Consider the following 141,846-nt stretch of genomic DNA (forward strand, 5'->3'; position numbering starts at 1 on the left):
CAGAAGTAGCAGTGGGGCAATTCAAGGGGTGCTATACTCCCATTCCCCCCTTTCAGCTTCCTATCATGAGTCTTTAAATTCAAACATGCTATAGTTCTCCCCCCCCACCACCCCAATGGAACAGGAAGTGAACAGGCAGTTTAGAAATGCTCTAGCCAAAGTGTACCAGTATTCACTACAGTAGTCCATTGAAGGCCTCATTTTGAATTCAATGAGCTCTCTACGCTTACTTATGCATGAAATAAGGACCTGAAGACTTACACTGGGAAAATGAAAGCTAGTTCAGTACCAATGCAACTTCACACCAAAGCAATAGTGCAGTTCCTTCCCTCCACCTTTAAGAACAGCACAGAAGGAAAACTGAGGTGCCCAGTCTGCCTTTAGTCTCACTTTTTCACTAGTATTTCATAGGGAGATAATCTTCATTGAGGTCTGGTCTGATGAAGACTTAATATAACCATTCAACACACACCATCACATGGTGGCTTTTTTGTATTTTATTAAATACAGTTACACAAAGGAGGAGCCCATTTATTCGTTTTCCTCACTGCGCAGTCTGGCATTTGGATTGGTGATCTTGATAGCAAGCTGAGCTGCTCGTTCCACAATTACCTTGCGGTTCTTGGAGGAAACATTGTGAGCAATCTCTGCACAATAAGACCTATTAAAATATGAATATGGATAAAGAATCAGTATTTCAGCAGCATAAAGCAGGCCAATATTCAATTCACAGCGTCCTCCCTTTTAAGCGGCACAGGAATGGAAATATTGAGCTAAGTGTGCATACATTGTGTAGGGAAAGAACAAGCAAGCAGCTAATAAAGTATTTTTGCAAGAAAGTTAAAGTAAATACCTTAAGAACTAAATATAGTATTAGCTGGTGTCCACTGAGAATTCATGATTTAAGCAGTTAGAAATAAACAGGTTATTCAAGTGTACACATAGTGCCTCTTGCAAAAAACTCCTCTGCAACATTCTTCTAGACTATTTATAACTGGGACTAAATAGGCTTAAATTTGAATGTAGACTGTCCAGTTTGGCTGATGTACATAGCAGAGGGGCATTGCAATGTCAGTCTCTACGAAAAGGATAAATGGACACAAATCAGACATTAGGAATGGCAATATACAAAAACCTGTAGGAGAGCACTTCAACCTCCCTGGCCACACTATAGCAGACCTTAACGTGGCCATCCTGCAGCAAAAAAACTTCAGGACCAGACTTCAAAGAGAAACTGCTGAGCTTCAGTTCATCTGCAAATTTGACACCATCAGCTCAGGATTGAACAAAGACTGTGAATGGCTTGCCAACTACAGAACCAGTTTCTCCTCTCTTGGTTTTCACAACTCAACTACTAGAACAGGGCCTCATCCTCCCTGATTGAACTGACCTCGTTATCTCTAGCTTGCTTGCATATATATACCTGCCCCTGGATATTTCCACCACATGCATCTGAAAAAGTGGGTATTCACCCACGAAAGCTCATGCTCCAAAACGTCTGTTAGTCTATAAAGTGCCACAGGATTCTTTGCTGCTTTTACAGATCCAGACTAACACGGCTACCCCTCTGATACTTCATTTCCTTTCTCCATTTCTCATCTGCTCACTGCTGTAGAAGATTAACTCTTTCAGTAGGACAGTGTGTCAAATCACAAAATATTAGTACCAGCTTCCTGCTCCCAAGTAGCAACACACTCCCCTACTCTGCTAGGAAACTGTCTGCTATTCTCTTCTTCAAATGCCAACTGCATTTTCCACTCCTGATCCCATTTCTCTGCATTCTCTAACATCGTCGGATCGAGTTACTGCTGGAATAAGGCAGCGCAGATCCAATGAAAACAGCCAGGTTGCCTCCACTCATGTCAGTAGTAACTCATGCCCTACCACTGATAGTTCCAATTCTGTTTCCTTGGGGGGCTCAGTTTAGTTACAGCAAAATGAATTGCATTTTCTAACTATGTATTACAAAATATACCAGGGACCAAATATGTTTCCTGCAATACACAAGTCAGATGCATTTACAAGGATAAAAGGTTACTGTTTAAAAGAATTAAGTCTGACATTTTATAAAGCCTCTATTAACTACTACATATGCCTGTGATCTTCTACTTGTGCAATTTTTAGCAAATACTGTATTAAGAAAAACATAATCTTAAAAAACACATTATTCCTAAATCATTACTGTGTTTCCACCTTGTCCTTATAGCACCGAAACGTCAAGTTGATGAAAGCAAATCTGTCTGCTAGTACTATTTTCTAGGATGCTGCTGCTGCAGCAGTTTGCAGACATGGAGGTATTCAGCACATTGCCAAATCAGACCCTGAATTAAGTATCATGATTGGTCTTAATATCACACTAAAGTTAAAGGGAGGATGTGGAATCCACATCACTGGATTTTTTAAAGAACAGATTAGACAAACCAGTCAGGAAAGGCCTAGTTATACTTGGTCCTGCTCAGCATTAGAGTTAAGGAGGACAACATGACTTCTCCAGGGCCCTTCCGCCCTACATTTTTATGGTTCTATAATGAAGTTATTCAGGAAGCCTGTATCACAAGAATAAGATCAATCTACAAAAACCTATACAAAGCAAAGTTTAGGGTTTGTTTAATCAAAGTTCAAAATTACTTCTACCCTTTGAATGTTTGATCATAAAATGATCTTCTCCTAAAGGCTGAAGATTATGATGCGCTGTACTTAAATAGAATGTTTAACATCCCAGGAAGAGGACATAACTGAAAGGGAAACAGGAAAGCAGGCACAGCCAAGATACCGTTCTTTTAAGCCAAGTGTTCTCAAGCTCTCTCCACCTCAGACCCCAAAACTCAAATACAACCTTGTTTCTTGACCCCAATTTCCAAAATCCTTTATGGTCACATCTTACAGCCTTTTGTTGTTCCCAAAAAACCACGCTGTTACAGGAACAGCAAGAAACCATGGCTTGGTTTGGAGTCGGAGGGTACAGGCTGGTCAGCAAGCTGATATTGCCGAGGGATAGGAATGCTGTACAAGGGTGGTTAGAGCAGTTGTGGGCTAGGGCTAGTTTCAGTTCATCCCCTTCCGCATTCTGCTCCAGGAAGGTTCCACTTAGAGATGTCAAGGAGTTGAATACTTTGACAGGCAGGACTGGATGTTTATCCTCTTATGCATATGTCAGTAGTGCCCAAAGGCCTCCAAACATGATTGAGGTCCCAATGAGCTAAGGCCCTGAATAATGGCATGGTACTTCTTGGGCACAAAGCATGGTATAGAGGGGCAAGAAGATGAAGCAGCTCTAGTGAGAGGTAAAGTCAGGAGAAAGAGAATAGAGCATCTCACTCAGGCTTAAAATCTAGCAGCTTCTAACCATTTCACTTGATCTCTCCCCTCCTGCCCCCCACCCCGCCCTTGAAAACCTTGATTTTGATCACAAAATTGCAACATAACTGAAGTATAAACTTGCATCACAGAATACCAGGGTTAGGTTAAGACAAACATTCTGAATGAGTTTTAAAGAGATCTTTCCCAACTTACTTGTTACTCATCATCAGCACCTCAAGTTCTTTGACATTGTGGACCAGAAACTTTTTGAATCCTGTGGGCAGCATGTGTTTCGTCTTTCTATTGCTACCATAACCAATGTTGGGCATCAAGATTTGGCCCTTGAACCTCCTGCGAGCTCTGTTATCAATACCTCTTGGTTTACGCCAGTTGCGCTAGGGAAATGCAAGGAAGTTTTAAGAATACAATTGCACCATCATGAAAAATAAATCCAAAGATTCAGGGTGGACATGGTCTTTTTCAATCCAATTTCTCACATCCTACAACATTACAAGCACATCTGCAAGGAACCTCTACTGTACTGTTATTACAGAAAATCCACATTTCTGATCCCTGATAATTAAAGGTACTTTACGTTTTACCTCATAATAGTTCCTAAATATAGTCACTTCTCAGGCTTTAAGATTTAGACACCTTTCCAATTTTTTTTTAATTTTATTTATTTTTTTGTTCAGAGGGATGCATACCTTGATCTTGACATAACGATCTGACTGATGGCGGATGAACTTCTTGGTTCTCTTCTTGACGATCTTAGGTTTCACCAGGGGTCTGAGGGCAGGCATGGTGTCTAAGATAGATAAAACACAGATAAGAAAGGACACAGAACAAGATGGCAATAAGTTATCTCGCTCAAACCTGTAGCAGATTGCCTTCCATTAACTAGCCACTTCCAAAGTTAGTAATGGAATGGGTCTTCCTCTGCAGTTGTTCTCCCTCCTGCTTCCGAAGCTGGAAGAGTACTGAAAGCTCTCCAGAGGCGGTCCCGGGGAGGTCCCATTTTTCCCCACACGAGTCAAAATTATTTGGGAATAAAATGTCTTTGCAAGTGGTATCACAGAACTTGCACAAGATGTTTTTAGGAGCTCAATTCCCAAATGATCCCACCCATCCTCCCAGTTCTGTGGTTGCTGCTGGACTCCTTCCAGTTTGTGCCCAAACTGCTGAGTCTAAAAAGCCATCCTTGCAACATGTACTAGTTTCCAGTTCACAGAAACTAGAAAAGTAACTATAATCTTGCTCCCCATCCCAGCTAGATCTCTCCAATAAAGCCTCAGCAGATGCTATTTCAATTTGAGTTGTGTGTCCATTAAAGAACTGGTTTCCCCTGTGCAATGCAGTAACTCCCTCTAGCATTAACCCTCAAGGCCCTTCCCTTACCTACAGCAAGGCTCCCACTTCCACTGGCCAACACAGTGGCTTATGCAACCACTTTAAACTGGGATTTCCAGTGCGATCTTGGTTGACTAGAAGTGAACGACGCTCAGATACTAAGATGTTCAGCACAGTAGTATAAAGAAATTAGCGAGGTCCGCGCGATCACCGTGTGAGTCAATAACCGCTCAGCGAGAGAAGGGCATTTGGGGGATCCTAGTAGGTTCCCTCCGATCAGGCGCCTCCCCTCCCCCCAAGCAGTTCTCTTGCTACTGGGTTTCCAGGCGCACAGCCGAGGCGACACTGGAGCCCTGCGGGATGGGGGACAAGGCCCCGTTTCCCCAAGCTGCAGCCCCAGCGCCCCCACCATTCGGAGACGGACCCCCGCCCCCATCCCCCGGGGAGCGCGGAGCCGGGAGGAGGAAGCAAGCTCCGGTCACCCAGCGCTGGGGGCCAGGGGGTCTCCTGCTCCCCACCGCTTTCCCGGGGCGGGGGAACGAATCCACCTTCAACCGGGGAGCCCAGATCTCGCCCCTCCCGGAGCGGCCCACCACATCCCCCAGCTCGCCTGACCCCTTCCCCGGATCTCGCTCCCGAATCCGGCTCGGCCGCCAGGCAAACCCCCGGCTCCACGGCCACCATCCTCCGCCCCCGCCGGGAAATACCCCGGAGCGCTAACGCAGGGAGCCGCCAACGGGCCTTGGGAGACGGCAGGGCCAAGCTGGCGGGTCCCCGGGCACCGATGGGGACAGATCCGGACCGGCGCGGCACTTACCAGGTCCTAATGGCGGCCACCCTGAGAGGCAGCGCCGCTGAGAGAGACAGCGGACGAGCGCGCGGGCTGATGAGGTAACTCCTGAAGGTCCTGGCAGGCCAGATCCCTGATCAGAACCCAGAAAGGGGGACTCTGAACCTGCCTCCTAACCTTAGTAACTACGATGGTTAGATGAAGATCAGAGAGCATTTATTTAAGAGAATAACAGTTTTTAAAATGACTTGTAGTTTTTCTACAATAATAGCAACTATAATCTGCCAGGACCTATCCCAAGCAATTTCCGCTAACGGCGTAGGCAACAGCCAGAGGAGCGAGAATGAAGCTACTTCCGCCAGCACTGATACCACTGTGTGAGGGCCATCTAGTGGCAGGTTTCGGATACTGCAGCGTTGAAGCCACATGGCACCTAAGGACAGATTACTAAGGTTTTGGCTGTATTAATTTATTTACTTTTTTCATTTTATTAACACTTTTTTTTCCTGGGTCTTCACGAGAAATTGTCAGGTAACAAAGCTTCAAATATTAATTGTTGGTTGCATAAAATGTTGCTTTACAAAAATCAATATTTTTATAATAATATACCTATATAAACTCTTTACAGTGTATTTTCTAATAATATTAAGGATTTGTCTTAATTTTTAGGGACGTTTCCAGATCAAATATTTCTTAAATGTCTGTTTCTTGCTAGAGTTGTCAACTTTTGCTATTGTTATCACAGGAAGCAAACTCTTGGTGTTTTTCTCAAAGCTCATCCTTTACGCAATGTTTAATTTTCTGCGTTTCACTTTGGTTTCAGTCCTCCTGCAACAGGATCCAGTTGGATCATGCAATTAGTGATATTTTTTGATAGGATGTAAAACTAATCTGGGAAATTTTGGCTGCCCTGGTAATTAGAAACCACCTGGCACTTATTGCAAGACTAGCTCTTCGCCCTGAGGATTTAACCAAATCTGAGTACAGTAACTGCATTCTAGGCTTTGGGAGAATTTGACAGTCACTATAGGTTAGTAGCAAAGGAATACATTGGTATTTTTCTAATACTTTTACTTTAGGGTCAGGGCTGCCCAGAGGATTTTGGGGGCCTGGAACAAAGCAATTTTGGGGGCCCCTTCCATAAAAAAAAAGTTGCAATACTATAGAATGCTATATTTTTGTGGGGGTCCCTGTGGGACCCAGGAAAAATTGCCCCACTTGCTCCCCCCCAGGTGGCCCTGTTTAGGGTGAGGTTAGCCTATATGCCTGGGATTAAGTCCACAGCACTATAGGAGGTTGTTTGCTGCCTCCCTTTTATAGGATGCACCTGGGAGGTCCAGGTATCTACCCTGATAGGGCTGAACCATAAAATGAAATGACTCAATGGATTCTAAGCAGGGACCCAAGTGGGGCTCTGTTAAGTGGATGTACTTTTAGAGAACTCTGGGACTAGCATGTTCTTAAAGCTTTCAATGGTATATCACATCTTCAGGAACATATTTTATGTTTATACCTTTTCCTTCAGAATCCCATTTATACCCTTGCTAAGCATGTTTGAGGATTCTATCATATTTTTGTAAGATCCTATCTCTAGCCTCTCCCGTAGGGATATTCTAGTTCTAGATTCCAGTCTTGCAAGCACCTATGTAACTGTTTTAACTTTAAACTCCTGACTAGACTCCTGAAAGTGAATGGGACTACTCATGCGCTTAAAGTTAAGTATCTGCATAAGGGGGGCCCTAATTTATGGCTTTAAGCTGTGTGTGGAGCAGGGGTTATTAGAGGAGCACAGACTGAGAAGTTGTAAAGACTACCACACAAACCTGCTTGCTGGTGTATTTCAGTAGTAGCAGATGATGCCTGCAAAGCACTCTGGGATCTCTTGGGATGTTATACTTTGTAATTTTTTGTTAAAATAGCAGCACATCGCTGGTCATTTGCTCCTGGTTGCACATCTGCCCAGCCGTGCTGTTGATCATCAGTTAACGTTCCACTCAAGCCTGATCAGTATTAACACATGCTGGCGCATTCTCTTGAATTTCACTTGGGTCGCTCAGCAATGAAGTAGGTTCGTTCAACCTGCTCAGCAGACATCACTGTTAAAATTGTAAACTCTGAAAGTTTCCAATGTGACTAGTGATTTAAGAATTTGAATAAAGCCATTTATTGTTTCATATGTTCAAAGGCCAGAAGGGGCCATTGTGATCATCTACTCTGACCTCTTACACAGCACAGGCCAGTGAACTTCCCCAAGGTAATTCCTAGAGCAGATTTAAAAAAAAAAAAATCCATCGTGTACATTGTATTTTATGAATAAAGCCACAACTTAATGTGAAAAACAAACTTGATTTTTATTTTTTGAGGCATTTTTGTAACTACACTTTTCTGATTGGCACCAGCTATTCACAGTACTGTGAGGTACATAACATTCAGTGTTCTGAAGTTTTTCTATTTACTAACTAGCCTGTTCATAAATATTTTCAAGGAAAGATCTTTATGCCTGGAACTGTCCGGTTAAATTGTATACAGCATAGCTAAATAACCATAATCCATGTTACTGAGAGATCTCCATAAATTCTGTCTGACTGCTACATGTACTGTGTTTTGAAGAAAGAGAATACAGTTCAAAATGAATAGCTAAAACATGCCTTCTGTATAGTATGAAAACTCTGCGTCAGAACCTGCTGTTGAAAAATGTTTTTAAATAAAATTCCCTTCTCTATATTTGCTTTTTGTTTGTTTGTTTGTTTTTTTGCAGGGGAGGGGGCAAGGGGAGGAGAAAGGTACGTTTTATTTATATCTATATTTATATTTAAATTTTTCATCAGCCTGTTAAATTAAATTAGGATAACTACCCCCCATCTCTGGCTGAGCAGGTGGCAGTTAAAGATCCCATCATGCTGCTCAAGGGGCCAGGATAAGACCAGTGTCCCAACAACCAGTGTTCCTACTCTCGTAGTCTAGTATCCCCAGGCTGTGTGAGAATTGGCAGGTTTTTAAAGTGTTGGTTCATCAAGACATTTTTATCATGGAAATCAAAATCCTTGTGAACAGGTACAGCGTAGGCAGCAGGAGAGCAAGTTTCCTCTGCCTTCCCACACCCATGTGCCTTGACCCTGATTTCTACAAGTGTGACAAGTTAGTTTAGTCACTATCATGGCCCACTCACTCTTCCATCCCAAGGCTGCCAATAAGTGCAGCTAGTTGTGATGCCAGTTGTTGTGACTTGGCTCTATCTGCTGGTAGAAACTAGACTGAGACTTGCCAAGTGCATTTTGCATGGGTCACCAAAGAGCTGGATTGGAATCACAGGAACAGAAGAATTGCCAGCTTCAATCAGATCTGAGTGTAGTATCCTGTCTTGGACAGTGGCTGCCACCAGATGCTTCAGTGGAAAGTGCAAGAAACTCTACGATAGATGGATGTGGAATAATCTGACCCCCAAATTAGGTTTTATCCTGATCCTTAATAGTTAGTTTGTTTTTTGTCCTGAAATATGAGGTTAATATCTCTCCCAGAATTTTTATTAGCATTAACTATTATAAATCTAGATATTCTTGTTATCTTTATGAATGCTCCATCCCTTTTTGAATCTTTCTAAATTCTCAGCCTCAACAATGTCTTATGGTGACGAGTTCCACAGTCTGATATTATCAGTTTTGAATTTGCCACCTTTCAGTTTCATTGAATGTCCCCAGGTCTTGTGTTATGAGTCACAAGGAACAGAAACTTGCTAATCTAGAAGTCAACTGCTCTGTCAAGTCCCCCATAACTTTGGGAATGCATACTTTGATAGCTTTATTTTGCTTATGATGGTTGCCTAAGTCCATGGAGGTGACAGAGGGGTCACAAAGCTTTCATTGTGCATAGCATTACTGTTCCAGACAACATCAATACTTTTGAGTCTCAGTATTTCCATAGGTCACGTATCCCTGGTCACTGATTGGCCAGCTGCGGTGTGGGTTGTAGACGCCAGAATAGACAGGTGGTGTTGGATGAACATAGCTGAACAGGGCATGCTCCTGATTAGGCGCTATCTGTGGGAGGTAAATACGCAGCTTGTCCAGAAGGTGACCTGGCCAGAAGTTATTGTCGTGAGACTTGTAGTTCAGATTGGACCACTTCGTGTGCAGACGTCTGAAAAATATGAGCTAAATAATCAGTAACACATTTATATCATGCCTTTCACTTAAAGAAACCAAAATGCTCAATTAATTATATTCATTGTCCAGGGATTTCTTTAGCCATCACTGAAATGCAGCCAATTGTGGGGTGGAATGTGGCAGCTGTTTTAACAGGAACATGGCAGAACAGCTCAGGATAGAAAGTGGCAGAGAGCCACATACTGAAATGAAACCACAGTCATGGGCAGCAGGTATCATAGACTGGGGGAGGCTGTGCCTCCTCAAACTGCCTGGCGTGGCCATGACTGCGCTCCATCCTCAGCCCCCCTCCTGCAGTTCCTGGCGCTCTGCCCTGGCCCTGGGCAGCCTGCCGTGGGGACTTGGGGCAGCTGGTGCTGGGGCCACACTGCACACTTAGCGCTTGGACTGTGCCACCCGGCCGCCAGAGGCTGGGGGCGCTGTGTCCGTGCCGCCCAGCACTCCAGGGCTGGGGCACTCTGTCTGTGCTGCCCAGTGACCCAGTGCTGGGGGTGCTCTGGGCTCCTGTGGGGAAGGGAGGAAGAAGAGGAGGGAGAGGGAACTAGCTTCCCCCCATGGCCAGGTCACTGGCCACCCATGACCACAGTACAAATGCAGGCAAAATTATATTAAATTATATGTATTTATAACCCACCATATGGCCACCTGTATTCTGGTAAAAGTGTACATATGAGGTTATACCAGTATACCTACTCTGTAAAACTATATCAGTATAACTAGTAAAACTCTCCCATACTGACAAGGCTTCAGAACTCCAGGAGCTTCTGAATAAAGCTGTGTCTGACTGGTTGTTGGGAAAGAGTGTTCTTGAAGCCAGCTTGGCCATTGGTTGCCTCTGCTTCCATATTGTATATGGAGCAAACCATTCTCTGCACAGACCTTGTTAACTGTTCATAATCCTCAAATGACATCCAGCTGCCTCTGTATTCCTTCTGCTTTCCATGTAGTTGCCCCTTAATCCCTGTATCATGCATTCTAGCAGGGAAGATGAAACAGAAATCATTTCAAACTATGAATACACTTTTTGGTAGAGATCTCAACCAACAGACTGGAAGCTCACTGGGGAAAATTCCCTTGTCTTTCTAAATGTCTGTGAATTATCAGATGTATCCATGGAGCTACATACATACTAATGCAGTAGGGAAAGATGCTGAATAAGTAATTGTACATGTGCTAGATGTTCCATTCAGGTTTTCACCATCATGGTACATAAGAATACTTAACATCTGTATAGCACTTGGTAAGTTCACGGCACTGTACGACATTAATGAAGCAATCCTCCCAATGCCCCGTGAGGTAGGTGGGTAAGTAGCACTAGCCCCTTTGTACAGATGACAACACACATTGACACCAGTGCAACAGTGTCAGTGTAACTAAGAGTAGAATCTGGGTCGTTCACTGTCATGATCTTATCAGAGGCTGCCCCCGAATGTATTTCATCCCAATACAGATACACACCATATTGGATGCAGTATCATGTCTTGCCAAAAGGGCCAGCAAAATGGGGTTTGGGCAAAGAGGAATGAATCACAAGATGGCAGCAGGAACATTTCCACTCATTGGATCTGATTCTTCTCTTATTTACATCCATGTAAATAGTTGACCTCAGTGGACTTACTCCAAGTTACACTGTTGTCACACCAGTGACAGTAACAGGAGAATTGGTCATACCGTGACTTTCCCTTGTGTCTCATGGACACTGGAATATAGGGCCAGCACTGGAAACTGTATGCTCCATACCTAAAGCAAACATGGTCCTCTGCTGTAGTGTACACATGCCTGGAAGAGACACTTGAGCTAGTGGAGGAAAATTCCCACCCCCGACCAAAACCAACAACTTTTGCCTGCTTGCCTTAAAGAAAAAAAAAAAAAAAGCCTGAAGCCTGCCTATTGATGTTATACCAGCATCCCTTTTAATTATTATTAAATTAAGAGTGGGGCACCATTGTGTTAGCATTTGACATACACCAAGTCTCCGCCGCAAAAACCTTGCACTCTAAATGGACAAAGGGCAAGAAGAGAAATAAAGAAACAGAAAAGAGAAGTGATTTGCTCAAGGTCACACAGCAGATCAGTGGCAGAAATTGGAAAAGAACCCTGGTCTCCTGGGTCTCCTAGGCCGTGCTGCTGCTTGGAGATAAATCACTATAGGTTTATAGCCCACTAAGTTGTCCACTACAGTAGAAACTCTTTGAACAAACCCATTTTTGGCATCCCTTTTTAATGCATTTCTTAATCTTTGTCTGCTTAAAAGCAGTCGTCTTTGGTGGTGACTCCCGTCCATTGTTGTATAGGGACCCCCCGGCTGTCTGATCTTCCGCACATGTACTCCTTCTTTGATTATTTTGTCTCCTGGGTACAGCAGGGCTGTCAGCAAAGAACGCAAAAAAAAGAAAGCAGTAATAACTGTATGACACATGACCTGCTAAACGTTTTCAATGGATTATGAGCTCAGTGAAGTGAGGGACTAACAGAAATGGTTTGAGTCTGGCGTAGTGCAGGCAGACCCTATGCAAGCTTAATCTACAGAGCTCTCCCAATGATCTTCAATCCTGACCTGCAGCACTCCTGCTGTTCCAGTCCTGCTCCATCCTACATGCGCCGGTCCATCTCTTGTCTTCCCCTGCAGTATCTCTTGCTATGCTGAGCCGAAATCACCTAACACTGCTCTACTCTAGGAGCCTCAATCCTGATTTGGAGCACTGCTTGCTATTCCAGTCCTTCCCTAGCGCGCTCAATGTATTTTAATCCTAACCAGCAGCATCCACTGCTAGACCAATCCTGTTGCTATACACAGAACTACAAATACACCTCATTCTTCACCCATCTACTTAGCATCTGTTTCCCACCCATAGGAAATGCTAAAATAAGAGCCATGCATTTGGGCTGGGGGGCAAAGTTTAGCCTGAATTGTTCTGAGGTAGTACATTTACACCAAGCCCAAGGTTTTGCTTTACCTTTTTCCAGGACCTTTTCGGTAAGTGGAATGTTATATTCTTTGCATAATTTGAGACACTGCAGATAAACCATGTAGCAGGTCCTTCGATGCTGATCAATTATTTCCCCCATTTCACTCTCCATTGTAGATGGCAAGCAGTGTTCATCAATGGCCTTGTTTCCAGATCTCACCAGTCGACAGCATTCCAGCCATTGTATTGGATTGACCTTGGCCTGCAAGTAAAGGGCAGGCCTCCATTAGTGTAGCTGGATAGAACATTTTCATGGCCAAATGGCTAAATGAATCCCTGGTGTAATTCCACTCACCTCAGTGAAGTTACGCCAGGAATGAATGTGGCTCAGAAGGCACCGTTTGTGTGTACAAATGGAATTCTGTGCCTGCAAAATGGGTAACTGTGTTTTCATGAGCACAGGCACTGGTTTGTGGACGAAATCCATCTTGTGTGGCGGGCCAGTACAAGGCCCATGCACACTCATATCCTGCATAAACCCCATTTCGAGTGGTGCCTTAGTTGTCTACACAGCAGTGAATTGCACAAGAGTTTGCACTAGAAAACAGTGTAGTTGTTTTTTTCAGAGATCTTTTGAAAAAACGGAGCCTTATAGTTTTGTTCCCCTTGCTCTTGGAATGTCTTTAGCATTAATTTCCATTACAATGTGTGCAATGGAAATTCATCAAACCCTGGGAGGTGAGATTGTTAGTTTCAGAAGATGCAAATAGCTGGACCAATGCATCCTGATTTTTTTTTTTAAAAAAGAACCTCTCCCAGCAGCAGTGCTACCTAGTGGTTAGAGCACTGAGTGGTGGGAGACAGAACTCCTGAGTTCTATTCCCAGCTCTGCTGCTGACTCATTGTGAGTCCTGCTGCGGGATATACAAAAAACAAGACAGGACAAAGTGCTTGCAGATATCCCATAGGGGTTAATCCTGTTTTTGTGAGCAGGTGGAGTAGAAAAGATGACCTTGATGGACTTTCCATTCTGGGGTATGTAAACTACTTACATTTAGCTGTGCCTTTCTTCACCCCTCTGTAAGAAAGGGAATAAAATATCTATAACTCAGAGTGCTGGAGGCACAATTAATTGTTTATAAAGGGAGAGTGTCAGATAGAAGGTGCTATATACAGAAGTGCAAAAGATTACTAATCAATAATATTCTCATTAAAAGCCCTTGTTTTAGTTTGTTTTTTTTAAACTGCTATTTCATCTTCAATCTGTCACACCCATGGGAAGGCCTGAAATGCAAAGCATAAGTACATGAATAATTTCTCTGCAGATATCCAGTACCTTCTCCCATCGTTTCCTCTCTCTGCATCTCTTCCCAATCTCCTCCATTTCCTCATAGCTTAGAGGTCTGTGATCCGGTTCGGTGTCGATAGGGGGAACTTCTAACAGTGTTAACTTTGCTCCAGGTTCACTAGGAGCAAGTGGCTGTATCTCTTTGGTTTTGCCAGCAGCAGATGCTGGACGACTAACAGTTTTAGAAACAGCTTTTCGGGTGTGAAATCGGGGACATGCTGTAGAATCACAAGAAACGAAGACATTATTTTAGCATTTGGCAGAAAATCAACTTCCGAACTGATCAGAACTCATGAAAGAATGAACAAGAGGCTTTGTTTTCTGTGCAAATTTGAGTTAGTAACAGGCTTAGACCAGAACTCTGGATACCAACAGCCTCGAGCTTTGGATCCAGATTTGTAGCCAGACCCGCATTTTACAGCTTAACCCACCTCCAGTTTGAAATGATTCCTTAAAGCGCTTTATTGAAAAGTCTTGAAAGTAACTAAAGAGTTCCTAGGTTTATGTTGACCCTCCTCCTTTACTAATGATCACACTTGATTCACAGAGCTTTACAAAAGAGGATGTGTCATTATCCACATTTTATACGTGAGGAAACTGAGATACAGAGCGGCAGACTGACTTTTACAAGTAAATCTCTGCCAGGGCCAAAATCCAGATCCTCTGATTCCCTATCTTTCCGCTGGACTATGTTACCTCCCACCTTTATTTGAGAGAGAATTTGTTTGACATTAGGTAATGTTGATCATACAGCAGTGTTTCCCAAAGTGCCCACTGCAAGGAGGACTAGATGGGGGCAGAGGGAGTGGAGAGACCAGAACCAACTTTGGGCAGGGGTGGGGCAGAGGGTGGCAAGGGCTCTCCATTATTCTCCAGACTGTGACTTGCAACTTTCTGTTGAAAAAAAGAAAGTCTCTCGCTGTTACGGTTTCACCATCAAAACGTGACCCAAACAGAACCAAGGGAGCGGTATCTGCCTGAAGTAGCAGGGAGCTTGAAACAATAGCTCTGCTGCATGACCTGCCTTGTTCAGTTCAATGGCTGCTCGCTCAGAAGCCAAGGATGGTGCTTTAAATGTCAACAGCATTAACCATTTCAAAGCATCATATTATGAGGACTTAAAATAAGGAGAGCCCTTTAATGACACCCGGCAGAGTTGGAGAGTGGTGTGGTGTCTGATTTCATTTTCCTAAATGGAAGCTCAGCTTGGAAGTACTTGGCAAACGCTGCCTTCTCTCACATTCCTTCAGAATCAGGTCTTTGTTTCCCAACAACAGTGATAGAGATAGGCCTGAATTGGGGGAGAACTAAATTGTAACCCTCCAAATAAGTGTTTGTAGGAAACATCTGAGCACAGGACTTGGTGTGAGGCACCCTGAGTTCTGTTCCTAGCTCCAACACTGACTCACCATTGGGCCTTGGGCAAGTCACTTAAGCGTTCTGTGCCTCAGTTTACTCAGCTATACAATACAAATAATGATGCTTACCCCAGTGGGATATTTGTCTTTAATCCTAATACTTTAATAATACTGTAGCTTTCTCTAGTGTCTTTCCTTTGAGGGTCTCTAAGCATTTTAGAAATATCAATTAATTGCTCTGAGGAATAAGTTAATGTTTGCAGGGCATTTTGAAGCTGTAAAGTGCTACGTATTTCTCAGCACTTCTAGGCAGTTCTCCTTTCACCTCTTGACTGCTGAGACTGTAGCATAAGGTAACGTGTACATGGACAAGCTTTCACGTAGAGATGAACCAAGGAGGTTGGGTTTTGATTTTGCAAAATCAGGGGTGGCTTGAATCTTGGATCCATTTTATCCAAACCCCCAGAGTTTGAGTGGAAGGGCATTTGTGTCAAAGGTTCTAGTTTTCAGCCATCTGGCTGGAGGGGGCCAAGAACGTCAACCAAATTCTGGAAGGGATATTATTAAACTTAGGGTTTAAACAATTCTCTATTAATGAGCAGGATGAGCCCTAATGTGGGGGACAGGTTATCCCACATCTGCTACTGCAGGCATCTTACACTTCATGTGAAGCATCTGGTGCTGTTCATTGTCGGAGACAGGATGTTGTACTAAATGGACCTGGAGTTGGACCTGGTGTGGCGATTCCGATGCTCCTAAGAATGAAGATCATTTTCCTACCGCGGGTTCCTTTTTCTTACCTGTTTTTGCCTCCCCAGGTTGTTTTGTCTGATCTCTCATTGTATCCAGCCATATATTTTGACATTCAACCAGATCGTCACTGGTTATAAAATTCCCACGTTTTGAAGAAGTAAGGAAGATGATCACATCTTCCAGGTCATTGTCACTGATAGGGACTTTGGCCTGTAAAAAGAAAAAATTTCAAATGTGATCATAAGAAGATTGAAGGCTGCCATAAAGCCTTAAGGACCAGTTCTGAAGTTGCTCCATGTGCACTACTACCATGGTATTGAAAGATGATGTAGCCTGGTGGCTGGAGAATCACAGAATCATAGAAATATAGGGCTGAAGGGATCTCGAGAAGTTATCAAGTCCCATTCCCCGTGCTGTGGCGGGACCATATAAACCTAGACCACCCCTGACTTTCCAGTGATGGGATTCTACAACCTCTCTTGAACCCTGAGAGGCTGGGTGGCCTTGGGCAAATCACTTTGCATCTTTGGCCTTCAATTTCTCCATCTGTCAAATAAGTGTTGTTACTAGACATATTAGAGTAACATCTAATGGCACCAACTGAGATCAAGGCTGCGTTGTGGTAGGCACCGTACACAGAAATTGTAAATGACAGTCCACAGACAAGGGTGGTAGGAGAAATTGAGGTACAAAAAGGTGAAGTGACTTACTCAAGTCACACAGAAGGCCCGCAAGACAGCCAGGAATAGAACTTAGGTGTCTGGAGTCCAGTCCAGCCGGACCACATTGCTTCTCCACTCCTCACTGGACCACATTGCTTCTCCATTCATACACCCCTACCTACAGCTTGAGTTGTGAGGCTATTTAATGGTCTGTAAAGCATCTTGAGCTTTCTCAGACTGAAGAAAGCTATATCATCGTTATGGAAATCAGCAGCACACGGGGCAGCATCCGAATTGGCCTGTGAGTTTCTTTTGGACAATGTGACTGTGGGTTTCGTCCTCAGCTGGGATTCACTCTGTCTCTTGGGTCATCTAAATATGCAGCTAAATTCTCTTTCTCTTCTCCCTACAGATTTTCACAAGTTGTGGAGTAAAATCTCTGAAGATTAATTCCCCATAGATCATTTCTAAAATCTGTGTAACCACGGTGAAAGGAGGACCTGTTGTTGTGAGATCAGCCCTTATCATTGGCTTCAGAGGAGTTACACCGACAGAAGTAGGGGAGAATTTCAGCCTTATATTCTTAACCTGTTTTCTGCATACCCCCTTGATAACTTTAATGAAGTCTGATCTCATGAATTGCTTCTTGTCCTTATCCGCCTTCCTGAATAAGTCCACCATCTTGAGCTTTTGTTTGTGCAGAAGGTTATGCAGTGTGATGAGGGACTGGGGATAGGGAGCGTTGATAAGGGGGATGACTCTTCTTTGAGGAGGCAGGTCGTGCTTTGGCAGCAGGTTCTGGAAGAGATTGAAGAATAATCATGAGATCAGTTTCATCCTACTGAGAAATTCAGTCAGGTTTCCTGACTCAGGGCATAGAAGTGTGAGGACTGTAAAGTGATGGAGCATCAGCTGGTATAAATGGGTACAGCTCCATTGACATGAATGGAGTTATATTGATTTACACCAGTAAAACACCTGCCCTGGCATGTTCCATACCCCTCAAGATGACCTTATTTTGGATTCAGTCTTTCCTCACCCTGACCAGAGGCCATATAATCCCCTCTGCCTCCATGGTCAGCGGGAACTGGAATCCAGGAGGCTGTTCCTGGAGACACATAAGACGGAAGTGCTGCCTCTGCAGTACTGTTCCACATTTACACGGCCCAAGTCACTCCATGAGGACTATGCATAGTGCAGGCAGTGCTGATGGGAGATGTAGGGACTGGATGGGAGGGTCAGCAATAGACAGCTCTGAACTTCCTGGATGCCCAGAGGTTGTATTGGGGAGGAATACAGTAGCACCAGCCTGCAGGGTCTTTCACCACAGGGTTTTCCTTATAGTTACTGCAAAAGCTGCATTGCCAGGGCCCAGCATCAGGGGAGCCGGGAGTTAGTACACAGAGGAACTTCAGATGCTCTGTGCCCTGTCAATCGGCAGCTTTAAGGGATGGAATATTCAGCTAATTCCAGGAGAGTGCAGCTGCTGCCCCAAAAGGTCGAATTTCAGAGAAACTCCTTCAATGCAGCCTGGCTGAATTACCTCTTCATATGCAGAAGTAACTGTCTTCAGGGGAACAATCTGAATAGGTTGGTTGTATAATTATCTCACTTTCTGTAATTTTACTGATGAGAATCTGCAAGGATACATGACTGATACTAGCACCCATAGAAAGAAATCTTACCTGACTCTCCCTCTGTTTAGCTACAGTTGTTAAATTCAAATGATCAGTGTAATAGGAGGTGTGACTTCCAAGTGCTGCAGTGTAGTAATTCAAATGGCAGAGGAATGAGGCATACACTTACTTCAAGATTTCTGGTCGCAGCTAACTTCCTTTCAGCCTTCCTCACTGCTCTGCAGTTTTGTAAGTTTTCCAGGACTCTATCTTCTTGCTCAGTGGTGCAAAGTTTTTGACTTAGCCATTTTTCAACATCCACAAGGCTATCCAATTGAGAGCGGAGCTTTCTCCTTTCCGTTATCCAAGCTTCCAGCTTTAGTAGATCATCTCTTGCTTCTGAAGGTTCTTCTGGAGTGTGGGGACAGCTTTCTACCTCAGGGGTCACTTGCCAGGCAGCAGCTTCCTCCTTTTCATCGATGGCAGTGGTCTGAATGAGTTTTGAACCATCCGAAGCTGGTCTTACCATTGGAGGTGCGATAATAATGCGACGTCTGGATTTGGGTGGCCCAAATGTACTTGGTTTCACTTTAAAGAAAAACTTTGGATACAAATCTCTGAGTTTGTATTGTTTAAAACAGTGCCGTAAAACCAGTTCCGGCTTGACGCTGGTAGTGTCTTTGAGCAAATCTTCCCCAGTCATGGTGTCTCCTTAACTGAAACCAGATAAATTGGTTCAAAATTCAGTGTGTCAAACTCAATTGTGTTAATTTTGCTTCAAAATTTTGCTTCAAAATATTTGTGGGGTCCTTAAAAAAATGACAATGAGCTGAAATCAGATATGACCTTCCAAAGCTAAAATGAAATAATGCATGATACAATAAAAAGGAAGCTGGATGGACACTACTGTGCAGACAGTGCAAGCCTCCTTTATAATAAAATATAAGAAATTAATCATGTGAAATTTCCCCTTTCAGAGTACTGGACAGGGACTCAAGAGACTTGGGTTCAGTTCTTGGCTCTGCCACTGACCTGCTGGGTGACACCTGTAAAATGGGGATAATGATTCTGAACTACTTGTAAAGCACGTTGAGATCTAGGAATGAAAAGTGCAGTGTGAAAGTTTGATATTATAACTATTTCCTCACAAGAGTGGTTGGGGAGGAGTGTCAATATGAAGTTAGAAATGGGCTGATCTTGTATTACTCTTTAGTTGTGGTCCAGTAAAAGACAGTAAAAAACACAATAATTCATCACACAACAGGCTCCTGAACTCTGGGATCTCTCTAGTCCTCATTTGTGTTTATTAGTATTCACAAATTATAGGGCATGCTATCACAGCCCTGGAAGAGGCTCAGTTTATCATGCTAATTTTCTAATGCTTCACATTGCTTTAGAACGAGTGTAAGTGGTAGCATCCCTCTTGCGTTTCCTGCAGCCATCCGCAAAATCTAATCCATTTTATAAAATATTTAGTCACTACGTTAAGAACCAGACCAGCCAGTTTGGTGTCCCTAATGCCAAGCTGACAACCTCAAGATGATGCTGGAATTTTTTAAAACGCTTGATTGGAGAGCAGGCATTACTATGCTGAGGCTGGAGTGAGTGACAGCTGCTAAGGTCCCTGCTGCAGCCAGCAGACCCAGCGTCTCAAGCTAAACAATCTCAGCAGAGTCAAGCCAAAGCCGACCAGTTCTTAGCGAGAAGGGGCTGCTAATGGGCGTGGCGCTGGCACCTTCGCCTCCCCATGCAGCTGCAAAACAGCGGAGACTTGCAGAGTCCTGTCCTACCTGGCTGCTCCCGGACCAGGCTGGCCAAGTCTGCACCCAGCTCCACCGCGCCGGCCCGTGGGCGGGGAGCTCAGGGCGCTGCGGCTGCCCCTCGCAGGGGCACGGGACGCGAGGCAGGAGCAGGCACCCGCCCCGGCTTCTCCCACTTGCATTTTCGCTGGTGCAGAGCCTGGGAAGTGTTGCTGTTGGAGACCATAGCAACGGCCTCGCGTCCTGGCTCCTGATTGGCTGAGGCGGGATCGGCCTGGATGTTGGGTGGGCGAGAAGTCAGACACTTGCTGGTCGGCCGCGCGCTCATCTCCCCCGCCCCCCAGCTGGCCGGGAGCAGCCCGTGCCCGGGGCAGGGCAGAGGGACTCCGCTGGCTGGGAACCCTCCGTTCAGCCAGCCCCCCCACGGCCGTGGAGAGGGGACCCCTGTCTGGGGCATCCCGACTGCTGTGAGGCCTCAGGTGCTACGCTCCCGGCCCCAGGCATGGTAGAGGGGCCCCTTTAGAGCACTCCGAGTATCGCCCCAGCCCGGGACTGGGCATCAGACTCCAGGTCTCGCGGCCCAGCAGTCCTGCTGTCTGCATGTAGATGTCTGTGGGCCTTGTTTATAATGACCGAGGAGCACAAAGTCAAAGGCTTTTCCCAGCAGAGGGATTTGGCATTTTATTCATATCTATAGTGCATAGCTTCTCCCCCAAGCACCTACGGCCGCCAAAGAGGAGGGGGCAGGCAGGCCCTGCCGTTGCAAACAGTTGTTTTCGCTTCATACTGAGCTCTTTTAGTGAAGATCTCCAGGATATGTTAATTTAATGACCAAGTCTGAAGGGGTGATTCATTCTTGCCTGCGTAAGGCTTCTCAACTGATGCTAAATCTGCTAACTTTATGGACCAAATACCTACTATAATTTTATTGTATGTATTGCTGGGCGCTGTTAGTCAGATTTTTAAGGTCTCCATCTCCAGAACATTTGGGCACCAGAATCTCTTTGAATAAAAAAGTGTATTTTATTGCTATGTCACTGCTTTAAAGAGTTAGTTGTAACCTTTAAAAAAGCCCCACATTTTTCATATTATATTCTTAAAATATCCCTCACTTAAATATTAATCCTGCTTTTCTTGACACTGTAGACCATATAATATGAAGGTACCAAACACTCAGATATTGCAAAAACTACTAAATAAAACAATTACCAAGTATGCAACAGATGTGGAAGTCTAGAGAGGTGGTTATAGCAGGGGACCAGGAGTCAGGAGAAAGAGGGTACCATTCTGTTGTACATTAAGGAATCATGCTATGGCCTTGGGTAAATCATTAAGGGCTCGATTTTCTTATGTGCTGAGCATCTCAACTCCCATTGAAGTCAGTGGGAGCTGCATGTGTCCAGCACCTTTGAAAGTCAGAACATTAACCTTTCTCCATTTCATTCTTTCCATGTGTAAAATGGGTCAAAATACACATCCAGTTTGAGATGCACAGATTAAAGCTGCACTGTATGTATAGTTCATTAGGTGCTTCACAGGGTGAAGGCATTATGGATTAGATTCAAATGCAGAGCTTCAACCCAGTCCTTGCACTACCCTTTACTTGTTGTTTACATGCTTTTGTAATTATAGATACATCTTTAGGACCTGTTTGACTCTTTTAAATATGGCAAATATGAATTCAGAAACAAGGATTTTACAGCAGCTCAGATGTTAAAAAAAATGTTACTGAAAAATAAGGCTCATTAACCAATATCCCACTAGTTTGGGCCCCACTGAAATCTTGTTCTGGACCTGATTTTGCAAAGAGTTTGACTGCAGCGGGAGTTAGACAGTGCTCAGATTTCTACAGGATCAGGCCCACAATATGCTAAAAGAAAGGCACTCCCTGGATGGTAGCAAGAAATGCTGAAAATTAGTCTAGAGAGTTAATTCCTAGTGAGCAGTAAAAACAAAACAAAAAAACATCAAAGGAAGAGTAGTTAGCAGGGCTGTAAGAATGCACAGCTGTCAAAGTCCTGCTCAGCATGAATACAATGTCACAGGTCAGCTGCAGGAAGCTCTTTAAAAGTTAGCAAGTTAGGGTCTGATCTGGCAAACGTAACAGCAAGCCTAGTGCATACTTCCATGAATCGTTCTGTTACTACAGGTTATTCAGTAGTAAAGCAGAAGTGAACTGATCCAAAATCCATTGAAGTCTTTCCTTTAACTCCAGTGAACATTGGATTAGATGAAGGGTGGGCAAACTATGGCCTGTGGGCCACATCTAGCCCACCAGCCATTTTAAGCTGGCCATCAAGCTCCTTCTGGGGAGCGGGGTCTGACGTTTACCCTGCTCCAGTACTCCATCCAGGGAGCAGGATCAGGGGCTGCTCCACGCTGCTCCTGGCAAACAGCAGCATGGCCCCACTCCTATGTGTACGGCAGAGGTTCTCAAACTGGGGGTCAGGACCCCTCAGGAGGTCACAAGGTTATTACATGGGGGGGTCACGAGCTGTCAACCTCCACCCCAAAACCTGCTTTGCCTCCAGCATTTATAATTGTGTTAAATAGATAAACAAGTGTTTTTAATCTATAAGGGGGGGGGGTCGCAGGCTTGCTATGTGAAAGGGGTGAGAGGCTTGCTATGTGAAAGGGGTCATCAGTACAAAAGTTTGAGAGCCACTGGTGTAGGGGCAGCCAGGGGACTCCGTTCTGCATGCTGCCTCCGCCCCAAGCACTGCCCCCTCAGCTCCAATTGGCCAGGGGTAGTGCCTGTGGATGGGGAGCGCATAGAGCCGCCTGGCCGCAGCTCCACGTAAGAGCCGGAGTGGGAACATGGCTGCTGCTTCTGGGAGCTGCTTAGGGTAAGTGCTGCCTGGAGTTTGCATCCCAACCCCCTGCCTCAGCCCTGATTCCCCTCCCGCCCTCCAAACCTCTCGATCCCAGCCTGGAGCACCCTCCTGCACCTCAAACTCCTCATTCTCAGCCCCACCCCAGAGCCTGCACCCCTTCCCGCACCATACTCCGCCGCCCCAGCCCAGAATCCCCTCCTGCACCCTGAACTCCTTATTCTGGCCCCACCCTGAGCCCTCACCCCCCAACCCCAATTTTGTGAGCATTCATGGCCCTCCATACAATTTCTATTCCCAGATGTGGCCCTCGGGCCAAAAAGTGTGCCCATCTCTGGATTAGATTATAAACTAGTAGCTTGTATAGGGTCAAGCCCTTAGCTTGCAAAGTTAGCAATGGGAGTTTGAGTTCTAAGGACTTGCCCTGTTCTCTTCTGGGATCCTTTGACCTGATTACTCACAAGTAGTCAAACAAAGGGAGTTGGGTGTTTCTATCCCATCACTAGATAGAAGGTCAGAAGCAATACTTAAGTGGCAAAAGAAACAATTGATAACACTCGGATTTCTATGGTAAGGTAGCATGGTATTAGTGAGGTGAAAGTATGATATCACTTTAGTGTTTGCAGCACTGAGGAATGGCCAACTATTAAAATAAAACTTATTTAAAATTTATTGTAAAATATCAGTGTTTATCAACGTTTAATTACAATGACTATGTGGGCTTGAAAACATGTTAAACACAATCGAATATTGGAATTAAGCACTCAATGATCAGAACTACAAATGTGTAAAGAGAATAGGATGTTTCCATTTCATGTGTACATAGCCAAGAGCAAGGTGGAAAGTACAAAAAAGTGAAGCTATATAAAAACATATCTGCATTTTTCAATTAAGACTCATTTTTTCATGGTTCTCCCAGAGCCATGCTTGGTATGTATTTAACTTGTGATCTTGTGGATGTACCTGAAAGAGAAGGAAGGCATTAGAACTACTGTTTTTATTAAAAATGTTTTCTATAAAAAAACCTCTTGCAGTACTGAAATAACTGCCTGGAATATCTCCACCCCCAGCTTGGGCCCTACTTTATAGTTTAGGGTTATTACAGCATGCTGATACGAAAAAAAGACCTCAACGTGCATGCTCCTGAAATGTGGGAAGTAGTGCTGATCAGGCATGAAACATCAGTTGCATCAACTGAGAAGGCAAGTCACACAATAACCTTGCTAAGTGGAGTACAGCTGCTGTTTCAACAATCTGTAAACAAGAGAAGAGCCTAGTGAGGATTTTGGGTTGCAGTAGAGGGAGGAGAGGCAAGTCAGAGCAGATGCCATGCTCTTGCAGACAAATAAAATAGAAGGTACCCTGACACATCACAAAGACCACTACCATTACCAAGATGGGGAAGAGAAACGTAAAAGGAAATTAAAGGGGGTGACTGTTGTGTCAGACTGACAACATCCTGTAATATCCTGGATAAACCTTATGGAATTAAGTTAAACTTTACTGAATAAGACTTAATACCTTTTGGACTCCATTAAAAATTAAAATGTATGTACCTTCTCTAATAGGAGGAAGATGCTAACGTATTTCCTTCATTAGCAGCCCTTTGAAGCTACTCCCCGCAGGGCTGAATTTCCAGTTAGGCACAGTAGGCATGTAGCTGGGGGCACTGGCATTCTAGGGGAGAGACTTACCTCTCTAAAATTGTGTGCAAGAGAAAGGTCAGCTGTAGGCAGGGGGGCGCTGAAGATGCTGTGCCTAGGGGTGCGTAAGGTATAAATCCAGTCCTGACTCCCCTGGGAGAAGTATGCATATACTAATTCAAACTTGATTTTCCATGGATGAAACAGACAAAGTGTTTCTAGATAAATATTCTGTTTATAAACTGGCTCACAGCCTTCTTCAGCAAAAGGACAGGATCTCTAGTCCGTGAAGGGCCCCAATCCTCAGAGGAGTGGAAGGACTTGGCCTATTGAGGCCCTACATGATCGTGTGCTCTTTGAGCTGAAGCTGCGATGAACCTGATCACAAAAGAAATCCTTTTGATGGGGTTTGGAAGGTCTACTCTAGCCAGAACCCATGTTAGTGTTGGCATGGTCTGTGGTAAGCCTATTAGCGTGCGTGTAGGTTCTTGTATGGTCTTTACTGTTTTCTTTATAGTGCTTTTAGTTTAAGGAAAAAAAATAAGCTTGCATAGAACCGTGTGGTAACTTGTAACTACTGACAAACACTCTGTTATCAGTCTCTGAAGAAAAAGCAAGCAGGCGTGCTTGGGCAGCCTGCCTCTGCTGGCAATAACACAGCGAAAGGCAGGGAACTGTGCAGCCTGGAAATACTCTGGTCAGAAGAGAGAGAGAGAGAGAGAGAGAGAGAGAGAAAGATGCAGGTCTCCATCCAAGACAGGCAATGGTTGGGAAGCTGGAAGCCTGAGTAGTGGGTGCCCTTGCTGGACCACTGACGGGTAAATACAGGTGCAATTGCCCTGAACTGAGACAACTGTCGCTAGCCTTTAGGCGCCTCCTTGCACACCCAGGCACAATTGTAGGACTAGCTCTTGGGGCTATTCACATCAATATGGACTTACAGGATCAGGCCCATAAACAATACAGTCCATGAACATTTCTTAATTAAAGTTGACAGATTATTTCTACTCCATTTTATTTTTAATCCACGATTATATAGGGCTTGATCCAAGGTCTAACAAAGTCAGTGGAACCCAACGCGTTCCATGAGCGTTGGATCTGGCCCTTAGAGAATGAGAGCATCACTTACCTCCTTCCATTCATTGACACAGAAGATTCTGTATGAATCATTGCCATACTTTCCAATCCCGTGCAGCTCAATAGGATACCTCCATTGCTTGGTCAGATACTCATCTAGAGAATATAACCCCATACTAATATGTAGAGAAATGTGCTACAGAAAATATTACAAGAAAACATTGGTACTCACTGCAGAACTGGAAAAATCTTGATTTTTACATTAAAACATCCAAATCCCCAGTTTAGAGTCTTTTAAACTCCACAATTTTAACTAAATGTATTACATTAGTGACAGGTGAAAAGGGAATTATTTCTAAACAAATCTCACTGTGGAAGGCAGCTTTAAATGACTACAGAGCAAAATCTACACAGTAATGTTTTTATTTTAAACATTAAAATACAGAAAATACTGTAGTATCTCATTGCAAAACAATCAACCTTGTTGATACTAATGAGGTTTTTAATTCTGATAGTCATCTCAAACCAGGGCCTGCTCCTCCATTGTTCTATCTTTGGAACATTGAAGGAAAAATCACAGAGCTCGGGTTTGTAATGCCACTTTCTCAACTGACATCAGTTTAGATCGTTCTACAGACATATTCAAAAGAAGCTACCTGAAAATTTGATAATGGTCTTCGCTCTGAGTTCGTAGAGGCCAAGAGGTTTAAGCAACTCTGACATTTCTTTCCAGTCTGCAGTTCTTGCTACCTCAGGAGAAGGATATTTCTCCAGAAACTCCCAGAGCACAGGTATTGCCATCTTACCTAGGCAGAGATAATATGCTGTGAACAGAAAGGCTGTACAGTAACTTCCTCTGTGTGACTATCTGAAGTGTGCATTCTGAATGTTGTTGATGAGGAAGATGCAAATTATTTAAAGTTGTTTATACTAACATACCTTAGATATAGTTTATTTAATCCTTTCAATATTGTAATGAAAAACTTAGTAGCTAAGGCCCTGATCTTTCAGCAACAATCCCCAACAGCCACATCAGATCCAAATTCAGCATTTACATAAGCCGATGCAACTCACAGACCATGAAACTAGTATGTAGAGGTTAAGCTATTTACCTGAGGTCTTATTGAGAAATATGGTTGCGATGAGGAGCTTCCACGGATCATGGAAGAGTGTTTCTTGGACCAAATTAAATGGAGACCGAGGAGGAGTCCATTTCCTGAAGGCCTTCCTTCTTGGTGGGCTTGGAGCTACATACACAAAGATAATATGCAACACTTTACTGAGCAGTAAAAGATTGATTTCTCGCTCCCCCATTCTTTTAAGACACATTGGAGCAGACTCACCCCCATGCTCCCACTAGCGCATGGAGGGAGGGTAGAGAGTTTATTACTCTTGTATTATGACACTGCAGGGGCCACTGGGGCCCCGGCACAGGTTAGGCTAGCCCCATGGGCTGCCGTAATTTGCTCCTGTATTTCTATGGGTACAGAATTGCCAGGACAAAGGTCTGCCCAAGCCATACTCACCCTCATTCCAACCCCAGAATGCCTCCTGCACCCGGGGTCATTCTGAAGATAGTATAGGACTAGCCTGACATCTGGATGTAGAGGTTCCCTGTAACTGGGGCTGTTCTCTGGGGAGAAGGGGCCTTACAGATACCATAAATTCCCACTGCATCAACTAAGTACAGAGCAGGCAGCAGATGTGTGAGCTTCACCTCTGACACAGAATAACAGCCTTAATGAGTAAAAAGGTAGCTCATTCTCAGAGCCCATTCAATCTGCAGCTTCCCTGCTGAGGTAGTCACCAAGAATGCCAGTTAATGCAAAATGTGATGGTGGTTTGTGCAATATGGACACCTGTCTGTTACGTTTAAAGTAAGACAACAAAAATCCTCTCACATAGGCCACAATGCAGCCATCAGGTGATAGTCCCTCTCAGATGAGTAATGACCAGGTATGGATTTGAGCTACTGATATACAAGTGAAAGGCTCCAAACCCCTTTGCTAATCTCTTAAGCCTTTCAATCCCGTCAAAACACAGCTTTCTTTCCCATAGAGAATACTATACCTTCTTTACTGTATTTACTAGAAAAATATGGACTGGTTTTCCTTCTCTCTACTTGTGTTCTTGGGACACAGTCTTCTAAAAAGAAAAAAAATACCTGTATGTAAATGAGAATTAGTTCCACTCTGATATCTATCAATATTTCAGCGTCTGTTTAAAAAAAAAAAAAAATCTTCAAATGACAAACCCTTAACAAAAGTAATCATATCTCAGTGAGTCAATGGATGCTGCACAGGTATAATTGAGGGCAGAATCAATGAACTATTATACTAACCTCAGAATGAAGTTAAACAAGGTTAGTTGTATTTCTTGAATCAAAACCTGGCCACTTTTGCAGTAACTTAAGTTAATTGATATATGGAGAGTAGTGATCATTGCTACATTAAATCAGAGAAAGTGATGGTGTGATTTCTAATTGTGAATAAATCCACTTCCTTGGCTTGAACTGGTTGGTTCATAGCACTCAGCTACTATAATATCTGATGCTCTGTATGGTAAATATGATAAACAGATTAGACCAACTCCAGGCAAGTAGATTTAGAAAGTTCTAACCATACCCAGTCATGGAGTAGGTAGGCCTGAAACAAACACTCTTTTTTTGTAATTAGTTTGGAAGTATTCCTGACGGAATTTTAGAACAGTGCTCTGCTCTGAAATGTATATACCTTGGAGAATTTTCACTGATGTAAAGCTTTTCTTGCCACAAGGCTGTGAAATGCTAATGTCTGTTTCAGTGCTAGGTTTGAAATCCTGGTTATCTGAATGCACCCAATCCTTCTCTTTTGCAAACACACTTGATCCTTCTCTTTCTGCAATGTTCTTGTCAGAGTTTGTAGCAGCTGCATCATCAGAACTCTTCTCTGCATATCCTAATTGTCCCATGGTTCTTGACTCTGTTTCTGAGAGAGCAGTTACTGGTCCAAGAGGCATCTCTGATTGTGATCCTGAAGTCATTATTTCATCCTTTGAAAGTGTGTTTGCTTTTCCAATATCTGTGGGGTTTAAGTTCTGATTGTCTATTCTACCTCTATCAGAAACACAAACATCTTTCTTTCGCCGGAATTTTTTGATCTGGCTGCCCTCAGCCTCTTGATTATTACATGATGCTTTTCTCTGCCTTTTATTTTGGCTGTGATCTGGATTCCTCTTTTCTGAGCTCTTTCTAGCTTTCTTAATTTGAACCCTTCTTCCAACTGCTCTTTTTTCTTTGGCCTTTATGCAACAGTCCTTTGGCTTAATGTCTTTAATGACCAAGTCCTCCCTGCCCTGCAGATGGATGGAAATGTTTTCCAGCTGTTCATTACTGGTCTGTAACTCCAAAACTTTAAGTTGTTCTTTATTACTTTGCACACTAAGATCTTGCGCTTTACCGTTACATTCTTTATTCTGTAATCTCGGTCCCACAGCTTCTGCACTGAATCCTTTGGCTCTTGATCGAGTTTTGCTCTGAACAGGAGCACTAAAGTCAAAATCTTCTGGTTTAAGAACAGTCTCTCCATTTTTACTAAAATACGCCACAAGTGCACATCTGGATCTTAACTTTGCTCCTTGAGGACTATGAAATGAAAGAAAGTTAAATGATCAGTGGTTACAGTTTTCATTTCTTGCTCTTAAAACAAAGCAAACAAAACTTATATTTCTGGAAAAAAAAAGCCAACAATGTTACTTGCATTTTCCAAAAAATAATCTAGCTCAATTTTTTTTTAAAAAGGCTGAATAATATCTTTTAGACAAGCCTTCTATTAATATTTGATCAAAAATGTTCATACAAAGAACTAATTTGCAAGTAATAATCCTTTATACTTTCGTTTAAGTATCTTAAAGTACTTTACAGCCTCATGCTACCCTTATGAGGCATGTAACTATTTTTATTTACAGATTTCCATATTATTAATATGAAGTACCAAGCCCTAAGTCAGATTCAAAGGCTCCTGAAATCAACAGGAGCCTATGGACTTCAGTGGGTTTTGCATCAGTCCCAGATTAAATCTGTGTGAGGACTGGAAGAGAACAAGGACACTTGACTCCTAGGCTCTGTAACACTTACTCTCCACTAAGCAAACAGTAGAATAAGTCTGTGACATACACTGCTTTTACTTACTATACAGATTTAATTTCAAAAGTTGCATCAAATATTACCTGATGAAATAAACATCATATTTCCCTGCAGTTTTGCCTGATTGTCGTTGCTTTGTGATCTTCTCCCATCCATCTGGAATGTTTTTGAGACATCTAGAAGCCACTTCTGACACAGCAGCTGCATCTTCTTTGCACTGGAGTGTGTTTTCTGCTATGGTCTCAGTACCTTCAATCTGTAGACCAAAATATTCTCTTGTCTCTGTCACTAATTCTTTCCCCTCTTCTTTTGTGTTCTTTCCAATTTGCATGTCACTGAAAGTAAATGTAAAATAAAATGATAGAAATAGACCTGTCTGGAACTATTCATAACTACAATATTTCAAGACCTGCAGAGATTTAGGGAAAAAAATAAGTGAAAATATGAAGGTATTAGCTGGCCTGTTGCAAATATTTATGCACTGTTATGTGTGAGACCTTGCCTCTTGTTCACTGGGACAGTAGGTGCTGGGAGAGCTATGGAAACAGCATGATCAGCCTCTCTTCCATGTGGAACAAAAATATTTGCAATCTATACTATGTTTTACATATTGGACTTCAAGTTAACATGAGGAGTGCTTGGTCTTGTATTTCAGCAATTACCATACAGAGGATCATAGTCTGCAATATAAATGTGTGACTTTGCATTGTATATAACGGGGATCGACAGCCTTTGGCACGCAGCCTGTCAGGGAAAGCTGCTGGCAGGCTGCGATTGTTTGTTTGCCTGGAGCGTCCACAGGTTCGGCCAATCGCAGCTCCCACTAGCTGCAGTTCGCGGTCCCCGGCCAATGGGGGCTGCTGGAAGCGACGGCCAGCACATCCCTTGGCCCACGTCGCTTCCCGCAGCCCTCATTGGCCAGGGATGGCAAACCGCGGCCAGTGGGAGCAGAGATCGGCTGAACCTGCGGACACTGTAGGTAAACAAACCGTCCCAGCCTGCCAGCGGCATTCCCTGACGAGCTGAGTGCCAAAGGTTGCCGATCCCTGGTATATAATCTCGTGCCATAAACAAACCACAGTAGGATGTTAGCCTTTAAAAGTAAGCTTCCAAATGCATTTTTCATATTCTTTATTTCTTTGAAACATAAATGGTCACTTTAATTAGAGCCCACATACATAAGTAACATACCATAACATATACATTACTAGGGCTGCCACTTGGCAGGTTTTGAACTGCCCTGGCTGATTTTTGTATTGCACTGTCTTACCAGTTTAATGTGTGGGGAAGGGGGGAAGAGACATGTTAGAGTGCTCTACAATTCACAACTCCAATTGTCTGGACTGTGGCACCATGTTAGGATAAGGTAAGGAAAATGATAAAACAACTCAAAAAATACACCTTTGTGTAAAATTGTTCTCTAAAACATTTTAGTAATAATTAGCTAGAGTAGGACCCTTTTTGCTCAGGGGGGCAGAGGTGGTTAATTATCAGTTTTCTATATCTAAGAGTTGACAACCCTATACATTGCTATCTGACTATATTAAACATGTGTTCTTCTCATATGGACTGAAGGAGGAGTGCCTCACGTGCTCAACACCAACTCCTCAAACCACTTAACTGGGGAATGCCCAAGTGGAGCCTTGTGCAAGGACAGTGACTGAGCTTTGAAAAGACTGAGGAGGTTCACCCACCGCAGAGGGAGAATAATGAAGCTACTTTTGTGAATCTGTATCTCAGTTTAATCATAAAGTTGTTTATATGTCTGGGGCCACTTAAGAGTTATGATTGCTAAATCAGTGCAACATATCAGAAAATGACTCCACAGCAGTACATCTCAGAACCTTATACCTGTTCCAATCCTCCACCAGGGCTCTCAGCCAGCTGAAACCCAGCCCAGTGCTCAGCACCAGCAGCAGGGATAGAACTCAGATCCTCCAGTTCCAGGTCGCACCATTCAAGCTAAATGAGAACCTCCCAGAGTGCAGCACCGTGGAGCGTATGACACACAGCTGAGCAGTTCTAGTTCCAGCTGTCAGTGCCACTCTTTAGGTAGAGGCTTTGGGGCCAGCACACAACATGCCAAGAGCCAAGCTGGCAAGGAAGTAAACAGGGCCCAGAGCGACCGACACACACACACGCAGTACAGGGTTTCACAAACCGCACCATGCCCCATGATGTCACCAGCATGTGACATCAGCACGCCCTGTGACATCAGCACCCAATGTTATGGAGGACCAGTTTGAGGGAACAGACCGCGGCCTAGCCCTTCTGAAAGGCCTCTGGACCTCCTGTTGCTATAGTAACTTTACCTGCCCTCTTCTTACCCCCGTACTTCCGGAGCCGCCATTCTGAAGAGCCTCCCATCTTACGTGAGTGTGTGCGCCATTCCTGCCTGTATTACGCATGCGCACACCTAGCATACCCATAGAGCTTCTCCCCAATATACGATACTGGCAAGGGCGCGCAGAGATTCTCCCGCGAGAACAATCCTAACAGAGAACAGCCCGCCCCTTGCGCATGCGTATTCCAAGCACAGTCCCGCAGGGAGCTTTACGCTTGCGCAGTACTGTTCCCCCTCGCGCAAGCGCAGTGCTCATGGGACCCAGCGTTCGTGGCACATGCGCAATGCTGATCTAACGTTTTTGAGTTTCTATCCTTTCCTTTTCCCTCCGCGCGTCGTGCCGGTTGATTCTAAGCAAAGGGCTTCGGTGTTAGTGCGCATGCGCGTTGCCCAGGGAGGTTGGGGGCGCTTTAATCTTGTGTAAATAAACAAACAGCAGCCAGGGAAGGGGGAGAGGCAGCGCCAGCGCCAGCGCCAGCAGTGCCGCGAGACAGCAGAGGGGCTGCGAGAGGGAGGCAGTAACACGACACGGGCAGACATAGGCGGGGCAGGGTGAGGGGAATAAGTGGTAGCTAGGGATAGAGGGGGCAGGGCAGGCGGTGAGGGAGGGGTGCTGGGGGCAGGGCAAGCGGTGAGGGAGGGGTGCTGGGGGAGAGGGGGCAGGGCAGGCAGTGGAGGAAGGGTGCTGGGGGGTAGGGCAGGCGGTGGGGGTGCTGGGGGAGGGGGCAGGGCCGGCGGTGGGGGAGGGGTGCTGGGGGAGAGGGGGCAGGGCCGGCGGTGGGGGAGGGGTGCTGGGGGAGGCGGGAGGGGGCAGGGCCGGCGGTGGAGGAGGGGTGCTGGGGGAGAGGGGGCAGGGCAAGCGGTGAGGGAGGGGTGCTGGGGGAGGGGGCAGGGCCGGCGGTGGGAGAGGGGTGCGGGGCAGGGCAGGCAGTGGGGAAGGGAGTGTTAGTAGGAGAGGGAGGGATGAGGGCCGCACTGACCTGGAGGGATAAGGCCGAGCAATGGTAAGAGACTGAATATGGTTTATGTTTGCTATTTTCACAGCATCCCAAAGCACACTGGGCACTTTATGGGGCAAATGGAAAGATGTGGTCCCTGCTTTGGGGAACTCATGGTCTAGTGAGGGGGGATGGCAGGGACCCATCTTTTGATTTGCCCCAGGGGAGGGTTTGGAGTGAGGGTCACTGCAGTATGGGCATGCTGATAATCTGATCAGGCATGTTGCATCTTTTTCAGTCCGTTTTTATTTAATAGTACATTTCTTATCAATTTAAAACCTCACAGTCTGTATGAACTGGTAATGTCTCATGGGTTCTTATTGGGGTCAGGAGAGCAGAAGCCTGTGGTTTATAACCAGGGTTACTAATGGCAATGGGAGAAACATCAAATATGAGTCCAATGGGGATGGTTTAGTAAATTAAGCATTAAATATGGAATATACAGAGTTCCCAGAATCCTGAGTTGGGGGTTCCTGAGGGGTAGGGATGTGAAAAGTGGGAGGATGTAACTTTAGTCCTTCATTTAAAGAAAATAGATACATAGAATTCCAGGTAGTTTACTCTGTGGGTGATTTTCCAAACTATGGTTCTCTTTGCTCTGTGTGCATGTTAAAGATCACTCCACATTCTTTTTCTAAGAGTACTTCCGGTGTGCTTGACTAGACTTAACCCTTCACCCTCCCTGTGGAGGCTTTGCTAAACAAATAAGTGGTTAATTTCTCCAGTGCTGTATATACAAGTGGTAGGAAGTGCTTTGGGAGAAAATGCCCTCCCACCCCCAGCCAATACTATTTTATTGTATATTGGCAACTTTTTGGTTTTCTTTATAATTGTGTTCTACTGAACTGTGCTATGATAAGATTGTCCTCGTGGAAACCAATTGTATATCTCAGGAAAACTTTATGGAGGAACGAATACAGACCATTTATTCCACCTCTCCAGCCCCTACCCTTTCCAACACCAAGTGACAGCAAGATTAAATATGGTGCCACCTTTCTATTTTGATTGTTTCTTCATGTCATTGAACAAGAATTTGTTTTTATTATCCATATAACCATCAAAATGCATACTACAGCTTGCATATAGTTGGTTCTCATGAACTATAGGTAATATAATGTCAATAATAATGTCTGAATAATGCAAGGTTTTCCCTATCTTTTTTAAATTTTCATCCACCCATAGCCCTGCTCTTGCAACTGCATATGTATGGTCACAAGGGTCTATCTGCAAGGGTGCAGTTGCAAGTTAGTGGCCTGGTCCTACAGTTGGATCTGTGTAAGCATACTTCTGTGCTTGGACAAAGCCAATTGCAGGATGGTGGTCTGGTTTGGAGAACTTCTTATTGCATGTGAGGAAAGCATCATAAAGCTGTTTGGCTTCTGGAATTTTCCTCAAAGTTAGATATGTTCTGAGGTGTGTAATAAATTCTATTAAATTAAATCTTGACTCCTTTTTTATGGCATTTAAACAATGTTGGAAATAGAATATATGTTTTCCGGGTATTGTAATATTTAGTGTTCTGTCCTTAATTTTTCTTTTTTGTCTCATTGTCCAGTATATATGATCTTGCCTTTAAACCTGATGGAACTCAGCTGATAATTGCAGCAGGAAACAGATTGCTGGTAGGAGATTGTTTACTCCTTTCCACACCATACCACCTGAATCTGAGAATAATAATATATATTTTAAAAGACCCCAGAGTATAGCTATGGAACATTATATAAACTATAGCAATATTTTTGGGGTCTTTTAAAATTTCTTACTACTCTCTTTAACGGGGGCTCTTTCATGTGACCTTTTCTTCAGTTTAAAAAGATAGTTTTTGACATAGGGAGGGAATGGGATTTTTTGAAACAGGCAGGCCAAGTGGGTGTCTGAAAACAGCATATGAATTGAATGACTTTCATATAAATGGAGTAACCTCTATTGTCCTTACATGTAATGCCTGCTTCTCCGTGCACAGAAAGAAACTAAGTATATTCTAGTATTTTAAAAGGATACCATCAGTTTAAACTATAGTCATTTTTAAAAGACAAGTTAAAAGTAGTTTCAGGTACTAGTTTCAAAAGTCAACTTGCCAAATTTTTTCATATAATTGCATTTTCCTTTTTTTTTTTAAATTGTCTCCTTTTCCTGTGTGGACTTAAATAGGGGAAACTAACTATCCATCCATGAGAAATAGTGACATTGACTATGTACTAAGTATTGTCAAATAAGCAAAGTATACAAACAATTATTTTGCCTCCAATCTTGTTTAGTTCTAATTATTCTAGTTCCTGTGGCGCTTGTTGTCTTTATATTTTCCTTTTATTGATACAGGTGTATGATACATCTGATGGAACCTTAATTCAGCCCTTGAAAGGGCACAAGGACACAGTGTACTGTGTGGCTTATGCTAAAGATGGTAGGTGACACTTCTGGGTTTCTTAGCTTCCTTGTTTGTGTTAGTTTGTAGTAGAAAGCATGGTAGTCGGCCTCATCCCTTTCTTGTTGTACATTTTAAAATTGGGAATGTTAAGGTAGTTTTAATAATAATACTTTGCATTTAAACACTGCCTTTTATCTCAGGGTCTCAAAGCACTTTACAAATATTAGCTGCAAAAGAAAGTACCGTTCTCTGGATATTACAAACATAGGCCCCAATCCTGCAGTTGATACTACAAACAGAGACCCATACACCCCATGAATTTTAGTGGGCATCTGTGTGAAAGCAGAGGTCTACCTGTACAGCATTCCATTGAAGTCAGTAGTACTTCATGTGGGTGCAGAAGTGCTACCATATGGAGTCAGTAGCAGGGCTGGACCCATACTTGATCCTGTAGAGCTCAGACATCTACAAAGTACTTCCTGTTTTCTGTTTTGCTAAGATGAGTGTTTTTGGAGTAAAGGTGATAATTTGGGGTGTTTTGTAAACAGGTGTTTTGTTTTTAAATTATTATTAATCCCTAGGCAAGCGTTTTGCATCTGGCTCTGCTGACAAAAGTGTAATAATTTGGACTTCAAAGTTAGAAGGCATTCTGAAATACACGTAAGTGAACCCATTCATTTCACTGGTTCCTTTAAATACATACTTTGATTATGGACTTCTGCTGTTAATATAAGTGAGTGATGCTAGGAGAGTTGAAGGAATGTGAACTAGGGTCAGAGAATAAATTAGTAGAGAGAGGAGAAATGATGGAGGAGAGCAGTCAAAATATAGAAGGATATTTGAGAGGGTTAGGAAAGCAGTTAAGAGAATGGGGGAGTAGTGGGAGGGCTAGATAAAGCATTGGTGTTACTCTTGTGAAGACATTGCAGGGCTGAAGGAGCACCAGAGAGCCTCTCTCACTGTGTTAAGAGGGTGCAGGAGTTCAAGAAGAGCAGAAGAATGTCAGGAGAGTTTTGGGAGCTATATTCTGCCTTTGTCTCAACAGGAGTTGTGTGTACTGTATATACAAGACATGAGCCTGGTCTTGTAAAATAAGCCAAATTAGAGTAGTTGTAGTTTGAAGCCCAATCCAAAGGTGGTTGCTAGTACTTGCCTCCACCAAAAAGTTTCATCTTTTTCTGCCCTGCTTTATTTGTGTGCATACGGAATTCTCTTGGTGTTTTTCATTGGATTAATACCAGTCTTCCACAAGTCATTAAGAAATATATGTAATTGCTAGTATCTTACATCTTCAAATTCTAATTCTGCTTTTTGATAAGTTTGCATTATTCTTGTTGAAGTTATTGAGAGATACGCACGCATACAAATTATGGAAAAATTTGGTTAATAACATTTATTTCTTTCACAGTACTTCCCAAACCAATATCCACCTATGCCCTCATACCAATGCAGCCAGTTCTTGATGAAATCTGATGAAGCCTTCATTCAGAGACTGCTTAATTTAAAAAAGTTTATTTTTAACTTAGTTTAATTACATGTTAATTTGACATAGTGTAACTCGATCTGTTTTTATGCAGTATTTGTCCTCTAAGCTTAGCTTTAAGATATCTTGTTATAAAAGATAGAAAACAAACAAAATATTTGTTTGAAATGTGATGATTACTTTGTTCTAGGCATAATGATTCTATACAGTGTGTTTCATACAATCCTGTTACTCACCAGCTGGCATCCTGCTCCTCCAGCGATTTTGGTATGTCTTCTTCCTCTGATGTTTTTCACTGAGCAAGTAAACATTATTAAAATGAGAGAATTAAACATTACTAAGCCAGTAATGTATAGGTACAGTTTTTTCTTTTCTGTGATGAAGAAATGGAGAAATAAAATGTTACTCCTCCACTGTGAAGTATACGGATGAAAATTTAGAAAATACCTTGTTTAGCATAATTTAATATTTTACTTTTAAAATCACTCCCCCTCAATTGGAAAAGGGTTATGTACTCCAGTGCATTAAAGTGTGTTATCTTATGGTGATATGATTTTTCAATAGTACTATTTTTTTTGCCTCACTTTAAGAAATATTTCATTATAATTGTTATATTTAGATGTTTACTCCCCACGCCGTCCATATATGAATAAACAGCACCTATTCAAAACATTGACCCTTCCCAACACTGGCCCTTTAAAACCAGCCACCTTTTTTTTCTAATCTAAATGCTGCTTGTAATAATGAAGAACTTAGTCAGTTTCTTGGGTTTTTGTTTCTGTTTTTTAAGGCTTGTGGTCTCCTGAGCAGAAGTCAGTCTCCAAACATAAATCAAGCAGTAAAATTACCTGCTGTAGGTAAGTTTTAAGCACTAGACGTGTCATTCAGATTGTTTTTTTCCTTTATGAATACAAATATGACAATAAAGAGAAAAGTATATGTAATTAAATGTATGCAGAAGCCATGACTAGGGGCATAAACTGGGAGTTTGTAGAACAGATTACAACAGAACCAAAGGTTCCGATATCACGCCATCCTCATCACTATAGTATCTGAGCACCTTCCACTGGTGCAATAAGCAGCATCTGTTACATACTGTTTTTTCTTTCTCTCATCCTCTTCCCAGTATGTGTGTGCAATATACTTTTTTTTTTTAAATTGTATTGTTTCTGACTTGCAGTGGCAAGCAGTGTGATCTTGAGCAAGTCAGTTAACCTTTCTGTTCATTTCTTTATCCATTGATATAGTAATAACCTCCTGGAGGTGCTGCTGAGACTTACTAATATTTGTAAAGTACTTTGTGATCCTCAGGTTAAAGATTATATATAAATTAGACTTTTTTGTGGTGTGTTGGGCAACTAGATAATAAAGCCCAATCCTGATATTTGATGCCAATAAGTTAACTTTCTGTTAATAATAATAATAATACAAAAACACTTACACATACTCCTAAGGGAATTCTGTGCCACTGCATGCACACAGAATTCATGTCCCCTGCAGATTTCTTCGCTTCCTCACAGAAAAATGACTTTCTGATGAGGAATCAAAGGGAAGCCGCAAGAGCAGCCATGTGTCCCTCCCCAGCAGTGTGGGCATGTCATTTTGGGGACCCAGAGCTGCTAGCAAAGAGACAAATCTCTGCGGGTGGGGAGGAGGACTGGGGATGCCCTGGCCAGTGGCTTCTACCCTGTGCCAGGCTCAGCTGCTAGTGCTGGCTGGGAGTGGGGAAGGACGGTAATTCCTCTTCAAGGAGCGGCCAGGCCGGGCTGAGTCAGACCCAGCTCCAGAAACCTCTCCTGGCTGCAGGAAGCTCTGCACCATCCCCTTTCCCCTTGCTTCCTGCCCCCATTGCTCCTCAGCCGCTGGCGGGAGGGGTCAGTGTACGAGAGATGCTCCATACCCAGGCCGTCACACAGAGTACCCTCCCACTGAGCCCACCCTGCCGACCCTCATCCCCTGCCTCCAGAATCCCCTCAGATCCAGACCCCCCCCCCATCCTGCACCCAGACCAGCCCCCACTGAGCCCTCTGCACTGGAACCCCAACCCTGATGATCCCTGACCCCTGAGGAGCCCTCTGCACTCGGACCCCCACCCCACTGACCTCTAACCAGCTGCACTGGTACCCGCGTTGCTGATCCCCAACCCACCTTCACCTGGACCCCCCTGCAGAATCCCATTGTCCCTGCACATAGAACTCCCCAACGAGCCACTGTGTATCCAAATCCCCATGCATCTGGATTCCCCACTGAGCCACCTGCACCCATATTGCCCCACACAGGACTCTCTCACTCCACACCTGGATCTCCCCCCACCCCCCGCATGTTAAAACTGTCCAGACTTGGATCCTGCCGAGCTGAGCCTCCCTGCCCACACCTGGTGTACCTGGCATGGTGCGGCAGGGCCCCAGGGTGTTTCTGAGGCAGACCCAGCCCTTGTGCTGTGTCAGGGTTGTGTGTAGCCTCACCGCCAAGTTCATGTCCTGGGGATTGGAGGTGTGGCAGGGTGATCTCCCATTTCCGTGCTACCGGTTGCCTGTGCTCCCCACTTCCATGCTGGAGCCTCCACAATTATTTATTGACAAAATTTTGCAGAATTTTAAAATATTGTGTGCAGAATTTATATTTTTTTGGCACAGACTTTTTAATTTTTTGTCACATAATTCCCTCAGGAGTAGTATTATAGAGCACTGTAAAACATGAAAATTTATAAATATGCACATGGTTTAAGACATATCTCCTCCAAAAGCTTGCGGTCTCAGACAAGACCATGCACTACAGCAGCAGTTCTCAAACTTTAGCAACCCGAGATCCCCCATTTTGATTTAAAATTCTCCAGGGACCCTCAGACTTCTTGCTGAGTCTCTGCCCCACCCACTTCTCTGAGGCCCTGCCCCTTCTCTGAGGCTCCGCTCCCTGCTCATTCCATCCCCACTCCCTCCATCGCTTACTCTCCCCCACCCTCACACACTTTCACCAGGCAGGGGGTTGGGGTGCAGGCTCTTGGAGGGAGTTTCGATGCAGGGTGCAGACTCTGGGCTTGGGCAGGGGGTTGGGGTGCAGGAGGGGGTGAGGTGTATGAGCTCTGGCCGGGCAGCGGTTAACTCTGGCGGCTCCTGAAAGTGACTGGCACATCGCTCTGGCAGCGGCTCTTAGGCGGGGGCGGGCATTGGGTCTCCACGTGCAACCCCTGCCCGCAGGCACTGCCCCTGCTGCTCCCATTGGCCGTAGTTTCCAACCAATGGGAGCTGTGGAGTCAGCGCTCGGGCCAGGGGTAGCACGTGGAGACTCCCTGCTCCCACCCCTAGGGACTGCAGGGATGTGCTGGCCGCTTCCAGGAGTGGCAGAGAGCCTGCCTTAGCCCTGTTGCACTGCCAGAGTTTTAGCATGCAGGAGGCCTTGGGAGGGAAGGAGAGGAGTTTCAGTGGGGTCCGTGGACCCCAGTTTGAGAAATGCTGCACTACAATTCAAGTAAGGGAAGGTGAGGAGAAAGAGAGGAAGGATTGATGATAGTGTGTTTTAAGGAAGCATTTGAAAGAGTAGAAGGAGGGCAGTTGGCAAACAGATAAACTATTCTATGTGCAGGGGCAGCATCATTGTCAGTTTTAAAGAAGTGATATATTTGATGGGGGTGGGGGCAAAAGAATATACTCACTGATAAAGTCAGGGAAAATAATAAAATATCTAGTGCTTGTGTAGTGCTTTTCATCAGTAGCTCTCAAAGCACTTAACAAAGGAGGTATCATTATTTCAATTTTACTGATGAGGAAACTGAGACACAGAGCGGTGAAGTGACTTGCTTAAGGTCATGTAGCAGGCCAGTAGTGGAGCTGAGAGTAGAATACAGGCCTCCTGAGTTCCAGTCCAGTGCTCTGTATGCTAAACATCACTATTGTCTCTTTTATGTGATCACTATTCTGAATGAAGATTATACAGTGGTGTGGTATGTGGACACACAATCTTCACAGATAGTGTAGATGTGATTTTCCGTCATGTGTTAGCAGATTATATCTATTTTGTTCTCTTTATTCTTGCACTTATTTTTCACTTAGGTATAACAAAGAGTTTCTCCCTAGGTTGCATGTTCCTGCTATAAATATGAATGTGACTGTACAGTGCTTCAGGGTAAATGTCTAAATTCCAGTACTCCTTTCTCCTTACCTAGAGACGTATTCTAAACTATCATCCACTGGTCAGTACACTATTTTTAGTAGTTTTCTCTATGTCGTGCTGCTTTTTCATTTGTTTATTTTGTTATCAGCTGGACAAATGATGGCCAATACCTTGCTTTGGGGATGTTCAATGGCATTGTCAGTATAAGGAATAAAAATGGTGAAGAGAAAGTCAAAATAGAACGTCCAGGTGGCTCTTTATCTCCAGTATGGTCAATTTGCTGGAATCCATCAAGGTAAACCTCTTAGGTCCATCTCTTTTGTGCTGAACAGATAATCCTTGTTTTAGTGATTCCTGACATCACAGCATGGCCAGGCCATTATCTTTCTTCCTTAAATTGGTTTATTCTGCACTTTACTTAGGGCTGGTCTACACTATGGGGTGGGATCGATCTAAGTTATGCAACTTCAGCTGCGTGATTAACGTAGCTGAAGTCGATGTACTTAGATCTAATTACTGCAGTGAAGACACTGCAAGTAATTAGATCTGTGTGTAAATGGGAGATGGTCTCCCGTTGATTCCCCTTGCGCTTCTCGTTGAGGTGGAGTACCAGAGTCGATGCTAAAGTGATCGGCAGTCAATTTATTGCATCTATACTAGGCATGGTAAGTCGACCCCCACTGGATCAATCGCTGGCCGTCGATCCGGCTGGTAGTGTAGACAAGCCCTCAGAGTCCTCAGGCTCTTCACTGGTGACCAGCTTTTCACATCTGTAAAAATCTGGAATTACTCCATAGAAGAAAATGGAGTTACTCTGGATTTAGACTGGTGTAAATGAGATGAGGATTAGGTCCATTTTTTCTCCCCGTCCTCCTTTTCCTTCACTTTGCCTTTGTTATAGGAATCCCTCAATGACACATCAAAATCCTCATATGTTACTTTGGCTTAAAGAAAGTTTTGCCCCGTCTTTTGAGGCTTATACCGCTCTGTGACTGACCCAAGAGGGTTTCACAAACTTCGTTGGTTCAGATTTCTCTTTTTCCACCTTTGGTTTTCTCACTGCTATCTACAGTCCAAAGTGGAGTTCATTTTGACTAAGAGATGGATAATTGGCAACTTGGCAACCTGGGATTTGTATCTGGGATAAACTGAGATTCCTGTGGGCTGAGCTACACCTCTTTCTAGACATCAGCTGCCTCCTACCAGGCTGCCTGTTTTTTCAATTATAGAGTTGCACTGTTTTGAGAAGCTGAACACACTAATGGTGGGTGCATCTCTTTGGTGGCTATATGTAGCAATTGTACTTTGTCTTTTTTGATAAATGGAGAAATTGGGTGCAAAATCCGCTTGGATGCCAGGAAAGATGGTGTGGTTTTTCATTTGTATATTTTTATGCAATGAAGTTTATCTTAGAATAATAGATTTTGAAATGACAGTTTCACTGTAGTTATAGGGAATGTGAATGAACAATTAATATTACAGTAGGTGGGAGAATTTCTGGAATCATAGAGCAAGTGAGGAAGAGGAGGAGTCAGTCCACAACTATTTAGAGGAAATACCAGTTTTGAAGTCCAGCACGTGCAGTAGTCAGGGTAGTGAGACAGAAGAAGAAGAACATGAGGAAGAGGAGAGCCCTAGGGACACCAGCTCGTGAGTGTAACTTCAAGGGAATAAAATTTACTGTTCTACAGACAAAATAGACATCTACATTTATGTCCCAATTTATATATGTAATTATTTATTTCTCCTCTCTGTCTTCTACCAATGAACTTCAGCCCTTACCTGAAGAAAACACCTCTAGGAATGAGAAGATATCTCAGTCTCTAGAGCCCAGAGATTCTGATGAGACTGCCAAATGCAACAGTAGTAATACTGAGCAGGAGCTTTTATGAGACTGATTTCTTTTTTTTTTCCCCGAGTGTCAGGCTTGTGCAGCAATATTTTCAGATTGTTGAACACATTTTATAGATTATAAAAACTCATAGTGTATGTAAGTAACAAACCAAAACAAATAATCAAAACCTAAAGAACCACAAAACCCATAGGGCCATATTCATTGCTGGTGTGTATCTGTGTGGGTTTATGTTGACCAGATGGAGCTGCATCCTTTTTTTTGTGCCAGCAGTGAATTTAGTCCCATAATTTTTTAAACCATAATAAATAATTTTACTTCCTGCCCATCCCTGCTCCTTATCAGTCTTAAATACCATCTTTGCTCTCCTGCAGGCAAAGGAATGGGAGGAGTGATGGTCTTTATGTGGTGTCCTAAGGTGAACAGACTCTTAGGGCTGGTCTACACTGGGGGGCGGGTATCGATCTAAGATACGCAACTTCAGCTACATGAATAGCGTAGCTGAAGTCGAAGTATCTTAGATCGATTTACCTTGGGTCCTCATGGCGCGGGATCGACGTCCACCGCTCCCCGTGTCGACTCTGCTACCGCCGCTCGCTCTGGTGGAGTTCCGGAGTCGACCGGAGCGATATAGATGAGACACGATATATTGATCCCCGAAAAATCGATTGCTACCCACCGATACAGTGGGTCGTCTGGACGTACCCCTGGACCAGCAGTAATAATAATACCTAGCTATTTTATATAGTACTGTTCATCAGTAGATCTCAAAGGACTTTACAAAGGAGTATCACCCCCATTTTACAGATGGGGAAACTAAGGCACAGAAAAGTGATTTGCCCAAGGACACCCAGCAGGCCTGCTGCAGAGATGGGAATAGAGCCCAGGTTTCCTGAGTTTGAGTCTAGGGCTCTCTGCATTAGAGTACACTACTACATTCCAGAGTTGAGGCCCTTCTCAGAGAATGCTCTGGTGCCAGCTTCCAAGGACAACATTTTGTTCTTGATTATATTTATGTAAATCAGGTGCATCTCCATTCAGGCCCATTGACTTTGGACTTACACCACTGAAGCTGAGATCAGAATGTGGCCACAGATCTTTAAGTCCAGGGACTCTTAGCTAATCAGCCTTGGCTGATCGTAACTGCAGTGGAAGTATATGAAGTGATGTATTAAGTCTTTGGAGGCAAACAGTCCATGACATAGTGATGTGTAGGGAGGATATAGTGGACTCCTTTACCTCCCACCAGCTGTCTGTTCTCTGGCTGCAAAAGTTCATTAATATTCTAGTTAGGATGCATATGTTTGCTTTTTCTCTCAATTTTTGTGCCTTCTTTAAAAAAATCATTACTTGCTAAATGTAGTCTGACATCGTACTTATTTTTTGTCAGTAGCTTTTATGAGTTTTGTACAGAAATCACTGCAGTGCACCACGTCTTAATTGTCTGTTTCTTCTACATGTTAGAGATGAGCACAATGACATATTAGCTGTAGCAGACTGGGGTCAAAGGCTTTCCTTTTTTCAGCTCAGTGGCAAACAGGTAAGTTGAAGTTTAATGCTTTGGAAAGTGCATTCATATTTACCCTCAGGAGTAGCTGAATATTTTTGATCATATTCTGTATATACATTGTGTCTTGTATACTGCTGATTTATTAGAATACTTACTCAAAGCTTTTTGTTTGTTTGGCTGCTTTTGACCATCCTTTTTTCCTGCTCCAGTGTCTTCCAACCCAACAGAGACACATCCTGTTACTTCTTCTAGTTTTGCAGACTTTTGCGACCAGAGCTGTCCCTAGCTATTCTGGGGCCCTATGCAGCTCCCAAACTCCACCCCCCCCCCCCCACGGTGTGTGTGTGTGGGGGGGGCCCAGGCCTCTGCGGGGAGGGAGCGCAGGGGCTGTCCCCAGGCCCTCCGTGGGGAAGGACGGGCGGGGCTGGCTTGGAGTGGAGAACCACTCACTGGCGGTGCAGCTGGGGCCAGGTCTGCACTTGCTGCTGCCAGTGAGTGCAGGCCGGTCCATGCTGCAGTCCTCAGGGGCATGGAGGCAGGACTGGGGCGGAGCAGGAGCTGGAAGAGGGAGGGCTGGGGCAGGGAAGGGGCAGGGTGGGGTCGGAGCAGGGCGGGGTCCCTGGGGAAGAGCTGGAGCAGGGGCTGGAGCAGCACACTGCTGCGCAGGGCACCAGGAAATCTGGAAATTTCCTAGTGCCCTGTGCAGCTGTGTATTTTGCATATGGGTAAGGACAGCTCTGTTTGTGACAGTTTACTGGGCCAGATCCTGAGTTGCAGCTGTGGAGTCCTTGGCACAATTCATGAGAGGGAGACTCATTAGTGTGTTTTAAATCATCCTGATTCTGGGCAGACCTGTGTTGGGCTAGGCTGGTTCTCAGATGCAACTTAGAGTAGCTTCTGAGGGCTGTTACAACTGTCAGCTGTTGCTGGGTGTAGGAAGGTCTTTGCCACTAGCTGAAGGGATGGTGGTATCATAGGAGCCTGTATGATAGAACTTGGCACCTGAGGATCCTTGTACACTGGGGAGATCCTCTTGCTAGTTTCCAGCTACTTTTCATGACTCAGAAAACATGAAATGACCCTTTTCTTTGATCTCTGTATTTTGTCTTGTAGATTGGGAAGGACAGGGTGCTGAATTTTGACCCCTGCTGTGTTAGCTATTTTTCCAAAGGAGAATATGTATTAATGGGAGGCTCAGATAAGCAAGTCTCTCTCTACACGAAGGATGGAGTGCGTCTCGGTACCATAGGGGATCAGAGTAGCTGGGTGTGGACATGTAAAGTTAAACCAGACTCCAATTATGTGGTAAGAGGGGACATTTTATTACTTTTCTCTTAGACCTTAGTTACATATGGTAGGACCACAATTTTCAAACTTGGGTACTTAAGTAGGCACCCAAATCCTTATTGAGGCAGCTAAATACAAGTGGCCTAATTTTTAGATGTTGCTGAATAAGCACATTCAACTTCCATTGAAGTTAAAAATAGTCATGGAGAAATGTATCTTGGGCTACAAGAAGGTGATAAATGGGGATAAAGCTTACTGGCCTATGTAAGGCATTTACTACATTTTATTTTTTGAATGATAGTTGATTTATTTAAAAATAATTTTGATGATATATATGAAATAGGGTGACTGTAGAGGCTATGCAATAGGATGAGTGGGAGTAGATGTGCAAGTAGGCTGTCTGGTTCAGAATTTCTACTAAAGAGCCTTGTGGAGAATGTGCTGTTACCATTTTGGGCAATATATACTATAATCTGTCAGTGGCAGAACTCCTTTTGAAATCAGCAGTCCATGAGTGGTAATTAAAAAAAAGTAAGTGTCCATTATTAAGACTGTGATTTAGTCATGGAGGTCACAGAAGTCATGGAATCTGTGACTTCCAAAGACCTCCGTGACTCCAGCCAGTGCTGGCTGGGAGCTGTAGGATCCCCTGCTGCCTGCAGGGGAGCTCCACAGCTCCCTGCTGCCACTCTGGGCAGCTACAGGCAGCAAGGGACCCCCATCGCTCCCGGCCTTTGTGGGTGGCAAGGGGCACCCACCCACACTCCCTGCCCCTGCAGACAGCAGGGAGGACCAGGGGATAGGGGGAATCCCCGCTGCTCCCGGCCACCGCTGGCATCAAGAGGGACACTGGTTGCCAAGGGCGTCAGGAGGGACCATGGTGCTCCCTGCCCCTGCGTGCAGCAGTGGGGATCCACTGCTTCTTGCTGGCTGCAGGGGGCAATTCCCGCTGCAGCTGTGGGACGCAGGGGGGGACCCAGCGGTAGAGGGGATCTCCACCCACTCTGGGCCACTGCGGACAGCAAGGGGATCCGCCACTTCCAGCTGGCATGGGCAGCAGGGGGGCCCCTTGGTAGGGGGGATCCCCACTGCTCCCATCCACCAGTGGTGGCAGGGGGGATCCCTGGAGCTCCCGGCCCCCACGGGAGTCAGGGGGAACTCCTACAGCTTGAAGATACCAGTGGAGTGGACCATTGGAGCTCCTAGTCTCACCTCCGACTACCCATTTTGTCATTGGGTATTTTTAATAAAAGTCAAGGATAGGTTACGGGTTTCCGTGAATTTTTCATTATTGCCTGTGACCTGTCCATGACTTTTAGTAAAAACATCCATGATGAAAACTTAGCCTTATCCACGATCATATAGAGCCTCATCCTGGATCATTAAAGTCGATGGGAGTTTTGCCAGGGAATACAGTGTGAGCAGGATCAGGGCTAAAGTTCGTATGCTATTTTGGAGAATGTAACGTAAGCAATTTAGTGTTGATTTAAATATCATGCATTTTTATTAGGGCTGTCAAGCGATTAAAAATTTTAATTGTGATTAATCACAAAATTAATCGGACTGTTAATAATTGAGTACCATTTATTTAAATATTTCTGGGTGTTTTCTACCTTTTCAAATATATTGATTTCAATTACAACACAGAATACAAAGTGTACAGTGCTCACTTTATATTTATTTTTTATTACAAATATTTGCACTGTAAAAAAAACAAAAGAAATAGTATTTTTCAATTCTCCCGTTACAAGTATTGTAGTTCAATCACTTTAACATGGAAGTTGAACATACAAACGTAGAATTATGTACAGAAAAAAAACTGCATTCAAAAATAAAACAATGTAAAACTTTAGAGCCTACAAGTCCACTCAGTCCTACTTCTTGTTCAGCCAATCGCTCAGACAAACAAGTTTTGTTTACATTTGCAGGAGATAATGCTGCTTGCTTCTTGTTTACAGTGTCACCTGAAAGTGAGAACAGGCATTCACATGTCACTGTTGTATCCGGCGTCACAAGATATTTATGTACCAGATGTGGTAAAGAGTCCTATATCCTTTCATGCTTCAACCATCATTCCAGAGGACATGTGTCCATGCTGATGATGGGTTCTGCTCAATAATGATCCAAACCAGTGTGGACCGATGCATATTCATTTTCATCATCTGAGTCAGATGCCACCAGCAGGCTGATTTTTCTTTTTTGGTGGTTTGGGTTCAGTAGTTTCCGCATTGGAGAGTTACTTTTTAAGACTTCTGAAAGCATGCTCCACACCTCGTCCCTCTCAGATTTTGGACGGCACTTCAGATTCTTAAATCTTGGATCGAGTGCTGTAGCTATCTTTAGAAATCTCACATTAGTACCTTCTTTGCATTTTGTCAAATCTTCAGTGAAAGTGTTCTTAAAATGAACAACACGTTGGATCATCATCCGAGATTTCTGTAACATGAAATATGTGGGATAATGTGGGTAAAACAGAGCAGGAGACATACAGTTCTCCCCCAAGGAGTTCAGTCACAAATTTAATTAACGTGTTATTTTTTTTAATGAGTGTTATCAGCATGGAAGCATGTCCTCTGGAGTGGTGGCTGAAGTATGAAGGGGCATATGAACGTTTAGCATATCTGTCACATAAGTACCTTGCAATGCCGGCTACAAAAGTGCCATGTGAATGCCCATTCTCACTTGCAGGTGACATTGTAAATAAGAAGAGGGCAGCATTATTGCCCGTAAATGTAAACAAACTTGTTTGTTTTAGCAATTGGCTTAGCAAGAAATAGGACTGAGTCGACTTGTACGCTCTAAAGATTTACATTTTTGTTTTTGAGTGCAGCTATGTAACAAAAAAAAATCTACATTTGTAAGTTGCACTTTCAAGGTTGCATTACAGTACTTGTATGAGGTGAATTGAAAAATGTTTCTTTTATCATTTTTACAGTACAAATATTTGTAATAAAAATAATATAGTGACCACTGTACACCATGTATTCTGTGCTGTAATTGAAATCAATATATTTGAAAATGTAGAAAAACATCAAAAATATTTAATAAATTTTAATTAGTATTCTGTTATTTAACAGTGCAATTAAAACTGCGATTAATCACGGTTAATTTTGAGTTAATCACACGAGTTAATTGCGATTAATCTACAGCCCTAATTTTTATGCGTGTTTTTTGTAGTTGCCTATAAGTTATCATTGGTTGACACATATAGGTGATTGTATGAGTTTTAGAGATCTTTCTCCTTATGTTCAGGCAATAGGATGCCAGGATGGAACAATTTCCTTTTATCAGCTGATTTTCAGTACAGTCCACGGACTCTATAAAGATCGTTATGCTTACAGAGACAGCATGACTGATGTTATTGTCCAGCACCTAATTACTGAGCAAAAAGGTAGTGTCACTCTTACGTTGAAGTCTTAGTTTCATTTTCATTATTATTTTTATTCATAGCTGTTAGCATGTTCAAATGTATGCTCCCTGTCTCGTGGAACTTCCTGTCTTTGATACACACTGATGGTAAGGTCAAGGCATACAACTTATGAGCTGAAAACGCAAACACGAAGCAGAGAAAATATCTCTTGAGGACAAGGCCGGCTTTAGGCTTATTCCACCAATTCCCCCAAATCGGGCCCTGCGCCTAAGAGGGCCCCGCGCACAGTTAGAATCTCTTCCCTGGCTAGAGGTGCCTTTTTAGTTTTTACTCACCTGGTGACGCTTTGGGTCTTTGGCGGCACTTCGGCGGCAGGTCCTTCAGTCTCTCTGGGTCTTCGGCGGTGGGTCCTTCAGTGCCGCCAAAGACCTGGAGCAAGTGAAGGACCCACCACCGACGTGTCACCAAAGACTTCGAGCGCCGCCCGGTGAGTACAAGCCCCATGTGATTTTTTTACATGCGTGATTTGGGGTTTTTTTTGTTTTTTTGTTTTTAGTCATCCCTGCTGGGGCCCCGTCAAAACTGTTCAAATTGGGCCGCACGCTTCCTAAAGCCGGCTCTGCTTGAGGATCAGCATGGGAAAATTTAATGGAAGAAGTGGGGATTTGAAAGTTCATTAGGAGAGGGAAAAGCTATTAAAATAAAGTCTCTCTCTCTCTCTCTCTCTCTATCTGAAATTGTGAGATTCTGTATAGTCCATTATGTTTGTAAAGGTTGTTCTTATTAACAGCATCAAAGACTTGGGCTAACATTTTCTAAGCACAATTTTTAAAAATATTCTCACCCAGTTTTCTAACAGGGAAGAGACATTGGAACATGCATCATAGTACATCATTCACAGGTAATGAATGGTAGTAACTTGTGACCTACTGCTAACCAGTAGCATGTCTGGGTAGCCTGTACTTCACCTGGAGCCACAGACTCTATTCCAGTAGAGTTGATTGTTCGGTGTAGAAATGTTTTGTAAGGATTAAATTGTAATCATGGTTTAACATATTAAATTATTTCAGTTTCACCCTGCACCTTACTATGTTTTCTTATTTTCTTTCTTTTCAGTTAGAATAAAATGCAGAGAGCTTGTAAAGAAAATTGCAATCTACAAAAACAGATTAGCAATCCAGCTGCCAGAGAAAATCCTGATTTATGAATTATATTCGGATGACTCCTCAGACATGCATTACCGTGTGAAGGAAAAGATAGCAAAGAAATTTGAATGCAACTTGCTGGTTGTATGTTCAGATCACATTATCTTATGCCAGGTACATACTTGAAAGTTAAACATAGTCTTGATAAGTAAGAGAAGGGTATATGTGTGAGAGGGATGGCAGAATAAGATTAGCATACAGAAAAAACTGTAATGGATTATGCAGTTATACAATTGAATGTGTACTGTAATGTAATCTCAAACTAGTTACACAGCTGCTGTCTCTCATTTCACTGATGGCTGTGTTTTAGTGAAATGATCCCTGTATGTAGTTTGTGTATCTGTTTATAAAGTGCTGCGGGATCTTTTGGGTTGAAAGGTGCTAGAAAAGGGGTTTTTGATATTCCGCTTGATATCATCAGAAATCTTTAAAAATGTATTTTGTTTGCTAGATTGATGTGACATGTATATTGCAGTCTTTTGTTTTCTGTGTACATATATGTAGACGGGTATATCTGGATAGATATGAACACATTTCACTAAAGTGGCATGATTTTCTGTTTACCAGTATGTAGTTTATTGTACATCACAGAATTGTTTATTTTTTAGGAGAAAAGACTACAGTGCCTTTCATTTAATGGTGTTAAAGAGCGGGAGTGGCTGATGGAGTCCCTCATTCGTTACATTAAAGTAATTGGAGGTCCTTCAGGAAGAGAAGGCCTCTTAGTAGGTCTGAAGAATGGCCAGGTGATGCTTTATGACTGACTTACCTCTTTTTAAATACAGAGCAAAATCTGTTTTACTGTTTTGAGGAGAACAGAAATACATAGGGCTGACCACAGAAGCAGCAAAGACTTTTATAACCTGAATTCCATGGGCCCAGGCTGAGCCTAATCCTGAATCAAAAAAACTCATTTATTTGTATCTTTTTCGTGTTCTTTCTTTTTAGCTTCTCACTTGTAGGTTATCCTGGAAGACAAAAACATTGCTCCCCATTGCCCATGCTTCATAGGTGGACCTCAAGAGAAGTGTATATACAGAAAATGGCTCTCTGCAATTCGCTGACAAACCCGTTACAGCTGACTCCCCCAATAAGAAATGGACCTTTTGTTATTTATCATATAGCTATTTTATGACTATTGCTGTCAATCAGACAAGTTTGTGCATAATTTTCTACACTGAAACCATATCCAATGCAGAGAATAATACAGAAGATATTTCTATGTAAAGGTGCTGAGTTTCTTCGTAAATTTAAGCATACATTTAATACTTCCTTGCAGAGTCCCCATTTGATGGGTTTCTACTTAATACAGTAGAGAATAAATGGGATAGCCATGTGACCGTGCAATAGTAAAATTGCCTGGCAGATGGCATTGTGACTTAAGAGCTTTCCTGAAAAGCAGTTAGTAGCTGCTGTTGGGCCTCAGGACAAGCAGAAGAATACGAGAGTGGTAAATATTGGTGTCCCACTACTTATCTTTTTAATGGGATCCCCTGTCACACTTTTGAAAGTCAATGAACTTCCATCAGTCTTAATGTTTTAAAGTAATGATTGTATTAAAAGAAATGGAGCAGTGTACGTAGGGTATTTGGCTTTAGTTTGCGTACAAACCACACACAAAGTTTGATATCCAAACCCTTATATTACCAAAACTTTACATCCCACCTTCTGAATACCAGATTTAGGGAAGAAGAAAGAATCTGGCAGAAATTGATACAGGAAAAATTTTATCATCATCTATTGAAGGCTTTTCAGTAGTTTAATTGCCTAAAATACACAATTGTATTATCACTGAGGCTATGCTTTTTTACACAGAGGTTGCGGAAGTCATGGATTCCGTGACTTCCGCAACCTCTGTGAATTCACCCCTGGCGGCTGGGAGCTGCAGGGTCCCTCTGCTGCGCACAGCAGCCAGGAGCTGCAGGGTACTCCCATCACCCAGTGGGGATACCCCTCAGATCTCTGCCACCATGGGCAGTGGGGTATCCTGGAGCTCCCAGCCACCCTGAGCAGTGGGCCCCCCCCCGCCCCCCCCGCAGCTCCTGGATGCTGTGGGCAGCAGGGAGACCCCAGAGCTCAAGAGGGAACCCTGGAAATTGTGGGCAGTGGGAGTACCCTGGAGCTGCCCTGCCTCTGCAGGCAATGTGGAGACCCCGCAGCTGAGCAACCCATTTTATCATGGATATTTTTAGTAAAAGTCTTTGACAGGTCACGACTTCCATTAATTTTTGATTAGTGCCCGTGACCTGTCCGTGACTTTTACTAAAAATATCTGTGACAAAATCTTAGCCTTAATTATCATTAATGAATGTTTATATAGTACTATATGTGTTCTAATGTTAGTAAATTACAGTTATTAAAAAATGGAATAATATCATATCTCAGTTAGTTAATGGGGAAACTGGTATCCAGACTGTAGACTGTCATACAACACAAGTGACAGTTTCTTTGTAGTTCTGGAGTTACATACAGCAGAGGTTACAAGGAGGGTGCAGCACAGCAATTCTTTACATATTTAGGTTGTTGCCCTATGTAGTCTTTGTTCTAGTTATATCTTTGCTCATCACCATAGTATAAGTGCATTAATGTAACTGTTTTACAAGTAGAAAGACACAGAATCTGGGTTGTCTCATATATTTTGTTTACAGTGTGCTAGCTTGCAAGCTAATGTAAAGAAGCAAGGGCATAAGCCTTTGAAAGCATTTTCAAGCTGCTTTAGTTCTTACATATATTTAATATTTTAATATTTCTTCTTCATAATATGTAATCACAGTTCTGTTTTCAACAGCAGAGTTAATATCCACTATTCTGTTGCTAATTTTGGTAACTGCAACTTTGACTGACTAACTTTGACTTCAAATATGTCCAGATTCTGAAGATATTTGTGGACAATCTTTTCGCAATTGTCCTGTTGAAGCAATCCACAGCTGTGCGCTGTCTGGATATGAGTGCATCCCGAAACAAATTGGCAGTGGTAGATGAAAATGACACCTGCCTCGTATATGATATTCACACCAAAGAGCTGCTGTTCCAGGTAAGAAATCAAAACCTTTAAATGTTTGTAAAAAAGAGATAAAGTTACTAGGGACTCAGAGTATGATTTTTGTTTCTTACATGTAGATAAGATCCATAATAATTTATGCAAATATAAATCAACCGTGGAATGTTGTAGATATTAATACATTATGCCTCCTACAGAGAGTGTTGTCTGATGAGTAGGGAAGGGAGTGGGAGCCAGGAGATTTGTGTTTTGTTTTTTTTTACTCACCTTGTCCATGCACTTGCTGTGTGATCTTTAGCAAGTCACTTGGGTCCATGTAATGTTCCCTTTGAATTATCGAAGTCAGTGTGGGTCTTGCTGTTGATTTCAGTGGAAGCAGGATTGGACCCTAAATCACTTTGTGCCTCAGTTTTGCCCAATATAAAGGGATGATGATAATACTTCCCTCATAGCGAATTTAACATAGTCCCTCTATGAGGCTTAATTCATTAATGTTAGTAAAGTATTTTCAGGTAGATCTTTGGATAGAAAGCATGAAGTATTATTAAGATAGGACCTATAAGATTATTTTTATGCCAGAAAGCAGAACTAAAGGTTAAATTATTCTGATAGCTGGGAACCAGTGTCCATTTGTGGAAGGATTTTAATTTAATGTATGAGTAAAGGTGATGACCAAGATAAATAAGAAACATATTAGACAAAAATATTGCAATTTAATGAGAATAAAGCAAGTGCTTTGAAAATGTGGCAATATTTGTAACTTTTAAATACCAATATATTCCTAAACATACAGAATTAATGTAAAAAAAATACATAAACTTATACAGGTTATAACATAATCAGTTGTCCTAGCTGAAGGCCATGTATTGCTTAGGGGAAAAGATCTAATTTTGTTGCTCTGTAATTTAATCACCCATAAATATGCTCATTAGGAACCCAATGCGAATAGCGTGGCTTGGAATACACAGTGTGAGGATATGCTTTGCTTTTCCGGAGGGGGTTACCTCAACATCAAAGCTAGTAACTTTCCTGTCCATCAGCAAAAACTTCAAGGCTTTGTTGTGGGATACAATGGCTCCAAGATTTTCTGTCTTCATGTTTTTTCTATGTCAGCTGTTGAAGTTCCTCAGGTAATTTTTAATCTAACTAACCCATGTTTTATGTTTTCTGAACAATATGGTTTAAAAAAATGAAAGAATGTTTCTGAAACTTGTCTGCTTCATATTAGGAGTTCAGATTACATTGATTTTGGTAGTGTATTCAGATCTGTCAACACTGTGTAGTTCCTTTTGTGTGAGCTGTGCAAAGTTTTTAAAACTGTTGGACTCATTAACTTTGTGTCTGAGTTTTTTCCTTCTCTTTTGCTGAAGTGCGCTCTCGTATTATTATAGTCGTCCCCCCATTTTGTTTACAAATCCATTAAATTTAAAGGCACTGAACCACAGTGACAATGTGGTTCTCTACAAACTTATTTTGCCTACAGTTTCTGCACATCTTCCGCCCTCCTGCCCCCCCCCCCCCAAATTTTTTCATGTTATTTTTCAAATGTCCATGTTCTACCTATGCCATATACCCTCTTATTAATTGCCTGCTGTTCCTCCTTTTGGATATGTTTAGGCAATATTTAAGTGGTATAAAATGTTCTAGGCTGTAGATGTATCCAGTTTGTAATATATTTGTAGATTCTATGTCAATCAGGTGAGCGATCTTCCCTGCATTATGAGAAGGACCACAAACAATGGAAGTATTAATATAGTTAGTGAGGTATAATCGATTTGCCTGTGGACACTAGAAATTCAGTCTGCTTTTTTCATGTTTTCATCTACTTAACAATGGTTTAAAAATGAACACAAAACCAAAAAATGTGAGAATCAGTGTAAGCACTGGACATTATTCTGCATTTCTTATGTACCCAAAACTATCATCAGCATCATTTGGAGTTGTGGATGAGTAAGGAATGCACTACATCAATACTTGTACTGAATTGGTAGAATCTCAGACCCTAGCAAACAGTGCCTCCAGACAAATGGGTTTGGAATTCAGTTATCCTATTCTGTATTGTACTTAGGTTGGAGCGGGATGATTGAATTCACAGAATAAATTACTGTAGTGTCAAAACTATCATACCTTGTACTCTCTTGTTTATTATTCAGAAAGTAGATTGGTTACATAGTGGGTTTTGTAACTGCTGGGGTTGGAAAGTGAGCAGATTTATGCACTAAATACATTCACTAATATATCTCAATATTTTGCTTTTGATAAATGTTTCTTAATGGAAATCCTCAGTCTGCTCCTATGTATCAATACCTGGAACGGAAAATGTACAAAGAAGCCTATCAGATTGCTTGTTTAGGAGTAACTGACACTGACTGGAAAGAGCTGGCTATGGAGGCCTTAGAAGGTCTAGAGTTTGAAACTGCTAAAAAGGTAAAGCATTTATTTCTTTGTGCAACAGGAATTTTGAAATTTCGTATTAACACATGATTGAAGTGAGAAGTAGTACACGTACATTGTAACCTCTTCATATTTAACCTTTCTCTTATATCACCAGGAGCTCTGGTTCATGTATCTAACATACTTTTTCTACTTTTTTAAATATGAAGTAGCAACTCAAGATCTTATGCACATCATGAAAGCTAAACTATGATGCTTCATTTTCTTGTCAAAAACATGCAGAATAGCTAATGCCTACAATAAAGAGAAATTGATTTTATATTTTTGGCTATTTAAACTCATAAAAGAAAAACTTTAAAAAAATTTCCATTTCAACTCTAGAAATGAGTTTAATAAGAACGGCTGTACCGGGTTAGACCAAAGGTCCATCTAGCCCAGTATCCTGTCTACTGACAGTGGCCAATGCCAGATGCCCCAGAGAGAGTGGACCTAACAGGCAACGATCAAGTGATCTCTCTCTTGCCATCCATCTCCATCCTCTGACAGAGAGAGGCTAGGGACACCATTCCTTACCCATTAATGAGTATTAGCCAGGATGGACTTAACCACCATGAATTTATCCAGTTCTCTTTTAAACGCTGTTATAGTCCTAGCCTTCACAACCTCCTCAGGCAAGGAGTTCCACAAATTGACTGTGCGCTGCTTGAAGAAGAACTTCCTTGTATTTGTTTTTAAACCTGCTGCCTATTAATTTCATTTGTTGACCCCTAGTTCTTGTATTATGGGAATAAGTGAATAACTTTTCCTTATCCACTTTCTCCACATCACTCATGATTTTATATACCTCTGTCATATCCCCCCTTAGTCTCCTCTTTTCCAAGCTGAAGAGTCCTAGCCTCTTTAATCTCTCCTCATATGGGACCCATTCCAATCCCCTAATCATTTTAGTTGCCCTTTTCCGAACCTTTTCTAGTGCCAGTATATCTTTTTTGAGATGAGGAGACCACATCTGTACGCAGTATTCGAGATGTGGGCGTACCATCAATTTATATAAGGGTAATAATATATTCTGAGTCTTATTCTGTATCCCCTTTTTAATGATTCCTAACATCCTGTTTGCTTTTTTGACTGCCTCTTCACACTGCATGGACATCTTCAGAGAGCTATCCACGATGACTCCAATAAATTAGAATAAAGTATTTCAACAAGAAATTACTTTTGATTTAGTGTTGTATTACATATATTTTTCACTAGGTGGCAGCAAAGAATCATTAGCTGAAATGTATCTGTTGTCTCCTAGTTTTTGTCCTGTAATACTCTGCTGCTAATATTCCTATTCTTTTGTCTCCCTCCTGTTTAGAGCATGTCACTTTGAAAGTGGAGACTGTACTTTCTTTATGTTGGTTCATCACTCAGTTCTTTGCAGATAGTGTGACATTGTCACATATTTCCTTTCTTCCTGCTAGACTAGCCCTGTTTGGGAATGGCCTCTGGAATGGGAGATGCTGGAGTGCGTGTTTTCCTTGGAGTAAAGTCTTTGTACCACCATCTGTGAAACAAAAGGTCAAAAGAAATGTAGTGCCATCAATATAATACGAAATACAAAATTATTTTAAAAATACATAGGCATCCTTTACGTAATGACACAAGATTTCATAGGAAGCTAAACATTTTTATTTTTCATTTTCTCGCAAATGGAGGCATTGGACTATACTTTTTCTGTGCAACTTTAGATGATTTTATGCAAATAGTTCTTTAAAATGAAGATGTTTTCAGTGCCCTGTGGAAGGTGAGTACTGTCATCTTCTTAGGACATGTCTACACTTACCTCCGAACTGATCAATCTGGCAGGGGTAGATTATTGCGTCTAGTGAAGATGCGATAAATTGACTGCTGAGCGCTTCCCGTCGATTCTGACACTCCACCAGAGCGAGAGGCGCAGGCAGAGTCAATGGGGGAACATCAGCAGTCGACTTACTGCAGTGAAGACACCGCAGTAAGTAGATCTAAGTACATCAACTTCAGCTACATTATTCACATAGCTGATGTTGCATAATTTAGATCGATTCCTCCCTCCTCCCCGCCACCCCCCCAGTGTAGACCAGGCTTCTTTATTAGAGCTGATTAACCTGAACAAAGGCAGTTTATAGAAAATTTGACATTAAAGACTCGTTCTTCCTCATCTGATCTTGGGTAAGCAGAATATGTATGCCTCCTAAGCATTTAATTGGTTAGAGGTCTGGAACGTCCCAACGTCCAAAGAGTTTAATTTCTGGGTTTTACTGTATGTCAAAAGTAAGTGCTAAACTGCTGTAACCATAGGTGACTTTGGCACTTGGCGACTTTTGTTTGCACATTTATCTTAGTTGGCAAAGGATATTACACTGTGTCACAGTACTTTTATCTTATCCTGTCCTAACTTTCTTTTCTCTCTCTGCATTGTAATATGTTTGTTCTACTTTCATACTGAATTTTGAGAATGATCCAATAAATTGTCTTTGATAGAAAAACTTTAAGCATATGTAGAATACTTGATCAGCATTGTCACTTACTTGTGTTCTGCCTTGTAGCATATGAACAGAACAGTTTTCCTTATTTTGCTTTAAAGTGTGGCATGCTTAACTATTAAAGTGAAAAGTCCTAAAATAGAATAAAACTGTTCAACATTTTAGTTGGTGGTTTGTGTCCTTTGAGCGGACTGACCTGCATATGCCTGCTGGCCTCCTTCTGTGCTCTTTCTTTTAAATAATAAACGGTTTGGATAGTGCCCTGTTGTTGCTTATTGTGGTGCCGAGGGTCCCCAATCATGGTCAGAGCTCCATTGGGTAGGCACTAAAACAAACAGAAGGTAAGACATGTTTTCAGTCTGCCCAATATACACAAAGATAAATATATTGTTGGTTGTTTATTCTGATGTTATATACACAACTTGATTTATATGAAACACAAAATCAGTTAACTTACTGGCCAATAAAGTGGCTACTTTTTTCTTTTCTTTTTCCTTTAACAGGCATTTACCAGAGTACGAGATCTTCGGTATCTAGAACTGATCAGCAGCATTGAGGTAAAACAAAGAATTTTAAATATAATATAAAATGTAAAAACATAAATTAAGCTTAAGTAAGCTACTTTTGGAAAGATTTTCTGTACAATCAGTATGCCTAATTATTAAAGGAATGATGGATATATGAAAAATGCTGACTTAAGGTGTTAAGTCAAATTCCCAATCATATGACTGAAACTTGTTGAAAAAATATGACGAGGAAAGTGAACTATATGAGAATATTTAAAACTTCTTAAGAAAAATCAGAGAAAACTTCTATATCCAATTAATAACTGGTGTACTACTGTAGACTGCTGCAGCACTGTTCATGGCACTTTAGAAGCATGAGTTAATTAAACCATACACCACCTGCTGGAGGCAGGTAATTATTATTTTCTCTCTTTGCAGATGGGAAAACTGACAGAGAGGTAAAATGACTTGCTCAGGGTCACATGACATGTCAGTGATGACTGGAAATAGAATTTAGGATTCCTGACTTCCATGCTGTGATCAACCACTAGGCCACCTTCATCCCCCTGCTACTTGGTAGAATTCAGTTGTACGATAACTATGTATATAGACATACGTAAAAGAATCTCAGCAATATTCTGCGTTTCCTCTTGGATATTATGATGATACAAAGTGAAATGACATAAAGGGAATTTCTCATGCAAATATTAATTGAGGTGCATGCCCCTTGTAGAAGAATATAATCCCTTCTTCCAGCATTGCAGAGCTGTCCTTTTTCCATCAGAGTGCCAGCTAAATGTTTATCGCAATCCCCATGATTGGCATACAGGATGAAGTGCCGCACTAGGAACCCTAATTTTTTCTGAATCCATGGGAGAAGTGGAAACACTTTCTGGCCACCTCCATCCTCTTACCTTTCTATAGATGCTGTTCCTGATCCTATCCAGAGTATTGCAGTTTTGTATTTATTTGATTAGCAATCTTTCCCTTTTAAATAAACATTGGCTTATCTTTTAGTCTCCTTGACATAGTTCCTTCATAGCAGGGCTGCCCAGAGAATTCAGGGGGCCCAGGGCAAAGCGGGGGAGCTGCGGTGCTTGTACTCGCCCAGCGGCAGACCAGGTCTTCAGCAGCTGGGGGCCCTTCAGTTGCTCTGCGTCTTTGGCAGCACTGAAGTGCCCCCTGCTTCCAAAATGCTGGCCGAAGACCCGGACCACTGCCGGGCCAGGCTCATGGGACCCCTGCGGGGCCCAGGGCCTGGGGCAAATTGCCCCACGTGCCCCCCCCCCCACGGCAGCCCTGTTTCATAGAAATAGTTCTGGTATGCTGCATCACTCCTTACTCCTGCTTGTAGTTTATGAGGACTCCAGTACAGGTTAGTAAGGGGGTAACTGAGCGCATTAATATGAAGCATTCCGCACACCAGTGACACATTACTCTGTCTGACTGGGGACATTAGGTCATGCAAGTGCCAAACTCCAAACCTGGCAGGCTCGCTGAATAATTCTGAAGGATCTGAATTCCAAAAGACTTAATGTGTAAAAACTCCTTTGATTGATTATTCCTTTAACTCAAATTGTATAAACGAAACTTTCAACACCAGTCAAATAAATATCAGCATAGTTAATAACTGTGATATTTAAAGATGTTGGTTGTATCTGCTTTGGCAGTGCTGGATTGAATTTATACAACAGGATGAAGGATTTTGCCCCCTATAATCTTATTACGGAAGTCATGTTCTTATATGTTATACAAAATAGTCTAATGTACATTTCCAAGGGCTAAATCCTTAGCAGAAGTAAATTGGCTTATCTCCGTTGAAGTCAGTGGAGGCCAGATCCCTAGCTGAGTGTCTGGATTATAATTTTATAAATCTAGATGCCCACACCCTAAATTTTCAGAGTGGTATAAATTTCCCCACAACTTGTGTTATGTGAAACGTATATTACAGAATGCAGCTTAATTCTGTTCAAAACTTGGGGACATAGGTATTAACTAGTTGTTTTATGTAAAAAGTAGGCATGCTTTAACTTGAATTGGCATGATTTAAAAAAAATGGGTTCAGGTGAATGGATAAAGAGAAATGGACAAAATAGGAAACTACATACCTTTCCTTGGACCCATAAAAAGTTCTGAAAGCCATTTAAGGGAATTGCATTGACTATATTATGACTTCCAATTAAAGGATCACAATTTGATTCACTATCTAGTATATCCATACAGACTGTTTTTGGAAATACTGTACTGAGGTACAGTTTCATCACTGTAATGAGATTTATCCATATAGTATGCATGAAGGAAATTGTGTGAATAAAGTCATGTGCACTGCACTGAAAATTGCCCCCACTGAATGCTGTGTACCTTACATGTGACTCCATGAGCATAGGGAGAGGCAATTTGCCGAAGGATAAAAGGTTTATAAGTGGAGCATTTGTTTTAAATGACCTAAATACACGTAAATCCCCCATCTGTTTCTGCAGAAATGAGAGATAAAATAAGACGTTGAAGAGTTAAAGATAACCAAGGTGTTCTAGCCAACCTTTCTTCTGAATCAAAATAACTTTTGAATGGTGAAACTTGTGTGCAGTGTTGCTATGGTCATTGTATTTAAAGGCAGTTGAGATACCTAGAGTAGGTATAATAAAATGTAGATGTTATTTGTATTCTAGTAGTGTACACCCAGCCATTCACCCACCCACCTAACTACCTAACCCCCAACGCTTATGATCTGTAGTATAAAAACCAGTTTTTTTTGTCTGGTAGCTGGACATGACCTATGAAGGAAGGCTGAAAGAATTGGGTTTATTTAGTTTGGAAAAGAGAAGACTGAGAAGGGGACATGATAGCAGTTTTCAGGTATCTAAAAGGGTGTCATCAGGAGGAGGGAGAAAACTTGTTCACCTTAGCATCTAATGATAGAACAAGAAGCAATGGGCTTAAACTGCAGCAAGGGAGATTTAGGTTGGACATTAGGAAAAAGTTCCTAACCGTCAGGGTAGTTAAACACTGGAATAAATTGCCTAGGGAGGTTGTGGAATCTCCATCTCTGGAGATATTTAAGAGTAGGTTAGATAAATGTCTATCAGGGATGGTCTAGACAGTATTTGGTCCTGCCATGAGGGCAGAGGACTGGACTCGATGACTTCTCGAGGTCCCTTCCAGTCCTAGAGTCTATGAATCTCTGACATATGTTTCATGATAGGAGACAAAACAACTCTCATCTCTCAGCTTGAATCTGTTTCATTGGATACATTTGTAGTTTAATTTATATTTGTTCAAACTGTTGGAGTGTTTTTTTTTTTAGATTATACTGTGCGTTGACTTTGAAATTCTTAGATGAAATTTTCTTGTCTTTGTCTCTTATGTAATAGGATTTCAGCCAGCTTGTATGTTATGTCCAATGCCACGTATCAATTAAATGTGCTGGAGTAGGCCTGATGCAAAGCATGAAGTATTTAATTTTTTTTTAAATTGGCATTTTTATGGTATTTGCTGTGATAATCCACTAGCAATACAGAAAGTGAGCCTTCATTTTAAGGAATAGAAAATACTACTTTTTTATTGTTTCCAATTATAATACTTGATGATCAAATATTGAATATATTCTAAAATGTAAGCAGACAGTTATTGACCTCCAGAAATTTCTTCATGGTTTTATATGGATTTAAACATAGGCTTAAATGCTTTGCTGAATTGACATTTTAATTGGCAGGACAATATATGCAGCTGTTTCCAAAGTTATTGAACATATCTGTGTCTGGTAATGGGCTTTTATGTATGATGGGCACACTGTATTACTGGGCATTTCTGATTCGCTGGCAGGTTGTCATACTTTGTGAGGCTGTTTATGACCTACAGTACCATCGTTTGTTCATTGTTGTGCCTTTTCTGAGCATATATTGCTAGTTTGGTTAGATTTTGTTTTGAGCTGATTTAGTAAATTTCCACTAGAGAAAATGGTGGATTCTATCAAATACTTATTTTAAAAAAAAGAATAGCAGTATTTTGAACTTCCATATGAAATCTGTAAAAATTAGTTTCCATCATGTTTTTTCCTTCCATTGTATTTTGTTTGTCCTTAATTTTAATTCTGATGGGATTTAATCTGTTAATTATAAAGAATTAACCAGAAATCTAGGTGAGACCTAATTACTGTATCTTTATTAATAGTTAAAATAGTCAGCCTAATAGTTTAACTTTTCAGTGGCTATTTCCAACCTGTGTCCTGCCTGTAGCTATCTAGAATATTTCCTGTCCTAATTTTTTCCAGGAGAGGAAGAAGCGTGGAGAGAGTAACAATGAGCTATTTCTAGCAGATGTTTATGCCTACCAGGGAAAATTCCATGAGGCAGCTAAACTATACAGAAAGAGTGGACATGAGAGCCTTGCTCTTGATATGTACACTGATTTACGCATGTTTGATTATGCTAAGGTAATGAATGTTTTCAACTGAGTATTTAAATACAGAAATATTTAATGTAATGCTAATGCAACTATAAACTTTTACAAAGTATGGTTCTACTCTGAAAAGCATTGTGTAAAAACTAAAGTGTGGGGGTCCATGTTTATTGCCACAGATCAAATTTGTTTGGCTTACAAGTGAAAAAGATGGGCCTCTCCTTTATAAAAACTCTGTACATCATGACCTCTTTCTAAAATGGAATCTGTAGATGCAGCAGTGTTGTGTTCTGTATTTTCTCCAATATGCTGCCATGAAGCTGTTTTAGCTTTTCAGTGGGTAATTTTGTCACATCCCCTGGATGTTACCATGGGTGGGTTTTTCCCCATATGATTGGATGGAATGATAAATAGAAAATTATGTAGTTAAGACCTAGAGTTAATTTTTATAACTCTTGCTATCTTTCATGTTACTTTACTGGAAAGAGCCCTTTATCCTTAGTTTTCTCCTTTTAAGAAAACTTGTTACATGCAGAAATTAATGAATCTAGCTGTCACTAATTCATCTTTGTACTTTAAGAAAATTCTTTTAAATCTTTTTTTCCTTTCAGTTTGATCTTGAGTTAATGTGTAGCTCTTATGGTTGTTTTTCTCTAACATGTTTTGCAAAGGGCACAGTGTACTAATCTAGTTCATCTTTGTTTACCCCAAAATTTGCTTTCTGAGATTAAATCTGCTTTTTGCATGTTTTTTAAATTGCATTCCCATACAGAAATAAATTGTACACACTTTGAAAAAAGTGGCATTTTTATGTGGTGATAAGAAAGCACTATTAGGCTTTCAAGTTTTATGTAGTATTTTCTTATCAAATCCCTGAGAATGAGTACACTGTTTAGTCTCATTCGTCACTCATCACAGCCTCATTGTGTACACCACAGGACAAAGACTTTACTATGACACACACATAAACTATATGAAGCTCATGGAAAAATTTTTTCTCTGTAACAGATTATGGAGTCTACGCTAAAACACTGTGTAGGGCTTTGCTCATGGAAGTCTGACTGTCACTATTTTTGGCTGCAGTTTTGGCTCTTCAGAAACAAATCTAATTCATAGACTAAAAGTTTCCCATCGCTGCTCCTATGAATCTTTTTGATTCTTGGCCGCTTAACTAGTATAGAATAAAAAGTCTTGTCCCTCCTATCAAGAGTAATTCCACGTAGAGGAAAATAAATGTACTTAACAGCATATGAAGAAAGCCCATAGATGATGGTACAAAGACGAGGGCTCTGAATGGAGAACTTCCTTGCTTGCCATCCATGGAAATGTGATTTTTATGCCTGCCATTATTAAGCATTTGTAGGGTCTGGCTCCTTATGGCTGGAAATGACCACTGACTGCCTACAGCTAGAAAACCAGTATTATGGGTGGAATTCAGGAAAACTTTTGAAAATGTGGCTATAGGCATTTTGTCAGAATGTCAGATCACAAATTACTGAAAATTCATAAATAATTAACTTCAGCTCAGGAAACTAAACTTTATGTTTCTAATATAGTTCAGTGATCTGAGCTAGAACTCAAAATATACAGGACAAAATATTGTTTTACTCATTTCTGTGCTTTGGCTTTTTAATATTCAAACAAGATCAAGTAATCTTTGTAGCTCTTTATCTTCAGCAGAATCAATTTGTGCAAAATCTTACTGGCCTGTGTTCCACATGCAAAAATATTATATAAAAATCATAATTCTGCCCCTTTTGGATGGCTTGCTCAGGAAAGATACTTAGTTGGTCTTCTGACTCTGGTAAAGTTCTCCTTTGGTGGTTCAGATTTTCCATTGCCTCAGGATCTGCCAGAGGATTGTTTTTTGTCTTTTCTCCTCCTTCCTTGCGCACCTACATGCTCCTAATTTTTTTACATATCAAGTGATATTTATGATTACTAGAGGGCTGTTGTAATATACAGTAGCCTATTTTGTTAACAGCCAGAAGTTGCCTTAATCTGTCTTGCAATGTTTAGGTATGCTTTATGTGGCACATTAATTTCAACAAATGTTGTTGTAAAGGGTCCTGGTGCCTGGACTTTATTCCTAGCAGAGGAGATTCGTCAATCAATCATAAGTATTTCTAGAGTGGTCATCATCATATTATCTATTTGTAGTATCTAGAGATGGCATTTGCATTATTATGTAAGAGATTCAACTAGACCAGTATTTCAGAGTCCCAACTAATTTATGAGCAGTTGAAATGCTGTCCTTGTAAAAGGTCATCATTAAATATTGTATGTCATTGCAAGATTATCAATTATATTTGTTGAAGAGAAGATTCCAACCTCTGATGGCTTTGTGACTGGTCATCCTGAGGCTAAGCACCTGTGATTAAGATGATGTGCCATTACTAATCCAACAGAATTAAAGTATGCCTTCATGGCCAGCAAAGGAGACTTTGGGAACTCTTGGATTTGACCTGACTGAACTGTTTTGAGAGCAATACTACTTCTTTTTGAGTCTCTCTGGCAGGTTCCTGAAGAACAGGCAAAAATCAAATTTTATGTCTCCTTCACTGAGGAAGGTCGGTCAGCAGAGTGAGAGAACTTTCCCTGAAAGCAAATGGGTGTATATATAGTACCTCTGAACAGAGGCACAGTTCTATATAATCCTTCCTTTGGTCTTCCCAGGGTGTCCCATCTTCTCTGATTTGAATCTGACTGGGACTAGAGATGTATCTTCACTTGTTTTATGCAGTCTCAAGTGCATTAGTTAATGATTAATCATTCCTGCCTTCACATATGTGCCTAGCGCTCTGTGTACTGTGATTTTTAGCTGAGGAGGCAAAGTTGTGTTAAATTTTTGTTTTTTCCATACCAAGTTATTTTTGCTTAACATGCTTTAGAATTAGGACCATAACACAATGTTTGCTACAGAAAGCTTAATCCAGAATGTTATCTGTTGTACTTCCTTAGGATTTCCTTGGGTCTGGAGATCCCAAAGACACTAAGATGCTAATCACAAAACAAGCAGACTGGGCCAAGAATATCAATGAACCAAAAGCAGCAGTGGAGATGTACATTTCTGCAGGCGAACACATGAAGGCCATAGAAATCAGTGGAGACCATGGCTGGGTTGATATGTATGTTTTGGCTCTGTCTCAGAGATACAGATCACAGTGTCTAATGTGAAGTTTAGTGCATTCTGCAGAATCTTAGGGCTGGTCTACACTGAGGAGGGGCTTCATGTAAGATACGTCAACTTCAGTTACACTATTCCCGTAGCTGAAGTTGCGTATCTTATTTCGGCTTACCTCCCGTCCTCATGGCGCTGGATCGATGGCCATGGCTCCCCCATCGATGAAGTGGGCTATAGCCCACGAAAGCTTATGCTCGCATAAATTTGTTAGTCTCTAAGGTGCCACAAGTACTCCTGTTCTTTTTACCTATCCTATAGTTATAGTAGATGAACTTCCACTATGTTAGAAAAGTTATTTGGGTGTAGAGGGTAAGTACATGGATACATTACAAAATGAGTGGATAAAACAGTGCAGGGATATGCAAGGATTTATCTGTGAGATGAGACTGTTCCCAAATGTGCACATCCTGGGTCTCTTCAGAATAACCTTCATAGTAGCGCACAACTACTCATGTGAACTTGCCTCTTTCTTTTATTTTAAACTATGAAGGGATAATAATCTAGGACTTAGAACTCCTGGGGTAAAATCCTGCCTCCTTTTGAAGTCAGTGGCAAAAATCCTGTTGACTTCAGTGGAGCCAGGATTTCACCCCTGGGTTCTAGTCCTAGCTCTGCTGCTGATTTGCTTTGTGATCTTGGACAAGTCACTTAACCTTCCTGTTTCTCTCTTTATCCATCTGTAAAATGGGGGTAATATTGATTGCATACTGATTTGGATGTTTTTTGAGGTTTGTATAGGACCTGGTTCCACAACCCCAATTCATATGACTGTGTGATGGAGTAGTCTAGTCCAATTGAAGTCACTTTTCACAGAAGTAAGGAATTACACACTGTTGCAGGAATTGGTCTTGTGTTTGCAAAGCCTTTTGAACACCGATTGAATGCTTCCCAATAAGTTCATAGTATAATATCATCAATATGGTAACTTTTAAATGATAACCTATTGAAATATTTCAGTTTTTTTCAATGTAGTAAGTATGTAGAGAGAAATGCTGCTACTACAGCAACTGCATTTCTTTTGCTGTCTCTAGGTTAATTGATATAGCTCGGAAACTGGATAAAGCTGAGCGTGAACCTTTGTCAAAATGTGCCTACTATTTTAAGAGACTTGACAACCATGGTTATGCAGCAGAAACCTACATGAAGATAGGTGACCTAAAGGCCCTGGTACATCTCCATGTGGAAACTCAGCATTGGGAAGAAGTAAGAATATCCTGATATCCAAGCTTAGATGTTTAGAATTGCTATTTCATATTGCCTCTGAATGCATCTGGTCTTAAAGGTTTATATACAGCTTACTCAGTATTTGGTAAGCTACATTGTAAAATACGCTAATGTGGTATTTTTAGGAGAGTGAGCTATGAAAACATTAGTTTCATACATCATCAGCTACAGGGTTTCCTTCCACTCTTTTTAACTCTTTCATAACCTAAATAAGCACAGTTAAAAATCTTACTTTAAAATAATTCTTCTCTAGTGTTTCAGTAATGAAAATGGTGTGGTGATTGGAGCACACGACAAGGAATTGGGACAGTGGACAAGCAGCGTGGGGTATGGGTCACTTGCTGGAGGATTCTCTGCGCCTTGAGGTCTTTAAACCATGATTTGAGGAATTCAGTAACTCAGACATAGGTTAGGGCTTTGTTACTGGAGTAGGTAAGATTCTGTGGCCTGCATTGTGCAGGTCAGACTAGATGATCATAGTGGTCCCTTCTGACCTTAAAGTCTATGAGTCTATGAATTGGGACACTGGGTTCTTTTCCATGCTCTTCCACAGACTTTCAACCTGATCTTGAGCAAATCACTTGGACTTGGGTTATCAAAAGTGGTCCCTACTTCTGGGTGTCTTGTTTGAGATTCTTTTGGCCTGATTTTCAGGGCTGTCGAGTACCCACTTCAGCTGAAGTTTTGGGTGCTCAGTGCCTTTTACAATCAGGCTATAAATATCAAGATGGGCACCAAAAATTATTCACCACTCTTGAAAACATAGGGCTTAAATCCTTTGTGCTTCACTCTTTTTTTCGTCTGTAAAATCAGGATGAGACTAATACCTTACCTGCTGATAAGGGTCTCTGTGGGTATTTGACTAATATTTAAGCATAGATGTCTGTTTTGTAAATGTGATATGCAATACATGACACAAAATTGTGAGACAAATGCATGACAATTCAAGGAGAATAATGAAATCTTTAACATGAGGAACATCAGAATGGCCATACTGGGACAGACCAGTGGTCCAGCTAGCCTAGTATCCTGTATTCTGACAGTAGCCAGTGCCAGATGCTTCAGAGGGAATGAACAGAACAGGGCAATTATTGAGTTATCCACTTCTGTCATCCAGTCCATGCTTCTGGCAGTCAGAGGCTTAGGGGCACCTAGAGCATGGGGTTGCATCCTTGTCCATCTTGGCTACTAGCCATTGATGGATCTATCTTCCATAAATGTATCTAATTCTTTTTTGAACCCAGTTGTACTTTTGACCTTCCCAGCATCCCCTGGCAATGAGTTCCACAGGTTGACTGTGCGTTGCGTAAAGAAGTACTTCCTCGTGTTTTGTTTTTTAACTTGCCTATTAATTTTTCTTTCTTCACATCATTCATGATTGTGTAGACCTCTTCATAGTCCCCCTTAGTCATCTCTTTTCTAAGAGGAACAGTCCCAGTCTGTTTAATCTCTCCTCATGTGGAAGCTGTTCCATACCCTTACTTGTTTTTGTTGCCCTTATCTGTACTTTTTCCAATTCTAGTATCTTTTATGAGATGGGGTGACCCAGCCTGCATGAAGTATTCAAGATTTGGCATGCCATGGATTTATATAATGGCATTATGATATTTTCTGTCTTATTATCTATCCTTTTCCTATTGATTCCTCACATTGTTAGTTTTGTTTGACTGCTGCTGCACATTGAGCAGATGTTTTCAGAGAACCATCCACGATGACTCCAAGATGTTTCTTGAGTGATAACAGCTAATTCAGACCCTATCATTTTGTATGTATAATTGGGATTATGTTTTTTCCAGTGTGCATTGCTTTGCACTTATCAGCATTGAATTTCATCTGCCATTTCGGTGCCCAGTTACGCAGTTTCGTGAGATCCCTTTGTAACTCTTCTCAGTCGGCTTTGAACTTAACTATTTTGAGTAATTTTGTATAATCTGCAAGCTTTACCAAATCACTATTTACCTCCCTTTCCCAGATCATTTATGAGTATGTTGAACAGCACTGGTCTCAGTACAGATCCCTAGGTGACCCTGCTATTTACCTCTCTTCATTGTAAAAACTGTCCATTTAGTCCTATCTTTTGACCAGTTACTACAAGACCTTCCCTTTTATCTCATGACTGCTTACTTTGCTTGAGAGCCTTTGGTGAAGGACATTGTCAAAAGCTTTCAGAAAGTTGAAGTAAACTATTTTCACTGGATTACCCTTGTCCACATGTTTGTTGAGCCCCTCAAAGAATTCTGAAAGATTGGTGAGGCATTATTTCCTTTTACAAAAGCTGTGTTGACTTTTTACCAACATACTGTGTTCATCAGTGTCTCTGATAATTCTGTTCTTTACTGTAGTTTCAGCGAGTTTGCCTGGTACTGAAGTTAGGCTTACTGGCCTGTAATTGCCTGGATTGCCTCTGGTCTGTTTTTTAAAAATCAACGTTACATTAGCTATCCTCCAGTCATTTGGTACAGAGGCTGTTTTAAGCAATAGGTTATGTACAACAGTTACAGTAGAACCTCAAAGATACAAACACCGGAGTTACAGACTGAGGGATCGACCGGACACCATGTGAAACTGGAACGAATCAGGCAGCAGCAGAGACCAAAGAGGGGTGGGTGGGAAGCAAGTACTGTGCCTGTATTGCATCTTAAAGGTAGGCACATCTGGGCTGCCTGTCCCCACCGCTACTCCACCATGTGTGAGGGACCCACAACCCACATACAGCTAGGAAGTGAAGATACTGAGATTAGTAGGCAAAGCTGTGTGCCCCCGCTGTCAAACCAAGGCAACCAGAGTAGGAGCAGCACTGGGGTCTGTGCTGCTTTCCTGTAAGCCGGGGTGCTGGAAGGAGGAGGGGCGCTATTTTCAACACACACCTCCCTGCTGGGAGGGGAACCTGCTATTTCACCACCCCCTTTACCCTAGCCAGAGGGGGACACAAACTTGTCCAGGCCAGGGAAGGAAGCTGCCTCGCTGCCCTGAGGCGTCCATAACTTTGAGGTGCTACTGTAGTAATTCTGCAATTTCATATTTGAGTTCCTTCAGAAATCTTGGATGATGACTTTTTTGTCCTGATGACTTTAATTTATCAGTTGTTTCAAAACTATCTTTATTGATACCTCAGTCTGGGCCATTTCCTCAGATTTGTCAACTAAGAAGAGTGGCTTAGGTACGGGAATCTCTCATCCTCTGCGGTGAAGACCGATGCAAAGAATTCATTTAGCTTCTCCAAAATGGCCTTGTCTTCCTTGAGTGCTCCTTTAACACTTATATTTGGCCTCACTGATTGTTTAGTAGAGTTCCTGGTTCTGACATGCTTACAAAAATTGTTTGCAATTAGTTTTGTGTCTTTTGCTAGTTGCTCTTCAAATTCTTTTTTGGTCTGCCTAATTAAACTTTCACACTTAACTTGGCAGAGTATATGCTCCTGTCTGTTTTCCTCAGTATGATTTGACTTCCAGTTTTTAAAGAATGTCCTTTTGAACTTTCACAATGTGGATTTTTATTTTGGGCTGTGTTGTTTTAGTAATTTGAAAGTGCCATTTCAGTGAAATTTCCTATGTATACTCTGGATCTGGTGAATTCACACTTTCCTGGTGAGGACTTTTGATCCTATAATCAGATTTATATTTAGGCAAAACCCAGCTAACTTCATTAGGACAACACTTGGTTACAGGGGTCTGCCTACACACATGCATTGCAGGATTGGGGGCCGTGGTTTGTACTGGCAGTCTTGTTTTTAGTTATGGGTTTGTTTGTTTTTAACATGAAGTATATGCTGGATTTAGGCTGTTAGGTGCTTTTGAAAATTTTACCGTAAGAAATGTAGGCACTTAAATCCCACTGAAACACTCAGTGGGACTTAGACACTTAAGTCACATAGGTGCTTTTGAAAATTTTATGCTTAATCTGTGATTGTTCAGTGCACGTGTCAATACTGCTTTTTTAGAAAATATATTCAATAAAAATAAATACATTGTATTGTGCTGTGAAACCTACTCTATCCCCTAAATAATTGATTGTTTCCAGGTTTTCCACAGCTTTTTGCAGTTCAGAAACAGGACTAAGTATAGCTGCTTCTTCACAGATGTTGATTGCCTTTCTTTTAAAATACATTAGTTTTGAGTTTCCTGGAGAAAACACTGGTTGGAATTTTCATACTTCTGTATAAATGATATTTATATTGTAAATTTTATTTTAACTAAAGGATTTATCTCATGCAGTGTTCTGAACTACCTTAAACCATGCAATATTTTATTAATGAATTTTTTCTGTATCGTAGGCCTTTTCTTTGAGTGAAAAACATCCTGAATTTAAAGATGATGTCTATGTCCCTTATGCTCAGTGGCTGGCAGAGAATGATAGATTTGAAGAGGCCCAAAAAGGTAGGACTGTACATGATTTATATGCTGGTAGCATGCAAAACGTGCTAAGCATTTTCCAAAGCTGAAAATGCAATCTCTGCCCTGGAGAACTGTCAATCTGTACAACACAAACCATTTAAAGGGTGAGATAACTGGAGAATACATGTGTTCTTGCTGATCACAGGAGGTTATATTCTGGTTATCAGAGAGGTCTTAATTTATTTGGTAAGGAAATATAACAAACTTAACAAAAGCAATAGCATCTATAAAAAAGGTTATAATTCTGGATTTTCTTTCCCACTCTGTGCTTGAGTATAGCAAGTGTTTTGAAAAGCAATCTGATACACTATATACACTGTGTTATTATCAGTGTTTTCCTTTAAAGTGGCATCCAAAATGTACTGGACACTGAACAAACACCAAAAGAAGCGGTGAGGCTGGCCTTTATATTTAGGCAGTATGTAGTTCATACAAGATGGAGCATCGGCCTTGCTTATGAAATTCCTTGCTTCTTACGGATTTCTATCATAAAATATTATCTGCATGTAGTATTTGTAAAATATACATTTACCAAGTGGGAATTCAGGACTGAACTTCAGTTTCTGCACAGGAGCCAATGTAAAGAAATCCTATTAATAAATAATATATACTGTGGTTTTTCTGCCTCTCAAGATTCTTTGATACTACAGTATTGATCATTGTAAAAGTGCTGTCTTGAAATAATACCTTAAGTTATGTGTGTACTTTAGTGGCTACAGCAGCACATTTTCTACATCTACTGAAGAGGTTTTTCCATTAGTGTAGTTAATCCACCTCTCCGAAAGGTGGTAGCTAGTTTGATGGGAAAATTCTTCAACCTAAGTACATCAAAGAGGATGTAAAATTTTTCACAGTCCTAAACAGGTAGGTCGATCTAATTTTTAGGTGTAGACCAGGCCTTGAATTTTGACTTGATCCCACAGTGTTCAGTAGTTTCCCCTATTCACAAATGTCTGATCATCAAGATGATGATTTTTCTCTGTGCAAATTAAAAAAAAAAAAAAAAAAAAGCAACTAGCCTGGCACTACTTATGTACATGGTACTTGTATTTCCTATATTGTGTCCTGACACAATACAAAAGCCACAAAGTACCTGCTGATACTTCTATTTTCCATTAGTGTCACCACTTTCAAAAATAGACAGATAGGAGTGTAGTCCTTTTCATCCTGTTCCAGCTTTGATGAATATCCTGTTATTAATTTAAGAAAATAATTTCAGTTAATTGATATAATCACACCGTAAAATCATCTTTGTTTTGGTCTCCTTTGTAGCATTCCACAAGGCTGGCAGACAGAGTGAGGCCGTAAAAGTGCTGGAGCAGCTAACTCACAATGCTGTGGTAGAAAGCCGATTTAATGATGCAGCGTATTATTACTGGATGCTCTCCATGCAGTGTTTAGATATAGCCCAAGGTAAGTAAACACAGGCAAGTTCAAATTTGTTACCTGCTCATGCATGCAGATAAACATTGAATGAACCGTGATGGCTTAATTAAAACCTCTTGCTCACTCATTAATTGTGCTAGATACTAATACTTATATACTGCACTGTATTGTAAGCCAACATTATATCGTGCTGTAATTCTATCTCTCTAGTCTTTATGTGCTCATAAAAAATCAACATAAGTCTCATTTTTAAATCAAAATGGAGTCACAACCATGTCTCCTAATTCCACAATATATCCCCTAGCCCCTTTCCTGCGCCGCACACCTTGGATAAAGTGATGACTTGAGGGCTAAATAATAATAAAACATGATCCTATAGTGTAGGCTACTCCTAATATTTAAATGTGGATGAGATTAACTGGGGAGACACTTCATGAATTATTTTAGCCAGCCAAAGAAAAAAGTTAGTGTTCATTAGTTCTCTGCTTCTAAATCAATTGCACTGGCTTCTAAATCAATTGCACTGGAGGAGAGGTGAAGCCAGTGGAGATGAGATGTAGATGAGTGATAATGGAAAAAAGAGATTGATGGCCTAGTGCCTTGCACTGTGTAAGCATCACTTCAGTTTTGCTAATGCATGATAGTGCTGATCTATAGCTCTTCATACACTGTGCAAACACTGCAAATGGTTTGATTGCTTAGTAATGTGTTAATGTGGATAAAAGGAATGACATGAAACTCATTTTACTTTATCCTCAAAAGATGTGGATCAGGTTTCTAGTGGTGGAAGGCTAATATGTTCCACCTCTAGCTAAGCCATTAACCTCTGGCTGTGTTAAAACCACATGCCATACTATCCTGCATCTTAATATGCTTTATGTTAAAGCAGAAAATTGCACATAAAATGGCAAAATTACATAACCCGTATTTTCTAGCACACTTGGTCAGGTATATTAATCTACTGGAAGTGGTAACGCTGCAACCATGTTGTATTGTGATCTTTCTAGCTGAGTAATACTTTTATGTTTTAGTATAGAATGACCAGAGGTGTAATGACTTTCCCTCCCACAGAGAACGAACAGCAGAAGACTGAAATGTTACAGAAGTTTCACCACTTCCAGCACTTGGCAGAACTTTATCATGTTTATCACTCTATTCACAGATACACTGTAAGATATTTTCACTAGCAGTTGTATTGTTCGTTTAGCTGGCACATTTTCTGCAAATAATTCAGGAATAATTAGAAACAATTAATTACTTTTAAACTAAATATTGAATGGAGGCTGATGTCACTGCAATTATCTAATTTTGGTTTTGTTTGTTTGTTTGTTTTTCTGCCCTGTGTTGCACTGTACTGGACCTACCACCATTGCACCCCTAAAACCACCTTTCTGTGACACAGAAAGAGCCTCTGCAGAGCTATGCTTTGCAGCACATAGTGGATGTGGACTTGAAGGCTTTCCTTCACCACCCCATCTGCATACTGGTTCCACTGTGCTCTGGGCCCACTACTCCTGTGGAGGAGGTTGGAACTGGATTATCCTTTAAGTGCTTTCCCTTTACTAGGTGAAGCCCTTCCCTTTTTTCTTCAGTGGCAGAGATGAGCTTTGGCAAGAGAGGCATGCAAAATCCAAGTGCTCTCTTTTCTCCATCTCTCCCATTGTTGTGGCTGTGTGAAAAGCACAGTGTAGTGTCAGAGATGATGGAAGTAACCTTAGTGATAATGAAGTGTTGTTTTTCTAGCTTAGAAATTTTTTAATGTTCTTTTTACCACAGGAAGAGCCCTTCAGTTTCCATTTGCCTGAAACACTCTTCAATATTTCCAGGTTTCTACTTCACAGCCTAACCAAGGAGACTCCGTTGGGCATCTCTAAAGTGTATCCTTGCAATGAAAAGCAAAATTCAAAAATTATATGAATTGAAGGGAATCCTTGGCACCAATTAGTGGTGTATAGTCTTACTATTAGGGTACTCTAGTTCCTGGTTTTAGGGGTTCCCATGCTATTCATCTATTAGAGAAAATAAATGTGAGGCTGTCTTTAATCCCTGAGATGATGATAAACACCTCAAAACTATCACAGACTTAGGCACATCTAGCCATACGTGCATACATTAGAAGAGGCTATCATAAACTATGAAACATGTTGCTCACCTTTGTAAGAGGAGCCCCTTCCAAGATGCCAGTCTCCAAACAAGATGTGTGGCTGTAAATATTGACAGGGCAGTAGCCATAGGTTGAAAGACATTGGAGAGAAACTGTGAATGTTGTTGCTTCTAACTGATAGATTCTGATTCTCCTCAGGCTAATGTAGCTGTGTGTTTCTAAATGGTAGATTCTGGTTCTCATTTTCAGGTCTCATGTAGCTGTGTGCCATGTACAAGACCAATTTTTTCATGGTTTCATTAACATTGATATGCTGCATCTCTTCAAAGTCCTTCACAAACTACATATGAGTCCCACTGAACTGGACAATAGCAGTTAAAAGGAGTCAGGGCAGTTAAGTGGGACTCAGGACACCTGGGTTCCACTTGTCTTTTCCATCTGCTTGCTTTGTAACCTTGGATAAGTCTTTTTCTTTCCCTGTGTCTCTCTTTTCTCATCTATAAACGATGTAGAACAGTATTACTCCCAAAGTACTTAGAATTTAGAGTGTTTTATCCATACGTCTTTGCTTATTTGTTCCCCCCTAGGGTGCACACTGATAAAGGGGAGGAGACATTTTGATATAAGACATGGGAGAAAGTTCCTGGAATAGTGCCATGGGATCTGAAATATCCACATGGTGCCAACAGGATTCTGATGTTTCAGATTATCGGCATGGGGGATGGTCCTTACAAGCATTAATGTTGGTGGGGTCAGAATATTACCTGAAGCTGTATTGTCCATGGGCCAGTTCCTTATCTCTCTAAAAATCATCCACTTTGGTATTTGAGCAGTCCTCTCACATTTTGTTTATGTAAACACATTTATGTGAACAGATTTCTTTAGTTAAGGCCTTTTAAAGTATTGACATTTGTTGTGCTTGCGTGCATAACTTCTCTGATTAAAAGTAACTGTGGTTTTTCCTGAATGCTACATATATGTTTGTTCTTTAATTTGATTATAGCAATACATTATTTGCACTAGCAAAGCAGAGTAAAGCTTTGGGTGCATATAAATTGGCTCGTCATGCCTATGAAAAGTTGCAGGGACTGCAGATCCCAGCTAGATTTCAAAAATCAATTGAACTGGGCAGCCTGACAATCCGATCCAAGCCATTCCATGACAGTGAAGTAAGTTCTGATATCTATTATTTTAATTATTAGTATTTGACCTGATACAAGAGGCTACTTTGTCATATGCACAAAGATGCTTAAAATGGATTTTGCACAGATTTGCGGTAATTACATTTCTGCAGGAAACAAAATCCTCTCACCATTATTCGCCATGTCAAGACTTTCTCTCCCTCTTCATTCGGAATGAAAATGAGACCTCTCTGTATGGACAAGTTCCTGCTTCACTCTCTGATCTCATATCCCTCTATTTCCCTGTCTACTCACTCTGTTCCTTCAAGCTGCACCATCCCTCAATTCCATATGCACTTACTCCACAGAGTGTTTACTTGGGTCTTTCTCTGTGTCCGTCTACAGTTGGAGATCACTTGTGCTTGCCCCAACTACTAGAGCTCCCTTTCTCCAACCCTTTGAATGGCTTTCCTTCCTCAAATCTTGCTTTAAAACATGCTTTTTTTTTTCTTAGGTGAAGTGTTAGTGCAGTGTTCTATAAAACTGTTTTTGATGGGGTGCTCACTAAAACAAATTGTACTGTGAAAATGCTTAACTGCAAATGAACACGCATCTTGCCATCTGCAATAATATAAACACAGAAAGACCACTGAAATCGATAGAGCTGCCTACGATAATTGTGCAGTTTAGAGAAAACAGAAATGCATGAATCAAAGGACCTAAATTTGATTGAACTTCTGAGCAAAAGGAATTGCTTCAGTAACCTTTATTCATCGTTTTGGCAATGTGTATGTGGCCCAGGACTCTGCTGCAGCAGAAGCAAACAAAATTGCAACAGAAGAGTGGTAAAACAGCTATTTTTAATGGGAAAACTTGTAGTTTTATTGAGAGCAGGAAAAATATTTGCAAAAGTTAAAAGGCTTGATTTCACCATTGTGTTACTCCAGTTTTTTGCTGCTATGTGAACTCGGTGTAAAACTGGAGCAGTGCAGTGTGTAATAAGACCCTGTGTGTTCAGAATGGTCTGTTTGCATTACGCAGCTTTGTGTGTGTGTCTTTGCAGGAGCTTGTGCCCTTGTGTTATAGGTGCTCCACCAACAACCCCTTGCTAAATAATCTGGGGAATGTATGCATTAACTGCAGACAGCCCTTCGTCTTCTCTGCTTCATCTTACGGTGCGTTGGAAAATAAAAATTGGTTGTACTTTCTATGCAGATAAATCTGAGCTTTCTCCAAAGGCTCAGTTAGTTGGTGTTAACTGTACATTATCAATATTTAATCAGTAGGTTGGTGCCCAATAAATGCTGCTAACCCTAACATTTCCTGTGTAAAAACAACAAGGAGTCCAGTGTCACGTTAAAGACTAACAGATTTGTTTGGGCATAAACTTTCATGGGAAAAAAACCTACTTCTTCAGATGCATGGAGTGTCCTGTGTAGTGTCACTCGGAGAAATATTTTTTTTTTCTTTAGTGTTGCTGGCACTGAACTAGTGCCACATCCCACCCCAGAGATGATGCATTTTGTTGGTGGATCAGAACACCAGTTTGCTAGGCAATTAGTCGCTTTCTGAATAGAACACATTCTGGTGTCCAAGACTGTGTGAGATTTTTTGCTGCAAAATGGCCACTGTTTTGCTTCTGATGTCAAAGTCCTGGCAGTATTGAATGTATTACTTCGTGGTGAGGCACCAAGAAGATATGAGGCACTTTATTAACCCAAAATCCATCCTTTAAAAAGATTTATTTTCTGGATATGATATATTAAGTTGAATAATGAGAGTGTGGAGGTGGAAGAATGCCACTGTAGAGATCTGAGGACACGTAAATCTTTAAAAGACTTAGGCAAGGCCTGCTATAGATATTCTGAGTTCTTGCGGGTAACTGCTCTCTCCTTTTTCATTTGTGTCCTTTAGAAGTATTGCATCTGGTGGAGTTTTATTTGGAAGAAGGGATCACTGATGAAGAAGCTGTAGCTCTTATTGATCTGGAAGCACCAAGATTAAAGAAGAGAGAAGATAAATGGCAAGAGATGGCAAGTGATGGTATCCTTTCAATCCAGAACACACTCTGGTTTTCTTAGGGAAAGAGCGGCAGTTTGGAAGACAGAGTTTTTGGTTGTGAGTTGTGGGGGTTTTTTGGATCTGTTATACTTTTGTTGCATTTTAATCTGCTACTTTTATGACTAGGGGACAGATTCATTGTTGACGTAAGTGGGTACAATTCCATTGTGTGTTTTCTTTTTCAATTGCTGTAGCAACTAAAAAAGTACAGGATTATTAACCAATCCTAGTAATTTTTAAAGGATTTCTTTAGAAAAGTCAGTTTCATAATCTTGTCAAGAATTTTTAGGTTAAAAAATAATACAGTTCACTTGTTTTCCTGTAATTCTCTTCTACTTTCTATAAAGGATGGGAGGTATTTTGGCTATCCATTATTCTCCTCTTGTATCACAGCTTTCTATCTTTCTTGCTAAGGAAGAACTGGATTGGGCCCCCTTTGAAGCCTGTCATTATTGTTGTTGTCTATTTTATAGAATCCTAGCATTTTATATTGCTGTGGCACACAATGGTGCCAATTGTTCTTGGGGCCTGATAGTAACAGATGAAATACAGTTACACAAGACAATATGGTCTTTGCCTCAGAGAGCTTTAAAAAAGATTGCCCAAAGTGAGGTGTTCAATGTTTATGAGAGGGTGGGGAAATGGAGGATGAGGCTACTACTAAGGTCACATGCGTTTATGTAAATTAGTTACTGCTAGTAACTTGGTGGTTTTAAGCTCTGCCGTTCCACGGCAATTGCTGCATAGTGAGGTGTGGTACTCCAGTCTTCCTGGGCCAGACTAAGCTGCTTCTGCAGCACTTTCTAATATAATCTAGAGATTACTCCAGTTTTATCTGAGTACTCTATTTGCCTGACATGATGGGCATTGGGTGAAGCAAGGAGTGAGAGCCCTACGACCAAGCCATAAGACAAGTGCTAAGGTAAAAGGATTTGATTTTGTTGGAGTTCTTGTTTGTTCCGTAACAAACGTCTCTAGGAGCGCAGACGCTGAGATTTGATGACAACACAGACATTATTGAAGAGGATGATCCCTTTACAGCAAAACTGAGTTTTGAGGTGAGGATACATCATTTGGGTTTTCAAATGTTGCTGCCCTTGAGGCTGAAGATTGTTGAAGAGAAAGTAAACCCAGGGTGACTCGACCTGCAAATGTTCTTGCCATGCTATCACATCTCCTTTTGAGCTGGCATCCACAGTTCCTTCTTTGTCACCATTTAGTGATCAGAAGCAGGTCTCGACAGATCACAGCCTCTCCGATTCCTTTACGAAGTGTTAATATGTTCTGCAGACCCCCCACAAGAAATGGAGGAAAGTGGGTGACTGAGAGGCTAGGAGCAGCAGTTGAGGGAGAATGGCATCTTTCTCATACAAAGTGATGAGTCCACAGAAAAGAAAAACCTGGAGAACCACTTATTCTATCTGAATGTCTTTTTCAAGAAAACTGTTTCTCTCTGGCTTCATCATCATCAATGGAAGAATAGACTTCTGAGGTGCCTACCCACCCACTGCAGAAACAGATTTAAAAATTACTATGTTTTCTGCATGCTGCAGTTATGTGGCATGATTTAAAAAATCAAACTCTGAAGTTAGTTTGAACAGCCCTTTACTTTTTTCATAGTAGAGGATTTACATAACACAGAGATATAAACATGCCCGAGAGAGCCTCTAAGCAAGACATCCAGGATATAAAATGAGCAGGATATTCATATATAGGCAGTCCATGTTCCTTTTTACCATACTGTAAATCTGAAAACAGTAGTTACTCTGAATTTACACTGATGTAACAGAGAACATCAGCTGGCCAAGATTGTTAAATAAGGCCAGGTGGTATTATTACTATTATTATTTGTATTATATTAGTGCCTAGGGAGCCCTAAACAACATCAGGGCTCCATTGTGTTACATGTTTTTACAAATGTAAGTAATAGATACTGCCTTGAAGAGCTTGCAGTCTAAACAGACCAGACAGATGAAGATGCAGGGGAAAGAATATAACGTGAGCAGATGATCAGTGTGATAGTCCATAAATACCATTTTAGTTCCACAATATTTTTATATCCTTATTACACCTCTAACCCAATATAACGCTGTCCTCGGGAGCCAAAAAGTCTTACCACGTTATATCGAACTTGCTTTGATCTGCTGGAGTGCGCACCCTCCCTCCCCCTGGAGTACTGCTTTACTGCATTATATCTGAATTCGTGTTATATCGGGTCGCGTTATATCGGGGTAGAGGTGTATTTATTTGGATTGGCATTTGTTGGGAAGAGATTGAGATGAGGCAAAGAAAGGGAGAAGAGACATTGCAGAGAGGGGATGTAAAGGGGCAGGGGAGGGATAAGAGGAATGGAGGAAGGAGAAGAGGGAGCAGTATTAAGAGTAGGTGGAGTGAGGCAAAGAAACTCAATAGAGGTGGAGCAAACAGCCAGTCAGCATGGGAGCGAATGTCTGGAGAAAAAGCTGTAGACAGCACTGGGCCCTTGGTGTTATCTGTGCACATAATGTCCCTGTTCAGCTTCTTTATCTCTGTTTCTCCCAGCCTGAGTTTCTGGTTGACTCCTCCCAGGAGTTTCTTTATACCCCAGTTTCAGATGGCTGGGGCACGAGTAAGTCCAACTGGACTCTGGTGTTCCCAGCAAGCAGCAGGGGGACTGTCCCCTACACAGCTCGGGGTCTGGGTGGGTTCAGTTAAAAATAGGCATTTTCAGGGAAGTTTTTGTAAATGGCTTTTTTTTGTTTTAAATAAAGAATTGTGTTAATGGGAATGAGTGAAGCGCAGTGAAAATACCTTGCTCACACCTGGCTTACTCCCACTGAGGACAGTGACAAAACTGCCATTGACTTCAGTGGGAGCAGAATCCATATCTATTCTGTGTTAGCGCTTCCTACTGAGTAATAACACGCCACTCTTTATATTTATGTCATCTTTAAAATGCTTTGAAATTGTTAAGCTTCATTCTTTTTTAAACGCTGCAGCAAGGAGGCTCAGAATTTGTTCCTGTGATAGTGAATCGTGCAGTTCTCCGGTCAATGAGCCGGAGGGATGTCCTGATTAAACGCTGGCCAAAGCCATTACAGTGGCAGTACTTCCGGTCCCTGCTACCAGATGCTTCTATTACCATGTGTCCAACATGCTTTCAGGTATAAGTAAAACATTTTCATTGGGGTCTTTAAAAACTTGTTCCTAGTGAGAAACAAATTGTAATGACCCTGATACGTTAATTTCTAATCCTCGATATATATGCTCTGAAGTCCTGAATAGTAAATAAAGAGATCAAAATACCCTGTGTTACATACAGAGATGATAGGCCTTGCCAGAAGGGCTGGCTTCAGAATAGCTAGTGCAAGCTGAGATTGTAGAATGAAGTATTTGGGGACTTTGCAGGGGTGACAGAATTGTAGCCACTCAAGCAGTCCTAAAGTGAACTAAAAGAAGGGAAACACTGATTTTTTTTTCCTCTGCCTTTCTAACCTTATAGCCTGGTTTAGTGGGGGCATGCAGCAAGTAAAAAAAATTTTTTTTTCATTGTAGTTTCCCTCACCACAGGAATATTTTTTTCAAAATATTCAATAGTTTGGTTATTTTTGGTTATGTGGTAGGAGAGAGAGCATCCTAAAGTCCACCCTCCTTTCTCACAGAGCACTTGGGTTTCACTGGTTGTGTGAACTGACTTCCATAGCCTCCATGCTTATTTAATGAAATATTTGCTCTTATATTCCAAATTAGAGCGGTTACAAACAGCTTTAAATAACTTGTTATTGTGGAAACATTAACTCTGTTGTAACAGTAGCATCAGATATTCTGAGCCCTAGCAAAACCATTCCATCTCAGTTTCCTTTTCCTAGATGTGAGCCAGTAACAGTGTAATAGACATGCCTAAATCTGTTCCTAATTCACAGATGTTTCATTCGGAGGATTATGAGCTCCTGGTGCTCCAGCATAACTGTTGTCCATACTGTCGGAGAAGAATTGATGAGTCAAATCAGTGAAAAAGATCTATCCAAGAGATCTTTCTGCTGTCAAGCTTTCTTAGCAGTGTGGTTATGTTGTTACATATATTTTCTCACTCTCTGTATTTTTCATAAGCAGTGGAAAAAGAGAAACTGTTAAATGTGTCATGTGTCCTATCCAAACAAAATTTTATTTTTATGAGCAATGTAATCACAGAATTTCTATTTATTGCTCTTTGTTTTGTATATAACCACGGAGCCAAATGGGAAAAAAATGTACATATATATTTTTAAGGAAAATTTCGCTTTTACTTTCAAGTGTCCTATGTTTATCATGGCAACCTGCCAGTGTGCCACAGATTCGATAGGAACATTTTAGGGTGAGATTCAGCCGTGAGATAAATCAGTTGACCTCATTCATTTTGCCCCTCTTTAGGCCAGGGCTGAATTTGGTCACTAATATGTACTTGGTTGTTGACAGAACTCGAAATAAACAGGGGACGTTTTTGCAACAGTGTTCTATTTTCTTGAGAGTGTTTGCTGTCGCCCTTCTCTGAAATGGAATTTCCCAATGGGAATGTACCTTTTATATCGTTTCAGCATTATAGTTAGGAGCTCTTACACATATTGACTCACACATTAATGAATACATGATTAAAACCCTAGTGTGGACAAAGCAAGTTGTAGTTTTAATATGTGTTAACAGGTGAAGGTAAACCCCAGCCTCCCCACCAAGTTTGACATAGAGCAGCTAACACATGTCAAAACAAGTCACCATGTTGACTAGGATTTTAGTATGCGTTAGCCAACTTGTATTAAAAACGCAGCTTTTTTCCTAGTGAAAAAATAAAAGCCACCAATTTATCAGGTGTAATGAATATATCAGATGGTTCATGAAACATGCTAGCTTGGCAGGCATGGAAGGTAAAGGCTGGCCTCTATTTATCCACAGAACTGGTACATTATAGGCTTGTCTTCTCTGCAAAATTAACTCTGGCTCTTGCTCAGGTATTGTTCCTAACCTGGCTCTCATTTGAACACACAACCTTGGGCCCGAGTATGGTGCTATTTATAATTCAGGCTAGCTGGCCTATCCTAGGATATAGCCTGAGTGCATTTTACACTCAGGCTGGTAATCCACCCACTTTTCAGAGACTGCATAAACTAAACCAGTCTGGTACTGATAGGTCTCCAGTGCCGTCCTACAGTTTCCCCTGTGTGCCCAGAGGGACAGACAAGCTCTCCCACAATCCACTGGGAAAGAATCATAGAGCAGCACAACTTACTGTAGCACTAAGAACCATGTGATATGACCCCAGAAGTCCTAGAGCCTCATACAGGTATGTGCACCAGGGTGGACCAATAACTCAGACATGACTACGCAGTGTGGTTGCTCACATCTGGGCTAAGCTAACCCAGATGCTGATCACTTGAGTTAACTCTGCAGTGAAGATGTGCCCTAGGAGTAGTTTCTGTGCAATCTTTCTCCACAACTATGTTTCAACCCTCACCTGTGGGGAGCAATTCTAGGAGGAGAGAAAATTGTTCATCTTGCATTCCTATTCAGTCCTTTGCTTTTCTGCTAATACTGACCTATAGGATGCTAACTGAAGTGATGATTTTTCATTATGTTTATACTGCACTAAACTAATAGTTGGACTTTGGAATAGGCCATTGAACAAGCAGTTAGCTGTTAACAACTATGGGTAGGTAACCGCTTGGGCTGAATTTGAGCTAGTGACCTAGAAGTGACAGGTTTCTTCATTATTTTTAGTCAAATGTAGATAACAGGTAAGAGTATGCACACGGCATGCATGATTATTATAATCATGCCTACCACAGGTTTCCCTGTGTTTTCAAAGGAATATGATATTCACCTTTGCTTACTGTCCTAAACTATTGGACAGTGTTTCTGCATGCTGTTAAAGAGCTACCACAGAATTTCAGTGGTGATCGGAATGATTCCTACGTATACTTTAATTGCTCTGTAAAGTGACTGTGAAAAAATAGCTTCAATGGGCTTCCATCTCTCTCAGTGATTCTGAATCACATTTTGTTTGACAATTTAAAAAATATGGTGTTCTGTCTACCAGCTTTGTAAACATACTGATCTAAAAGTTCTGCTCTTGCTTTCTTACTCGTAAATTACTGTATGCAATGAAGGCTGCAGTTGGAATTAATGAACAGCTCTGTTTGATACAGGAGCCAGAATTAGATTCTAGCTCGTTCTCCCATAATTGTGTTGGCTTTGCAAAGCCAGCAGGAGTGAAAAGCGGTAAAAATAAATCGCTATGATTTGTAATGACAGACAGGCAAAATGTAGTGAGTACAGAGGTTTCCGTTTTTTACAGACCCACAGACAGGCAAAATGTATTGAGTACAGAGGTTTCCATTTTTTACAGACCCACTTTTCTGACCATAGGTGCATTTTACATTTGAAAAGCTCTTTTGGTGCTTTCTTGAGGAAAGATGCTCTATAAAAGTAAGTCATGATGTGTAAATAAATGTTAGGGACAAATCCTGTAATAGTCCCAATTTGCCCTGTGACATTGAAGCTGTTCTTATGTAACTTCAGCATCTTCTGACAATAACATCATGATAGAATAAAACTCTTAAAATAGAATTATCAGCTTACAAGATGGTACCAAAAATGGCCTTTCCTGCTCTGCGTCCCTTCAGCCACTTACCCTTCACTAGACCTGGTGGGGGTAGCAGCACAGACCGCTTCCTGAAACTTGTCCTATGCTTGTTCTTTTACTGTGCTACTACTTGCCTTCTTTATCTGTGACGCGCTTCAGGCTCTAAGCTGTGGACAGCAGTTGCAATATCAGCAATGGCTTACTGCATCAATGCTTAATGTGACAAATTTGAATATCTGGAAGGATAAACCTTTAATCCTACTCTGTGCCCAGGTATATGTGCTAACAACTACGTTGGTGCTTAGATAACTGCAATACAACTTGAAAGTAGCTTTGGTAACAAAAAAAGTTAATAGAGGTGGAGTTTTGGAATGAGTAATCTTTTAGAGAGGACATGGTACTTTAGTTCAGAGTATGGTATTTGCATATAAGTGTGCAGAAGGACTGACTCCTCTTCTATACAAATGTCACAAGTGCCCATTTCCCTAGTGTAAATACTATATTCTATACAGCCTAGTCTTCCTTTGATATTGTGAGGCATTCCAGTTCCTATGATAGTATCACACTGTTTTCAGTGACAAGCTGGGTGGAGTAATATCTTTTCTTGGACAAACTTCCATTGGTGAAAGAGACAAGCTTTCAAGCTACACAGAGCTCTTCTTCACGAGAATGGCTTGCACTGCACTCTCAGCAAGTTTGCAGATGACACTAAACTGAGACAAGTGATAGATAGCTGGAGAGTAGGGATAAGATACAGAGGGACCTAGATAAATTAAAGGATTGAGCCAAAAGAAACCTGATGAGGTTCAGCAAGGATAAGTGCAGAATCCCATTCACTGTTACAGACTAGGTACTGAATGGCTATGCAGCAGTTCTGCAGAAAAGGACCTACAGTGGACTAGAAGCTGGATATGAGTCAACAGTATGTCCTTGTTGCTAAGAAGGCAAATGGCATTTTGGGCTGTATAAGTAAGGGGCATTGCCAGCAGATCGAGGGACGTGATCATTTCCCCTCTATTTGACATTGGTAAAGCCTCATCTGGAGCACTGTGTCCAGTTTTGGGCCCCACACTACAAGAAGGATGTGGAAAAATGGAAAAGAGTCCAGCAGAAGGCAACAAAAATGATTGGCTGGAGCACATGACTTATGAAGAGAGGCTGAGGTAACTGGGATTGTTTAGTCTGCAGAAGAGAAGAATGAGGGGAGAGTTGATAGCTGCTTTCAACTACCTGAAAGGGGGTTCCAAGGAGGATGGATCTAGACTGTTCTCAGTGGTACCAGATGACTGAACAAGGTCTCAAGTTGCAGTGGGGGAGTTTAGGTTGGATATTAGGAAACACTTTTTAAGGTCAGGCTTGACAAAGCCCTGGCTGGGATGATTTAGTTAGAAATTGATCCTGCTTTCAGCAGGGGGTTGGACTAGATGACCTCCGGAGGTCCCTTCCAACCGTGATATTCTATGATTCAGGTCTGGGGAAAGTGTCAGCTAAATACAAGGTGGAACAGATTATTTAGCATAAATAGTTAACACATCTGTTTTCAAACATTTATGACAACAGGACATTCCCCTCTGGGACTGAAGTTTTCCATACATGGTCTCTTGAGCAAATGTTTGTGCACCCCTGGATATAAAACTTGAGCAAAATCCCTCCACTGACTCTTTCACATAAGGGCTACAGTTTTAGGCTGATGCAGGAGGAAGTCAGTTTACTCCATTTTCCTGAAACGAAACTGTATATCGGGTTGGCAACCTTTCAGAAGTGGTGTGCCGAATATTCATTTATTCACTCTAATTTAAGGTTTCACGTGCCAGTAATACATTTGAACATTTTTAGAAGGTCTCTTTCTATAAGTCTAATATATATAACTAAACTATTGTTGTATGTAAAGTAAATAAGGCTTTTAAAATGTGTAAGAAGCTTAATTTAAAATTTAATTAAAATGCAGAGCCCCCCCCGGACTGGTGGCCAGGACCTGGGCAGGGTGAATGCCACTGAAAATCAGCTTATGGCTGCCTTCAGCACCCATGCCGTAGGTTGCCTACCCTTGCTGTATATACTAGGTTAACAAGGCGTGGGAGCAGCCTGGTCTGGAGAAATAAGACTAGATGGGACACAAGCATTGCCCAGCATTCTCGCTCTAGCCAAAATTGCTATAGGGACTTGAGTTGGCCTCTGAGCCTCTACTTCCCTATCTGTAAAACTGGGGAGATGATCATTTCCCAGTTGACTGGAGTGGTGAGAGTTAGTGAATGTTTATATAGCACTCTGAATGTGTTACATGCTAAGTTTATATTGTTTATCACTAACAAAATGTAATAAAAAAGGCAGAGGAAAAATAGATTTGGGGTTTAAGTAATAGTAATAATGGTGGTGTGATTCTTGAGAGAATCGCATTCTCCATAAGAGATTCTCTCTCTACTGTTACCTTCAGTATTTTCATCCCCCATACGTACTGTCCCATGGACTCTATAGACTTTAAAACAACCACTGTCCAATTAAATTTTTTCAGTCTAAGTAATTACTTTAAAATGATTCTCAGTGTACTGAGAGGGAACACACAGAAGCATGGAATATCTGGGAGTTTCAAACAGCAGATGCCCCTGTATCTATTGCTGCCTTATTGATTTAGTAAGTTGATGCTTCAGAAAAGTTTGAGTGGCAGCTTGAGAGATTGAAGTCCCCTGACTTCCTGCAGAGCAAACAGAACATTAGCATTAGTTCTGTGAGAGTTGCTGCGTGGCCCTGTCAAATGTGCCCCTCCCCACTGAGCAAGAGGGAGATGGGAATTATTTGCTAAGCAATGCAACTGGTGCTGGAGAAATAGCAAATAAAGACAAGCTTTGCCAGAAGAAGTTAAGAAGATGACCCAACTGGAGACCCAGCGACAGGTGTTAATGTTTCACTTTTTCATTTCTCCCATTATTGCACAATGTTAGGGCAGACAAGGCATGTAGCTGATGTAGGCTAAAGCTTGTAGGCATCATAGAACAACTAGCTCATTCAGTCCTTGGTCCCTCTCCTGTCAAGTCTCCAGCTGGGATGCCAGTTATGCAGCAGATATCTGGCTGCTGGGAACTGTACTGAGACCGCCAATTCATTTCACGTGGGCCACAGACCAGCTTTCAGATGATAACAGGGCTTGGGCCGAGCTCCAGTTGATGATGATCTAGAGTTCAAAGGCTGCATATCCCATTATCAGTTCCCTGAGTCATCCAGCCTCTATCCCACCCTACTTAATGTGGTTTTTACATCATAGTTATACATTCCTTGGAGGAGGAGGAGGAGGAAAAAGAGTTCAAAGCTCATCCTTGCAACCTGCCTCCACCATGCGAGCACTTCAAGAAAGTACAATACGGGTACTGGACATGCCTACGATAAAAAATAATTACTACACACCTACCCCTGCTGATAATTATATTTCTTCCTTCTCTAGTGCATTCCACCAGAGCAACCCAAGGTGTTCTACAGCTATTAACAAATTAAACTTGACAACGCCTCTGGGAAGTAGAGAAATATTATGATCCCCATTGCACAGATGGGGCAATGGGAGAGAGAGCAGCTACTGCCCATGAAAGTGGCCTATTATTTGGGTGCCTCTGTTTTCTGGCTGCCCAGCTTTAGCCATGTGGGATCCAGCTTTCAGAAGAAATCAGTGCAAGCTACTGATGATCAGCTCTACATCTCTAAATGGGGAACCGAAAAATGGAGACACCCAATCCTAGCGATCAGTTCTGAAAAAGTGCACCTCAGTGAATTGCGTAAGAGCACACAGCAAGCATGGGGCAGAGCTGGGGCCAGAAGCAGAGGTTATACTTGCTGTCTGGTTTTCCCTCTATTCTGTACGTGATGTCTTTGTGTGTGATAGATTAACAAAGGGACTTAGGTGTGGTGATGCTGAGCATTGCCACACCACACTCTTAAGCACCTACGAAATCGCTGGGCTTCACACCTAGGCTCCCTTTACTGTGAATGGAGAGAGACAGCACACTAGGGGCTCCTGTTTAAGCTAGCCGATAGGAGACACCGAGCCTAGAGGTATATGCTAGGCACGTAAATCCGGGCTCCCTCTGGTTGGGATTCTCAGCTGCCAACCCCTTCTTGGGGTTATAACTATAAGCCCAGTGGCTAGGTTACTCACCTGTAGGGTTGCCACCTGTCAGGTACAAGAGATTGAGACCGCCAGGATGATCCTGAGCCTATAAAACTGGACATCTGGCAGTGCGTACTGAGCACTCTTTATGGCTTTCCCAGGACAGCTACCTTAAAAAAGGCGGCAACCTTACTGGGATGTGGGATACCCCTGGTTTGTCCCCCTTCCCCACCTGAGTGGGAGAAGGGATTAGCTTTGATCCACCATTTCCTAGGTGAGTGTTTGAACCACTGGGTAATGGGATAGTCAGATGGCGGGGGGAGGGAACTCCCTCAGTCTTCCTGTTGAAGAGATTCCACTTCTGATAAATAATGAATGGCCCATTGGGCCAGAAAGACAGCACACAAGCCTGAGAAAGACTCTGTAGCCTTGCACAAAGGAGATTGAGGATCCAGTCCCCCTCTTCCAATGACTTCTTAAAATTATTTATCCACAGTGGAACAGCTTTGACAGGAGTCTGAGAGATCTCCACCTCAGAATAGCCCATAGCCCAGTGGCAAATTCACTCACCTGCGAGATGGCAGATTACTTCTTTCCCCCTCAAGTGGAGGGACTTAAATCGGGGTCTCCCACAACCAGGTGAGTACCCTCAAGTGGACTAAAAGTCATGAAGGGGTTCTTCCTCTGCTGCCATCTTGTGTAAGCTCATCTATCGAGGGACTGAGCCATAGAAGAGCTTAGTGCATGCTTACTCGATCCAGTCCTGCAAGTGAGTTAGATGGAGAAATGCCTATTCCCCCCTCATTCATGCTTGGCTCTGGGGCTTAGGTGTCGGGACACTTGGCATGGGTCTGCAGTGCCTATGCCCAGAGGTGGAAACATTGATATCTAGGGAACTTTTATTGCAAAAACTTAGGCGCCAAGTGAGTTTAAGGTTTGGTGGCAGCTGATTGGGGATTTGGGAAATCCCAATGGGTCCTCATTCTAAAATTTAGGCAATGGACATGATAGGTGCCTAAATCCTTTTGTGAATCTAGCCATATGAGTTCAATGTTCTCTGGTAACCATTTTGCAGCCCAGAAACAGGTGTCACCATAACACCTTCCTGGGAAAGCCAATTAACAGTTGAAATCCTAGCTTGGATTATTATGATCAATAATGCCATAAGCCTTAATCATGCTGACACTGATGTTGAAAGCTTACCCAAAGTGGCACTTTATAAAAGCTGCAGTACTGAGAATAGCATAGCCAGCTTCTTCTCAAATGTTAAGAAGGAGGTGAATTTCAAGAGGGTAGCCACAAAGGAAGCAAAACATACTTGTAAGTCCAAAAATACCTCTGGAACTGCAACCATGAATGGAACAGAGGGTCCAAATTTCTATGTGCCCATGTCCAACAAGACAGGGATAGTACGGAGCCCATTTGAGTATCCGCAGTACTACCTTGCTGACCCATGGAAGTTCTCTGCACTGTCTGCTTACATGTTTCTGCTGATTCTCCTTGGCTTCCCTGTCAACTTCCTGACTTTATATGTCACCATCCAGCACAAGAAACTCCGGACGCCCCTCAACTACATCCTTTTGAACCTGGCCTTTGCTAACCTCTTCATGGTCTTTGGAGGATTCACCACCACCATGTACACCTCAATGCATGGTTATTTTATCTTTGGGACAACAGGCTGCAACGTTGAAGGTTTCTTTGCTACACTGGGTGGTAAGTTTTCTACATGTATAAATACCCAATCTTTACTTTAGACCATAGTCCATTCTGTGCTTTGCTGCACATTGGCCTACTCACATTTGCCATCCCTGCCTTTCAACTGCCTTTCACTCCAAATCTTCCCATTTCATGTTGAGGTGCTTGATGTCATTCAGACCTGTTCATTTCCACGTTATTCCCGGTCTTCCTCTCTTTCTGGCTTCCATTCAAGGGTGGTATTTGGTGTAAATAACCAAGAGGCATTTTTAAAATCTCCTCCTTTTGGGTTTCCCCCAAGATTTTAGGAAAGAGAGAGAGATCAGATTGTCTCGATGTGCACCCTAAAAGGCAGCTGGAATAGAGAAATTACATTGCAATTTGGGCTAAGTTAAAGTTGTGATATTTCAAGGCAGGAAATAAATGGGGGAGAAGAAATAAAGCACCATTATTTTCTGCCTTCTTTTAGCACTTTGGAGGAAGCCTAGCTATTGAGTATCCTGAAAAATGTAGAGTGTAGGATTGACAAGTGACCTGCAATAGTTTTTAAAATGTTTGGTTTGTATCCTTTTTGCCTTGTTCTTTTAACCTTAGAAATAACAAATCTGCTTTTCCCTGGTGTTGCCTGAGGGCTTTCTGAGACTCTCAGCTCATGTCTGTTGTGAACTCTTACACACTCATTGAAGAGGCTGGATTATTTAGCCTTTAACAAAGTCACCCTTTCTCCCAATATCAGTCAGGCTTTAGGTTAAACTGTGGGACTAAAAAACCCTTCCCCTGTCACTTCAATTTAGTTTTCAGATATCTGTCTTGTGAGGTCATTTCATTAGCTCTCCAGCCACCATACAGTCTTCATATGTAGACCTAAATTTATGACAAAATAAACAAGCAGGCAAAAGAAATACTGCTGTTGTGACAACAACCTTTTCAGCCTTCTTTATCCATATAAAGAAGGCAAAAAGGGCACAAGCCCAATTTCCCTTCCTGTATAGGTCACCTTTAAAATGCCCTCACTAACCGAGCTCCTGATCTTGAGAGGTACTGAGCAGTGGGTGGAAATCAGTGGGAATTGTCAGTGCTTATTACTTCTTGGGATCTGGCTCATGAATTTTTAAGTAGAGATACAAATGTGGAGAGGAGAGATTGAACTCATCCATGTGATAGGATGATGCAGTAGGGCACAAAACACTAGCAAAATGATGGATACAATGATCAGTTGTAGAATAAGATACTTGTGCATTCCTTACTATATTTTAATTCAGATTTGTGACATTAACTTTCGTTGAAACCTTACCTAGATTTCTTTGCCATTTAGAGACTTCAGTGGAAATCATAACGTAAAAATTAATCCAACCTCAGTTACCAGCTTTAGGAATTATTTTGGAGACGTTCTATGGCCTATGCTAGGCAGGAGGTCAGATTAGGTGATCACAATGGTCCCTTCTAGTCTTAGAATCTATTAAAAGGACTCATTTACATGGCTAAGTGTTTTCTTTTTCTTCTGTTGTTGGTAACGGTCTATGTGTGTGTGTCTCTCTCTTTCTCTCTCTTTTACAGGTGAAATAGCTCTGTGGTCCCTAGTAGTCTTGGCCATTGAAAGATATGTGGTTGTCTGCAAGCCCATGAGCAACTTCCGATTTAGTGAGACCCATGCCCTCATGGGTGTCATTTTCACCTGGGTCATGGCCCTGGCCTGTGCTGCTCCTCCACTATTTGGATGGTCTAGGTATGGATTGAACATTTTCTGAAATGATGCCCCAGCTAGCACGGTGTTAGCAGCAGTTAATGAGGTGTTTTACATATTTCTCTAGCAGCATTCCAAGTAAAGCAACCTCATTCGCCAGCTCAAGAGCAGACACTAATCTCATTGGTTTAACTGCAGGTACATCCCAGAGGGTTTGCAGTGCTCATGTGGAATTGATTATTACACTCTGAAACCTGAGGTCCACAATGAATCTTTTGTCATCTACATGTTTGTGGTTCACTTCCTCATTCCACTGATCATCATTTCCTTCTGTTATGGGCGCCTGGTCTGCACTGTTAAAGAGGTAGGAAGACCTGTTAGAGATGACCAAAAACCTGCATCTGAAGCCTATTCTCCCCTACCTCAGATGCTGGGAGACTTCAGATCAGATCTGAACTCCACAGCTGGCTCGATTCCTGTGGTGGAATGAACCATAACCCCAGAGCCAATCAGCCCTGAGATTTGAGGAGCTAGGGTGATGTGAATTTGATGTTTGTAGCTCATCCCACCCCTAAAGCCTTCACAAACTCCCTAGACAGTCAGTTTCAGCATGTCCCCCAGTTACTCCTGGGCGAATTCTGCACTATGCGTGCAGAATTCATATCCTCTGCAGATTTATTTGTTTCCCCATAGAAACAGAAGCCTCAAGAGCAGTCACATGCCCTCCCCAGCAGCATGGATGCATCATTTTGGGCTCCTGGAGCAGCCAGTGGAAAGAGAAATCCCTGCATGGGGGTGAGGGTGCTCCTACCCTGCGCCGGGCTCAGCTGCTAGTTTTGCCTGGGCTGGGGGTGAGGAAGGACAGAACTTCCTACTTCTTCCCCTGCAAGAAGCAGCCGGGGCTAGGGCTGGGTCTGGGTCAGACCCACTCCCAGAAATCTCCACAGGCTGCCGGAGCTCTGGACCCTCCCCCTGCTTCCCGCCCCCATCGGTCCTCAGAAGCAGGGGGGATCACTGTATGAAGAGCTGCTCACCTGTCTGCCCAGCTCCCTGTGCAACTGGACCCCCCAAACTCCCACCCAGACCCTCCTCCCTGCATCTAGACCCTTGCATCTACACCTGGCCCCCTCACTTCACTGAGCCCCAGCCAGCTGCACCCAGACTTCTACCCCACCAAGCCCCACTCCTCCAGCATCCAGATCCCCCTGATGAACTCCCACACCTCGACCCCCCCCTTCAAGCCCCATCTCCCAACACCCAGACCCCAACCCCACTGAGCCCCAGCCACCTTCACCTGGACGACTCTGCAGAGTCCCATTGCCCTTGCACCCAGATCCTCCAGTGAGCCCCTGTGCATCCAGACCCCTCACTGAGCTGCCTGCACTCAGATTTCCTCACACAGAACCCTCTCACCTCACATCTGGATCCCCCCACACTAAGCCCCTCCACACTTGGATCCTGCCTGGCTGAGTCTGCCGACTCACACTGGGATTGGGGGCCGAGGCTGGGCATGCATGTGAGACTCTATCCCTCTCCCTTACTATTTTGGTTCATCTGGCGTGGAGGGGAGGGCTCCGGAGTGTTTCTGGGGCAGGCCCAACCCTTGCACTGTGTCAGGGTCAGGTGCAGCCTCACCACCAAGTCCGTGCCTCAACGGGGGCTGCAGGGTGATCTTCTACCTCCATGCAGCCAGTGGCCTGTGCTCCCCACTGCCATGCCGAAGCCTCACCATTTATGTATTGACAAAATATGCAGAATTTTAATATATTGTGTGTAGAATTTTTATTTTTTTGGTGCAGAATTCCCTCAGGAGTGCCCAATATATCCCCCGCCGCACCATTGTCATTTCAATGGTCTTATCTCTTTAGGCTGCAGCTCAGCAACAGGAATCTGCCACCACCCAGAAAGCCGAGAGAGAAGTTACTCGCATGGTCATCATCATGGTTATTTCATTCCTCATTTGCTGGGTCCCCTATGCCAGTGTGGCTTTCTACATTTTCACCCACCAGGGATCTGACTTTGGCCCTGTCTTCATGACTATCCCAGCTTTCTTCGCCAAGAGCTCTGCTATCTACAACCCAGTGATTTACATTGTAATGAACAAACAGGTAAGTGGCAAATCTCTGGTCTTTTTCTTTATTGTATTTAATTTCTTAATAGCTTACAGAGTTATAGCACCTAGATCATATTTTTAAAGCTTTTTTTTGCTCAATGTGGCACGAATAGGACTTTTTCAAGGCAATTTTGTTTCTGTAATAAAAAGGGACATCGAATCATTGTCTTGCTGTCTTTTATTATTACCTAAATCCACTGAACGCTACTGGAAGTCATCAGGACTGTCTCTTTGAAATGATCAATGCATTGATTTTGTTAAATATCTAGGACCCTATTCTGATCTCAGTTACAATGGTGCAAGCATTTTGATTCAGTAGAGATGCACTAGTCTAACAGAGCCAATAATAAGGATACTCAGTAAGGTTAAGGTAATCCTGAATAGAAGCTGTAGCTAGTTTTAGGAAGTGGGAAAGGCTTAGTAACATAAGATTTGGCAGAGCGAATAAACCATTGGTGTAGCAAGTCTAGTATTCTACCTCCAACAATGAGCAGCACTTGGTTCTTTAGGGCCACTTAGTCAACAAAAACCTCCCCAAAATGCACTTGGCCATCTGTACAATGCTACATCAGGAGCAGAAATTCCTTCCAGATCCCTGGTGTGATCATCTAATATACTGCAAAACATGAGCTTTGGTTACCTATTTATTTATTTAGTTTTAGCATTTTTTATTATTTTAGTCAAATATTGACTAAATATGTGAATTGACTAAATTGTGATCTCTCAAGAGAAACCCATGCTTGCCTCACTCAGATGAGAAGCCCCGTTACTTCAATAGGATTGTTCAGCTAAGGGATCCAATGCAAGTCCCACTGAAGATAGTGAGAGTCTTTCCATTGACTTCAGTGGGAGTTAGATTGTTCCCAAGGTGTGCAGACTTTTACAAGGGAGCATCTTCATTAGCCATAGTTCCCTGAATTTCCTCCTTCATTGTGTTAGTCAGAAATCCCTCCAGGTGCATTACTGACCCATGTAATGTAAGGGTATTCACAATGCGTAGGGTTGGCTGGCAGTTGTCACTCTGTCTGCATCGGCTGGTTACCTCTGCCGACCTTGTTTTCTTCTCTAGTTCCGTAACTGCATGATCACCACCATTTGCTGTGGAAAGAACCTGCTGGGTGATGACGACGCTTCTGCTGGCACCAAGACAGAGACTTCTTCAGTCTCCACCAGCCAGGTTTCTCCTGCGTAGATTCCTCATGGAAGCCGCTGATCTCAGAGCTGGCATGCCTTGTCAGCAAGGATGCGCAAGTCCCATTTGCATGCATATAGTCCTGTCCACCATCACGACCGCCTGCATGTGATTCACAGTAACCCAGCAGAATGGACTTTTCAGTTCTGACAATAGAAATCATTTGAACAAGGCTGTACATATTTTTTGTAATTAAATACAAAGGGCTAGCTCCTCAGTCAGCCGGTGTAAATGTGCGTATATCCATTGACTTGTATAGCGTTATCCCCATTTACACCGACCAAGTATCTGAGTCATGAACCTTAGCTTCATACAGAGGGACGAATGTTCTCCTTTCACAGAATGGAAAAGATTAGTGAGGCCGCAGCCTTGTGGATTCATCCCTACCATGGCATCTGTTCTGGATGTGAACCACAGGGGCCATGGTTAGGAAAGTCCACCACAAAGAACCAAGACACAGCAATCTAGCGAGGGATGAGGTGTTACAAAGCTGGGATCAGTGGGGGTGCATGAAACCTAGTGAGCAGCGGCTAAGGTTGTCACCTCTCTGGGTTTTATCTGGACAATCTGATTTTTGGCTTCTGTGTCCGGGTGCTATTTAGACTTGCCAAGTGCCCAGTTTTTGTCTGGAAAGTCCAGTCAAAAAGGAGACCAGGCTGTGTCTGGCCAGACACCACAAATCTGGTTACTGTAAGGCATAAGGAGGCACCAGCTCATTAACCCACACCAGCCCCTGCTCAGCTGGGGCCGTCTCCTGCCTCCAGGAGGCTCCTTTTCAGGCTGCAGCAGCTCCCGTCCCAGCCTTAGAGCTGAGGGAGCCCAGCTGGGGGAGATGAGGGGAGGGAAGAAGAGGGAGAGGGAGATAATCCAGTGAGGGGGAGGAGGAGCGAAAGACAGGGGCGGGGCTTTGGGGGGAACAAGCAGAGCAGGAGTGGGGGTGTTGAGGGGAAGAGGCAGCGATGGGATTGGGGGAAGAAGTGGAGAAGGGGACAGGGCCTCAGGGGTCTGGTTACCAGCAGTTAGAAAGGTAGCAACCCTAGTGCCAGTGACATTTAAGGGTTTACAGTGTGGTAAGATTTAACCATTAGTAGCATCTCTAGAGTAATCTTGGGGAGGATTCTGGTCTTTCCCTTGCCCCCACCAAACTCCCCTGCACACAACCAGTTAGCTATGCTGTGCACAAGGGATCGGATTTGAATCGTAGGCAACAGCTGATTTGCAGTGTCTTTTCCGAAGCATGTGACATTACATTTCCATGGTAACATATATAGTCATTTGGCTTCCTCCTGACTCCTCCTACATGTCCATAGACCACACCCCTATAGTTTGAGCTCTTTATGGTTCTCCTGTGGTTCACCTACCAATTTTCAGCTGTAATTTGATTTGGCACACACCAAGTAATAGGTTTTGGCCAACGCTTGTGCTTTTTGAGGATTGATTTGTGGCAAATTGCTACGCTTTTCTTCAGTTCACAGCAAGCCAGCCATGGGAGCATATGGCCCAGAGACTTCAACATATGTTTAAAGCACTAAAAGACGGCATTGTGCAATTGTACCAATGTTCTTTATTTTTATTTTTAGCTCAGTAATACAACTAAGATGTTTTTCTCACCCTTCTGTTATCAACATTTGAAACTATTCTTGTACAGTATTATCCTCTCCGATTTCTAATTCTGTGCAGCTTTGCAAGATCTGATAGAGAAGGTCTATAGAAACTATGCAAGTTAAACCTTTAATAAAGAGCAATTTGCAAGTACAAGTGTCTCATTATTTATTTTTAATTGATACTTCTAAATATTCAGTTAAATCTGAAGATCAAAGGTTCATGAATCATTCAGTGGTTAGGTTGAAGGCTCATTCATATGCTCAGAATCTGAAAAAAAAATTTTGGTAGGAAAGAAAAGGAAGGTTCTTTTTTTCAGTTGTCCAGTTGTACTTTCCTCTACAGGAATAATGGAAGAGCTTAGGATGGCTGATAATAAACCATTGCAGTTTTGGCAGTCATGTGGCTGCTGATATATCCGAGTGTGTGGAGGGGGAAGAGGTTCGTTACTCGGAGTTGTTTTAGTGTCTGATTAAACACATCACACCTAGAGCTGGATGAGAAATAGTTTTCCTGTCCCATGAACCTTTTTGAGATTTCTAACAATTTTCCTATCCCAAAAAAGTCAAACTCTCGAACATTTTCTGAACTGAAAATTGAAGACAAATGCAGTTTTGGGTCAATTGAAATATTTCATTTGATAATTTCAAAGCATTTTATTTCTATTTTGACCATTTTAAAATTGTTACAAGATTTTTTTAGCTTTAATTAGCTTAAATGTGGACACAAAATGCCATTTCAAACCAAGAAATTGGAAATTTTTGTTTAAAAAATGTTGAACCAGGAGTTTCCAACAACTTGGAAACTTTTTCTTTTCCAAACATTTTTTAATTGAAAAAGTCATCTAAGCTGACCCTTTCCTGAGGGAAGTTTTGGCTTCAATGAAACAGCATTTTTTGATTAAAAAAAATTCATTAATAATTTCCGAACCAGCATACCTTTTTCTGCTGTGACTCTGCTTTTCTGATTTCATGAAGTGGTTCTGCTCCAATGTTAACTGGAGAGTTTTGTTTCTTTTGCTCAGCTTCAGACAAATATTTTGATGCACTAGCAAATACAGAGATGATATTGCCCTAATTCTCAGGTAAATAGTTTATTCCTCCAATCAGAGTGAAGTTAGCAACAGCATCAGGTAGCCAGCTGACCACCTTGTTTATCCACGGAACCACCTGGGCACAGCAGTGCAGCCTTCTCTCTATATGAGCCCTGGCACTGGTCTGGAAGGACGGCTGCCAGGGGTAAAAGAGCAATTCAATCACCATAGTTCATACAATTACAGGCTTCTCTGTTGATGACACTTCCAGTTGTGAGGGTGGTGATTTTGTGATATGGACAATAGAAATTTGACTGAGACCATCACCTCTTTGTCATATAGGCCTCCACGAGACATCAGATGGTAATTCCTGACCCAGCGCAGGTTTAAATCAGTGACCAGATGTGAAAGGTTTAAACTGCTCAGTGATCTGAAGGGGAGATGGTATCAGCCCCTAAGCTATCTAATGCCTCCTTTAGGTGCATCTTTGATTTATTGAAATGCCTCTGCCCATACTGGGAGCTGTGGTGAACCCAGGGTTTTGAGAAAAAAGCACTATTCATGCTGAAATCCCAGCTGGGAGAAGCGGTTGAGCATTCTGTTGAAATGTTTTCCCTTTTCAAACCCAGTGACCTGCACGAGAGGCACTAACTCTCTGCACACCTTCCCGCCACCGAACGTTGTCCTGCGCATGGTCACACAGCTCTCTAATGACTGTGGAGAGCACGCATGAGAGAGGCTGTGCAGTGAAAGGTCCTCCATCAAATCCTGATATAGTCACATAATTCCTGCCCCGACAAAAACAACTGTTGGACTTGACTGAATGCTGCTATCCTGGAATCTAAAATAATGACTCTAATCCATTCAAAACAGAAGAATTAACTCATCCAAACGAATGGGGGAAGCAAGAGTGAGACACTGCTCTTTTGTTACGCCAGTCCTTGTAAGACACTGACACTATGGTGATGGGTGAGCATGAGAGTTTATTTGTTCTTTCTCTAGTGGTACCCCATTGAACTAGGGGCTGTACACACGCAACCCACAGGGCCTCCTCTGCAGGGCTGGCTTTACCAAGTGTGGGGCCCAGTTCCTGGGGCTTGTACTCACTGGGCGGCGCTCCCAGTCTTTGGTGGCACTTCGGATTGCCGGCCAGGGGAGGGCGGGGCCTCAGGGCTTGCCGTGCTTTTGCCAGGGGAACGGAGTGATGGGGCTTGCTGTGCTCTGGCTGGGGCTGCCATGCTCCGGTCGGAGCTCCAGCCAGGCAAGTGGGGCTGCGTGCTTGCTGCACCATGACCGGTACTCTGGCCAGGGGAGCGGGCCCATGGGGCTTGCCGCGCTCCGGCTGGGGCCGCCGTGCTCCAGTCGGAGCTCCAGCCAGGAGAGCGGGGCCGTGGGGTTTGCTGCGCTCCAGCCAGCGCTCCGGCTGGGGGAGGGGGACCATGGGGCTTGCCACACTCTGGCTGGAGCTCCAGCCAGGGGAGCGGGGTCGCGGGGCTTGCCGCACTCCAACCGGCGCTCTGGCCAGGGGAGCTAGGCCACCGAAGACCTTGGAGCGGACCGCCGCCAGGGGGAGTAAAAAAAATTAAAAAGACACCTAAGGCGTGGGGCCCTCTTAGGCATGGGGCCCGATTCCGGGGAATCGGGCGAATCGGCTAAAGCCAGCCCTGCTCCTCTGTGCCCAATCTGTGGAAGATACAACACTGCTGCAGCTCCACCAAGAGAGCATCTTGGCTCTTTAAGCTCAAGCAGTAGCTCATTGCTTTGGTTCTGGAAATTCCCTGGTTCACTCTCATCCCTGCCATGATGGTGGCTGTCATGCACACATGGAAAGGTCACACATTCTCAGTGGTAGGTGATAACCTGGGCTTGAGACTGAGTGAGGCAGGCAGGCGCCAGGGGGTAACAGTAAAATGAGCACGCTTGCATAGCAGGCATAGTGAGTAGGCCCTGGCATTAATCCTGCAGTTCTTACACCTTCCTTCCAGAGAGAGGGGCTTCAGGCTTTATCCCGGTGAGTAATGAAATGCAAACAGCTGCTGCCTAGCAATGTTCAGTTCCAGTTTTGATATGTGAGCTCAAATACTACTGTAAAACTAGCTGAATGGCCCTCTTGTCAGTCTTTCCTTCACTGCCATGGAGAGAGTAGTTCTGCCATCCTCATTCCAAGCTGGTCTGAAGCAGAACCAGGACACCTGCTCCCAATGCTGGTTGAAGATGGTCACCCTGATTCTCTCCAGCCTGCATTTCTTCAGAATTATACCTGTGTTCTGAACAAAAGATTCTGAACTATGATTAATTGAAGAGGCCGCATCTGCTGGTTTCTGGCTGCTGGAGCGAAGGCTGGGAATCTAACTCAATTACTTTTGATTACATCAGCTCAATTGTTTTCTACTTTTACTAATTCTTTGCAGACTTTAAAAATAAGATATTTCCAGACAGATTTTTGCAAGTTCTTAGGCGCTATAGCAAGGATATCTAATTACATCATGTATCAACAGTTCTGTCAAATAAAACTTAGCTAGTTACTGCTTGTAAAAGCACTTTGCTAAAGCCTTACAACCATTCTTGTAAAAACTCCCCAAGGATTATGTAAGAATATTCTTATCAATCCCAGAAATGCAGCCATCTCTAGTGTGAAACACTGAATCTATTTAACAGCTAGCTGCAACACTGCATAACAATTTAAACCAGAAAGTGAAGAAGCACAGAAACTGGGGTGGCGGGGAGGGGAATATGTGTAGGGAGAATGTAATGACCCAATTTGAATTTGGCCAGGAAACTGGAATTAAAGCCCAGAACCCTTACAAAAAAAAAAAACACCGCCAAGGGTTCTTTAGTGACCACAAATGATCAGTTTTATATCTCATTGACAAAACAGTAAGTACCTCCTACAGCACAGTTCTCCCATCATTCTGCTGCAGAATTAGCTCAGGCAGAGGGAAGAGAGCTAGAAACACCTAGTGGAAAAGAATTAGAGCAAATTGTTGTAGGCATCAGAACAGCTCAGATACTAACATCTGACTTTGTTACTGTGGACGAGCAGAGCTTATTCTTTAATTTTGGCAGAAAGACCCAAGTGAGGGATGAAGCCATTATTCTGCTCACTGTGCAGCAGGTGAGTCCTCTAGGGAGCAGACCCTGGCTCCTTTACAAACACCTGGGAATGCCAGCTTGGAAGAATCATTTGCTCCATCCATCATTAGTGAACAAAGACTCTTTTCTTTTTCCCTCTTTGACTTATGGAACCTCTTTGTTTTTCCTTTATAAACTGATGAGTGAAGTTAGTGCTTATGAAAATGAGGGGCTGAAGAGTGCTAGCTCGAGCCAGTTAAAGACTAGCCTGGCCCAGTAAAGAGTTTCTCTCACAATCCTGCCAGTGTACCTCTGCCCTGACCTCCAGCACCCCTTGCTGTTCCAATCCAAGATCCTGGAGCACATAGCTTGCCAAAATGCATTACAATGAGGCTAACAAGCTCATGTGGGGACTAATCCTGTGTAGGGCTGAGTGTCTCCTGTGAGGTGCCCAGGACCTTGCATGTCTGCTGAAGTTAGTGGTAAAAATGTTACTCAGCAGGCTCAGATCCCTTGTGCCCTAAAGCAGGATGAGAACACAGACCACCGGGAATGTGTGATGAATCTTGGTGCTCGACTTTGTGGCTTCATCCAGCCTAGGGGAAGCCTTTTCACAAACAATCCGTTGCTCATGCTCCATTTCCTTGATTTTGCTGGCTGACTCAGTCACGCAATGCCAGGTGGGTTACCAAGTGTCTAGTTTTCAACCGGAACACCCGGGTGAAAAGGGACCCTCCCCAGGCGGTGCCAGTGAGTGAGGGTGGAGGAAGGTGAGCGACGGAGGGAGGGGGGATGGAGTGAGCAGGCTGGGGCCTCGGAGAAGGAGCGGGGCAAAGGTGTTCGGGTTTGTGCGATTAGAAAGTTGGCAACCCTCGCCTGTCCCTGTAAGGTGTAAGTGCTCAAAGAACATGGCCTCAGTATGCTCAGCCATGTATGTATTCCCATCACCTGTATGCTCTGAACAACTGGAATGGTCCATTCCGTTAAAATCAGTGATGCATCACCCATATCCCACTGTCTACTGCCGCTTTGGCACATGAGCTGACACAGCGCATGGTTTCACTCGTAAATTACATTTCCCAAATGAGGGGCTGCTACTTTAATCTGTAAATTGAAAGCGATTGTTAGACTAACTCACAAGAAACTCTCTCATTTGTGGAATCCTTCCCCTGAATATTCTCCTCAGCGCCCACCAGCCTGTTGCAAAGAGTTGGCAAACTAAACTCAGCACTGCTGCCACCTGTTCCCAATCTTGTTGGCACTGGGATTTGAACAAGAATAATTAGCAGCTGCCAACTGCAGACCTCTCAATTAAGATGCTAATCAGAGGAATTAGCAGGAAAGTGAGATGAACCTGTCAATAAAGCCTGCTTTGCAGCCAGCTTAGCTAGGCCTCTTTTAAGATAAAGTTTTGTTTGTGGGGTTGTTTTTTTGTTTTAAAGTTTAGTGTCAGTATTTGAGCTTTTTGTAATGGACCTGAAGCCAGGTAAGGAAAGACACTTAACCAATGCTTTGAATTTGCATGCCTCTTCCTCCTTTATTTTTTTGTCTCCACTGAATGTGAAGTCCAAGTTCTGATCCCCTTTAGCACAAATGAATCCTCTTGGGTATCAATCTGTATCATTCTTATTTTCTTACTAAACTGTAGCCTCTCTGGGAAGGGGCTGAACTTGGCTTCTCTTGGTTTATTTAAAGGAACTTAACCCCCTGAACTCTTTTGGCCTGATGAAAAGCTCTGGGCTCCACTTAGGGTAGTCTGTGGGGAAGCTGGTGTGTATGGAGCTTAGAGGGCTTAAGGGAGAAAAGGTCTAAACTTCCTGGAGTCTGGCTAGTGTGCAAGAGGCTCTTCAGCATCTTCATGCTGCTTTGATAAATGACATTACTAAGGCAGCAGGAGGTAGCTGTGTTAGTCTGTATCCACAAAAACAACAAGCATTCGGGTAGCACCTTAAAGACTAGCAGATTTATTTGGGCATAAACTTTTGTGGGTAAAAAAAAAAAAAACACTTCTTCAGATGCATGGAGTGAAAATTACAGATGCAGGCATTATATAATGAGACATGGAGAGAAGGGAGTTACCTCACAAGTGGAGAACCAGTGTTGACAGGGCCAATTCAGTCAAGGTGGATGTGGTCCACTCCCAATAATAGATGAGGAGGTCTCAATTCCAGGAGAGGCAAAGCTGCTTTTGTAATGAGCCAGCCACTCCCTGTCCCTATTCAAGCCCAAATTAATGGTGTTAAATTTGCAAATGAAGTTTAGTTCTGCTGTTTCTCTTTGAAGGCTGTTTCTGAAGTTTTTTGTTCAAGAATCGTTACTTTTAAATCTGTTATAGAATGTCCAGGGAGATTGAAGTGTTCATCTACTGGCTTTTGTATGTTACCATTCCTGATGTCCAATTTGTGTCCATTTATTCTTTTATAAGGGACTGTCTGTTTTGGCCAATGTATGTGGCAGAGGGGCATTGCTGGCACATGATGGCATAAATAACATTAGTAAACATGCAGGTGAATGAACCCTTGATGCTGTGGCTGATATGGTTGGGTCCTCCAATGGTGTCGCTAGAGTAGATATGGGGACAGAGTAGGCAACGAGGTTTGCTACAGGGATTGGTTCCTGGGTTGGTGTTTCTCTGATGTGTAGTTGCTGGTGAGTATTTGTTTCAGTATGTGTGTGTGTGTGGGGGGGGTGTCTGTAAGCAAGGACTGGCCTGTCTCCCAAGGTCTGTGAGAGTGAGGGATTGTCTTCCAGGAAAGGTTGTAATCGTTGATGATGCACTGGAGAGGTTTTAACTGGGGGCTGTACATGATGGCCAGCGGTGTTTTGTTGTTTTCGTTGTTGGGCTTGTCCTGTAGTAGGTGATTGCTGGGTACCCATCTCGCTCTGTCAATCTGTTTCCTCACTTCCCCAGGTGGGTATTGTAATTTTTAAGAATGCTTGATAAAGATCTTGTAGACCTTTGTGTCTGTCTGAGGGACTGGAGCAAATTTGGTTGTATCTTAGAGCTTGGCTGTAGACAATGGATCGTATGATGTGTCCTGGATGGAAACCGGAGGCATGTAGCTAAGTATAGCAGTCAGTAGGTTTCCAGTATAGGGTGGTGGTTATGTGGCCATCACTTATTTGCACTGTCGCGTCCAGGAAGTGGATCTCTTGTGTAGACTGGTCCAGGCTGAAGTTGATGGTGGGGTGTAAAATGTTGAAATCCAGGTGGAATTCTTCAAGGGCCTCCTTTCTGTGGGTCCATATGATGTCCCCTAGAGACCCTCCTCTACTTGTGCTACATTGAGGACAAGATCTGAGGAAGCACTGTTCTAAGGCCAACATAAAAATGTTGGCATACTGTGGGACCATGGGGGTACCCATAGCAGTGCCACTGACTAGTGGTACCTTCTGATAGGCAGCAGAATAGCTGTGTGGTTTCCCATTGGACTGGAACTCTTGAGTTCTCTTCCTAGCTTGCCCTTAGGTTTTTTGTGTGACCCTAGATCACTCTGTGCCTCAGTTACCCACCTGTAAAATGTAACTTCCTCTGTCTATTTAGCCTTCAGCTTCTGGGGCTGGAGTGTCTCACTAGGTGTCTGCCTAAACTACAGTTGGAGGTGTGATCTGCAGCTCATCTAGCAAGCATCCTGGAAATACCAGTGATGACATGGCAGCGTGGCCTGCATAAGGCTGCCTGGAACTCTGGAAGTTACCTGCATTGCCAACTCAGGCTGACACCTGCACCACCACGTCCTTGCAGCTATTTTTAGCCACATTTTGGTAGCTTAAAGCTAACACAAGTATGTCTTCCCAAACTGCAAATCTCACCTCCAACTACAGTGTAGACATACCCTGTGTGTTTGTACAGTGCCTAGCACAATGGGATGCTGGACTTCATAGATGCTACTATTAAAAACTGGTTTGTCCGTTCGCCACCTGTGAATTAGCTTTAGCTTTCCTGATAACTACGGTGAGTTAAAAGGGAGATTCATATTGGTGCTTTGGTTACAAGTAAACAACCTCTTCAATTTACTTTTCAGCTGAAGTAACAAGAGTGGCCAGAATATCCAGGATCTTTCACCATAAGGCTAGGGCTAACCACCCGCCAACCCTAAGCATGGTGATTGAAGCTCTGAAGGCCCAAAATGAGAAAAAGGGCACTTCTGTCATAGCCATCAAGCGGTACATCCTTGCCAAGTACCCAGCTGTTGACCCAATAAGGCTAAAATACCTGCTAAAGAAGGCCCTGACTAAAGGTCTTGACCATGGGTACCTGATCAGACCCCAGAACTCTTTGGCATTAGGGGCAACTGGAAGGTTCAAGGTGAGTGAATTGGCTTTCTACAAAGACAACCTTCAGAGGAAATTTTCTGCTAAAGAACCTGTAGCTTTAGGCAACAGTATTGCAATTGTATGGGCCAGGGCTGTTCTACAGATAACTGGGTGGCAGCACACTTTGTGTTGTGGGATGTGCCTCAAATGCCCTCTACAGCAGTATTTCAAAGAGGAGGCTGGATGGGTGACAACTCTGGGCTAGGGAATGTTGTTTCCATTGTTTGTTTAAATGGACAGGCAGGGTTGTGAGCAGGTGCTGTCATCTCTGAGTGGGAGAACATAGTACTAATCACTGAAGAGTGTGTGCTCTGTAAAGGAGCTTGTTGTTAGCTAAAGGTGGATGTGGTATCTTTGCCCTGAAAATATTGATTCCTTTCCTGACTTGGATTCTGGGATGGCCTGGGACAACTAGATGTTACAATGCAGCTGGGTGAATGGGACAATAGGAAGTGACTTCCATCCCAACTGCTCTCCAGCCTTGGCTGCAAGTCTGTAACACGACATCATGAGAGGATGCTACACAAATTCTTACAGCCAAAGGGAAAGGCTCATGTAAGCCACCTGCCTCTAATTCAGTCAACACTTCTAATGCCCGCAGACAAGCTTCTGTTCTTGTTTGGCCCTGGATATTAGCACTACTAAGTTGCTTGGTAGCAAGCCTCAATGCATGTGCTGGAGCAGAGCAGTTTCACTGTTCTGTTCTTGTACTCCTAGCTAGCATCAGAAAAGTCCAAGCTTAAAAAAACCTCTAGGAAGATGGATCCAGCTGGAGAAAAGGCTCTTAAATCAGAAAAGAAGGTGGCACAGAAACCCAAAGCCAAGGTGACTGCTGACAAAAAAGCAAGAAGTAAAGGTAAGGGCTGTTCCTTCTTCCCCTAAACTAATATTCCCTGCTGAGATCAGCTGCGTGCAAGGATGTCAGACCTGTGAATTTTAATGCCACCCAAAAGACAAAGGTCCGTACTCCAGGGAGAGGGCTTCAGGGGTCCCTCTACAGCCGTGAACTTGACTGAGAACTTTAAGTATATAAACTAGAATCCAAATTGCTGATTGCAGGAAACAGTGGTGGAAAGACGGCCTTGCTTTGAAAATTAGCCATGTATTCTGTGTCTATGGTAGGCCTGATCTTATAAAAGTGCAGAACATCTGTAGCAGCCACTGACTTCAAAGGGGCCTCATTTTGGAAATATGAGGATCAAAATTGGCAGCCAGAATCAGTGCCCAATTCTGAGAACATGGCTGGATTTATGAGTCACTCAGCTGAGCAGCACATTACACCCAGAAGCCTGCTGCCTAGTTGCTTCGGGTTAGTCTGTCACCTTAAGTCTTCCTAAAGAACATGTGGTGATATTTAAAGCCCATGACTTCAAAGTGTCTTTTATGGATCTGGGCCTTAAGTACCTGAGAAATGGATTTCTCAGAGCTGGGGAGCTGCCTAAACTAGCCATAAATGAAATGCTGAGGAGAGTGGCTTAGGTGCCCAAGTGGCTGACGCGGTGCGCCTGCTTGATGGCCCAGAGAGCAGTGCTTTCCTCTCCTGGGTGAGACGCTGACGCCTGGTCAGCTGCTTAAGTTGCCCATCCCCTAGCAGCTGAAACGCTCTGTACTGCTCACTTTTCCTTTCTTTTCCTGTGCCCCCAGCTGTCTCTGTGCAAGTGCTATGCTGCCCCCATCCTATTGGCCTGCCTCCAGCCCTGCTGCTGTGGGATCTGACTGCTCTTAGGCATGCTCAGAACACAGCCACAGGATTGGGACCGGCTCGCTATATAGGCATTCCTGTGCCTAGGCTGAGCTCCCTCTTCAGGGACTCTGGCACTTTGGCTTAAGCGAGAGCTCCAAGCATCTCATTGGCTGTGCTGCAACTGGGCTGCTTTGGAAATTCAGATCAGCGGAAACTTAAGTGCCTGGGGCATTTACCCACTAGGGTGCGGGTTGGGCAGCAGCACCTGAGCTTTGCAAACATCAGTGGTGCTTGTTAGGTACCTAAATGCCTCCTTTAAAAATCTGACCCAAAATCAATGGTCCAGTGCTCAAGTAGCTTGTTCTAGCTATCGTCAAGGTGGAGTCAGGGCGACTGCTTTGTAGGTGCTATTTGATACCTGGTATATGTCATAACTGCGTTGATCCCATATGAGGCATTTTTCCCATTAAATTAGCAGGGGCACTTCTAGGTCTGCACTAATAATACCTGAGCTTTGCTTGGAAGCTTAGGCCAGGCAGATCCAGAAACGATTAAATATCATCCTCGTACAGAATTGACAATCTTGTAAACATAAGTAACTGACTCATCCATGTCGTTTCTTTCCCATCTTCTCAACAGATGTGAAGGAGGAGAAACCAAAACCTGTGAGCAAGAAACCCAAGGCAAAATCCACTAATGTAAGTATTGGTTGCCAAACGAAGGAGTCCATCTGTCTACCTTGCTCAGCTCTGTGAGCTCTTCCCTTGTAACTGGCTTTAGGAGCTGCCACTCTTGTATGTTCCTGTTTTAAGGAACTTGCCTGACTCTGTGGGGAATATTGGAAAGGAAACAGCTTCCTGTTCCAGAGTCCTGAAGCATTAACTCTGTTCAGACTGAGAAGGAAATTGGCCCTGCTTGATCAGCTGTTTCTAAAACACATCTTGCCATGCAGAATAAAGGCCACGCTTCTGAATTCAAAGCCGCTGTCTATGAGAATAATAAACTAACTTAGTCACAGGCTTGTGGGTGACCTAGTACATGCTACCGCAGTGACATTAATCCTCCTCTCTCATAGGCCCAGCCCAAAGCTCCTGCTAAGCTGAAGACACCCAGTGATGCTCGAAATGTTGTGAAAGGTGACAGGAAACCAAGTATGAAACAGGCACCTCAAGCCAGGGCGGTTGGGACCAAGAAAGCCACCTCCAAAGGGAAGCCGGCCTCAGAAGCAGATGGTGCCTCCAAAGCAGAGGCAGCGCATGGAGACAAGATCAGCACTTCCAAAGCCAAGGGGGCAGCTCCTGGAGTCACGGCGGCTGCAAAAGCAAAGGTGGCTAAAGGTGAAAATGGGCCGGCCAAAGCAAAGGCCGCTGGTGGGACAAAGAAAACCACTGCCAAAGGGAAGCCTGAGGCAAAGGGCCCTGCGAAAGGCAAGGGGAAGAAGCCTGAGGCAGCCACAGGCTATCTGCTCAGCAAAGAGAAGGATGCAAGAGAAGGTAAAGCCTCTAAAACCGGCAGCAAGCTTGGCAAGAAAGCAAACTAGGGCTTCCCTGCCCTGAAGGGACAACTGCTTGGGTGGGGGATGGGGCACGTGTGCAAAATGGCCATCCCCAGCCTGAGGAACATGGCAGCTCTGTCTCCCAGTTCCAGATGGGCCCCAACAATGTGTTTTTAAACTATATGCTGAAGTGTGCTCCAGTCACTGCTGTTCACATCTCTTTTTTAATCTCTGGTGAACTAAGCTAACTGATTTTAATCTTTTGTGTCTTTTTTTCAATAAAGTTACTGCATCCTAATAACTAAATCTTGTTACTGGAGTCATGTTCCTCCTGCCTGGGTTAAGGACCTGGCAGGTCATCTTGACCCACCCTGTCATAACCCTGGAAACTGCGAAGCATCAATTCCTTCTGCCTCTTCCCTCCCACCCTCAGCAAACCTAGCTAGGCTGAAACCTGAGCTTGAGTCCAGCTGTGGTGGATTCCAGCCTCATAATCAGGACAGTGATAAATGCCAGTTGGGTGAAAGGGAGCAAACTGCTAGTGTGGCAGCAGTCCAGGCTGGGGGTGGGGTGGGGAGAATAGCATAGAGCTAATGAACAAAATACATTCAGGGCTGGATTTCCATAATGGGAACTGCAGCCATGTCCTGCAAACATGCCCTCTGGCTCCAGCTGGTGTTGGGTGTCCAGCCCTCATGAACCCATAGGTTGCTGGGTTGCATTAGTTATATGAACGTGAGGAAAGGGCCCAAGCCATCAATCGCAACTGTAGTGACATTCAGCCTCCGAACTTCTGTGGTCTAGTGCTAATGATTAGGGCAGAAAAGCTAGGATTTAATTGGAGGCTAAGGACTTGCAAACTAGCACGTGCTAAAAATCCCACTTGCTAGAAGGTCTGAACTCTGGCACTGCTGTGTGTGTGGTGCCCTTCTTAGCAAGGCCACCACTGGATGCTGGCACTATATGGCTTGTAATTTCTAATAGGAATAGCACCAGGTAGCTACAGATGTCCTAGGCCCTCTTCATCTGTGCCTGTTGCACCAGTGTGTGTAGAGTGTCGAAGCTGGTGATGGTTAGATGGATCACAGTGGTAGGGTGGATCTAGCTGTGCACCTGGCATTTCCTCTCCCTACCCCAGGGGCTTTGGATAGACTCATTGATCTGGTCAGTGCCCCATAAGACTCCCACCTTCAGGCAGAATAACTGCTGTTTGTCCTGCTATAGGGCTCAAGGGAGTTGAGAACTTATTTCTCCCACTCCTTCCAATTGACTCAATGGCATGTGGACAAATCCTTAACTGGATTTGTATTCTCTGTGGGGAAACTCCATAGTAGTAATGACAGCCACTGCTCTTCCTTACCCTCTGCTGTGCTTACACCTGTACTTAGTAGGTCTCAGTGTCACACCACAGAGGTAGAACAGCCCCCATCTCCTTTCCTCATGCCTGGGGGTGTGGAGCCTGAGCCCAGTGAATGAGACACTCCAGCCTGTCCTAGTGGAGCAGGCCAGCCACCAAAACAACAGAAGCCAAATGGGCTCTGCTTCTGCCCCCTGCCTGTGGTACCCTTAACTCCTTCGCTGTTGCTCCCAGTGCAAGTGAAGCAGGTTCTAGTATCAGGTTGCTTATCAATGACCAGAGCAGAAAGGACCCAGAGGAAAGAGGGTTTCCAGGTGTCTGGTTTCTGACTGGAGTGCGCAGCTGACCAGATGCTAGAACTCCAGTTACCTGCAGTAACTGGCCTCAGAGAGAGACCTGATTTCCCTCCCCCACTGGCCCCTCTCTCCAGGGACTGACCTCCCCTACTGTGCCTTCATTTCCCCAGACCTTTGCTATGCCTTTTGATCCTGCTGTACCTCAATTTCCCCTCCCCAGGCCTTCACTCCAGGGACTGCCCTGATTTACCCACCCTGGCCACTCACTCTAGGGAGCAACTCCCCTGTGTCTTGATTTCTCCACCCTAGCCCCTTGTCCTGGGGACTGACCCCTGCTGAAGTCACTAAACCTAGCTAAGTATCAGAGGGGTAGCCGTGTTAGTCTGGATCTGTAAAAAGCGACAGAGTCCTGTGGCACCTTATAGACTAACAGAAGTATTGGAGCATAAGCTTTCATGGGCGAATACCCACTTCGTCAGACACGTGGTGGAAGTTTCCAGAGGCAGGTATAAATATGCAGGCAAGAATCAGTCTAGGGATAATGATATAAGGTGCCACAGGACTCTTTGTCACTGTAAACCAAGCTAGTTACTAATGGCCAAAGGCATTTCTAGGGTGGCCAGATGCCTGGTTTTTGACCAGGAAATCTAGTTGACAAAGGGACCTTACGGTGTTTAGGTCTGCTGCCTGGACACTCAAAGTCTGGTTACTGTGAGCGGGGGAGGCAGGGAGGTGCTGGGTCGTCACCTGCTACAGCCCTGACTTAGGCGGGACACATCATACTTTACTTTCATCAGGCAGCTGCAGCTAAGGTTGCCAATTTTCTATGTACACAAAATGGAACATGCCCTGCCCCTCCCATCAGCTGAGGCCCTGCCCTCACTCACTCCATTTCCCTGCTCTCCTTTTGTCACTTGCTGTCCTCACCCTCATGCACTTGCTCATTTTCACCAGTTGGCCCCAGGGGTTGGGATGTGGGAGCGGTGAGGGGCTGTGGAGTGAGGCCAGGGATTTGGGGAGCAGGAGGATGCTCTGGGCTGGGACTGAGGGATTTGGAGGGTAGGAGGGGGCTCATGCTGGAGCAGGGGGTTGGGGTACAGAAGGGGTGCAGTCTCCAGGTCATGACTACCTTTTGAGGATCTAGGTCTAAGCTCCTCTTTGTTCTTCTGCATTTCACTCTGGGCTACCTTAACCATCTCCCCACCCAGCCTGGGTGCTTGAGGTGCCCTGCCTTAGGCACCTAGCTCTCCTCCATGCTGTATGTGGAGACTGGGGGGGGTGCTTAACTCAGGTGGCAGGCTCTTGGGTAGAGATGGCCACTGGTGTGGGGCTGGCCCTAGCTGACAGGAAATGCATGATAGAGGGGCTCATCACCTTTTTATGTTTGCATGAGATTTCATCGTAGCTGTTAGTGTCACAGACCTAGGCAGCTTTTGCCCTGGCCTCCATGTTCAGGAAATGAGCATGCACGTACTCTCAAGCGAGAAGCATTACCCGAAAGTTACCGTTGGGGCTAGGCAAATTTTGTGGTCAGCCATTTCCAGGACCCCCCCCCCCCCCGAGGGTGGTAACGAGGCACCTGTAAATCTCCTAATTAGGAGAAACCTGGCCAAAAAACTGAACACGTCATTACCCTTATAAATTGCCCACCGTGCAAGCAGTGGGCAGGGAGAAAACGCAGAAACCTGTATCCGTAACCGAGACTGATCAACTCGAGGTCTCCCTCGGCTCCGTGTTCTCAGAAGCCTATCAGTCTGCCAGTGGTAATGAAACGTTTGTGGTTTGTGTGTGTAAGTATGCCTAGCTGCTAATTCTGCTAACTAACTGAGCCTGTAATCGTGTTCTAAGCCGGAGACGAAAGCCGATTCCAGCTGCCCCAAGGCTCCTGCTAGGGGAAACCCGCTAACCAGGAAACCTTGAACGCAAGGGGGATTGGCCGGAGTCTCACGGCAATCTTTAACTTTCTTATCGCATTTTTTTTTACTTAGACGAGTAATTGCATTTATGCTTAATAATAGCACCAATAGCACCTTTACTAACCCTTGGAAGGACCTGAATAACTACTGGGACTTAGAGCAGTACCAGGGTCAGCTTCTGTTTGTAATTGCAGTATTTTTATTATTTGTTCTAGTATTATATTGTAGGCCCAAGTTGTAACTAGTATTAAGTTGTTCCTCATCCTCACTTGTGATCCATTCAATAAACCCTCAATTTTAACCCCATGACTCATTGTTGCGTTATCCCCATTGCTACCTTCAGGGCACTTTGTCACCCCTCCCGAGGACATCCAGTGATCGAGCCTCCGCCCTATCCCAACGCTCATTACCCGGTAGATAACGGGCACCTTGTGACCATATCGGTGGAGCGAGGGGCGAGAGTAATCAGTAATCAACAGTAGCGTGGGAGCTGAGCACCCAGTAGTGTGCATAAATGGATGTAGCTAAACTTAGCCATCATATAAATCCTCAGCTATGATGAAAGTAGCCAGCCCTGTGCAGTAGAATGCAGCCATCTTTCTCACATTTGGAAGCATAAAATAAGGTGACCAGAGAGAAAATGTGAAAAATCAAGACACAATTTCCCCCCCCCAGCCAGCATTTACAGTTGCATATATAAAATATAGCCATTAATAGTGCAACAGTCCTGATAACAGTGGGATGTCTGAGCACCCTAGCTTAAAAAACTACAGTGAGATTCTACCTTTGAGCAGGCTTGATACTGTAGTACTGTATGTGACACCACTCTTCACTCAACCAGTGTGCAAATAAATTCCTTCATGAAGGTGTAGGAGAAACCTGAGGTTGAAATCAGCCATGCGGCAAGGCAACTGTTATGGTGTATCTGCTGTACAGATTTTTTTTCCCCAAATGCTGTTGGCCAAAAACTTTCCCACACGTTTGATCACCATGTTTTATTACAAAGATAAGTTTTCAAAGATTCCACCAAATAGCAGGTAAGAGACCCACACTGACAAATACATGACAAAGTTAAAAATATATTACAAAGGGTCAGGGTCAAGACAATACAGCCAACCCTCAAACTCTGTTGCTTCCAAAGGGCTGAAGCAAAGAGCATGTTTCCGTTTTTGTTTTTGTTTTGCTTTGGAAAAAAGATTAAATAAGCATAGGCCATAAGGCAAGCTTGCCAACCACAGCACCTGGAGCAGATCCATAGCCTCACACTAATTAGCCTGTTACCTTCCCAGTGTTTCAACACAGGGATCACCATCTCATGGGACCATCCCCTTGCACCCCTTCATCACACCCACTGCCCTATGCTCTGACATGTCTCACCTTCAGCGTCCCCGCATTGGCCCTGTGTGTATCTGGCAGCTGTTCACAGTTTTTAAAGAAGAAAAATTAAGTTTTTTAAAAGAATCTCTTTCAAAATAAAATGTAGCCCAGCTACATTTGTAACATTGCTAGGCTGAAGCCACTTATTCAGCAACTACAGACAGACTTCCACAGTGTATGTACGTTTCTGCAGTTCTGGTTAAGCTTTTCTTTCCCCTCTCCCCTCCCCCCTCCCTCCCAATAAAGTGTGTAATTTTTAAAATCTATAGAATATAAAATCAGCTGTGCTGCTCCAAATCCCCATAGTCTATACTCAAGGCATTTCTAAAACGTTTGTGACAGAGGCCCTGGCAATGATCTATCCAACGGATATATATATATATATATATATATTTTTTTTTTTTTTTTTTTGGTTGAACCAAAATAGCTCACTGCCAGCTTGATTCTTAGCCAAGTGCTCAGCCAAGTGCATTATGGAGAGTCCCCTTTAAACCCTGCCTTGGGTGAGGTAGTGGCTTTTTTTTTTTTTTTTTTTTTTTTTTTTGGTACTATGAAAGTTTGGTGCCAAACTGGATTTGTTCATGGGCAGTTCGGCTCCTCTTGCATTCATGTGCTTGCTTCTGGTAAGTGCAGCAAGCGAAGGCTCCATCTCTAAAAGGGAGCCATGGAATTGTGGTGTAGTCCTGCACCAGTGGACAACAAGGGAGAAAGAGTGCTTGTATTCTAAAGTGCTGCCTTTCTGCAAGCAGCATAAAGGAATCGGCAAGAGCGCCATTCGGGTGACATTTTTCTCTGTTATACCAGTGTAAATCCAGAGACAATGTAGAAAAGTTGCTCCAAGTCACAGCAGTTACTCCAGCTTTACAGGCATGTAACTCCATTGCCTTGGAGTGACTTAAATGGAGTTACTCTCTATTTACACTGGCTTAACTGAGGGCGGACTTTGTCCCGCAATAGCCTAAAATAGTTGGAGTCATTCCAGCTTGCAGGGATTGCTAGATAGGCATCTGGAGTCACACTACATTTTCTTTGATGCTGTTTGGGCTGATACAGCAATAACCTTCTATTCATTTTAAGTTAATAGCTGCGGCCATCAGCATGCCAGACACAGCAAGCCCAGAAGCTGTTTTAGGAACAGACCCATAATACTGGCCCTGATTAAGTTTATTTCCATCACAACATCCTACATTTTCACCAGTCCCATGAGTATAACTCAGCTGCTGAGCACCGTGTGAGCTCCAGAAGATGTTCAGAGGGACTACCTGCCATTGGAGCACAGCTTTGGTCAATTCTGTACTGTTCCACCAGTGTAGATACTAAATAACAAGTTAAACGCCCTGGCATTACTCCAGATTTACACTGAGAAGAATCCAACTGTGGGTTGTGCATGCTGGAAGACAGGGAAGGTGGTATAAAGGGAAGGACACTTTGCCCTTAGACCCCTAACGTATCTTTTCCTTTTACTTCTAGGTAAAAGTATTCCTGTGACCAGCTGGATGAAACGTGGCTATTTAGGGGATATTTGTCAACTCCAGTTCAGTGTGTGCACAAACATCTGGGAAACTTGGGGAAGTGGGAACAGCTGCCCCGATTTGTTCCTCTCTGACATTGTCAAATGGACAATACACTCCTTCCAGCTAGGTAATTACCATTTCCATTAGGGGTAAAGTGCTTTCGCATGTCTTGACTACTTCGGAAGCAATCTCACTGTCTAGTCCATGAGTTCCCCACCTGGCACAAGTTGCAGATGGAGTGGTTATGTTTACACATACAGTACAAAAATAAAAGGCACAAAAAACATCTACTGCAGCAGATAGTGTACAGTAAACAGAGTCCCTGGTATTTAAAACATACAGAAGAGGGGTATAATTAAGGAAGTTCTGCTGCTGCTCCAATAGCCTTTGAAATCTCCATTCATCACTCCCTGAGGCTTCCCCGCTGCTTTGCATCCATCATTATCGCTTGCCTAGCATGGGCTCTAGGCCGCAAGGAGTCTCTCTGGAAGCAGGAATGCAGGGAGATGACGGCTGCTCACATGCAGCTTAAAGGAAAATAGAAAGTGGCACATCTCTAGTTCTTGAAAGAGCAAATAAATTATAGGCACCATGCAGTGCAGATCAACAAAAGGGATTTGAAGTGATTTGAAACGTTGTTTGGTGGCTTCTCATCCCTTGCTGGCTCATCTCACCAATGGCCATGCCCACCAACAATGTGGTGACACAGTAACCGTAAGAGACACAATCAAATATATATCTACATGTATATATTTTGTTTAAAGGCATGTTCCCTAGTGGACAGTGCACTACAGAGAAGGTCACTTCCAGGAGCTGGTTCGGTCCAGAGCACCCCCTAAGCCTCACTGCAGCACTCATAAATATTGTCCTCCATGAGCGCGATCACTTGCTCAAACTTGTGCTGCAGCTGCGTGCGTCTCGTGGTGGGGTTGGAGTCTAGGGCATTCACTATCTGTAGGAGCAAGAGCAGTGAGGCGATTAATGCAATGTGCCAGCCTTGACCTTTCTGTGTTCCAAACAAGTGGTGTGGGGACAGGATGACCCATCCAGGTGTAGTGTCCTGATGAGGTGTGGAGGAGGGGGTTATTTGCCCTGTTACTGGATTTTTTCAGCATCCCCCCACCCCGGCCTTTCGTTAAGCATTTTTGGAGCCACAGATTGCTGACTAATCCAGGCTACATTTCACTTTCAACCATCCTTGCCAAACAGAAGAGAATAGATTACTGGTTTTCCAAGCAGCCAAGGGATTGGAGAGAGAGAAAGAGAGAGAGAAAAAGAGAGAGAGAGTGTGTGTGTGTGTGTGTGTGTGTGTGTGTGTGTGCGTGTGTGTGTGTGTGTGCGCGTGTGTGTGTGTGCGCGCGCGCGCGCGTGTGCAGGCTGCCACCTCAGAGCTCGGCCAGCTCACTATAAAACAAATAGGACTGCATTAGGACTGCTCTTTAAAGGCCTCCTTTTCCACATCCACAGATTTGTGGGGACAATTAACTGTGGGTAGAAGTGAAGGCACATAGACATCTGGCTATCTGATTTGCGGGTGCAACAAGGACTTACCTACATGCTCTCATTTGCATCCACAAACACTTGCAAGAGCAAACTTCAGGCCAGAAGAAGGGAGAATGACTTGTAAATTGAGATCTGTTCTGAATTCTCTGGTGAGCTGACAAAAGGGTTGAAAATGCACCTAGATTTTAAAAAATCTGTGATTGACTTTACAGGAAGGAGAGGGAGAGGATTGAGTGGACACAGAGAGAGAGAGACACCAGACAGATACGGATATCCTAGCTCCTCAGCTAAGGCCATTCCATCAGTAACGAAGAACAGTCTCTTCCTTGTTCGGACTCTTTTCGGTGGGACTGAGGACTGATAAATCACAAAAGGACATCAGAGAGACAAGGTAAGGAAGGTCATATCTTTTATTGGACTAACTTCTGTTGGTGAAAGAGACAAGCTTTTGAGATTACACAGAGCTCTTCTTCAGATCTAGAACTGTTGTAATCCAGTGGCTCTATTCGGTCCATGATTTTTAGAATCTAGCAAAGTTATGAATTTAAGTTTATAGCATAACTCTGTTGGACACGAAAAATCATGGATCGAATAGAGACACTGGATTTATGGCTTATTAAAACAATTTATAACCCATTAACACCTCCTCCCCACTATCTCTCTCACCCCTCCTGGTTCTTTCCCCTCACTACATCTGGAGGGGTATTAATGTGCCACTTCACCTTGAATAGTCCCTTGACATATGTATTTACTTATGCTACGCAATCTCTTCCACTTTACATTTAGCTGTGACACTCTGAGTACCTTTCCCAGACTTGCAGAAAAGCTCTGTGAAGCTTGGAAGCTTGTCTCTCTCACCAACAGAAGTTGGTCCAATAAAAGCCATTACCTCACCCACCTTGTCACTCTAATATCCTGAGACTGATATGGCTATACCAATGCTGCACATAAAAGGACATCAGATATTTCCCCACAGTTACCTGGAATGCTGAGTACTGACTTCACCTCCAGACAAATGAAGCTGCTTACCTGAGTGCGGTATCTTTTGGCATATTTGTATATTTCAGCCATGGCCACGTTGGTGTTGAACTCATTCCGGTATTTCTTCATAAAAGATAAAACAAACAGGGGAGGAATATTAATCCAAATGCAGGAATGTAGTCCGTTCCACAGAAAGCAACTGGAGTAATAAAAGGCTTAGATCTGATTTGCTGTAAGTTAACACTGGATCAAAATCCTTGGACTCTTGTTCCTGTCTATGTTATTCAAGATATATGTTATACTTGTTCAGTGACTTCAGAGGCAAAGGCCAAAATTTATTCCTGGCACAAACAGGGCCCACCTCCATAGATTACAGTGGGAGTGGCATTTATTTATGCTAGGGATGAATTTGGTACTATTTTAATAATCCTATACAGCACCATTCACCTGTAGATCTCTGTGATGGGGTGTATAACCCAGCCTGAGGTGTATATCCCAATTAATCCACCTAGTTGCATGTGAAGGGTGGGCCAGGATTCATTAAAGCTGAAGGCAGCTGGGGAGGAGCTGGGTGGCTCTATAAAGGCAGCAAGTCGAGGGCAGAAGGGGTCTGCAGGGAGTGAAGGGAGAATGCTGTAGTCACTCTTTTGGTGGCAGAGAGCAGAGGAACAGGATGCAGCAATTGGCTGTAGCAGTTCTGATGGTGTTGGGTGCCCCTCCTGGATAGCTGGGCCCGGAGGTAAAGGGGAAGAACTGGGTCCACCAGGAAGAGGCCAAACCCAAGAGCAGGAGGTGACCTGAAGCAGCTTAGCAGGGATAAAACTTACAGTCATGGAGGCCTGAGGAGTTTAATGCTACAGAGAGCTCTGATGCGAGGGTTGCAGTGGATCGGGAACACAGCCAAGAGCAGGAACCAGATCCCCAGGGAGCGAGCCCTGGGAGGCACTCGCACTATTAGAGCCTGCAAAGAGGCTGGACTGGGAGAAAGCTTGGGGGAAAAAAGCTATAGTAGGAAGAGGTCCAGGGAGACAGCAGCAAGGAGGCTGGTGGAGCAGACTTTGGCTTATAGGGCTATAGGGTCCCTGGACTGGGTTTCCCTACCAGTCACTGGGCAGGTGATATGAGGCCCCGGAGAAGGGGCAAAGGATGACTGAAAACTCTGAGTGAAGGGCTGTAGAGATGATGCGACGCACATTCAAGGGCCAAAGGCCAGATGAAAGGTTTAGACCCTGGTTGGACTTCTTGTTATCTCGGAAAGGGTGGAACTTAATGGTGACCTGGCCAGAGGGCTGAATTGTGAGACGAGACAGCTCACAGTGAGACCTGAGTTTCTGTTGGCAGAAGTGCTAGGGAGCAAAAAGCCGCATGCCAGCCGCGTGTCAACCCTTCCACAATCTGCAAGCACATCACAGAGGTGGGTCAGAAAGAGCTGGTTGGGAAAAGTCTGACAAAATACCTTTTATTGGAATTTGCAGATTTGTTAACTGAAATGCTTTTGTGGAGATGGTTCTATTTTGATGAAGTGCCGATGGAACCCAGGCAGAAAACCTGACTGTCAGGCAGTTTTTGAAACATGCCTAGTTTCCTAGTTCAGCGTCCCAGTAGCTCATCAGACAGATTGCCTCAGAATTGGGGATCTCAGGGCTTTTAGACTCTTTGGGAAGCTGGCTCCCTCGGCTTCCAACTCCAAAGAGCAGGGTGCTTGGGTAGCCAGCTGGCCTCAGAGCCATGGGAGACCTGGTTCCCAGCGCCTTGGCAGCCTGCCAGGCAGAGTTTTGTTAAAAACAAATCTAAATGGAATGTTTCAGTTTTCCGAATCAATTTTTTTTTGTTTCATGGAGAACATCAAAATTTTGTTTTCATTCCAAATCATCTGCAAACTGGAATTATTGTTCTCAGACCAGCTCTATTATCCTCATTTTATAGTGGGGAAACTGAAGCTCTTAGCAGTGAAATCACAAACAAAGACACTGGTAGACCTGGGCACAGAACCCAAGTTTGTTCACTCCCAGTGCAGGGAAGCGCTCGTCCACCCTGATGTGCTAGAAAGAACCTTAGCTTCAGAGTCAACTGCCTGTTGGTTCATCAGAATTCTTCTGTCTTCACAGCAGCACATCGCTCATTCCTACCATGGTCCTCTTTAGGGCAAATAAACTGCGCCAATGCCTGACAATTTGAAGGTTGGAGCCAAAGAAATTGGAGTTAGTGGCTGTGGCTGTAAGTTTATACAGAGTGAGGAGAAATGATTTGTCCTTTTCTGTTCCTCCTTCAGCATTAGCATGCTGAACACCAGTGCCCTGTGCTGCACTACCCCATGTCCTGTACTGCAGACAGCTGATCCCTGCCTGCTGTTCCTATAAGTTACCTACCAATCTTGTGACCATTACAGCAGCCAGAAAAGACATGCTCAGTAGCTTGGAGAACACCACCACAGTCCCACAACAGATTCTGTGGGGCTGCTCCAACTCCAACAGACACCAGTGGGTGTATGAGTGGACCCCCTTTAAAGCTACTGTGGCTTTGCGGATTTCTTACCCGTGACTCCTCTGCGAGATGTGCATTCATTTCCTGCTCACTGAGAGGCGGCATGTCGTGGATCTGTTTGTAATAGTGCTGCACTATTTTCCTATACTCTGGAATCTCCTTGGCATACAGTAGTTTATTGGTAGGTGAGTCCTAGAGAGAGAGAGAGAGAGAGATGGATACTTCATTGGGTCCAAGGCTCACGGCTTATTCCCTGATCATCTGGGCTTCACATTGGAAGGCTAATATAAAGTTTTTAAAACAAGAACTTCAACTGTGTTAAGGAAAAAGCTAAACTTTTGGGTTCTGGGTTTAACCAGTAAGATGCACAAAATGTGTGCACTATTGCATGACTAATGTGCACACACAACTGCTAAGACTGCATGTAAATCAGGGTACTGGGTACATACATGATAAGGTGTTGCCCAAGTTTACACATTCATTTTTGGCACGCAGACTGTTTAAAAATCAAGTTCTTTATGTCATGTTGGTGGGAGGGACTGAGCTTTGCATGTTGACATATTGGCCTTGGATTCTTTTTCAATAGAGGTTTGATTTATTTTTAGTTGTCTAAAACAATGTGTCCAGCTCAGATTGTGTCTGATCGAGTGCATGTCAATTAATAAAGGGAAAATACCAAATTCACTTTGTTTTGTCCAAGTGGGACATTAATCATCTCATTCTCCCTGCCCAGCTATCAGGGATGGTATAGCCCCACCAGCACCCACTCAGGCAAAAGTCCGAGCAAATTGGTGGGATCAAATTGATCCTCCAGGTAATGCCATTCCTTTCAATAACATTACCCTGGGAATGACCTGGGCCTATTACCTTTACATTGTGCCCTGCAGGTCAAGACTGTCCGTTGGGACAAGGAAGGGATGAAGTTCTAGACTGAATGACGCTGGACTGAGACTAGCCTGTCCCAGCCCCTAGACACACAAGTCCAGGGACTGTTAGCAACAGCACACCAGCTGACCCCAAATGTTGCAGCTACACAGGGAGGGGATGGGTCCTTCAGCTAGAAAACCAGGTAAGGCCTTCAAGGTTGCTATCAGCACCTTGATATGCACCGGGCCATAACCAGGAAGCCAGGGAAGCACTTAGGACACTGTTGCAATATGGGGTGTGGCTAGCACTAGTAAGGGTATGTCTACACTTTTTCTGGAGGTGTAATTTCCAGCTTGAGGAGACATAACTGTGCTAGCTCTGGTGGCATATAATGGCAGTGTAGCTGCTGTGGTGGGAGAGGCTACCCATCCCACATACATCCCTAGCATCTCCCATGGGATAACGCTTGGGGCCGCTGGTCCTTTCCACCACTTATGCTGCTGTGGTAGCACTTCTGTTTTTAGGGTACTAGCTAGTGCAGGCATGTTCCCTGGAGGTGGAACTTATACTGTCAACTCAAAGTGGAGACATACCCTTATTAAATGGGCAGCAGCATTCAGCATCAGCTGTAGGGTCTGAGTGGTTTCAACCCTACAGACTGCGTTCGTGCAATGCCCTGCATATTTATATAGCCTATTTATAACATTTCCTTTACAAAGCTCAGGGAACCAAACTTCCTCTTAGTTATTTCTCAGTTTCTGTTCGCATATGTATTATAAATTGTGTGTTGGTACAGGGACTGCATGTTACAGTTTATTACATACAAGGAATACAGATATATGTGCTCTGATTCTAATCTCATACCAATTTAAACTGGGAGTAACGCCATTGAAGGCAGTGCAATTACATCAGTGCAAGGCTGGTGACATACTGTATATACAGGCCACTTTACTTTTATGCGGGAGATTTATTCTTCCCACATTACTCAACGATTCCTTTCTTATGCTATTGTGTTTCTGAAAACATTTCCATCTGCTGTCTGACCCCAGCTGACCCCCCCCTTCTCTAATCGACAGTTTGACAAGGACAAATGATAGGTGTTTCGTAACAGACTTAAAAATGTTCAAAACCCAAACAAACAAAAATCAAGCACTCATTAGATCTTCCTCAAGTATTAAATCTCTCCCAGTAAAGACTTCCTGATGCTTTTAATTTAGGTGGAATGCGCTGCTCCGACACCCAGCCCCACACAGGGTGTGCTCTGCGTCACATACTGCACCATGAGGACATGATTTACAGCACTCATGCATAAAACGTATTTATGTCAGGAAGTTTCAGATGTCAACACCAAACTCAGCGGAGCCAAAGGGAGGACAATAAAACACACACAACCTCTCTTCCTTCTAGCTGCTTGAGCTATGGCGTTTGAGGATGATGTGAGTTACATGGGGATAAAACAGATAGCAGTGAGAGGAGACCCAGGCCCATGCTTTCTAGACTGCTGTATATTTACAGTCTATTCCTTGAGTCCTTACTTCCATGATTTCAATTAGACTGTTTGTTGGATAAAGAGCTGCAGGATTAGGCCTATAAGGACCAATAACTGTTCTGAAATACTAACATTTATCTGTGGTAAAGTGCAGAGGGTAGCCTCAGCAACATAAAATCCCAAGAGGAAGCTAGATGCTTGGGCCTGATTCTGAGCTCCCTCAAATCAAGAGTAACTTCACTGAAGTCAATGGTGTTACAGCGAGGTAAAATCACTGACTGAGTAGAATCAGATGCCTAGATAATAGGATGATGGGCATATTCAAAATAGTTAGGGTAGAACTAAACTGATTAATCCTATGTGAATTGATGGCGCCTAGATCTGCCTCCTGATCTTGGCAAGGTCTCTGAGGCAAAAGCACTCACTCTTGCTTAGCCACATGTAGTTGTAGAGTTACATAATCAGAGCACTGCTCACCTGAACAAACCGGGACATGTAGCTTTTAGTTTTACAACACTGAAAATGATCCCTTCTGGAAACACCACCAGGACTTAATAAAGAATGATCGCTTTTCTGTAGGTGTGGTTGAACTGCCTAGAGACCAGAATACCCTATGATAGCCCTGCCAGAAATCAAATGACCTATTAAAAGGACTGGATGCTCTTTAGGGCAGGGACTGTGTCTTTGTATATGTTTGTAATGCTCTTAGCACAATGGGAGCTGATCCTGATTTCTGGCTACTATCATCATAAAAATAAATAAGACCCTGATCCTGCAAACAATTACATATGTGCTTAAAACAGAAGTTAATGTCCCCGCTCGTGTGTACAATAAAGCACGTGTAACTGCTTTTCAGGCTTGGGGCATAAATAAATAATCTCTCTCTTGCTGTCATGTTTTCAGAGTATTTTCGATAGGCCCCTGTAAGATTTCATACCTGTTTGATTCCACAGGACTTTTCTATACAGGACAAACAATACCTCATGCTGTTGGGCTGAGCAACACAGAGATCTTGCTTTATAAATATTGGAATATGTGCAGGATGAGAGCCTCATACTAACAGTACTTATCTAGCACTTGATATTTCCAAAGAACTTTATGTAAGTGGATTTGGTAACCCTTTAATTCCTGAAGTAGGTTAATATTATTAGCCCTATTTCACAGATAGGAAACCTGAGTGGTTAAAGCTTAAACTCTCAAAAGGGCAAGTGAACTGCCACGTAGACCTCATCTGCCTGTGGGCTATGCCCGATGCACGCATGCCAGTTAGGGTTCATTCTGTGTGCACAGCTCTATTTGTACCCAACCCTGGCATTGCATGGTCAGAGGTGTGTGCAAAAAGGACCACACACATGTGGCATATGCACCCTCAGTTTGGGGAGGCAAGCCCCTTACCCTGCCCCTTCTGCCTGATGCTCTGCTCCCCCAGCTCTTGCTAGCTAGCCCACCAGTGCTGTCCCAAACCTCGGCCGGCCCCTGGAGTACAGGAGCAGCCTCAAGCCTGGGCTGGCCTGCCAGCACCCGGAGCAGTCCGGAGGAGTCCCGGCTGGCCAGGACTGAGCCCCTGAGCCTGCACCACCCAGAAGAGCTCAGAGCCCTGCCATGGTCCAGCCTCGGGGCTGCAGCAGGGAGTATTAATGGAGGTTTGGGAAGGCTTAGCCTCCCCCAGCCTCCTTCACCCACTGCCCATGCGCACACGTCAAAAATTTAGGACCAAGGGCCAGAATCTCAAGTTATTTAGGAGCTTAACATCTATTGATTTCAGTGAGAATTAGGTGTCTAAATATCTGTGGAGGTGGAGCTTAGATGAGATTGCAGTAGTTTCTGGCTCCCAGTCTTGTGCTTAGTTCACTAAAGCCTTGTCTATGCTAGAAAAAGGACTATACCAGCAAACCCTGCTAGTGGAGACCAGTTTATATGGATTTTGTCAGTATAGCTTCTACCAGTTCCCTGAATGGAATAGGTAATATTGCCAAAAGGACTTTTGTTTTGGTCTGTATCATTCTGTGTCCCCCAAGACTTTTGCCACCATAGGCGTGTCTCTTGAGGAAGAAGGGCTGGGGGTGGGGCCTGCAATGGGGACAATACATAAGGCAGCCCACCACCTGGTCTACTGATGAAGGTCCCAGAACAATCCAGTCACCATTTAGGCCTCAATTTCCTTACCTTCCCAGACTCTGGCTCCCACAGAATATCAGAGTTGGAAGGGACCTCAGGAGGTCATCTAGTCCAACTCCCTGCTTAAAGCAGGACCAAACCCCAGACAGATTTTTACCCCGGTTCCCTAAATGGCCCTCTCAAGGATTGAACTCACAACCCTGGGTTTAGCAGGTCAATGCTCAAACCACTGAGCTATCCCTCCCCCCATGTTGCCTATCATTCCAGCATGCCTACAACCATGCACTCCCATCACCCAATCTCAATTCTTGTAAGGCCAACCCTGAGCAGAGAGTGGGGTGAAGGGAAAGGTCCATCTTAGTGGGAGCTGCAGATCTCTACCTTGCCCAGCTGTAGGTCAGAGATGGAACAGGCATCGATGAAGGCCTGGGCTATGACAGAGAGACAGGCGTCTATATGGTCAGTCTTGTCGATGTCAAAGACAAACTGGGGATTCTTCAGAATGTTGACCCAAAACCTCAGAGGTAGGCTGCAAGGGAAAGCATCAGAAACAGACTGGATGAACTTCGTCATTCCCAGATCACTCCAGAGTGATTTGAGAATAAGAAAGAAAAAAGCAGACAGGATGATGGAGGAGAAAAAACACAAGAGAAAAAAAAAGGGAAAAATATGGAGACAAAGTTATTATTTAATTGTTGTTATCATCCCTTGCCCTGCCTCACCCTGGCTAGAAGGGGCAGGCATTTGTTTCACAGATGACGAGGTGTTTCCCCTAGGGTGCAGTGTGAGGATCAGGCATGGAGTATGCATGAGTATCCCTACCTAGGTATGATCGCTGCATTACACCTTGAGTAATTCACTGAGCCTGGCATCGTCCATGAAAGATCTCTGTGCTTTTCCCTGTAAATTTAGAACTAACTTCCTATAAGTGGTGCTGATCCCTGTCCATCTGTCCCAGTGTTAGAATGTAACTAGGGCTTGATGGGTGGGCATAGTCCTGGGAAACATCCCTTGTGTCTGACCTTCAACACGTTTTCTCTCTCTCCAAGGGCATGAGCCCAGACGGCCATTGCTGTCTTGCTCTTTTTTGTCGCTTTCAGCCTATTTTCCTAGCACAGATGTTTGGAACACCTTTGTGGCAGCTATTTCTCTACTGGTGAGATTGCCTTGCAAACACAACTTGCCACGAAATGGCTAGAGCACAGACAGCAGCTGTGCAAACTTCTCTTCACCTGCTCCTCCCTGGCCTAGATGGACCAGTTCTGTGTCTCATGTGTTCCTTGGCTTTACTCCTGAGGCTGCCAGCTCAAGTGCAAATGGGGATGGAGAGGCCTGCTCACGAGGCATTCTACTGAGACCACCAACCAGAACTCCAAGCATCTGATGGTAACAACTCTGGCTCACAACCAACTTGGACTGGATTAGAACCAGAGGCCAAGGAGGGAAAAGCTCTGTAGCCCATTAGCAGCCCTATCTATTGGCACATCAAAAACCTGGAGATAAAAGTTCCATATCCTAAACCAAACAATTATGCTAATTTGCACACCCACTGATCTTCCCTCCCAAAGTATGTTCTTAATTTCCATGTATTGGGGTTGGAACAGCTGGTCCCATTGCCGCAACTACAGGGCCAGCTGCCCCTCTCATCTGAGAGGTGCTGAGCCTCTTCTTCAAGCTCTCCCTCCCCTTTTCCCCCTAGTTCTCTCTGCTCCTTTTCTGTGAAGATGGCTGAACCTCCTTCAAGTTTCTTCCCTATCTCTGCCTTGGCCCTCTGGCTCATTCCTCATTTCTGTGTTCTATGATCTTCCTTAGTACTCTGGCCCCAGCTCTCTGCTTTTCTTCTTGCTCTGTGCTGCCAACTCTTGCCACTTTTATCATCTGTCTCCCACTATATGGTGTTCTTGAAATGCCAGCTCCTGGAGTCATGTAATAATGCCAAAATCTCAGCAGTCATTAAAAAAACAGTAACTTTCTAGCCTTAGTGCCTGCAGAGAGAAGCTTGAAAATGTGACCCCTGAAAGGTTCAAAAGACAGAAGGCAAATGAACAGAACCCAAATATATTTCTTCAAAAATCTTGTGATCTGTAAGACAATCTCATGACTTTTTGTGGGCCAGACTCAGGATTTCTGAGCTGGCAATTTTGCCAGCTCCCTGTCCCCACTTGCCCCTCTGCTTTTCTGTCCCCTTTTCTGCCCCTTTTTCCTCTGTCCCTTAGTTGTACCCCTCAGCTCTCTGTTTCTGCCTCCACCCCACTTCTCTGCCCCACCAAGCACTCTAAATCCTGTATTCATTACCAGCTCTCTGCATTATCACTCTAATGATTATTTCAGGGCACTTTGGCTTTGCATCTACTTGTTCTGTGAGCTGGAAAGGAAGGAAATAATGGGTTGCATCTTCCAAACCTGTTGGTTTTCCAAATGTGCAAAGTATCAGGGTCAGAGATCCCTCTTTTCTCTGCCTGCTCCTCCAGAAAGTCAAAGAAATACTTGATAGCCACAGGCGGCTTGTCCTCTCGCATACAGAGAATGGCTTTGAATAGGTCATCCAGGAACTTCTGCAGTGTTCCCTAGGGGACAAGCGTACATAGCATTGACCAAGGTGAAGCAGCAACAACTAAAACAAAGTTACTATTCTAAGGGGATTGGGTTTGCTCTTCACAAGTGGAAGAGACTTTGCTGCCAGTTTAGTAAATCAAGGGAGGAGAGGGATGCAAAACGGGAGAGAGAAAGGTTAGTTTTGTGCCTGGTGATATAATTAGCTCCAGTTTGGATTTAATTTCTTTTGGCATAGAGGTTGCTTTTTCTTACTGCTGGGATCTCAGAGCACATCTGTGATTATTCTGCACAGTAAATAGAAAACTAGAGACTGTTGGCCATTCTTATGATCTCTGGTCCAGCTATACATCACACTGGGATTAAAGATGGGCTTGAGCCCAAGCCCTGGATCCAAATACCCTTGGAGTGTAGGGAAGTTCCAAACCGAATGCAGATTGAACCAATGCTCTTCCCCCTCCTCTGATCTGAACATCCCCAAACTTTGGGGAAGTCTGTGCCCAAATCTTAATTTGGGTCTTGAGCCTGTGTCGTAGTCCGAATCCTTTCCTAAGTGGATAGGCCAGGGAGGTAAAGTGGGGCTTCATTAGGCAGATTACCAGATAGAAAGTCAGAGAAAACTATAGGGTCTGCTTATGTCCAGCAGCCTCAGCCTCCTTATATTTGCTATGGCAGAGTCCCATCTCTTCTCTACAGTGAGGGATGCTACAGCACCGATCTCTACTTAGGGCATAATGTAACCTTGCTTAAAAATAACAAGTCACATTTTATGACAGAGCTACCAACAGAAATCCTATTTGCCATAAACGAAACTCTCACACTGCCCCAGCTTCTCTTACCTTTGTAGACAATAACCTGGTCAAGTAGATCTCAGGTAGGACTTTTTTCCTATGGCTCTGTCTATGGGACTTCTTATGTTCAATCAGTTCGTCAGTTGGAAGAACCTGAGTCAATATAAAAAAAAATGTTCATGATTCCTGCCTTCGGGAAATCTTTTTACTGAGTAAAAAGGGATGTTACCAACATACAATTTATATATTAAATAAAACATTATCTATGCTGCTAAACACACAATTAGATTAGTTAAAACTGAAAGAAACTTAAAGCTCAAACTGACTATTTTGCTATTTGTGCCTTTTGTTCTATTTCTCTTAACTTGGACAACAAAAATGAACCGCTCAATTTCATTTAAGTTTTTGCTCTGTGTCACTTCTTGAATTCCCCCAGCAGCACAAGGCCAGAAAAAACAGCCTGCCTTGAAATGTGGAAAAAGCACAAAAACATTGTTTGATTTGTTAACAAACCCCCTGCTACCTTTAAAACAAAAAACAAAATCTAAATGTTCCATTGTTCAGATCATTGAATTAATGCCCCGGTAGTGCCCTAGCATGTCACTGATGAACCTCTTCTTCTTATTTTCTATGTGCACTTTCACCCTCTCTCTCTTCTCCTGCAGTACTCTAATATTTTTTATTTGAGCACATATTTTTTATTTGGAAAGATGTGAAGTTCCAAAAATATTTCCTGATGCTCGAAAAGCCCCTTTCCCCCTTATAACTTTTAACAGTACATCACTTCAGACTTTCAGAGTGCTGTCCAAACATGAACTCGTAAATCCTCACTACCCCACTGAGATGGGTGAGTAACAATATTTATTTATTAAGTGACTTGCCCAAGGCTTCAGTGGCAAAGCTGGGATTAGGAAAAAGGCATCTCTCTCCTATCTTCTTGCTCAGTCCATGCTGTTGTTCTGAACTCTCTTATGGTAACGGGCAGATAGAGCAGGTCACAGATCTCTGCTCCATTGCAGCACCGGTTTTATGTTCCATGCTGGTAAGGCTGTCCTCTATGCAGCCTCTCACCCCCGCTGTTGGTCTCTCTGAAGGGGAGGTATCATGGGGAGCCAGCATCTCACTGAGTGCAGTGTAAAGAGGTTCCTCTGCCACTATCATACATAGTGTTTCAGCCCCATGGAGCTAGGTTACATGAACATAATCAATGCTGAAAGAGGATTCTCTCCTCTTCCATCATGTACATGGAAATGACATGGGTCCAAAAGCAGAAATACTGTGGGGGGAAGAGGTTATCAGGAATATCATAATAATATAGTCACACTGAGTATGATTCTCCTCTCCTGTCGTGTTTCATACCATTGGAACTTACCTACCCCTACTTTGGAATGTAACTCTTTGGGCCAGATCTTTAGCTGGTGTCAATCGGAACAGCACCATCAACATCAGAGGAGCTATGCTGATTTAGGCCAGATGAAGATCTCTTGCTATAACAATTCATGACTGAGCAACAGAATAAAAAGGTTGGAATCCTTCTATATGGCAGAAACAACTTCCTTGTAAAGATTAAGTTGATAGGCTTGCAGTGCACTCCATTTTTTGAAACATCCCCGACTAGCAGGGTTTTGCTCTTCCTGTATCTGTTAGTTGGCTGCCATCAAAAAGGTGAAATATGTTTGAGACTATGATCACGATTAAGATAAAAACTGAATGTTCTCTGCCAAACATACCGTATGTTCAAGTATGACCTTCTTACACAAACAACACAGTAAGCACAGCGGGTCAGCCAACCCCCTGGGCAGGTCTGATCACCAGCCAACAAGCTAGCTGGGTGACAAATGCATCCGCCTGCATTTACTGTACATATGGAAAGCATTCCTAGCATTGCCTTTGACAAAGAAACTCTGCACAGCATTACTGCCCTTTGAGTGCACATTAATACATTGCTGCAAGGCAGGCTCATTCCGTAACAATTGTACATTGCAAATTCCATCTGGTCAGGCCTCCTTCCCACCCACTACACTCCTCTAGCTAAGTAATTCTTTTCCCAGCCACAAGACAGGGCTCCAGGGAAGTTGTTGTTGGGATTTGTGTGCACTGATTGCCTTTTCCTTAAGTTATCAGTACCTCCTTTCTCAGGCAATTTCCTGGTGAGAGGGTCCAGTTCCCAAATAGACATTTCCTACAAAGGAAAGGGGGAGGAGGTGGGAGATAGGTGAAGTAACCCCCCAAGGAAAACAGCCTTGGCCACACACAGTGGGAGAGTCATTAGCCTTGATTGCTTTTGGAATGGGATACTTACTAAATGAAAGTATTTTTCGGTATCCAAATCCTTCACTGGAAAAAATAAAGAAAAACAGAACAGCTTAGTTTGCTATGTTGTGATGCAGACACCTTCATACAGAATCAGCTAATGGAAAAGTTTGGGTATGGCTGCTGTGTTTGGGGGAAGGAGCAGCCAGGACAACACTTAGTGATTCCTGTACAAGGCACTTTAGCTACTCCTGACAAACCTTCTGTGAATTTGGTATTTAACCCATTTGACAGATGGGGAAACTGAGGCAGAGAGGCACAGTGACTTGCCTGAAGACTGTGTCAGAGCCAGGATTAGAACTCGTGAGTTGCCAAGTTCCAGTCCTGCACTCTGATCACTAGTTATGTTTGGCCTTGTCTGGGCTGTACTCCAGCATTTATCATTACTGGACAACATACTGTTTGACTCAGATTTCAGGAAGTCTCTTATCATCCGATCTCAGAAAGGAAACTGATTTCTATATGCTGACTAAAACTGGCGGCCAAAAGCTGCTGTAACTGTTTGTTTGCAGACAATGATTTTTGCTTTCAGACTCTGATGGTCAATAGCTACAGGGAAAGACCCAACAAGACATACATTTCTGCAAAGGCACATTGATTGGGGCACCATCCTGAATCTACTCCACTTATTCTGTGAGTGTGTCACTCTGAGTGGTAGCATCTCTGTGGGGGAGAGGGTGGGTAGGTGTGTTGCTTCAGCTGCTCTTTGAATTTGCTGTTGCATGGCAGTGCAACACTTTCCCTCCACCCTCTGCTCCATCCAACGCAACCCTCCTCCATCAAAGCAGTGCAATGACCTTCAACATTCTTGTGGCTTAAAAGTGATCTCAAAGGCAAATGACATTGGAGCTGTGCCATTTTTTCTTCTTTAGCACGTGTGAAGGCCTAAAAAAACCTGGCAGCCTTTAAACTTTATGTTTGATTTTTTTCTTCATATGAAATTATTTTCTACCCTGTCTTTGCTCGATGACTCTGTGCAGCACTTGAGAACTAGATGAATCCTGACATTAAAAGAGACTAACCCTGCGTAATTGAAAGTGGAAGAGATCTTTGATTAGAGAGTTTCAAACTCCTCCTTTTCTGTTTTGTTTTTGTAAACACTTATTCAATGCAAACCTCCAAAACACATCTGGGAGAAAGTTTCTTTGTGAAAGATTCAAACACCTTCAAACTGAGGGATAGATAGGTCTCGGCCTCATTTTCTACACAGTACTCTAGCAAACACAGGAGGAGACTTGATAATCCAGATATTTAAGGTTAAAAAAGAAATTATTATTCTTATTCTTATTTGTATTACTATAGTGCCCAGGAGCCCCAGTCATGGACCAGGACTCCATTGTGCTAGGTGCTGTATAAACAGATTAAAAAGGGGATTAACACAAAAGGACACAAAATCAATTGTTTTTCCTTTTTACAAGTGACCTCTAAAATCCTTAGTGTTGGAATGAAAAGTTTGGACGTTTCATCTCAGAATGTCAGAGTGACACATGAGGATCGACCATAAAACCTTGATCTACTTACTACTTGTACACCACTCATCCAACTAAAAGCTCTTCACTCCTGTGCCTGATGTGAAGCATTCAGCAGAAACTGGGAGCTGCGCTGTCACAACACTAAAGAGCAGCCATTCAAGTACAAAGCGTGACAAATGGGCCTATTCAGCAACGTTGATGGAGATGACTTCATGCTGTCCAGCCTGATGACCAATGTATTATATTCCCGGCAGTCTCTGGTCCTGCCCCCTACCCCCAGCTCTGCCAAAATACTGCAGCAACACTGCTCCCAGCTCTTTGGATTCCTTTTTTTTTTTTTTCCTCCAGACTGTTGGCCGCCACACAGAGAATGTCGTGTACTGCAGTCAATAGAGCACTAAGTGTCTCTGCTCTGTCTTTCTGTCTCTTTGTCTAGCCATCAATTCTGGCTGAGGGCGCTGCACCGTTCATATATAAATGGCAGGATTCAGCCACATAAGTTCCTGTAGCATAAGTGTTCTGTGACCAGTTCAAGACATTTGGGGGTTGTTTTATCTCAGTAGTAAAGAATTCAATGGAAAGGAGGGGGCATTTAAGAGCTGATTGCTTATTCTCTATATATTTGCCACAGTGCCATGAATGCCTCTTCACTGAATGTAGGACACAGTTTCATCATAAGCCCCATTGGGTAAAGAGTACCAGCTGGAAAAACAATTGGAGATCCTGATATACTGTGCCATGAGCTCGGCACTCCAGAGGGCGCCACAGCCAGCCCTACTGGTAGCACTGAGGCATAAGTCTTCGACAGCTGAGCACGTGGGTGTGTGCACACCTACAAGGGAATTGACATGAGCAAGCACTCGAAGAAGAACAATTGTAGATCCTGTTGGAGCTCTGATAGCTTCCAAAGGACACAATGATCTACTCCATTGTCACAGGCTCACTTAGAAGTAGCCAGGCCACCGTGCCCAGCAAAGCAGACATCATACTACGACTGTGGGGCCAAATCCTCAGTTTTTACTCTCATCGAGTTTTACCTCAAGCTCTCGGTCCTAGAGAGGATCACAGCTTGATAGCCTGCTATGCTGTGCAGCACCACAGAAAAGAGATAGATGAAGCTGAAACTGAGGGCATCCAGGCATCTCAGAAAGATCTGCCCTGTGTACTGCTGGGGGCTGCCCATGTGTTTACAGCATTCCCAGGCAAAGAGGAGGTGTGTCACAGGCTGAAGCTGATTATCATCACTGGTTGAATGCTTGATGCATTTCCGGGGATGGTGCTCCAGGAATGATGGGAACCACAATATTCCAGCTAGCCATGAAAAGCTTAACCCCACACTCATCCGTTCAGCGAGAGGTCCAAAATGTGCAGGCTGCAGGCTCTTTGCACCTCCTCAGAGCTAACCCTGATTCCACTTCCCATCACTAAAAACAAAGGTCACCTGTGAAATCACTGTGAAAGAGAGAGAAAAGCAAATTACCTCGACTTAGCGTGGTGTCCTTCTTATCGGATAAACTCATTGCCAGAGAGGCACCTTCAGGAATCTGAGGAGGACGAGAAGAACAAAGGTAAGGGATGTCAAGGAATACTTGGGATTACAGCTAAGCAAGGTAGCTCTGTAGCTGGGGCAGCCTTGTGCTGGTGATGCAGCTGTGTTTGAGCAGCAAACATAAACTGCCATGCTCAAGATGACAACCACATCTCACGGAATAAAATGCTCCGACATTAGCCCCAGATTTAGGTGCCTAACTCCCAATATTTCAATGACATCAACGGGAGTTAGGCACCTAAATACCTTTGAGCATCTGGGCCCTAGTGACTAATGACACAGGTGCCTTGCCACTTTCAGGGCAAGGCCCACACTTCATCTCTTTCTCCAGGCTAAGAAGACGGATGGGAGAATGGCCTTCGCTAGGAGCGTGAAGAAATACACCATCTGGATTTGACTGATGCCAAGCAAGAAATAAAATGCTCTGTGTGTGTGTGCGTTTGTGTGTGCGTGCGTGTGTTTAGTGCAAGCTCCTCTGGTGGGGAAACTATTGTTATTTCTAAATAAAGAGAGAAAGGATGGTTAGTGTGCTAATCTGTGACTTGGGTCCAATTTTCTGCTCTGCCACAGACTTCCTGTGACTGTGGGCAAATCACTTGGGCTCTCTGTGCCTCAGTTTCCTGTCTGTAAAATGGGGATAACAGTATGTCCCTTCTTCACTGAATAAACACCTTAAAGACAGTGATGTGCTCCAATACCATGGTACTGGAGGCCATATAAGTATCTAAGATAGATAAATGGTTCTAGACACCATGGTGATAGACACCTCAGATTTATGTATTAAAGTAACAACATATCAGATTATTCAAAAGAAAAGAAAATGGCTTTTCACATTTAGATGCTTTCACTCCCAAGGAAGAATGCCACCAAATTTAGATTGTCAGCTCTTCAGGGCAGGGCCAGTCTTTTTGTTCTGTTTTTGTGCAGCACCTAGCACAACGGGGCCGTAGTCCCTGAATGGTGCTCGGAGGTACTAGCTCAGTAATAGTGATCAAAATGTTTCACTTTTGGTTTTCCATGCACTGTCTGCAGTGCAGGTGGGTTGTGCTTCCAGCATTCCAGGGCTATGTGGAAATCAAGAATCCAATAAAAACTCCAGTTTTCATTTAGTTTTAAAAGCAAAAAGAGCCAAGAAAACATCTCCGTTCAGATCCATTTTTGGTGAAATCACATGTAACCTACATTTTAGGCTTCAGCTCCTTGACAGTGTCACTTTAAGTGGAACGTTCTGTTACAAAAACAAACAGCTCCCATTTGTGGGCCAGAGCCTGCTCTCAGGACAGTCAATGGCAACTCTATCATAGATTTCAGTGAGAGCAGGGAACGGGAGTGCTATGATGTTAATCAGCATGGATGGTGGCCATTGGGAATAGGAGCCGTTTATGCTGTTAGTAATAACTTGTTTTGCATGAAGAGCATTTAATTAATCTCAGTGTGTTGCAATATTAATGAGTTTCTTGCCAGGGCTGATGTCTGTTCCCCGGAAGCTCTCATGGAGCTATGGCAACCTTCCTGCTTGTCTCTGCTAATCCTCCTTGGAAAGGGAAAGTCCCTGAGGACAGACTGACTGGAAGGAAGTGAAGTCCCTCTGTGAGCACTTGCAGTTTTACCTTGTAATGGGCTAAAGTGTTGAGCTTCTTTCTGCCATCCTCCATCACTGAAGTGTCATCGAGGTCCCGCAGGACGTAGCTGTCAGTGCTTGTGGCAAACCATTCTAAATACAAACAAGGGAGTTAATGCTAAGCCAGCCTGAGCAGGGCATGTGTACCTTGGCTTGGAGTAATGTGTGCTTAGATGCCACATTCAATGTAGAGAACAGGTGCTTGGAGGTGCTGGGGGCTCTGCTGTTCCATGTGACTGGAACACAGCTGCTTCTCACAGGTCTGCGGTAGGAAAGCTTTCAGGATTAACTCGAGAAGCGGGCAGTGCAATTTCCTGGTTTAGGGCAGGAAGGTGAACTGGGGCTGAGCCCAACTGGACTGAGGGAGGTGCAGAGGGTTCTGATCATTTCACCAGGTGTTCAGAGACACTGCAAGTGTGCAGCCCTGTCAGTCCCCATCTGACATAAATTCTCCACTGCGCACAGTAATCTGACACACTCCACACAGCGCACAAGCGGGAGGGCTGTGCGGTGTGGGCAGAGAGTGGGGATTGCTGTGCCTGGGCTTCATTTTACCAGATTCTGGCCCCAAATGCCATTGTGCATCAGCCAACGGAGAAAAAGCAAAGTGTTCCTGCTCTTCTGCAGGATTACCAGGAGACATGTACCGGGGCACCAGCTAGTGGAGAGCAGAGTGAGGGGCAAAATTGCTACTTGGTGCACATCTTGCCTTCTGCATGGGCATTGCTTAGCGAGGCTTTGGCCATGGTGAATGTCACCCTTTCGTGGCTACCTGTGACACTGAATTCCAAGGGCCATGTAAACGTCTCCATTTTTCCCTGAGTGCACTTGCCTAGTGTGGCACTCATGGCCACACTCACCATTCCAAGTCAATTGGCACGGGGAGCAGGGCCAGGCAACAGCTTGGCCATCTACTGACAAAGAGCTGAACAGGACATAGCTGTTTCTTAACTTTCCCTTTCATTGTTAGGGCCTGGATCACACCTGGCTCCCTGGAAAAAGAGATGGCCCATAGGCCAGGGTTTCTCAGACAGGGGTCGCCGCTTCTGTAGGGAAAGCCCCTGGCTGGCCCCGTCCGCAGGTCCGGCCGATTGCGCCTCCCACTGGCTGCGGATTGCTGCTCCGGGCCAATGGGAGCTGCTGGAATGGCCCCGTTGGCCTGGAGCAGCAATCCGCGGCCAGTGGGAGCCGCAATCAGCTGGACCTGCGGACGAGGCAGGTAAACAAACTTGCCCGCCAGGGGCTTTCCCTACAGCAGCGGCGACCTCTGTTTGAGAAACCCTGCCATAGGTAGATAAAAGAAATGTCTTAGTCTATGCCCAGACTAGTGCTGGTAAGGTGATGAATGTTACCCATTAGTATGCAGATAACAGTGTCCGGAATTGAGAGTAAGATAGCCCATGCTGGGCTGAGCAATACACACAGGGGCCAGACGAGAGGAGGGCAGGGTTTAAGAAGGTGCAAGTTAAAGTACCTCTCCAATGTCCTAGGATTTTCTCCTGTCCACTTGCTGTGTACATAACACCAGTTCCTCCTGTCCTAATGTACAGCACTTCACACAACAGTCAAATCAACTGTAATTTGGCCCTATGACTCATTCCCAGGGATCGCTGTTCCCCTGGAACGGGCTCTACTTCCTCTAGGTATGCCCCCTCTCTATCCACCCAACCGGCCAATGCCAATGCCAAGAGCTGATAGCTGCTCTGCCTGACAGTGGGCACCATCCTCTACACAGTGAGCTCCTTCACCCTTAAAATAAGGACTGGCATTTCTCAAGGGAAAAGAGTCTTTACCAAGGTCAACATCTTCTACTCTTGGCCACTGGGAGTATGGGACATTCTTGCAAAAAGCTTCAAGGATCTTCTCTTTAACTTGACTTAGAGTATCTGTGTCCATGACCCGAACACTCAGAGAGTCCATGCCGCAGCCTTGGAAGGACACATTGAGGTTCTGTGGGGAGAGGCAGAGTTAGAGTTGGGGTGATCTGTAATGGATGGGGATGATCCATAATGGGCTGTTGATTCCCAAGGACACCAAGAGGTTGCAGGGCACGTACTGTTTTTATAGGTACATTCCATGCATCGTGCTGCTACAAATCCCACTGAACAGAATCTCTGTCTGAGTCTCAGTGCTGGTGAAAGATGCTGATTTACAGCCCTGGAGACTGAGGGCCCCTGTTTATTCACAGAGCTAGGGGTGCATGAGGAGCAACAGTGCAAGCTTCCCCCACTCTGCTCTGCTAAAGGGCCTTAGCCCTGCCCCACAGGGACCACCTCTAAGGGTGAGAGGGCTGTTCAGTCTCCATGGCCATTCATGTCCTGCTGAGACTGGTGACAAGGGAGACAGTCAGTGCCCATTGTTGTGACTTCCTGCAATACTATGAATGGACTCTCTCAGTTGCATAAAGGTTTTGTTGTATCAGCCATTGGGCCAAGTTTAGTACTGGGGTAAGTGGGGGTAGTGACATAGGAGTCGATGAAGCTGTGCTACCTTATGGAAGGGGTAAATTGGCCCATTGTGCAGGACATAGTGAAAACCAGCCAATCACAGGACAGCAAAAGTGACGGCTATCTTCTGGGAGAACAGGACAGTGTGGAGCGTATCCTATTCTCCCCCATGGTGAAGCTACCAATGAAGTCAAAGGAAGAGCGACAGCGGCTCACATTCTGTGTGTCCAATCACACTGCTCCTCCCAACACAAGCTGGGCTGATCCAGTATTCCAATTCAAATCCCACTTCCAGTCAAAATTGCTCCAGCCTCTCCCTCACCCCCCTAATACCACCAGCTTGATTTCAAACGAGCTTCGGCACCACCTCCCATTTTGCACCACACTGTTATGGGTGTTGTTTTTGTATCTCTGTTAACAGCAGGCCACTTAAAAGCACGCCTGACAATTACAGCAGGAATTTTCACAGGAGCTCAGCGGAGTTAGGTGCCCAACTTCTTTTAGCTCCTTTGCAAGTCCCAGCCTAATGTGTCAATGGAAGCATACACACCAAGAATGCATGGCAAAGAGCATGGAATACGTGAATACATAGGCAGAGTCAAAGGGAAAAGTTCGCCCCTGGCATCTAATGACAGGTCGTTTTTTTTCAAGGTGAAATGTGCAGCCAGATTTCAAACCAGCTTCAGTTACCACCATTTGGGGGCTTGGCAGGGAGTATGAACTAATCCAGGACTCACTCTGCTTCAAGCTGCCTACTTTGCTCTGGCTTATTTCTGTTACTTGCAAGCAAAGGGTCAGCAACACTCCCCCACTCAGACTCATGACATTACCATCTCTGCTGAGAAAGTTAATAGCCAGAGTCCTGCTGCTAATCCTCCTTAGTCTGAGCAGTGAATTACAGGTCAATTGAAAAAGTAACCTGCAGAGATGCAGCTAAGGACATAGGGTCAAAACCTGCTCTTAGTCACACTGGTGTACATCTGTGGCCTCACTGATTTTAGTGGAGCTGCTCCAGGTTTCCGCCACTGATATCAAATGCAGAATTTGGGCCAGGGTGGATAGGCCTGTCTACTGCATTCTCTGTCAGACTGGTGGTAACAAAGTCTTTTTGAATATACCTTTTGTCTGACTTATTCCTGAGAGGCATTTTACAGGATTACTTTTCAGCAGGATTCCTATATCATCCTGTATAAAAGCCTTCATACCAAACCTGCAACTTTATAGCTAGCAACTTCTCATTGGCAATGAAGTCACTGACTTGCCAGAAACTGTAAAGAGGAGACACTCTTTGTTCTTTAATCCTCTGACTGCCAGAGAACAATATCTATCTATTTAGCATCACCCCCGATCTGGGCCAATAAGATGGACTCTGCAAGAGCCAGGTTCAACATGTTCCTTGTCTAGGTTGTTGCATGCCTGATTTTGAAACAGGCAGGGTCACCACTGCACATGAAACGTGCCTACACCACTGCATGTCTAACATGCACGATTATCACAATTAGATGTGCAAACTGGGTAACAGCATTTGCAGAGGAGGGTGAATCATTTACACACCCAATAATCTGATCTGACTGTGCGATCAAAGGAATGACACATGCAATTGAAGGTGCAACATTACACACATACTTTGCGAGTACAGTTGAACAGCTATCTCTTTTTAAACATCAGCCTCTACAGTTTTCTTGGTCAAACATTTTTAAATTGCCTTTCAGGCTTTTGCAGAATCCTGACATGGCATCACGTGAGGGGTTCAAGACTCACTTACCCTTGGCTTTGCCTCAATGTTCTCTCTCAGCAGCCATTCTTCATTGAGAGTATACCTGGCTTTTCCCGTGATGGCATCAATGGAACCCTTGTTGATCTGCTGTTTGATAGCACAGAGCAACAGGAAGAAGGGCTCTCCAACTGTCTCCTGGGGAAAGAAAAGGAAAGGAAGTGGGTAACCAGGAATCAATTAAATTAAATCCTTCAAACTACATGGTCCTTGAAGACAGGGTCTGCACAGATGCACCAGATAACATAGTGATTTCACCCTGCAAGGTCCCAGACACCTCTGGAGTTGGAAGTGTCTGCTGTTTAAGGGACTGATCCATGCCAGGTGCTGAGAAATCCCTGGAAAGAGCTCAGCGCCCTCAACTCCCAATGAATTCTTGGGAGCTGAAGGCATTCAGCACTTCACAGTAACAGTACCTGGCAACAATACACAATGCATCAGTTTAGGACAGGAAGTGAAGAAGGATGTCACACCCAGCTGAAGTCACATGGAGGGAATTTTAGAGAGGCAGGATGTGATACCCCAAATCAGGCTGACTAACTCCTACAAGAAGTGCTGCAGGATCATGAATTACCACAAATGGGACATGGCTTTATGTCTCATAACCAGAATGCAGTGTTTATATGGTTTAAAATATATTGACAAAATAGTATATAATATAGCACACTGAGCACAAATATAAGCTCTGCGGGGTAGGGACTCACTTTCACTATGCATTCGTACAGTCCCTACCACAATGGAACCCTGTTCATTATAGTACTATCCTAACAACAAATAGCAATACCTTCCTGCTAGTTTCAACCCAGTTCATCTGAACATATTTACAGCAACATTTCTGATCCAGTCACTCCAGCTACACAGATGCACTAGAGAATGATGATCTATTTCCTTAAAAAAAATTTCAGTGCTGGAGTACATCCCATCCACGCTAATGTTCATGTGTTAGTTCTTCCAAACGAAGCAAATGTAAATTATTGCACTTATGTTTTTCTAAGCATCACATATACACATGCACGCACAGACATACACATATGCACAACCCTGCCATTTGAAACTCTACCCAAGACAACTGATATCTGATTATTCTGACATTTCTGAACCATGAGATGCTACAGCCTGTTCAATCTGCTTCTTAATTAAGACTTGGTGAGTCTTCTATTCCAAATGCCTTATAATTGCTAAAGCAATTAGTTTGATGTCAGTTCTGATTCTGCTGCATTCAGTGCAGTTGATGATACGACACTACAATATGGGTGTAGGTGGGCATACACCATCTGTACCATGGTGCATATCTTTAATTTTCCAAGGTTGACATTTCTAATGAAGCTGGAAAGTTTACTTGGGGCTGCTGTGGAAGTTTAACAACTTTCTGTAACATTCCTCCTGAATGGGGGGGTAACATGCTAGTCATCCTAAAGGCACATGCAGGAATGCATGGCTGTGCACTGGGAAAGGTGTTTAGGAGGAACTGGTTGTGCTTTTAAGGATTGGGAAACGTTGCAGGGCTTGACTAGAGATGTGAAAATGAGAAGGCATGGAGAGGACTTTGGTGAAAGGAGAATTCATAGCCATCATGCAAGAGGATGACATTGACGCTGAGAGAGTTTTGACAGGAACATGCAAATGTCACCTGCCTGCATCATTATATGATTTGGAGTTGTGTGGGGGCCTATAAATTAACCTCATTGCATTCAGTGCTCCTAAAGCTGGCATTGCTATTGTGAATCAGGACTTCCTCTGTTTTACACAGCATGTGATCATGTATTTATAGGGAATGGTCACAGGTGCTCAGTTCAGATCTGGGATTTGAACTCCATCCCCTGAAAGGCTGGAAGGTGCTTGAACCCTGGATTTAGATTCAGCCTGTTACAGAAAGAAGGGCCAGTCATGAAAGCTGCATCTGGATCCTGATTCAGATTCAAACCCTCCTCTCCCGCCAAAGTTTAGGACAGGTGGTTTGATCTGGTTCAAGACTCATCTCTGTCCACATATCATGACTGCATATCTTGCTTCCACTTCTCAGGCTCTTCAAAAACCTCAGCTAGAGTTAAATTACATCTTAGTCATAAAGCTGCCTCCAAAGCCAGCAAAAGCTTATTGTGTGAGAGTTCTGCTGGTAGATTAGCTATTTACTACTTGGTTCCAACCTACTATAGTGTGTTGAATTAAGCTGATCATGTGGCAAATTTTTGTGCACATGAATATACCATGGAGGGAGAATGGCCCAAGAAATTGAAATGGTATATCAGATTCTGCTGTAGCATAAAAGATCATGGTCTAACACCCAAGAGTAATAACACAGAAAATAAACTACAATGCTCAGCCTATTAGATCCTATTACTGTGATTGGCTCTTAAGCTTT

General features: G+C 43.4%; 7 protein-coding genes and 1 non-coding gene across 13 annotated transcripts in view; 3 read left to right on the forward strand and 5 right to left on the reverse strand.

The window, feature by feature from the left end:
• Window positions 1–479: 479 nt before the first annotated feature.
• RPL32 (ribosomal protein L32) lies at window positions 480–5,582 on the reverse strand. Of its 2 annotated transcripts, none has more exons than XM_050960891.1 (4): window positions 5,468–5,582; window positions 4,008–4,108; window positions 3,514–3,695; window positions 480–661 (listed from the first exon to the last, which is right to left on the reverse strand). In XM_050960891.1, the coding sequence occupies exons 2-4, from the start codon at window positions 4,101–4,103 to the stop codon at window positions 532–534; spliced, it is 408 nt and encodes a 135-aa protein (XP_050816848.1). In that variant the 5' UTR covers window positions 4,104–4,108; window positions 5,468–5,582; the 3' UTR covers window positions 480–531. The 2 variants fall into 2 exon arrangements, with proteins under 2 accessions (XP_050816848.1, XP_050816849.1); XM_050960892.1 differs by lacking the exon at window positions 5,468–5,582 and adding an exon at window positions 4,699–4,787.
• LOC127054642 (small nucleolar RNA SNORA7) lies at window positions 4,175–4,314 on the reverse strand. The gene has a single exon (XR_007775316.1). It is a non-coding gene; the product is annotated as a small nucleolar RNA SNORA7 (small nucleolar RNA).
• A 2,345-nt stretch (window positions 5,583–7,927) lies between the features above and the next one.
• Window positions 7,928–20,206, reverse strand: EFCAB12 (EF-hand calcium binding domain 12). 2 transcript variants are annotated; one of them, XM_050957658.1, is made up of 9 exons: window positions 20,040–20,206; window positions 18,440–18,965; window positions 17,237–17,431; window positions 16,019–16,181; window positions 13,849–14,078; window positions 12,561–12,774; window positions 11,805–11,970; window positions 10,483–10,578; window positions 7,928–9,577 (listed from the first exon to the last, which is right to left on the reverse strand). In XM_050957658.1, exons 2-9 carry the CDS (start codon window positions 18,950–18,952, stop codon window positions 9,331–9,333), a joined length of 1,824 nt encoding a protein of 607 aa, XP_050813615.1. In that variant the 5' UTR covers window positions 18,953–18,965; window positions 20,040–20,206; the 3' UTR covers window positions 7,928–9,330. The 2 variants fall into 2 exon arrangements, with proteins under 2 accessions (XP_050813615.1, XP_050813616.1); XM_050957659.1 differs by having other exon boundaries at window positions 18,440–19,058.
• A 3,280-nt stretch (window positions 20,207–23,486) lies between these two features.
• On the reverse strand, window positions 23,487–30,014 carry MBD4 (methyl-CpG binding domain 4, DNA glycosylase). The gene is made up of 7 exons (XM_050958400.1): window positions 29,767–30,014; window positions 28,293–29,182; window positions 27,631–27,705; window positions 26,673–26,807; window positions 26,217–26,384; window positions 25,613–25,716; window positions 23,487–23,803 (listed from the first exon to the last, which is right to left on the reverse strand). The coding sequence occupies exons 1-7, from the start codon at window positions 30,012–30,014 to the stop codon at window positions 23,726–23,728; spliced, it is 1,698 nt and encodes a 565-aa protein (XP_050814357.1). The 3' UTR covers window positions 23,487–23,725.
• Window positions 30,015–31,743: 1,729 nt separating this feature from the next.
• IFT122 (intraflagellar transport 122) lies at window positions 31,744–82,955 on the forward strand. Of its 4 annotated transcripts, XM_050958360.1 has the most exons (30): window positions 32,945–33,031; window positions 34,581–34,647; window positions 35,345–35,429; window positions 35,975–36,053; window positions 37,067–37,143; window positions 37,667–37,733; window positions 41,135–41,281; window positions 42,469–42,636; window positions 44,303–44,378; window positions 45,462–45,653; window positions 48,888–49,026; window positions 50,122–50,324; window positions 50,819–50,956; window positions 53,080–53,244; window positions 54,144–54,341; window positions 55,498–55,638; window positions 58,616–58,669; window positions 62,889–63,050; window positions 65,978–66,144; window positions 67,232–67,403; window positions 71,698–71,800; window positions 73,091–73,231; window positions 74,276–74,373; window positions 74,981–75,081; window positions 76,312–76,477; window positions 77,493–77,604; window positions 78,344–78,472; window positions 79,469–79,548; window positions 81,469–81,633; window positions 82,393–82,955. In XM_050958360.1, the coding sequence occupies exons 1-30, from the start codon at window positions 32,991–32,993 to the stop codon at window positions 82,480–82,482; spliced, it is 3,723 nt and encodes a 1,240-aa protein (XP_050814317.1). In that variant the 5' UTR covers window positions 32,945–32,990; the 3' UTR covers window positions 82,483–82,955. The 4 variants fall into 4 exon arrangements, 3 of the variants coding, with proteins under 3 accessions (XP_050814315.1, XP_050814317.1, XP_050814316.1); XM_050958358.1 differs by lacking the exons at window positions 32,945–33,031; window positions 42,469–42,636 and adding an exon at window positions 32,254–32,396; XM_050958359.1 differs by lacking the exon at window positions 42,469–42,636.
• A 7,572-nt stretch (window positions 82,956–90,527) lies between these two features.
• Window positions 90,528–95,859, forward strand: RHO (rhodopsin). The gene is made up of 5 exons (XM_050958404.1): window positions 90,528–90,888; window positions 92,428–92,596; window positions 92,753–92,918; window positions 94,423–94,662; window positions 95,737–95,859. The coding sequence occupies exons 1-5, from the start codon at window positions 90,528–90,530 to the stop codon at window positions 95,857–95,859; spliced, it is 1,059 nt and encodes a 352-aa protein (XP_050814361.1).
• A 7,177-nt stretch (window positions 95,860–103,036) lies between these two features.
• LOC127053530 (protein B4) lies at window positions 103,037–109,107 on the forward strand. Its single transcript, XM_050958405.1, has 5 exons — window positions 103,037–103,052; window positions 105,592–105,875; window positions 106,601–106,739; window positions 108,207–108,265; window positions 108,643–109,107. Exons 1-5 carry the CDS (start codon window positions 103,037–103,039, stop codon window positions 109,105–109,107), a joined length of 963 nt encoding a protein of 320 aa, XP_050814362.1.
• Window positions 109,108–113,611: 4,504 nt separating this feature from the next.
• Window positions 113,612–141,846, reverse strand: part of PLXND1 (plexin D1) — a 131,315-nt gene continuing 103,080 nt past the window's right edge. The window contains exons 26-36 of the mRNA XM_050958351.1: window positions 139,476–139,622; window positions 137,057–137,213; window positions 135,253–135,356; window positions 133,574–133,637; window positions 130,611–130,645; window positions 128,357–128,461; window positions 127,368–127,531; window positions 125,346–125,493; window positions 120,542–120,682; window positions 118,055–118,129; window positions 113,612–116,474 (exon numbers count right to left, since the gene is read on the reverse strand). Of these exons, the coding sequence (XP_050814308.1) occupies window positions 116,358–116,474; window positions 118,055–118,129; window positions 120,542–120,682; window positions 125,346–125,493; window positions 127,368–127,531; window positions 128,357–128,461; window positions 130,611–130,645; window positions 133,574–133,637; window positions 135,253–135,356; window positions 137,057–137,213; window positions 139,476–139,622 (1,257 nt within the window). The 3' untranslated portion in view covers window positions 113,612–116,357. The remainder of the gene's footprint in view (window positions 116,475–118,054; window positions 118,130–120,541; window positions 120,683–125,345; window positions 125,494–127,367; window positions 127,532–128,356; window positions 128,462–130,610; window positions 130,646–133,573; window positions 133,638–135,252; window positions 135,357–137,056; window positions 137,214–139,475; window positions 139,623–141,846) is intronic.

Source organism: Gopherus flavomarginatus, chromosome 6, assembly GCF_025201925.1.
Source record: "Gopherus flavomarginatus isolate rGopFla2 chromosome 6, rGopFla2.mat.asm, whole genome shotgun sequence".
NCBI classification, from domain to species: domain Eukaryota; kingdom Metazoa; phylum Chordata; order Testudines; family Testudinidae; genus Gopherus; species Gopherus flavomarginatus.

Coding starts and splice junctions, on each gene's coding strand:
- RPL32 (XM_050960891.1), bottom strand. CDS start 4,103: ATGCCTGCCCTCAGACCCCTGGTGAAACCTAAGATCGTCAAGAAGAGA. Junction 3,696..4,007: donor ATCGTTATGTCAAGATCAAG/GTATGCATCCCT, acceptor GCATTTCCCTAG/CGCAACTGGCGTAAACCAAG. Junction 662..3,513: donor GTGCTGATGATGAGTAACAA/GTAAGTTGGGAA, acceptor ATATTTTAATAG/GTCTTATTGTGCAGAGATTG.
- EFCAB12 (XM_050957658.1), bottom strand. CDS start 18,952: ATGACTGGGGAAGATTTGCTCAAAGACACTACCAGCGTCAAGCCGGAA. Junction 16,182..17,236: donor TCATTAAAGTTATCAAGGGG/GTATGCAGAAAA, acceptor TTCTTTTTACAG/GCCAAAGTCCCTATCAGTGA. Junction 10,579..11,804: donor AAAAGGGATGCCAAAAATGG/GTTTGTTCAAAG, acceptor CTTCCCTGCTAG/AATGCATGATACAGGGATTA.
- MBD4 (XM_050958400.1), bottom strand. CDS start 30,014: ATGCAAATTGGAAAGAACACAAAAGAAGAGGGGAAAGAATTAGTGACA. Junction 29,183..29,766: donor TATGATGTTTATTTCATCAG/GTAATATTTGAT, acceptor TTCATTTCATAG/TCCTCAAGGAGCAAAGTTAA. Junction 27,706..28,292: donor ATCAGTGAAAATTCTCCAAG/GTATATACATTT, acceptor TTTTCTTTTTAG/AAGACTGTGTCCCAAGAACA.
- IFT122 (XM_050958360.1), top strand. CDS start 32,991: ATGAGGGCCGCACTGACCTGGAGGGATAAGGCCGAGCAATG. Junction 36,054..37,066: donor GAAGGCATTCTGAAATACAC/GTAAGTGAACCC, acceptor ACTTTGTTCTAG/GCATAATGATTCTATACAGT. Junction 37,734..41,134: donor AGTAAAATTACCTGCTGTAG/GTAAGTTTTAAG, acceptor TTTTGTTATCAG/CTGGACAAATGATGGCCAAT.
- RHO (XM_050958404.1), top strand. CDS start 90,528: ATGAATGGAACAGAGGGTCCAAATTTCTATGTGCCCATGTCCAACAAG. Junction 92,919..94,422: donor TGGTCTGCACTGTTAAAGAG/GTAGGAAGACCT, acceptor TTATCTCTTTAG/GCTGCAGCTCAGCAACAGGA. Junction 94,663..95,736: donor ACATTGTAATGAACAAACAG/GTAAGTGGCAAA, acceptor TTTCTTCTCTAG/TTCCGTAACTGCATGATCAC.
- LOC127053530 (XM_050958405.1), top strand. Junction 105,876..106,600: donor GGGCAACTGGAAGGTTCAAG/GTGAGTGAATTG, acceptor TTGTACTCCTAG/CTAGCATCAGAAAAGTCCAA. Junction 108,266..108,642: donor CCAAGGCAAAATCCACTAAT/GTAAGTATTGGT, acceptor CCTCTCTCATAG/GCCCAGCCCAAAGCTCCTGC.